The following is a 144,179-nucleotide window of genomic DNA, read 5'->3' on the forward strand; positions in this document are numbered from 1 at the left end:
GAACTACGAACCACGTGTTTTAAATCCTATAATAATGGCATTGTGATGACTGATATATCCGACCAATGGATGATTTTTATGAGGGGAAATGATATTAATCTGATATATTTTATTGTTGTTTTTTATCTGAAGATTATGGCAATTTTAAAATGTATTGTATAGGATATATTGGAAATGTAATATGTTTTTAGATTTTGTGTAATTATGTTGTTTGTTTATGTGTTATACAAAGCCTATTGGCTAGATGTATATCTAATGAATAAATTAAATTAAAATACATTTCTCTGAGCTTAAGTTCTTGGTGCTTTTGTTCAGTTTGAGCATTTAAACGTTTGGATTCCAGTTCAAGCCTCATCTTTTCTAGAGCAATGGATTCAGGACTGAGTGTAGGACCTGATGGGGTCCCAGTGGACAGAATCTTGGGTGCATGGCCGCAAGCCGTAGGCCGTAGGCCATACACCCAAGACTCTAGGCCCTGGCCACAACCACTGCAGCATATCACACTCATGGATCACACCCATAGAATCGAATATCTATGAGGTGGTTGTGGGCAGGGCTAGAGTCTTGGGTGCAAATTGAGTATATTCTGCAGTTTAACTGTTTGATTGTATGGGTGTGATAATGAGTTATAAGCCATCATGGTTGTGATATGCTGCGGTGGTTGTGGCCAGGGCCTAGAGTCTTGGGTGCATGGCCGCAGGCTGTAGGCCGTAAGCTATATTTTGCATGTTTGCAAACAGATTTGTAATGCTTGATTGTAAAACCTCATCTTTTTATTGCACTTTTTTTATTAATTGCATAGCTGACATATTTTGAAAGTGGGTTCCCGATTTCAATATGTGTGCAACTCTGTAACAAAGAGTTGCTAGTTCACTTTCAAAGAGTAGGTGAAATATGTATTCTACATTTTGTCTAAATTTGGGATCTTCAGAATACATTCGTAATGAGCGGTATTCTGATGCTGTTATCTGAGTGGGTCTATCATCGTACCTTCCTCCTTTGCCAGTAGGAAATAGTACAGGAAAAGCATGTGCTTCTATACTTTTTTCCCATATGCTCATTGGTGAACCTTTGGTTTGTCGCATTTGGTACGTTTCTAGTGCATCATCTATGCTGTCATTAGAGTGCAATGGATGAATTGTATAATGGTCTAAAATATTGAATAATGCAGCAGGATCCAGAAGTTCAAATTGACCAGTTTCTGGTGATTCTTGAATTATTTCAGTTGTTTCCCTTAAGCTTTCTTCAATATTTATTTCTTTGTAGTATTCATTATTGTCTTTTAGATATTGCAAGGCTTGTCTAACTTTACGTAAGTCCACGAGTTGTTGCCAAATTTTATTTGTGTTTTGTTGGTACACCATTTAATAAGACAATTAAAGATTGGTCAATTGGACGTTGCACTCCTAGAGTGTGCACATTTTCTGTTGATCTAATGGTAAATAAACTACTGTGCCACAAATGCCTTTCACCAATTCAGACGGAGGTAATATTGCTGTTTTTGGTTGAAGGTGTATTATTGCTTGAAATGGGTGCACTGTTTGAATTATGATGCTCTCATACAAATTGAGTTGTTGCAGGGGTTTTGGTAGTGGAAATAATTCCAAGTTATTTGTGATAGCACGTGAAGGAGTTTGGTTGTTGTCACGTGTTGTAGTGCAGTAACTGCAAAGTATTAAAGGGTCACTTATTTCGTATTTGTTCTCTGCTAAAAGGTAGAGAGCTAATTCAAACCATTTGGAATCTGTAAAATGTTCTGTGGCAACACACACACACATGGTTTGGTACTTCAGCGGATGTACTTTGAAATGTTAGTATTTCTTTTTTGTATGTGTGTAGTAGAAGGTTGCCATGTGCAGAATTGTTGCTAGTCTGTTCTAAAGCTATTGCATTTTGTAAGTGGCTTTCACTTCCAAAATATTTTCTCTGGATACAGTCGATTTCTTCTTGTAGGTCTTTGGGTGTACCATGTAAAAGAGTGTTATTTAAATTGGCTAGTTCTGAAGCAGGACTTTTAGCATAGTACAGTTTATAGACTAGATTTCTTGCAGTTGAATGATGTGTTGATATCATTTTGATATCATGGAAGGTGCTTTTGCAAATAGGTCCAGAAATGCAGGCTAATGAATGTTCTTGTAGACCTGTGTATTTGCGCGCTGGACAGGTATCTATATTTTGCAGCACTTTCATTTTGATTTTGTCTTTACCTTTCATATACTGATTGAGGAACTGGCGTAAAGATTTGAAAGATTTGTTGGGAATGTTACACATTGACGTGCATGGCTATTTGTTTACTGGACGTTCTGATTCAGTCGAATGGAGAGGTAATTCTGAGTTTTCTGGGAATATTTTTGTAAGCAGGGTTTCTTGTTCCATGATGGTATTATTAATTTTTTCATAACCTCGTCCATTGCTATGGATGGCAATTGTGTTTGTTTGGTTTGTTTGTATGTTTCTTCATTAAAATATGGTTCTGTGGTCGTGGTGTGACTCCATTCACCTCCACAGATATTTAAGAAGTTATTTTTGTTGACATTGCATTTATTGAGAAGTTTTTTTTGTAGTTTAGTACATAGTTATGTTAGTGGTTTCATCCTGTTTAAAACTAAAATAAATAACTTCCTTTTGAGAAGGATTGCACTGTCTAAGAGAGCTTCTAAGATTAATTTTCTACGGTAGGTTTTAAGGGTTGTGCATGATTTCGCTCCTATTTTTATAAGATTTTGAAGGACTATGTGGCAGAACATTTTTGCTAAAATACTTTTTTTGGTATGGTTACTTGCCACTTCATCAAGATGTATAGGAGCAGTGTTAGCAGTAGTGGTAGCTGAATTCTTGTTAATCAATTTCTGTTTGGTTTTACATTTTGATAGAGGAGGCAAAGTTTCTGTACTAGAAGCTTCTTTTGTTTCGCTAAAGGACTGCATTAGCTGTTTTGTTTGAACATTTTGTACAAACTCTGGTAGAGATGGATGCTTATTTTGTACACTTTTATTTTCATTTGCTCTATTTCTGTGCTGCTGTCTACGGACTTGCTTTTTGGTAGGCATTCTTTAGGGTTTGTTGAAAAAAAAGAAGGCATGGGTTAGTCTGTTTTGCAATGTATGTGTTCTGTGTGCATGCGTGTATGAGTTTGATGGGGAAGATGTATGTGGTGGTGTGTGAATGTGCATTGGGCAGTTACAATGAGTTGGGAAGGCTATTCTTCTGTTTGTATGTTAGTAAACTGAGGTTCAGATGAAGTAGAAAGTGAGCTAGTGGTGAGGAGAAGCATTAATAGTAAACGTAATGCTGTAAAATTAAAACAGTTCTTTGCTTTGTAGTACTAACATTCTAAGGGGTGAGTATTTGTGTTCCAAAAAAAACGGGGATTTGTGTGCCTTTCTGCCTGCTAATCTCTGTTTAATAAATCGGGATTTGTGGACAGAATGGTTCAGAAATCGATGTTTTGTTTGGTGCGCAAATTACATGAATGAACCACACAGTGGGCTTCATTACGAGGTTGCCGGTAAGCGAAAAAACGATGCCGGTAATGGATTATCGGCATCGCTTAACGCTCTGGTGTATCACGACCCGTCAACCCGCTATTAGCGGCACCCTAAATAACGGTGCCACTAATAGTGGCATGGCCGCGTACACGTGCCCCTCCGGGGAGCATATACCGGCATGCCGGTAATATGAGGTAATACCAACCCACGTGGACATGCAAATACTGGCATCACGAAGCCGGTATCCATGGGCTGCACAATGCCGCCCATACAGGCATCGCGGACCACCCGCAAACAGCAATCAGGATACAAGGCAACTGCCACAAGTGCACACAATCCCCACAGGTGGAGTCAATGTAGACTGGGCCAGTATAAAATAAGCAATCCCACACACCACACCCCTTCCAACACCAAAATGCCCATACTGCTACAACTACAGCAACAACAGCAAGTACAGCAGCAACAAGAGGCAGCATAGAGGAGACCCAGGAGGAGAAGGAGGGTGAGACAGGCCCAGCAATTACCACCAGCGCAGCTAGCAGTGCCTCGTAGGCAACCGCCGATCCCTCGCAACAGACCCAGCCCTTTTAACTTAACCCCTGAGCAGATCCACACCCTGTACCGGTTGGACCGTGACACCATCACCACCATAGTGGACATGATACAGAACGACATTGCCAGCCTCATAGAAATACGCACTGCCATCCCCCCGCTACTAAAGGTGGTGTCTATGTTCCACTTCCTGGCCACAGGCACTTACCAACACACAGTGGGCCAGCTGCATGGCATTTCACAGCCACTATTTTCACGCATGTTGAACCAAGTGCTGGGTGCCGTCCTGAAGCACGCAAGCAGCCACATATCCCTACCACGAACTGCCCAGGAGATAGCTGACACCAAAGTAGGCTTCCATGCACTGGCAGGCATGCCCAATTGTGTTGGTGCCTCGACTGCACCCATGTGGAATTGCTAGTCCCCCATGCCATAGAGGTGGTGTACCGCAATTGCAAGAAATACTACTCCATCAATGTGCAAATGGTATGTGTCTCCAGCAAGATCATCACACATTGTATTGTTGGGAGTTGGCCACTGAACACCATCACACATTAAATGAACATGCACAAAATGAATAATGTCCAGCCATTGAATTTTTAGCACACAACGGGTGTATTTTTCAAACAGGCAACAATGTGAACACTCCCCCCAACCCCCAGTGAACTCCCTAACCCACCCTACAAACCCCAATATCCCCCAGTGAACTCCCTAACCCACCCTACAAACCCCAATAACCCCCAGTGAACTCCCTAACCCACCCTACAAACCCCAAATGTCCCCAAATGTACTCAAAAGATTGTTCCCTTCACCAACAACCATGTCTCCCACTCCCATTGTCTGGCCACTCTACTTCTTGGCATTTTTGTTATCCGGGGGTGGCATCTCCGAGTGCCGTGCACTCCTCCGGGTCATCCGCACAGGGCTTGTGGGGGCAGAGGTTGCAGGCGTTGTAGCAGAGGACGTGTCAGAGGCAGGTTCCACACCTGCTCCAAGGCGTGGCCGCTGCATATGGAGCAGGATGGACATTAGGACTTGCGCTACTGCCCCCAGACAGTCCCTCATGAGGATTGCAGATGCGTTAATGGCAGCAGTGTTCGCAGCGATGGCTGTTGTGGTCTCCCCAATGGCAGTAGCAATGGCCCTCCTAGTGTCCTCCCCATTGGCAAAATACTGCCGCATGAGATCAAGCATTGACTCCTGTCGTGCCTCCACCCTCGACAGGCGAGCCTCAAAGGTCTTGGTGGTGGCTGGAGTGGTGGTGGTTGGAGTGGTGGTGGCTGGAGTGGTGGTAGCCGGGGTGATGGTAGCTGGGGTGGTGGTAGCCGGAGTGGTGGATGGTGCATGCATGGGGCCCACATGCAGGGTGCTGTCCTCCTCGAAGAGGCACATGTCGGAATCTCTGAGATCGGAGTCGTGGAGGCAGGGATCGCCACTGCTGTCGACCTCCATATGGGGTGGGAGGTGGTCAGGGGGCTTAGGGTGGGTGTAGTGGACACGACTGTGACACCCTTGGTGTCCACCTTTGCATCCACAACGTCCTCGGTGGTTGGTGGTGCAGGAACGGAAACCCCTCCCACTGTTGTGGGTGGCTGCTACTGGTCTTGATGTGTGTGGCCCAGGCTGGCAGCAGGTGTTTTTTGCTGGGTTTCAACCCTGTCTGGCACACTGCCTGTTGGTCCGGCCTGTTTCTCTGGCTGGGGGGTGGTGGTGGTGGTCCTTGTCCCATGGCGTGATGTTGATGCCCTCCCGCCTCTCTCCTGACTGGCATCTTCCTCATTAGTGCCTGGGGGTTAGAAGAGAGGCAGGTCATCAGTGTTGGTGTCACATGCCAGCGACATACTATTGCGCTGTGATATATTCATACATTCATGCATCCGCATCCATTTATTACAAGGGTGTGGCAATTGGTGTTCTGAGGGGGCATGTAGGCTATCAATGCATGGCAGGTGGCATGCCATTGATATGGGGTCTGTGTGTTGGGTTACATGGGCACAGTCGTGTTATGTTGCCCGTGTGTTTGTATTGGGATTGGCACTCAGCATGCATTTGTGTGTGGCAGGGTGTGGCACACATTCTTGACTGGATATGTTGATGTGGGTCTGGGACATGCATTGGCTTGCCTAGTCTCACTTCCACGTCACTTGTGCTACTTCATGGTTTCCCCTACAGGAATGTGCAGGGTCACTCACCTCCTTATGGGGATGATGCGGCGCCCATCTCCATCTCTCCAAATCCCTCTATTGACTCGGGATCAATGAATGAGCTGGCAGTCACCTCCCAGGGCATCAGCTTTGCTGGTGAGTGTGGCCCCCACCTGTCACCATGGCCGCCCTCCTGTTGACTGCCAGGATGTTCCTCACCCTCAAGCAGAGGTCGTCCCACCTCTTGCGGCAGTCACGCACAGTACATGGGGTGTGTCCCCACGGCCGACACCCTCTGGGCAATCTCCTGCCAGATTTGCTTTTTCTTCATCTGGGCAGCATGCTTCATGTCATTTGACTTGATTATGTCTGCATGTGCAGCCAGAGTGTCCGCCAGCATGTTGAGCTCAGAATCAGAGAAACAATGTTTCTGCTTCCGGGGGGTCGTCTTCCGGGTGGCCTTGGACATCCTCAGGGTTTTCTGACGCAGCACGACACGAAAAGACTGGTGGTTAGGGAGGATGGCAATGGATTGTGTTTTTAAAGATGGCTGCCGGCCCATTTCCAGTTCCTGCGCGATGATGTTATTTCTGGGGTCGGTTTTGCGAACCCGGTATTAGCATGGTGGTATTACTGTGCCCGTATTTAGGGGTTGCTCCGAGGCGGTGCCGGTATCGGCGGGTCCCGCGATGCCGCTATAGGGGGGATGGAGGGCCTTTAGCGGCATGCCAGTATTGCCATTACCGGCATGGAGGTTCGCGCGTGCTTGCGCACTCGTAATCACCCGCTATTGGCGGGTTCATTCGTGCACGGACCCGCTCTTACCGGCATGCCGGTAATGAACCCGTTTTTGCCGGATTACTCGTAATGAGGCCCAGTGTCTTTGAGGAACAGTAAGAATATAAAGGTAGTATTGTACTTACTGTTTTTGTGGAATGAGCAGGTTTCTTCGGATATGTTGTTTGAAGTTTAGATGCTGCTGATTTTCAGGAGAGTGGTCTTCACTGCAATTGTAAAAGGAAGAAGTTAGTAATTTTGTGTGTTTATAGCACTGATGTTAATGTACACGTTGATGTTCATGTTTTTGAGGTAGTATTCTTGTTTGATATCTGAACATAGTGTATGCATGCATTTCATTTCATTATGTGCAGCCTTTACATGTTATTTACAGTATGTTGGTTCTACATGCTTCGCAAATGAGTAGAATTTTAAGTTCAGATAGCAGAGAGGTTTGGAAGTGATAGTTCATTATAGTAGATGGGAAAAATTTGAATAATTTCATATTATAACTGGACATGCGAACAATCGGGAGCACCTGAGAGGGAGATTTCACCACAGCAAACGGGAACATTTATTGTTCTCATATGATTGCATTGGAATTAGCATTCATTTAGGCAGGAGACAGTAAAAAATGGTGACATTTTTTAATGAAAAATCGAGTCTTGCACGTAAATCGGGAGGGTTGGCATGTATGTATAGATTATGCAGGAGACAGTAAAAAATAGTGTGATTTTTCAATGAAAAATTAGGAGTCTCGCGCTTAAATCGGGAGCATTGGCTTGTATGTATTGGCTATGTAGATTTAGTGGCATTACTTTATTTATATGGAATCATAAGAGTTGTGCATATACTCTGAATAAAATATGCATACCTGTACTTTGTAATGATGCATGTGGATATGCATGGAGCTGTAAGTAGGAATCTTCGAGACTTGTACAGTAGTTTTTGCAGTAGGTGCTTTGCAATGATATGAGACTTGTATTCAGAGTGATCAATAGTACATAAGTGCAGAACTCTGATGATGGAGTTAGATGTAGAGGTCTTGGATGTGATTGATGGATGGTTGTGTGACTGCTTAGCTGTATCCAATGAGGGAATGGAACCAAGAGTGATGTGGAAAGGGTAGAAGGGCTGGCTAAGAGTTACGTGCCGTGCGAGCACCACGGCTGTCCGCGGGTAGGGCGTGCCACATACAGGGGTTTCCAGTAAATCCAGCATGCAAAGGGGGCTGTAGGGATCAGTCAATCAGATGTTGACGTTGATTTGTGTAGAAAGAGAGTGTGTAGTGAAGATGGCAGAGGTGCAGAAAGTCAGGGTGTTGGTGCTCAGAGATATGTTTGTCCATGGTTTACAGCAGTATGCTCAATGCAGGCATGTGGCAAACAATGTCAATGTTAGAGGAGTGGAGGTGGTGTGGAGCGCTGTGACTGATTGCAATGCAGAGACAATTGTCCAAGTTTGTAAAGATATGCGTAGGATGAACAGTCACCATGTGGTCGTTTTGCACTATGGTGCTTTCCATTTGGGATACGTGAGTTCCCCTACTTTGTTGGCAGATTTGGAACAGTTGGTTCAAGCAGTAATCAACATTCTTCCAAATGTGAAAATATTTTTTTCTGGATTACTACCTAGAGCAATATGGGACAACAGTTCTGTGTTTTGTCCTCGGGAAAACATTGCTAGGTGTGCAATCAGTCGAGGCATGCGTGCTTTCATGCTAAGAGCTGGTATGTTTTTCTGTAACAACGAGAATATTGTTTCGAGTAATGCTGCTTATTTTGAAGCAGATGGTGTTTCTTTATCTTTTTTGGGAAATGCCTTGTTCTTTTGGAATGTAAGGGTTGCTTTGGAACAGGTTATGTGAAGATTTTAGTTGTAAAATAAGAAAAAAAACACAAATACAAAACAACAGGTGTCTGTCAGGCATCTGCAAAAAAACAAAAAAACAAAGGCTCTTTTCAGAGCCCACCTTAAAGGGGAAATTGGGACCACTATTTAAATGTACATTCACTATGCTCAGATCTTCTACACGTCTGCGGACATGGCAGTAGACTGCGGACAGCGTGTATTACATATGGGCATTCTGGGGTGGAGAGGCATGCAAATGAGAATGAGCGGAGCTAGGGATTGGTCAGTAAAGTTTAGTGGGTGCGTTGTGTAAGGAGAGATTTAGTGAGGACATATTTTTCCTGAGAGAAGAACAGATAGCGATGGCTGTGTGTTTTCGAAAACAGATTATCTGGATTTTGGGAGACTCATGGTGTATCTGCAGATTTTGGATTCCCTCATGTGGAAGTGTACTGGCATGGAGTGCCTAGAATTAAGTGGCTGGACTTGGTACCGCCCATGCTACTTTACAGACAGAGCAGCATCCTCACATAATTATAATTCATTGTGGAGGGAACAGTTTATGACATGTGTCTGGAATTTCTTTGCAATTTGCAATGAAAGAAGGACTTGAGAAGGTCATGGACATGTTTCCAAATTCCCAAGTAAATTTTTCTCGTATTGCGCAAAGACAAATGTGGCTGCGTTCTTCATTTGGTCCACAAATGGAGAAAGCGAGGTGCAATGTCAATAAGGCTGTTTGTGCCTTTCTAAGAGATGTTGGCATGTCAATTTTTCACAATGAAAATATTATGTTTCGTAGCACATTAATTTTTCACAGAGATGGAGTTCATCTTATATATGCTGGCAATCAGATTTTTCTTAGAAATGTACAAAGTGCATTGCACCCTTTTTTGGAATTATAGTCATCTATTTTGCATTAGATGGTGACGAATCCAAGTTTTTCAAACACACAAAACAGCACCAAAAGGCTCTTTTCAGAGCCACCACTTACTCCCAGAGAAAAGTGCATTGGTTTTGCTAGGGCAGCACCCCAACATTTTATCTGTCCTAAGACTGTCCACTGACTTTTAAAAAATGTGCAAGGACCTGCACTGTTTATTTGATACTTCAATTTTTTAATTTTTTTTTAAACTGAGAAAGGCTGCTCTGAAAAGAGCCTTTTTTGTGGATATTTGTTTTATATTTTTTTGGCTTTTTTACACATGACACACTAGGAGAGGAGGGGAAAGGAGGGTAAGGAAGGGACACCAACCACGGGGATAAGAAATGGCAGTTGGAGAGAGAAAGATGTAGGGTGGGCCTTATTTAAGTAGGTAGAAGGTCTTCTGGTGGTCCGTGACCGTGCGTCACAGTACATACACAATATTGTGACCCTCGAAAGGTAAGGGTCAACAGCATCGCAAATGGCCTGTGAAGCAGCTGGAGGGATGTGTTCTCCCACAGGAGTGTCTCTTGTGGTGAGAGGAGCAGAATCGGAGGTTGCTGTGGAGGAACTCAACCTACTACGTTCATCACAAGGTACAACTTTGCGAATGTCCGCACCGTGGAATGAAGTTAGGTGGCGCTTCATGGATGTCGTACCAAAGCTGCATGCACCACGTCTCCCATGACTCAGCACTACTTTGCACTGGTTGCAGGTGACCTTATCCGCACATGCTTTTGCTACGTTACCATAAACGGTAAACAACCGCTACACCCAAGACTCCAGGCGAGTGCTGGTAGTAGAGCGTTCCTCCACCTCATTCTCTTCATCCTCTTCATCCTCATTCGCTACATCCTCACGTGTGTTCCCCTCTGCAGGCCCTTGGGGAGGTGGTGGTGGTGGAGGGTTTGGGGGTGGTGCTGAGGCTGATGTAACAATAGCAGCCATGGTTGCCATTAGGGTTGATGAGGTAATCTCGGCTAGAGCACTAAAGGCAGCAAAAGTCAATCTGCAATAGCCAGAAGTACAATGAAGATCAGCTCTGGGGTGTGGCTTTTTATAGGGGTGGAGGGGTGCGCCTCGAGAACATATCGAACACTCAAAAGCGTTCAAAAATGTTGAAAAAAATATGTGGAAAGCCAGGGCCATTGTCTGGGACATGTGAAATGGTGATTTTTTACTGTAAAATAATTTGAATTGTCTGAATAAGTTCTTTTAAAATGTTACACATGCTCAGCGTGGGTGCGGTCACATGATGACTTCGGGAACACGTCTGCGTTCCCACAGGGGGGCTTGCACCAGTGAAGTAACCTGGTTGCTGCTTGCCCCCCACATCTACGTGCCCCTGCCACACAGAGCAGGACGGAGAATCCACCTTTTACAATATGAAGGTGGGGAGAAGGCCCAAGGGGGAGGAAAGAGTTGAGGCCAAGCGAGGTGGGAAAACATAAAAACAATCTGGTATTGAATCCAGCTCTCCTATATTGCAGACCCATGTTTAACCAGAGGCCTTATCCAGGAACCGGGAGAGGGTTCGAGAGTGCAAATCATCCAACCAGGGTTGGGTGGCGTTCCTGCGGATACCAGGTGAGTGTAACACTCCATCCTTGCGAAAAATGTTTGGGTGGCGAAAGATCATATTTTCATTGCGGACATGCCAACATCTCTCAAAAAGGCAGTAACAACCTTGTTGACATTGTGTCTTGCTTTCGCCATTTGTGGACCAAATGAAGAAATGCGCAGGCACATTTTTGTCTGTGCAATAAGAGAAAAAAATTACTCGGGAGTTTGGAAACATTTCCATCACTTTCCCAAGTCCTTCTTTCATTGCAAACTGCAACGAGATTCCAGTAACATGTCCTAAACTATTCCCTCCAAAATGAATAATAATAATGTCTTGATGACGGTGTGTGGCACAAAGAGGGACCAAATCCAGCCACTTCATTCCGCGCACTCCACACCACTGCACATCCACACGATGGAATCCAAGATCTGCAGCTACTCCATATTCAGTGCATGCATCTCCAACCAATGTATCCATGAGTCTCCCAAAATCGAAATACTCTGCTTCTTAAAAGCCCTTTCCACTTCACTCTCTACAGCACTCTTTGATTGGCTACTGTCACTCAACTATCTGCCAACCACATCCAAGACCTCTATATCTAACTCTATCATCACAGTTCAGCAGATTAGATCTACTGTTGTACACTTTCACTGCAAGTCTTCTGTTACTGGAAAACTCCTAAAGCAATAACTACTGTAATACTCTCCAAGATGTCTGCTTCCAGATTGATCTACATCTACATACATCAACACAAAATACAGGTATCAACACTTTCTGTATATTAGAATTGCAACTCTATTATAAATACAAATAAACAATATCTGCACTTACACTGCAAAACCAACAAAAAAACATACTGTATTTCCTCTCACATCCTATCATCAAGTTTCACTTGCAAATCTATCTGCTTTACTAGTTTGCATTTACCAAAATCACTCATTGTAATATGCAAACTATATGTTTCTTCTTTCTATTGTTCATTTTCACAACCACTTACTCCTTTACACACATGTTATCAAATTGCTACAATGGGCATGCAACTGGGAACAAGTTTGTATCTTAGCAAACAAAGTAAACTACATGTATATTAGCAAACCATACCAAGTGCATCCTTTGCACAACCAACAAAAGGTACACATTTGCAATCATATGTATAGGGAAAAATTAATTCATTTTTACAGACATAAATATTCTCCTCTACAATCTATATATCTTTCTAAACTGTTTTTTTCTCACCCTCGTACAACTTTCAATAATCGATTTACACAATAAATACTACAAAAACAACACATAATTTCAATAGTGCACCAAACACAACATAATTACAAATACTCCACTAACTACCTTACAACGATACTACAACTCCAAATTACTCTTTCATGTACACACCTCCATAAGTTAACACACCTCAACCTCAACTTGACAATAAATCTTTCTGCAAATTTAACTCATCTAGTTTTTCATAAGCAGTTATGTCACAGTTAACACATATATGCACTAACTCCTTCTTTTGCATTTACAATGAAAACCACACTTCTCAATGCCAGTGGTGTCTCAAGTGCACAACAAAACCCAGAAGAAACCTCCTTTTTACAGCCAACAAAGTAAGTACATTACTATTGTACTGTTCTGACTATTACTAAGATAGTGCACTGTTCTTTTATTGCAAGACATAACAAGACATTCAATTGTATAAAATATTTCATGCAGTATTACTAATTGCACCTCAACAGGTGCACACTTTGGATTATCATGTGAACGCCAGCATAGTAACATACAGATACAAGTACAGCCCTCCCAACCTAAACAGGCCATTGTACAAGCATACACCTCCAGATGTATGCCTACATGTATGCCTACATGTATGCCTACTATCATACTCAGACACTCATGCACAATGCACACATATACAATGCACAACCACCAAGCCTACCAAAAAGCAACTCTGTCGAAAGCCATGCAGAAGTAGAGCAGACAAAAATCATACAAAATAAGCATCCTCCTCTAGAAGAGTTTATCCAAAAGGTTCAAACAAAACAGCTATTACATTTGCTAAGCCAAACTTAAATATCTTGTAAGAAAGAAACTGTGACTCCCCTTACAAAATGTAAGCATAAAAAGAAATTCTCTAAGAAGCTTTCGACAATCATTAGTGGTAATACTGCACTTACCAATGTTAATATAGCTTCAAGAAAACATTCCAAAAAATGTATTATTTAGAATCCTTCAGAACCTTTTAAAAACAGGCAAAAAGCCACGCTGAGCCCTTAAAACTTACAACAGAAAACTGATCCTGGAAGCTATCGTAAACAGTGCAATGTTGCTCAAAAGTAAAATCTTTATATTTACTTTAAACAGAATGAAACCACTAACAAAATTAATTAGTAAACTACAACAACTACTTCAAAACAAACGCAATATCAGCAGAGATAACTCTGGAAACATCTGCACAGGTGAGTGCTGTCACACCACCAGCACAGAACCATATTTCAATGAAGAGGCATACAAACAAAAGCAAACAAACCAAATTGCCATACATAGCAGTGTCGAGGGTATGAAAAAGTAGACAATATAATTACGGAAGAAGAAACACTTATTTCAACAATTCCCACAACAAACTTAGCATTAACTCTCCAAATCACTGAATCAATACGCCTTGTCTACAAATGGCTGTGAAGATCAATGTGTAACGTGCAGAATAAAACTTTCAAATCTTTGCAACAGTCCCTCAATCGATATGTAAAAGCCAAAGACGAAGCAAAAATTAAAATACTGCAAAGTATGGATTCTTGTTCAGGGCACAAATATACAGGACTATGAGAACTTTCATTAGCCTGCATTTCTGGACCTGCTTGCAAAAGCACCTTCCACCATATCAAAATGTTAGCAACACACCCTTCTGGTGTAAGACATCTTATTCATAAACTATACTTTGCAAAATGTCCTGCTTTGGCACTGGACCATTTCAATACAATTCTCCTCCATGGTACAGCCAAACTACTCCTCGAAGAAGTAGAGCACATCAAAAACAAATGTTTTGGAAAGAGCTGTCTGAAAATCCAGTAAATTTAGAAAACAATGCCAAAACTCATCCCAATGTCAACCTTCTATTACAGATGTACAAAAAAGAAATAACAAAGTTTAAGCGAACATCTGCTGAAGTACCAAACGAAGTATGTGTATGTTGCCGCAGAACTTTTTATTAAAAAACTGCAAAACTATAGATATAATGCACAAAATAGAAGACAATGAGGAATCCCTGTGGTTCCAATTAACTCTCTACCTTATAGAAGAAAGCAAATTTGAAATTAGCAACCCCTCAGTACTGTGCAAATACTGCACAACAAAACTAGACTATAACGAAATGCCTTCACGAGCAATCAATAATAACTTAGAAATATACCCACTGCCAAAACCACTCCAACAGCGTAACTTATATGAGAGCATTATAATCCAAACAGTACACCCATTTCAAGTGATAATACACCTTCAACCAAAAACAGCAAATTGCTGCCCTCTGAATTACGAAAAGGAATTTGAGGCAAAGTAGTCTATTTGGCATTAGATCTAAAAGAATATGTAGATGCTCTAGGGGTACAACGTTCAATAGATCAATCTCTAATTATCTTAGTAAATGGTATACCTACAAGATACAAATACATTTGGCAACAACTAGTAGACTTAAACAAAGTTAGAGAAGCCCTAAAATATCTTAAAGACAACAATGAATACTACAAAGAAATAAACTTGAAGAAAACCTGAGGGAAACCACCAAAATAATTCAGGATTCCTCAGAAACTGGACAATTTTAACATTTAGATTACACTGCAGCCTCCAATAATTTAGACCACTATATAATTCACCCATTCCACTGCAAGGACAGCATAGACAATGCACTGGAAGCATATCAAATGCGACAAGATAAAGGATATCCAATCAGCATATGGAAAAAAAGTGTAGAAGCATGAGCCTTTCTTCTACTTTTTCCTACTGGGAAAGGTGGAAGGTACGATGAAGGGTGTAAACAGATAAGTGCATCAGAATACCACTCCTTACGAATGTATTCTGAAGACCCCAGATTCAGACAAACTGTTGAATATATATTCCACCTCCTGTTTGAAAGTAAACTATCAACACTATGTTGCAGAGTTGCACACACATTAAAACAGGTGCCAATTTTCAAAACATTTCTACTAGGCAGCTACTTCAAAAGGTGCAAGAGAAAGATGACGTTTTACAGTCCAGTATTACAAATCTCTTGACAAACATGCATGGAACAAAAGAGTACTGGTTTCGACATCATGCAGATGCACGATGTATGCTTTGCATCCTTGGCCCATCCACATGGATTGTCACTTTAAGTTGCACAGAGTACGCATGAGAAGACTTGCACGACTTCCTATGAATAGCTAACAAAAACAAAGCAGGTATTGACATAAAAACAACATCCAGTAAATGTATTAAGGTGCTTTCATCACCACTTTATTGCCATGCTGCACTTCATTTGTAATAAAACAGTTCCTCCCCTAGGAGAAGTAGAACACTTCTTTTGGAGAAAAGAATATCAAGCCAGGGGATTCAAAATGCACCAGAATTTGGTCAAGACAGTGATGCCACTGTTTTGGACTTAATTCACAAATATGTCACATGTGAAATTCTTTCAGAAACTTCACATAGTGACCTACATGCCCAAATTTTGCAATTTCAAAAACACAAATGTGGCAAATATTGTCGGCGCAAATATAAAAACCAAGGGAATTATTACACCAAATGCCACTTTTGTTTCCCGGGACCAGTTTCAGGAACAGGCCAAGTGAACAGCTTCATGTCTTCAGTTAGGCACAGTGTGAAAGGTAAATCACCTAAGAACACATACAACATAAAAAGAACCGAAGCACCAAAGTACATCAATGACTACAATACAATCATTGCCCTCCTATTGAATGCAAATATAGATGTGCAGTGCATTGCAAACAATTCCACTGCAGTTGCACGATATGTCACATCCTACTTAACTTAAGCAGAGAAAACAGAGCTGAAAGACCTCTGGGATGACATATCATCTGACAAAACACTGACACAAAAATTGTACAGCTTCGGTATAAAAATGCTACCCCATTGAGAACATGGCTGCTACGAAGCTGCAGACCATTTAACCAGCATCACCTTATATGGGAAATTTGAAAACATAGTCTGGCTAAGCCTGGCTGCATCCAGAAAAAGAGTTCTTAAATCATAGCAAGATATAGAAACAATAGCCAAAAACGATCCCAACAGCCAGGACATTCTGAAAAACAACTTATTAGACACATACTACCCAAACGGAAGTACTGCTTTGGAAACAATGTTCCTATACCATATAGCCCAAAAATAATATTAAACCAGATGAGAGAAAGGTAAATACATAGTGAAAGGATGTGAGGGCAGCCTAGTTAAACTTACCAAAGTCAACCTCATTAATCATATGAAGCTATCTTTAAAAACTCCTCAACATAAAGAACATGTCCTCACTCCAACTTTTTAAACCATGGAGAAAGGAAGAAGATTTATTGGACACCCATGACTCCCATGAAGATGCTATCAGTGAAACTGAAAGCACCATAACAGACATAAAAACTTTACACAGTACAAACATATGTTGGACAATGAACGCCAACAAGGGGAAGAATTTCAAGAACTATTAAATATAGACACTTCTGAGAGCAGTCCACCTTCTCTAACAGGAAGCCAAGAACCTCTTGGGCGACCACTTGTAGCAAATGAGGCAAAATTAGCCATGACAGAAGAAGAAAACACCATGTATCAGTATGAGCAATCTACAGAAGACTTTGCTCTAATAAAATCACAACTAAACAATGAGCAGCGTAGCATTTTCCTAGAAATTGAACATGGCATACAGCATGAAAGTAAAACTTGTATCTGTCAAGACTATAAACCTATACTGCCCTATGTAAGTGATCAAGCTGGTTCAGGCAAAACATTCTTAATAAAAATCATGTTATGTTATGGTATGTTACTTGGCATTTGTAGAGCGCCTTATGTATCATTGGTATGAGTTCAAAGTGCTAGTAGGTTGAATGCCCTCGGGAGCCGTAGTTCAAGTCAGTATCGAGAGAGAGGGTCGTACGGTGCATGGGTGCACCGAATATGTGTGCAGCTGGTGTAGTTGTTGAATGATAGCTGCTTCCTAGTGGTAGGTGTGGTGCCGAGGAAATCAGTTGGATGTGTTCAGTCTGGTGGGTGGACACCTAGACTGGGTTCTGGCTGCATTAGGCATGAGGGACTCCTATGTGGACAGCAAGCCGGAATGTGCTCAGCTTGCTGTGTTTTTATTATCGTGATGAGGTGATCATGGAGTCGTGTTCGTATGTGTACAGCTATGCCGAATTAACATGGGTATAGCTGTGTTCTGGTTGAATGTGGTGTATAAATGTATGTATAGTAGAGAGTAGGCATAGTAGTGTGATATTGTGGTTATCAGTATAGGTGCCTGAGAACAGGCTAGTGAGGAGGACAGTGGGGACGTACATCACGACATAAGGATATATAGCGACAGGATGGATACAGGTATATATAGGATACAGTAATATAGGGGGATACAGGTAGATAGCATATATAGGGGATACAGATATATGGCAACATCATGGTGAACAGGTGTTGCCTCCATCCGCAAAATCTGCACCATCCTCAATATCTGCACCATCCGCACCATCAATAACATCTGCACCATCTGTAACATTTGCAACATCCGCAACATCCGCAACATCCGCACCATCCGTAACATCCACACCATCCATGACATCTGCGCCATCCACGCCATCCATGCGGTCTCTGCCATCCCCACCATCAGTAACATCTGCACCATCCGCACCCTCCGTTCCATCAGTTCCATCTGTTCCATCCACTCCATCCGTTCCATCGACTTCATCCGTTCCACCCACTCCATCCGTTCCATCTACTCCATCGGTTCCGTCCACTCCATTCGTTCCATTCGTTCCATCCACTCCATCCGTCCATCCGTTCCATCCGGTCCATCCTTTCCATCTGTTCCATCTGCTCCATTTGCTCCATCCACTCAATCTGCTCCATCCACTCCATCTGTTATTATCCACTCATCCATTCTATCTACTCCATCTGTTCTGTCGACTCCATCCGTTCTGTCCACTCTAACCGTTCCATCCACTCCATCCGTTCCATCCACTCCATCTACTCCATCCGCTCCATTAGTTCCACCCGCTCCATCCGTTCCATCTGTTCCATCCATTCCATCCGCTCCATCCGTTCCATTCGTTCCATCCGTTCCATCCGCTGCATCCGCCCCATCCACTCCATCCACTCCATCCCCTCCATTCGTCTATCTACTCCATCCAGTCCGTCGACTCCATCCGTTCCGTCGACTCAATCCTTTCCGTCGACTCCATCCGTTCTGTCCGCTCCATCCAATCCGTCCACTCCATCCGTTCGGTCCACTCCATCTGTTCCGTCCACTCCGTCCATTCCGTCCACTCCGTCCATTCCGTCCACTCCATCCATTCCATCCACTCCATTCGTTCCATCTGCTCCATCAGTTCCATCCGCTCCATCAGTTCCATCCGTTCCATCCACCCCATCCACTCCATTTGTCTATCTACTTCATCCGTTCCATCGACTCCATCTGTTCCGTTGACTCCATCCGTTCCGTCCGCTCCATCCACTCCATTCACTCCATCCCTTCGGTCCACTCCATCCCTTCGGTCCACTCCATCTGTTCTGTCCACTCCATCCATTCCATCTCCTCTATCCGTTCATCTGTTCCATCCGCTCCATCTGCTCCATCCGCTCCATCCCCTCCATCCGCTCTGTCTGCTCCATCTGCTCCATTCATTTGATCAGTTCCATCCGTTCCATTCAGTCTATCACTTTTAGTCAGTCTATTCATTCCATCCACTCTGTTTACTCCTTTATTTTCTCTGCTCGATCAACTCTGACATTCTGTTTACTGTGTCCATTCACTCCGTGTACCCCATCCATCGACTCCATTCACTACAATCATTCTCTCTAATCCATCCCGTATGTCCTATCATGTGGGTGTGCAGCAGGTAGGACAGCTTTGTTGTGTGTTTCATCGTTCGGTTTGTGGGTGGCTTCGACACATCTTGGGTGGTCAATGGTGTTAAGGGAAGAGCTCTATCTATACAAAGGTCTGCCGTTCCCCTTGTTTTAACATTCCCTCTCTCACACGGTTAGGGGATAACCAACATAATCATCATATAAAGGAGACAGAAAATACATTCCCCACTCAACAGTGATCTTTACATATCGTGTGATGCTGAAAAACCCTATTTATACCAATAGTCTTGAAAAAATAGACCTAGTACTTATTTGTTTTTTTATAATATCAAAAATAGTTTATTTTCTTTTATAAAACTAACTCTAAAACAGTGTTTTCAGTAAAAAGGACCCCACAACACAACATACAGTGGATACATTTACAATACAAATTACTAGTTTCACTCACATCCATTCCTGTAACATGACAATACAATACAATACATCAACATATAAAATTTATATAATGATTTAAACATTTTCAATCACTGAGTGTTATTAACTCAGAATAAACAGTCCCGACATGTTTCAGTTCCTCTTGGCACCAAATGCATGAACCTTCTTCAGGGGAAGACACTTTTAATTTTTTCTCCACCATGTAATCCAGGGCCCCAAAAGTACTCTTCAAACCGTACTCCTCACAAGTAGGATTGCTGCAGTGTAGGTGTGCCTCAGTGCACCCAAATGCCCTCCGACCTCTTTCAATAAGTCTGATCCTGTTCTATAAATGGTTCTTTGGTAACCATGAACCTGATTCCAGCTATTACGCCATGCCACTACTCCTGCGTGGTTGAAGAGATTGTTTACATATTCTTCGTCGCTGTTAAATTGTCCACAAAATTGTAACCAGTTTGAGACAGTATCCAGTCACAGCAGCACCTCCTGTACTGATAACACGATTCAGGCGTGCACCACCAGGCCACGTAACGTTGCACATAAAACTCGGAAGCCTTTGCTGATTGTCTGACGCCGCCGTTTCCTCTGCTTTTCCGGCCTGGTGGTGCACGCCTGAATCGTGTTATCAGTACAGGAGGTGCTGCTGTGACTGGATACTGTCTCAAACTGGTTACAATTTTGTGGACAATTTAACAGCGACGAAGAATATGTAAACAATCTCTTCAACCACGCAGGAGTAGTGGCATGGCGTAATAGCTGGAATCAGGTTCATGGTTACCAAAGAACCATTTATAGAACAGGATCAGACTTATTGAAAGAGGTCGGAGGGCATTTGGGTGCACTGAGGCACACCTACACTGCAGCAATCCTACTTGTGAGGAGTACGGTTTGAAGAGTACTTTTGGGGCCCTGGATTACATGGTGGAGAAAAAATTAAAAGTGTCTTCCCCTGAAGAAGGTTCATGCATTTGGTGCCAAGAGGAACTGAAACATGTCGGGACTGTTTATTCTGAGTTAATAACACTCAGTGATTGAAAATGTTTAAATCATTATATAAATTTTATATGTTGATGTATTGTATTGTATTGTCATGTTACAGGAATGGATGTGAGTGAAACTAGTAATTTGTATTGTAAATGTATCCACTGTATGTTGTGTTGTGGGGTCCTTTTTACTGAAAACACTGTTTTAGAGTTAGTTTTATAAAAGAAAATAAACTATTTTTGATATTATAAAAAAACAAATAAGTACTAGGTCTATTTTTTCAAGACTATTGGTATAAATAGGGTTTTTCAGCATCACACGATATGTAAAGATCACTGTTGAGTGGGGAATGTATTTTCTGTCTCCTTTATATGATGGTTAAGGGAAGAGCCACATTTTCAGTAGTTTGCGGAATGACAAGTAGTCTTCAGTGAGTCAGATGAGGGTTGAAACCGAGTTCCATAAAGTGGGGGCCAAGGCTGAGAACGAGGATCCTCCTATGCTGACTGAGTTGGTGTTTGGTATCACTAAATGGAGGGCGGAGCTTGATCTTAGAGTGCGTGGTGGGTGGTAGGGTTTTAGCTTGTCTTGCAGGTATAGAGGGTCGTTCATTTGTACTGCTCGGTGGGTGATGAATAGGGTTTTCAAAGTGGCCCTTTGTCTAACTGGGAGCCAGTGTAGAGTTCTGAGAGCTGGAGAGGTATGGTCTCTCGGGCCGAGTTCTAGTAGCATTTTGGCGGCATCGTTTTGTGCCCTTTGTAATTTAGTGAGGTGGTATGCCCGGACTCCGAGATAGAGGGAGTTAGCATAGTCCAGTCTCGACATTACAATAGACTGAACAGCGGAAAGTCTGTTAGAAAAGGAGAGGTAGGGAAAAATGCATTTAAGAATTTTGAGGTGGTAATGACGAGATTTAGATATGTTGTTGATTTGGCGAGACGCTTAGGTCAGAGTCTAGAGTGCATCCAAGGTTTTTTACTGTGGCCGAGGTGGAGGGTGGATTGCCTATGGATGTAGGCCAAGGTAAAGGGTGGGGGAGAAGTTTGGTGTTGCCGCACACCATGATTTCCGCTTTAGTGGGGTTTAGGAGGAGGTGTTTTGTAGTCATCCAGCGATCAATGTGAAGGAGGCAGGTTGCGAGGTCGGGCTGAGAGTTGGAGTCCGAGTTGAGGAGTTTTAGGATTATTTGGGTGTCATCGGTGTAGTTATAGCACAGGATATTGAGCAGGCGGATTATTCCAGGGAGGGTGGACATATAGAGATTGATCAGGAGGGCTGATAGGCATGTTCCTTGTGGTACTCCAGTATTGACTGGTCGAGCGGTGGAAGCAAAGTGTGAGAGGAGGGTTATTTGTTTCCTGTTGTTGAGGAAGGAGGCTTTCCATTTGAGAGCGTTTCCATGGATTCCTAGGGAGTGGAGGTGGTCAAATAGGATTGAGTGGCTAATTGTGTCGAAGGCGGCAGATAGGTCTAGGAGCATTAGGGCAGAGCATCCTGCACAGACTGCGGTGATCTTACGATCATCCCAGATTGAGGCTAGAGTGGTTTTGGTTCTGTGTCGTGGTCTGAAGCCTGATTGTGCGGGGTCCAGGAGGTTATTGGATTCGACAAAGGCGTTTAGTTGAGAATATGCAGGTCAATTAATGAGTTTTGCAAGGGACCTGGTGTTTGAGATGGGGTGGTAGTTTTTGTGGTCGAGGGGGTTGAGGGGGTCGAGAGATATTTTTTTAGAAGAGGCTTGACAAGTGCAGTTTTGAAGGCGTCAGGATGATTCCCGAGCTCAGGGAGTCATTTAGGATGGTTCTTGCGTACTCTCCTGCGCAGGTGGATGAGAATATTTCTTTGAGGACTGAGGCGGGGCAGGGATCAAGGGGGGAGCCAGATGGTTTTTGAGCAGCGAGAAGGTCAAGAAATTTGTCTCTCGAGATTGGTGTGAACAAGTCGAAAGTGGGTAGAGTTGTTGTTGCCGTGGCGGGCAGGGGGGTGGTTGGTAGGGCAGACAGATTATGTGGCGATGAGAGGAGGGCCAGTTTGTTGTTAAGAGAAGTTGTTCTGTCGAGAGCAGTGATGTTGAAGTGAAGAAAGTGCGAGTCACAGAGTGATTGAGATGGGGTGGATTGGGCTGATTTACAGGTCGGTTTGATGAATTCAGAAAGGATTTTGTGGAGTTCCTTGCTGGGTTTTCCACAGTTGAGGATTCGGGAGTTGTAGTGGGCTTTTTTAGCTTTCCGGACTTCAGCTTTGTAGTGGCGATGGTCCAGGGCGAGGGTGGATCTACTCAGGTTGGTTTTACTTTTCCGCCATTTGCGTTCAAGGGATTAATAATAATAATAATAATTTGGCATTTATATAGCGCTACGAACCCTCAGGTATCTGAGAGCTGCTTATTATTACCCACGGTGTGTGGTGCTCATTTATCGACCTCGAAAGGATGAAAGGCTGAGTTTGGCCCCGCCTGGATTCAAACCTGCGTTAGCAGGATCTGCACGGGTGTCAAAGCGAGCGCTCTACCACTGTGCCACTTGACCAGTTGTTTCGTAGTCTTCAGTTCTGTTATAAACCATCTGCGATAAGGACCGCAGCGAGAGGAGGATTGGTATATGGGGTGTGGGTTGGTTGAGGGAGGTCTTTGAAGCAGAGCTTCGGCTAGGTCAGGGAGGATCTTCAGTTTCTTCCAGCATTTGGTGCGGAGGAAGGCAGCTGGTTCAAGAATTGGCATGGGGGCAGGCGAGCGGATGGTGAAAGGGACAGTGAAGTGATTGGACCAGATGAAAGGTACAGGGGGGTTAGATGTATTTGGTTGTGGGAGCTAAAGATGGCATCAAGGGTGTGTCCTTTAGAGTGAGTTAGCCCGTTCATGTGAAGGCGGAGGTTAAGCGCATCAAGGCAGCCGACCAGTGAGTGGGTCATGGGGTTGGTGGGAATGTCTAGCCAGATATTGAAGTCCCTCAGAAGAGTGAGAGAGGGGTGGTTTACTTGGATGGTGGTTATAGAGTCACAGAGGTTGGTTGTAAAATGTCTGTCATAGCCGGGGCGTCTGTAGTTGATTAGGAAGCTGTGGGAAAATGTCAGGGGGAGTGATAGTTTGACAAGAAGGGATTCGCAAGAAGGAGTGATTGTCTGGCAGTCGACGTGTGAGACGAAAATGACTGCTACTCCACCTCCTCTAGAGGGTCTGCTTAGTGGGATGAGGGAGTCGTCGGAGGGGGAGGCTTCATGAGCAACAGGGCAAAGTCGTCGGAGAACTGGGTTTCCATGATAAAGACTAGGTCTGGATTGTCAGAGGCGAGGAGGTCAAAGATGCTGTGTCTGCTTTTTGCTACAGAGTGGGCATTAAAAAGGACACATCTTACTTCAGAATGGGGGGTTGTCCTGGAGGTTGTAGGGGTGGTGGTGGGGGGAATTAGGGGAGTGGCGGGGGGGTGGTGGCAGGAGTAGGTCAGGCGTAGGAGGCAGAGGGAGGGGGTAGGGTGGCAGTGGGATCTGGGGGGTGAATGATGCAGGTTGGTCAATGGGGGTTGGGAAGAGTAGGCGGGCGGGGGAGGGTGTGTGCGGGGGGGAGGATGGAGTTGGGGGGTGTGTGCGGGTGGGCAGTGGACAGTGGGATTTGGCACTGGGGATTCATGGGTGAATCGCAAGGGGCTACGGATGCTAGGTGTGCTGGGCGAGTGTAAGGCAGAATCACATGCAGTACCCTTTGGGAACACTACACATAATTAAGACTACAAGTGTCAGTACAATTTCACCTTTGGTACAAGCCTGTACTAGACAGTAATGTGGAAGCAGTGGCTGAGCAGCCAGACTTATCTCAAGAGTAAAGTGAGCAGTACAATAGGTAACACAAATGACTAGCAATCACAGTGATTCAAACAAACAGTCAACGTTTCTTGGTAAAAGAATATATATTTATTTGCACAATCATTTGGAAAACATTCAACTAGCAAGTGCAGCTCAATATTACAATCTAATACACTACAATACACAACCAATCAGTTTCTGAACAAGTTCAGCTCCCCTGAAGTGGGAGCAAAATGGCACTTCAGTTACTTTAAAAAGGGCTAAGAAAAAGGTTATAAGAATCAAAAACACAAATACTTTCAGAGGTAGGGCAAATAGTTTCAGTTCACTACAACCTGCAATTCAATTCAATATGCCTGGGCAAAAGTAAATGCTTCAGAGTCTTGTATAGGATAGCACTGTTCTGGTAGTAAATGGTTAAGTCTTTGCCACAGTTTTTAGAAGTAGTTGGTCAGACGAAAAGTTAGATGTTGGTTTAGTGAAAGACAAGCCTTCAAAGTTGGGAAAGTTTCACAGACTTTCACCACGGCCGAACAGAGTTCTCCACCGCACATGCACAGTACTTTTTAAATGAAGAAGAGCTGTAACTGAGGAAGTTGTTCCTGGCACTTCCTGCAGACACTGGTGCAACAGGGGCCCCCGCAGCCCCCACAGTGCGGGGCCCCGCCAGCACATGTCCTGGGAGGGGGCCCCACTTAAAAATAATAATAATAATGTTTTTAACAAAAAAAAGTTTCGTTTTGAATTCACTCTGCATTAATAAAGAAATTATTTCTGTAACAGAAATCATTTCTTTATGAAGGCACAGTGACTACAAAAAGAAACTTTCTTTTTGAAGGCTGAGTGCTTCCCCCAACCTAAGACATGGAAGACCCTAGGCTGGAGAGCTCCATGTCATGGGTTTGGGGGGAGCACTATGCCTTCAAAAAAACATATTTTATTTTTGAAGTCACTCTGCCTTCATAAAGAAATTATTTCCGTTATGGTTCGGTCCTTAACTGAATAATTTCTTAATGAAGTTAGAGTGACTTCAAAAAGAAACAATGGGGCTCATTCTGACCATGCCGGCCCGGAAACAACGGTGCTGGTAATCTTACTGGCACCGTTGTTTCCGGACCGGCATATTACAGGTCTACCTGCCGAGCACAGCGCCCACGCTAGGCAGACCCGTCATGGAAGCACCGGCACTGTTAACAACAGTGCCGGTGCTTCCATGTTCCCAATCCCATGGAGTCCTATGGGACGCAACGGGAATGGGGATTACCAAAATTACCGGCACCTGACTTCCCGGCCGCTGGACTTGGAAGAGCCCGGTGGCACCGGGAAGTCAGGTGCCGGTAATTATTTACGGGTCTGGCAGCAACCCGCCGGTAGCACCAGCACGGTTACTGCCAGACCCGTAATGAGCCCCAATTTCTTTTTGAAGTAATGTGGCTCCCCTCAACCCCATGACGTGTGCGTGTGTGAGTCTATGGTGAAAGGGTGCACACAAATGTATGGGTCGCTGGGTGTGCGTTTGTACCGTGAAAGGGTACACACTTAAATGTATGGGTGGCTTCCTGGGTGTGCCTGTATGGTGAACGGGTGCACACTTAAATGTATGTGTGGCTGCCTAAGTGTCCCTGTATGGTGAAAGGGTGCACACTTAAATGTATGGATGGCTGGGAGTGTGTATGGTGAATGGTGTGTGTGCTTGTGCACAGGGGCACAACAAATCATACATTTCGGGGGGCTAACCCTTCAAATGTTGGGAGAGGCGCTAAATTCACGGGTGGTGGGGAGGGGCAAACTTATTTGTGTGGGGGCATGTAACTTCTTTACCTGTTTTAATGAGACTATTCTAGTGCAGCTTCAATGTTACAAGCAGTTAACTCTCTCCTTTAAGTATCGTATTCCCTCTCTACCCTTCCAGTCACTCCCCTGGAATGCAAGTACTAGACCCACATCGAGATTTCAATTGCCTAAAAAATGTGGCATTTGAATGCAGGTACTAGCAGTGAAATGCTTTACGTTGGTAATTGCTGGGCCCTTATTAACAGCAAAACCCAGGTGCCGTTTAACATCTGTGTCCTGTTCTGTCCGGCAGCTGCTCTGAAGGTCAGCCAAGGCCGAGTCAACATAGTCCAAAATGTCAGTCGAGGGAGTGCTGAAGCCCAGTCAACTCAATGGTGTTGCGCCACTACTTGCGTTTAATGCCTTGATTACTCCTAGCCCTATTCTTCCTCGTCCCAGTACTTATGTATGAGGCAGTACTTGTGTACTCAGCCTCATACACAAGTACTGGGATGAGGTAGAGGTACATGGAGGTAATGCCTGACATAGCTACCTGTAATCTTCATTACTCCTATCCCACTGGTCTTCATCGCAGTGCTTAGCTATGAGGCAAGGAAACTCATACATAAGCTCTGGGACAAGGAAGAGGGACGTGGAGGTAATTCTTAGCCAAGGAGCTGATTTTGGAGGTTGGGGAAGGGGGTGGGAGGGAGAGGGGATGTGTGGAGGGGTGGGATTGTGCGATAAATCATAATGGCTGTCCATGTCCAGGCTAAGCAGGCATGATATGTGGTATTAGTGGCGAGACAGGCATTTTGGCGCAGCCAGTCTAGTCATTCCTCAGTTTGGTATGACTTTCTTTTAACTGGGAATTTCTGATAAAGCAGTCCTGCCAAGTGTAATTACCTGGCTAGATTGGCATTTGGGCGCTGCCAGTCTAGCCATTTCTTACTGTGGCATTGTATATTTTTCTAGGCATCTGTGATAAAATTATATGATAAAAGTAATTTATAACGCGCCTGTAGACAAGTGTTTCTATGCGTGACAAGGCAAGCGAGGGAAGATAGAGGGAAGGCAAGACAAATTATCTCACTAGGCCTTGTGTCATTGTGAGAATGAGAGGTGCAAGAGGAAAGGGAGGGGGGAAGTGCAAGGGGGAGGGGAGGGGAAAACAGGGCTGCAATGCTCCAAGTAAGTGTAGCCAGGGAAGCGCGTCTATGGGTAGGTCAAGGTGAACAAGGGGCTGCAGGGTTACAGTTACAGCCCCTGAGGGCATGGTAGGCACAGAGACAGTGTAAGGGTGATTGATCAAGAAAGTGCCTGGACTCTGAGAGACTCTGAGGGTATCCAAGCAACCGGTCGGTACAGCAGACAGGTAGGTCAGCAGGGGAGGAAGAGAGAGAAAGCAGAGCAGAAAAGGAAAGTTTTGAGCTGCTTCCGAAACTTCAGATGGTCCGGCTCAAGTTTGAAGGGGCAGGGAGGCCATTCCAGAGGGAAGCACCAGCAGAGGAGGGAGATCTACCCCCCCCACGCTCTGCCTGGAGAAGCATCTAACCCCTACAGAGATGGAGGTAGCTGAGAGAAAGGCTCGAGAGGGAAGGTATTTTGGAAGAGAGCGTTGGATGTGGTGCGGGCCCCGGCCCCAGAAAGCCTTGTGGACAATGCAAAGGGTCTTGGACTTGATGCTTGTAGCCACCGGGAGCCAGTGGAGAGATTTCAGGGCTGAGAGATATGATCTCTGGGCTCGAGGCCAAGGATAAGTCTTGCAGTCCTTTTCTGGATTAGTTTCAGATGACAGAGAGTAGAGGAAGGCAGAACGAGAAAGAGGCTGTTGCAGTAGTCCAGCCTAGAGAAAACCAGTGCTCTGTAGACAGTGAGCTTCTGGTGGAAAGTGAGAAAGGGAAGAGTCCCTTTGAGGAGGAGCAGCTGGTAGTGGAACTTCTTGGTGACATTCTAGATGTGAGGAGAGAAAGAGAGAGTGGCATAGAAGATGACACCAAGGTTTTTTGCCTCGCAGGAAGATGAAGGAAGAGGGCCCAAGGCGAACGGCCAGAGTGAGAGAGGGAAAGCTGGTGCCAGGGTCCCAATGAGAAGGATCTCCGACTTACTGGCATTAAGGCACAGATTGTTGGAGGCGCACCAATCCTGAATCACGGATAGACAGTCAGGAACGAGCGAGAGAGGAGACAAGGCTGAGGGGAGCCTGAAAGAAAGCTGAGTCATCCACATAACACTGAAAGTTAGAGAATGTAGCGATCAGGTGGGCCAAAGGGGCCAAGTAGAGGTTGAAAAACCAGGATGAGAGTATAGAGCCCTGATGAACGCCACAGGCAGAGAGAGGTGGCAGAGAGATTGGGACCAGTTTGGAACTGGGAGGGGGGGTGGTGGTCGAAGAGGAAGGAGGTCAGTCACTCCTGATCCGTGATGCCCTGGTTCTCACGGAGTCGATTGATCAGGCTGGTGTTGTTGACTGTGTCGAAAGCAGATGAAAGAAGGAGGGTGAAGACAGAAGGAATGCTGGAATCAAGGTTAGAGAGCAGATCTTCATGGGTGTTCAGGAGAGCAGTTTCCATGCCTCTGGGATCTCTGAAGCCAGACTGATGGTCATGGAGACAACCAACAGATTCAGTGTGGAGGGTAAGCTGGGAGATGATAAGCTTTTCCAAGAGTTTGCCCAAGAAAGGGGTGATGGAGATTGGGTAAAAGTTTGCCGGGCAGGTCGGATCAGCAGACGGCTTCTTGAGGAGTGGGTGCACAAGGGAGTGCTTAAGGGGAGAGGGGAACGTTCCAGTGGCTAAAGAGTGATTACAAAAATCAGCCAAGGCTGGAGCAAGGGTGTCAATATGGTCCTTGATGGTTCTAGAGGGGCAGGGGAGCACCTGATTGGACGATGCTTTCATAGATCAGACTTGTCTAGAAACCTCATCAGGTGTTGTCAGAGAAAGAGGCAAAACGAGGGGGGAGAGGTAGAGATGGCCAAAGGGGGCCGAGAGAGGAAGAGGGAGAAGAAGAGGAGAAAGGAGGAGGAGAGGTAGAGATGGCCAAAGGGGACAGAGAGGAAGAGGACGAGGAGATAGAGGATTCCTGAGATTTAGCAGAGAAGTGAGAGGCCAGAGCCATACTGAGGGGCTTGCAGGGAACAGGAGAGGTAGAGACCACAACAGGATTGACCAGTTCCTTTAAAGAGTTCGGCCGTGTTGGTAGAGGCCGCAGAGCTGCAGGCTTTAATGTGTGCTCTCTCCTTGATGAGTGTTATTGCTTTGACTGGCATTTGGTGCAACCAGTCTAGGTAGGTCTAAATGTGGCCTGGCATGCTTTACTGTAAGGTTATTTATTACCTGTCTACACTGGTCTACATTGTGCAGGCAGTTGGACATGTTTTCATTGTGGCATGGCATTTTTAATAGCAAAGCAGTAATGTTCCTGTGCACTGTTGGTGACTTGCATGTATTGAATTGGTGTTACCCTACAAAACAATTGCAAACACTGTGGCTTTATAGCCAATTTTTCTCAGAAACTAAGCTGTATATTGCATTAAAATACATATTTATATCTTTCTCCTAGTGCAGTGTGCGGCATACTCCTTCAGCAGCATGTTTGTGTATATTGCGCAATTGTGACAATCTAGGCTGGCCCAGAGTGTGTCGTGACCCGTGATTTGTTGTGGCCCCTCCCTATGGCTCCCAGGGGGGCTCCCACATTTTGTGTTACACCACTGCCTGCGGATCTCGCTGTTCCTGAGCTTCAGTCGTGGGGACAAGAAGGAGGATGTCGGGAGGTTCCTGCACTGCCCAGGGAAGCGGCCACAAGCTTGGTAAAATGTCAGTTTAAGGTGTGAGTGCCTTAAAGACCACAAACTGGTATCCTTCCCACTGGCTATCCGGTTTTCAACAGCACTCTGAAGAAAATTCGACCAGTATAAGGACGGTGTCCAGGTGACTTGCAAGTTGGTTGTTCCGACCAAACTCAAGGGAAGAAGTTAACCTTGAAGGGCTTCTCTGTCGATGGAGTTTCAGGCAATTCAGACCTGCAGCAGGGCTTCACCGATGGAACAGGAGTTGCAGCAGGCAGAATTATATCCAGTGCCCTTTGGGAACACCACACACAATTAAGACTACAAGTGACAGTACAAATTTAACTTTGGTACAAGCCTGTAGTACACAGTAAAAGTGGTAGCGATGGCTGAGCAGCCAGACTTATCTCAAGAGTAAGTGAGCAGTATCAATAGTTGTACAAAGGACAGCAATTACTATGATTCAAACAAACACTAACTCAAGGTTTCTGAGTAAAAGAATATACATTTATTTACACATCAGTTGTATAATATTGCACTAAGGTAAATAAGATTAAAAATCACACTCCGGAGACCTGTCACATAGTCAGTCACTCTGACTGGCTTGGGGGAAGGAGCACTCTCCAACCCCTCCTTAATCAGGGCCAATGGACCTCTGACTGGATGGCCATAGAGAAGTTCAAAGGGACTGTAACCAAGGACTTCCCTATAAGCAAATATAAGGCATGGCAGTAGAAGGTCCCACTTTCTTTTAAGGGTTTCCTCTAAAGCACCTATCATGCTCTTCAGAGTACGATTAAACCTCTCTACCAGTCCATTTTTCTGTGGATCGTAGGCTGTAGAGAACTTGTAAGTGACACCACAGTTTTTCCACATAGCTTGCATGTAGTGGGACGTACAATTGGATCCCCTGTCAGATATCATTTCCTTAGGAAACCCTACTCTGGTATAAATACCAAGCAGAGCCTTAGCCACAACCTGAGCTGTAACAGTTCTCATAGGTATAGTGTCTGGGTATCTTGTAGCATGGTCTACTACAACCAGGATAAACCTGTTCCCTGAAGATGTGGGAGGGTCAAGGGGACCAACAATGTCGATGTCCACCCTCTCAAAAGGAACTCCCATCACTGGGAGAGGCACCAGGGGTGCAACATTCCTGGCTCCACTCTTGCCTGATATTTGGCAAGTGTGACAGCTCCTACAGAATTTGTCAACCTCTGAACCAATCTTAGGCCAGTAGAAGTATAAGGAGAGCCTTTCCTTGGTCTTTTTGAAACACAAGTGACCAGCCACAGGTATCTCATGGGCCAACTCTAGGAACTAGAGTCTGCTGACAAGGGGTACTACAATTCTTTTGCAGTCCCCAGGGGTAGACTCAGTCGGTTCACTGTAGAAGAGGTGATCTTCCCAGCTTAACCTATGCTTTCCAACTTCTTGTCCATGAAGTTGGTTAGCAGCCTGTTGTCGAAGACCTTCAAGAGTAGGACACTCTCTTTGTCCTCTGCTGAAGTCTGCCCTGTTGGGTCCACCTTCTGCCAGTAAAGACTGCAGCTCAGGATGTTCAACAGTGTCCAGATCTCCAACGAAAACAGTGTCTTCTTCCAGATCTGATTCTTCAGAAACTGGCTGAAGCTCACAAGGTTGCTCCTCACACTCTGCCTCAGCAGGTGGAGGGATCACAGGTGTGATCTGGACAATCTTGGGGATATCCTTGTTGGTAGCACAGGGGTGCTGTCTGACTTTTTCCTTCAGGCCTTGGGTTTCCCCTTTGCCTCATACTTCCTAGAAATAGCACTGAGCAACTCTTGGTCCTCTCCCGTGCAGGCCTAGTGAGCTCTTGTCTCCTCTTACTGGGAGGCCTGGGGGAGCTTGACACAACTACAAAGGTTTTCAGGTCCTTACCCAACAGGACTCTCCCAGGCACTTCACTCAGCACACTAACAGGTATTTTGACAGTCATATCATTACACTGCATGAGAGCTGGTAACTGGAGAAGCATTTGCACAGGGCCTCCAGCTAACTGGGTGAGGTGTTTTGGTGCCTTAGCAACATCCTCCACCTTGAAAAATTATTCATCCACCACAAGTATGCTGGCTCCAGTGTCTCTGATGGCAGGAGTCTCCTGGCCATTCACAAGAACACTATCTTTATAATACTATTTAGTATTATCTGGGATGGAATTATAGACATCTAAATTCTGTTGTTCCCTCAAGCCCAGGGACACTAAAGAAGCACTAGCTGAGACTCTCATTGGTTAATCAGCCAGTATGTGAAAGTTTCCACTTGCCATAGGTACTTTTTCCTCTGGGGAGAAGGCTAAGGAGACAGTGTAGATCCCTGAAGGTTTACCCTTACATCTGGGATCCCCTTTCACATGCTCAGTTGACCCACAAACATAACATTTGCCAAATGTCTTGATGAATGGGGGTTTGGTCTGACCTCCATCTGGTTTGGGTCCAGATGGTGCACTAGCCTGATTTGGTTTCCCTTGTGGTTTAACCTTATGTTGCTGTTTGTGGCCCTCTTTTGGATTTGAGGTATTAGAATTCTCCTTGTTATCTTTCTTAGGCTGCTTTCCCTCATCCTTCTTCTGAGTTGCCCCAGAATCCATGTGACCTTGTGAGTAACCCTGTTGGCAACCCACTAGTTAGCAGCCATAGCTAGTTTCTTTTGATTTATCTCCTTAGAATCAGCCAAGTGCTGTCTGTGCTCAGGAGAACAGGCATCATAAATTGACTCAAACGTAACAAGATTCCTCATACCTTCATAAGTGTTTACTCTGTAACCCTTAATCCAACCATGTACGTTTTTCAAACAGTCACAAACCCAGGTAGACCAAGGGGTACCATCATGCTTTTTGAGGGTCCTAAACCTCTTAAAGTACTGGCAAGGGCTCTTCCCAAATCTAGCAATTAAAGCTAGCTTCACACACTCATAATCCATCCTTTCCACCTCCCCCAACTCCATTACAACATCAGATGCAACAGTGGGTAGCCTAGAGAAGAGCCAGGGAAGCAACTGATTTCCTGTGAGACCTTGAATCCCATGGTTACACTCAAACATTCCCAACCAATCTAAAACATCAAGCTTAACCTCATACATACCCACAATTTCTTTAGGCATACAGGGTCTCTTAGGACTGGAAGACCTAGAAGACTCTGTGAGAGAAGCATTTTCAAGAGACAATCTTTTCATTTCTAGTTCATGATTCAACTCCATTTCTCTGAGCTTAAGTTCTTGGTGCTTTTGTTCAGTTTGAGCATTTAAATATTTGAATTCCAGTTCAAGCCTCATCTTTTCTAGAGCAATGCATTCAGGACTGAGTGTAGGACCTGATGGGGTCCCAGTGGACAAAGGTTGAGGTTGCTGAGCAGGTAAGGGAGCAGTGAGGCCTACATTAGGAGACATATTTACTTCATATAACTAATCAGAAATAGATACATTATCATTCTCATTATTTTCCACATTTGCTGGAGAGTCAGGTATTTCAGACCCACTCCCCAGACTTTGGTTCTTCAACAACTTTTCAATCAATTCAGACTTTTTGCCTTTAGTAGAGAGATTCCTTTCTCTACACAGATTTTTTAAAGAATCCACAGTGTAACTAAGGAGGGTCTCCTGACTGTAGATTTCCATATCAGACATGATTAATATTGCTTTTTATTGATGTTAGCCTTGTGGTTAGTTGATATAAGGTAATAGCAGCATTTTAAGTGTAATTACAATACTTGATCCTCACCGCTGTACACCAGAGTTAGGCATAATTATATGCAGTACCCTTTGGGAACACCACACACAATTAAGACTACAAGTGACAGTACAAATTCACCTTTGGCACAAGCCTGTACTACACAGTAAAAGTGGTAGCGATGGCTGGGCACATAGACCTATCTCAAGGGTTACAGGTCATTTGGTCGAAAATAAATGGTCGACAGGACAAATGGTCGACGCAATTTGGTCGAAAGACAAATGGTCGAAATTAGTTTTTTTGTATTTTCACATATTTTTTTTTTTTGGGGGGGTCCCCCAACCCACTTTTTTTGCTAAAAAACCCTTTTTTTTCCTAAACGAAAACCTGAAAAATATAAATAGAAATTAAAAAAAAATTCGACCATTTGTCTTTCGACCAAATTGGGTCAAACATTTGTCTGTCGATCATTTGTCTGTCGACTAAATGACTGGACAGCATCTCAAGAGTAGGTGAGCAGTATCAATAGTTACACAAAGGACAGCAATTACTATGATTCAAACAAACACAGACTCAAGGTTTCTGAGTAAAAGAATATACATTTATTTACACATCAGTTGTATAACATCTCACTAAGGTAAAGCAGATTAAAAATCACACTCTTAATATACCACACCACTCCCAATAGGTTCCAGACAAGTTAAGCTCACAAAATGAAGTGGGAGCAAAATGGCACTCCAGAAATTTAAAAGGGAGGGAAAGACAAAGTTAGGCAGAAATTGAACAGCACCAACAGGTAAGTAAGCAGAGCAATCTAGAAAGAGGAACTACAGTGATAGAATCAAATCACAAAGGCTTAGGGCCAAATTCAATAGGACGAAAGTCTTTTGCTCAAGATCACACAGTTCAGGGTAGTTCGCGGTTAAGTCTTTGCCAAGAGTTCCAGACGAAGTTGGTCGGCAGACAAGTTAGGTTAAAGAGTAGAGAAGGACAAGCCTCGGTTGGAGAAAGATTTCACACACTTTCACCGTGGCTGGACAAAACGAACAACCGGATTTGAACATTACCTTTCAATGGAGAAGAAGCTGTAGCTGAGGTGGATGTTCCTGGTAGTTCCTGCAGGCTCACGGTTCCTGAAGTGACTGTTGGACTGACACGAAGTAGGAAGACTGGAGGGTTCTGCACTACCCAGGGAAGAAACCAGCAGCAGAGCAAAGCAACGAATAAAAGGTGCACTCCTTAAAACCCAAGCAGGGTCCGACCTTCCTGGCTATCCGGCCCACTGTAGCTCTGAACAGCGAATTCGACCAGAGGAGGGAGTCCTGGCTTGCAGTTTGGGTGAACTGGCTGGTCCCACCAGCTATGGGTAAGAAGATTCCTGGAGGATCTTCTCTGTCGTTGGTGTTCGAAGATTCGACCTGCAGCAGGGCTTCACCGGGCGGTTCAGTCATGATAGGGGTCCTCTTCCATCAGCTCCTCATCAGTTCTTTAGTTTCAGTGGTGACTCTGTCTTTCCAGACCCAAAAACGTGCTTTTATGCAGTTTTCTTCTCATTCACACAGCCTGGCTGTCAATCACACAGCAGGGTGGCTAAACCGCCGGGACAGTCACCTCAGCCATTCATTTAAGACTGCGACATGGGTCTCCAAGGAGACCCTGTGCAGGGAGTCCTAAACCCCTCCCTCACATCCTGTGCCCCCCAGCCATACAGGCGCCTAAGGAGGGCTTCTGTGTTGAAGCCTGCGAAAAAAACGGTGAACAAAGGAATCAAACCTGGTTTGGCGCACAGAGTAAAACATGAGAAAGACTTTTACAAAAAGAAATGGTGAATAAACCCAGCCGGAACAGTAATAAAACATATATGGTCTAGCGGGTTTAAGTTTAAGGCTACCAAGCCTAAAACAATACCTAGGTTATTTAAGATAACCGCGGTAGGAACAATTGGGTAGTTACCACTGCCCCCAGCCAAGTCTTGATGAAAAGGGAGCGAAACAATGCTCCAAAAGAAACAGACAAAAAGGGATAGTACTAACCCTTTCCAGTACTCCATGGAAGATGGTTTGTTCTGGTCTGTGGTTTTACAGAGGCTAATAAAGTTAATGGAAACTTTATATGTTCTGGGAGACCGTAGTCAGTCCCAGAAAAATGGAGTCTGAGTTGGGAAGTCTAAAAGACAACCCTGTGTCATTGCACTTAAGGTGCTGTGTAACACAAAGTAAAAAGATGATGCCTGTGGAGTAGGTGAGGCTCCACTGTCTATGAACACAAAAATGTTAAACACACACAGCAAAACACATATAAGAGTGGGAAAAAAGGCTCACACTCTTACCGGGTGAAAAATAAATCCTAGAAATCCAGAAAAGCTGCTGAGAGACTCAGTAGCTAAGGGAAATTAGCCATTCTGGAGAATTCTCCCTAACAGCAAGAAGTCGAGGGAGAGGGGTTGGAAGTGGGGTGAGGGAGGGTGGTGATGGTGAGGGATGGGAGATTGAGGGGATGGGTCGAGGCGGGAGGGGTGAGGAGAAGTGGGAGATTGAAGGGGACCAGACTTATCTCTTTTTCAGGGGTTTCAGTGCAGTTGGTGTGTCTGAGCGGGTGTAGGGGTCAGAGGGCGATGGAGATGTGGCCACTTTTCTTGCCAGGGCGAGAAGTGCAGTTTCTTTGGGAGGCGAAGGGATATGGTGGGTGGCGGATGTTAGTGGGAGTCGACTGGAGGAAAGGGCAGGTGGTCGGGGGTGGATGTGGGTCTGCGCTGTCAGTGGTGGGATTGGGGCAGACTGTGGTAAAGAGGGTGTGGGGGGAGTATGCTTGGAGGTGGGTGGGTGGAAGGGACGGGAGAAACAGAGGTCTTCGGAGGGTTGGCGCGCCATCAGGCTCCTCTTTCCTGGAAGTTGGACAGGGGGTGGGGTGAGATCATGGTGGTAGATGGGATAGTTTGAGATGGGAGAGAGGAGGAGTTAAGGGGAGGGAGGTGAGAGGCACGCCAGAGTGAAGCTCTCATTTTGGATTTAGCTGGGAGGGATGGAGTCAAGGCGAGGCACAGGGAGAGTTTAAGGCTTGGTAGTAATATCAAGAAGTTGAATTCAACACAGTGGATTCACAGCACAGTGAAATTAATGGGGTACACTTATATCGCTTGACCTTAATAAGTAGCTCTAGACAATTTATCACAGTGCACTCCTCTTATTCCTTAAAATTTGATAAAGTATAAATTTAGTAGTGGGGTGCCGGGGAGAAAACCAATATGTTCGTTGTTATGCCTTGTGGTCCTATCTCCAATTCAACGTCCAAAAAATGTAATTTGGGTGTACCCACTTCCATGGTAAATTTTATTCTATCGTGAATTGAGTTCAGGAAATCTAAAAATAAGTCGACATCTGTCCTTGTTCCTCTCCAGACCACAAAAATGTTGTCTATAAATCTCATCCAAATTACCAGGTTGGACATCCATCTTTGTTCAGTTAATATTTGCGTGCTCTCCAAGAAGTACATGAATAAGTTTGCATATGCGGGTGCCATTGATGACCCCATGGAGGTGCCTGTTGCTTGTATGTAAAATTGATTACTATATATGAAGTAATTATCGACAAGTATGATCTTACTTAGTTCCAATAGGAAGACTTTATTCGCTGTGCATTCGTTGGTGTTAACTAGCATCCATTCTAGGGCCTCCAGTCCATCTTGGTGGGGAATCGAGGTGTATAGACTTTGTACATCAAAAGATAATAGTGTATCGTCTTCCCTGATTTCTGGTAAGTTCTTCAGTATGTTTAGGAAATCCGTGGTATCTTTCAAATATGTCGTAGTGGTCTGGACTAATGGTTGTAAGGCCTTATCTACATAGACTGCCAAGGGGTTAAAAATACTGTCAGTTCCTGCTACTATTGGACGTAGTGGTGGTGTTTGTTGGTTCTTGTGTATTTTAGGCAATCCATAGAATACCGGTGTTATTGGAAATTCTTTGGTGAGAAATTTCTTGGTCTTCCCAGAGATCCATCCCTCCTCTGTAGCTTTCTCCAATGTTGTTTCGATAATGTCCTTTATTTGTTCAGTGGGGTCTTGTGTAACCTTAATATAGGTCATATATGATCAACAAAGTAAAATTTGAAATTCAACAGTTTGGTATTATGTATGGTCTAACATAAATGAATAAGTGTGTATATATACATTTATTTGAGTAAAGCATTTTTATAAGACAAGAGTTATTAGCAAAGTGTTGTTTTTGAATTACAGAATTGAACATATAGGAATCATTCACTAATTGGTTGTGTTCACAATATTTTTGGGTGTGCAGGGGACGGGAGAAATCCACAAGTGTGTGGTTATCTGTTGTCTATAGCTTAATAAGTAGCTGTACATTTCGGTACAGTAAACTTTAGTGGACGCTCAGTGTTGTTTGGCACAGTTTCTAGGTGCAAGATTCAACACAGTGACAATTCTTGGACGACACATTGGGGTTCTTAGGGCACACTCAATGTTGTTGGGCACACTATCTAGATGCAAGAATCAGCACAGTAAACTATTAGGGCACACTATCTGGATGCGAGATTCAGCACAGTGAAGCTATTAGTATTGCTTGACCATGATATGTGGTTGAACAATTCAGTACAGTAAACTTTAGTGGACGTTCAGTGATGTTTGGGCACACTATCTGGATTTAAGTTCAACACAGTGCAACTTTTGGGTACAAGCCAACGAAATTATTAGGGCACACTCAAAGTTGTTGGGCATGCTATTTAGATGCAAGGTTCAACACAGTGATGCTATTAGGGCACACTCAATGTTGTTGGGCACACTTTCTAAATTCAAACTTTAAAACAGTGACGCTATTAGGGCACTCTCAATGTTGTTGCGCACACAGTCAAGATCCAAGATTCAACACAGTGACGCTATTAGGGCACTCTCAATGTTGTTGGGCACACAATCTAGATGCAAGATTCAACAAAGTGACGCTATTAGGGAACACTCAATGTTGTTGGGCACACTTTCTAAATTCAAACTTTAACACAGTGACGCTATCAGGGCACTCTCAATGTTGTTGGGCACACAATCTAGATGCGAGATCAACACAGTGATGCTATTAGGGAACACTCAATGTTGTTGGGTACAATTTCTAAGTTGAAATTTCAACAAAGTGATGCTGCTAGAGCACTCTCAATGTTGTTGGGCACACGTTCTAAATTCAAACTTCAACAAAGTGATGCTATCAGGGCACTCTCAATGTTGTTGGGCACACAATCTAGATGCAAGATTCAACAAAGTGACGCTATTAGGGAACACTCAATGTTGTTGGATACAATTTCTAAGTTGAAATTTCAACAAAGTGACGCTGTAAGAGCACTCTCAATGTTGTTGAGACAAACAAAGTGACGCTATTAGGGCACACTCAATGTTGTTGGCCACACAATCTAGATGCAAGATTCAACAAAGTGATGCTATCAGGGCAAGCTCAGTGTTGTTGGGCACGCTATTTAGATGCAAGGTACAACAGAGTGACGCTATTAGGGCACACTCATTGTTGTTGGGCATACAATCTAGATGCAGGATTCAACACAGTAAAACTTTAAGTAAGATTGGCAGGGCTTTCTGGAGTGAAGTTATTGCTTCAGTCCCCACCCTTGCCACAATTACTTTTCTTGGTTGGTACTGGTTGCCGGCAGGCTACTGGCTTCTTGCTTCTTCTGTGGATACCTGCATATATGATCTGGAGCCGCCTCTGTAGGAGCCACCCTTTTCCCTGGGCTCTTTGCTGCAGGGCTGCACGGGCAGAGGGCTGCCCTAGGAGGTTCTGTGAAGACCAGAGGTCTGACCAATCAGATCAGGAGACGGGAGGCATGGGAAACCAGGAAGCGGGTGCGGGGAGGGAAACAAGGATGCAGGAGGGGAATCTAGGGCCTGGGGGCGAAGGAGAATCTAATCAAGGGCAATCAGCAGGCAGTTTTACCAAAATAAGGCCGCAGGCAAGGCTGATTACTCAACGTTCATCCATGAACGAAAGTGGAGCCGGTGTGCTCGCAGGTCAGTAGACCTGGCAAGGCACGGTCAGGGGACCAATCAGGACATGATGGGCGGGTCGGGAGGCGGGAGGCAGGGGAAACCAGGAAGCGGGTGCGGGAGGGAAATGAGGATGCAGGAGGGGATTCCAGGGCCTGGGGGCAAAGGAGAATGTAATCAAGGGCAATCAGCAGACAATTTCACCAGAATAAGGCCGCAGGCAAGGCTGATTACTCACCGTGCATCCACAAACGAAAGTGGAACCAGTGCGCAAGGTGGGTCGGTAGGGAAATGAGGATGCAGGAGGGGATTCTAGGGCCTGGGGGCAAAGGAGAATGTAATCAAGGGCAATCAGCAGGCAATTTCGCCAGAATAAGGCCGCAGGCAAGGCTGATTACTCACTGTGCATTCACGAACAAAAGTTCCTCCAACAATTAACAAACAACAAGCTTTCAGCAGTTGTAACTGTCCCCACAGGTTTAGCAGCCTGCAACATTAGTGGTGTCACTTTACACTGATTGCGGACCAAAACAAATAAGACTACTACAGACTTTCAGCAGAAGCTGCTATGGAGCTACGCAGAGTTTTAAAACAAATGAAAATGCTCCTAATAGATGAGGTGAGCATTGTCCCCAACCTAATGTTGGCTTTGATTCACCTCAGATTGCAAGAGGTCCTTAAAACAGACAACAAACAAATCTTTGGTGGAAAACATGTTATTGTTTTTGGAGATCTTCTTCAATTAACACCAGTCAAAGGAGAACCTATTTTTAAAACCTTAGAACACAAACTCTCGGCAGCATAGGAAATGTAAATATCTCTGGCAACATTTCCAATTCAAAGAGCTAACAGAAAACATGCGTCAGTCTGCAGACCTCACCTATGCCAACATTTTGAAAAGTAATCGGATTGGTGTACTATCTAAGGAAGCACAATCTATCTTGAATACTAGACGCCTCCATGACCTATACAGCCATAACACACGTGCTACTGATGTCATGGAACTATTAGCACACAAAAATCTAAAATGTATATCCTTAATGCCAACTCTTGCAAGCTGTGCAAAATTGAAACAACAATGCTGAAAAAAAATTCAACCACTTGTACACATTAACTCCATAGACAAGCAGGATGTACCTATGTGTCAACAAGCCACAGCACGACTAAATACCTTAGAAAACTCTATCTCTAACACAGCTGGCTTAGACAAAATATTAACACTGTGTTAAAATTCTAGAGTGATGCTGAAGCGTAACCTTGATGTGGAACAAGGTTTAGTTAATGGAGCACTGAGTACAGTTGTAGGCTTGTAGGCTTGCGACAACAGCATTTAGTTTGCCAATGTTCACTTCGACAAACTTTCAGAAGTTAAAAAAATCGGATGCTCAACAGCCCGATTCCTTCTTTCCATAGACATGCATGGACACAGAGAACAGTTTACTCTGTATATAGCATACGCAGTCAACATTCATACATCACAAGGTCTAACTCTAGATCAAGTATTGATTGATATTGGCAGCACAGTTTTTAAAGAAGGCATGAGTTCCATAGCACCATCACACCTACGTACACTTGAAGGACTATTTCTAGTCAACTTTGATGCAAGTTAAGTCAATGTAGACATTCCTTGTATCATAGAGTACAATAGACTACGTGCACTGTACACACCCATCTCAAAATGTACCCTGTTCCTCAAAAACACAAATTTTGTAAAAGAAAACTCAAGCAATCAGAACTTACACAGGATCTCCCAATAGTACCATCAAAGAAATTGAAATCAGCTAATACTCCATCTACTAAAACCACAAAAGGATATACTGAAAAGTCAAATGCATACCCAACTCCTCAAACAAAAACTACCTCTGCAAAGAAATCTCATGGACTTCCATCAAATGACACAGACACAGAACTGCCTGGTCCATTCAGGTTTTCCAATACAACTGGTGTAAACTGCTATGCAAATGTAGCAATCAATATTCTTTTCCAATTGTCACCAATTCTTGAAAAAATGTACTTAAATGGCGCAGACCAGTTGTGTTTGCAAATGTTAGTCCTTCACAGAAATGCAACAAACAATCCTAACAACACTTACAGTGTTTTTGAAATAAGACAGGAATTAGATTACTGTGCAGGAATTGTGAAATTCACAATAAACACCCACGAGGATCCGCAAGAATTTCTAATGTACTTACTGCAAGTACTAGAAAACAAAAACGTACCTATGAATGAAATCTTTCAAATTTCATACAAGTGGAAACATGCATGCACTCTCTGCAACCATGTAGTGCAGGAACAAGTCCCTAACGAGCGCTTTGTGTATGTGTCCATACCTAATTGTGAATCCATTAAATTTCAACTGCTAGTAAAAAATGCAAACCATGGCATGTTATCTACTACTTGCAATCCCGATAATCGTTCCACTTTACACATACAATCGCATAGCCATTATGTAATAATAATGCTTTTACCTTACAATGCCCATGGTACCAAAAACAACTGAAAGCTTACTAGCTTCAAACATGGGCAAGTATCACTTGGCAAGAAAACCTTCACAACAGTAGGCATAATCTACCACACAGGCACCACAACCAATGCAGGTCACTATACTGCATACATTAAAAAGAAATGTGGATGGTTTGAATGCAATGATATGTCCATTACTCTAAAACAAAGATAACCAGCAAATCTTGCAAATGCCTACTCAATATTCTTGAAACCAAAATGTACTCACTAATCCATAAAAGAAGACAAAATGACAAAAATCCATTCTATGAGCAACTACAAAGTGTCCTGAAACCAACCACAGATAGAGTAATGCAACAGGAGTACACAGTAGTAAAAAGTGTAAATGTACCATCAAAAATGAACGTGCTTGAAAACATATCCTGCAAAACTATAAAACAGTAAATAGTTAGAATACGCCAACAGGTATTTAACTGCAACTATAGTACTTCAATATTTCTTCCAGCAATCAATCTGCCAAAAGAACTGCAACCATAGTACTTCAATATTACTTCCAGCAATCAATCTACCAAAAGCAACCTTCAGGAACCACATTGCTACAACAAACCCTCAAGAGCTTCCAAACTTTCAACAGTTAGAATACGCCAACAGGTATTGATCTACACCATAGTAATAACAATTCCAAAATGAAATAACCTCAACTATTGCTATAAATAGTGCTCATGTCACTAAACCAAACTAAGGAAGTTAACAAAAATTAAACATAGAACGCTTTATTTTTAAATCCTGCAAGGATTTTTTTTTTCACCGACCTAATGATTAGGCTAAAATACACAGAAACTGAGCAGATTGCACAGTACACTTGTTTAAAGCATAGTACTAGTTAAGTACTAGCTATGAGGGCCAACAAACTAAACAAATGCCTACAATGTAAGGCAATACAACCTTACAATGTACCTACCCTAACATGCTATATTTTCTGTTATCACAGACAATGAAAGAAAAATGTGTAAAACAATGAAAAAAACTACAGAGACCCTCAACAAAACAAACAGTAGGTATAGAATTAATGATGTCACACTCCTTTATAATTTCAAAATATGCATTCTCTACATATAATTCTCCAATCATTATACCAGCATGAAAATGTTGCCTACATGGCTGTATTATGCTGCAGTGGTTGTGGTCAGGGCCTGGAGTCTTGGGTGCAGTGACCGTTGTAGGCTCCCGCGCATTTTTGAAAAAGTCTGCGGACAGTCATAGAACACACAAAAATGGAGGGTGCAAGCGTAGCAAAACCAATGGACTTTTCGCTGGGAGTGAGTGGTGGCTCTGAAACGAGCCTTTCGGTGGTGTTTTGTGTGCTTCAAAAACTGTAGGTTGGAAAAAACAGATTGCCAAATAGGTGACTATGAATCCAAAAAGTGCTGCAAAACAAAATGTTTTCATTGTGGAATGAGGACATGCCAACATCTCTTAGAATGGCACAAACAGCCTTATTCACATTGCGCCTCGCTTTCTCCATTTGTGGACCAAATGCAGAAGAACGCAGCCATATTTGTCTTTGTGCAATACGGGAAATTTATTTTTGCCAATTTGGAAACATGTCCATGACCTTTGCAAGTCCTTCCTTCATTGCAAATTGCAAAGAAATTCCAGAGACATGGCCTAAACTGTTTCCTCCGCAATGAATGATAGTTATATCAGGATGACGCTCTGTCTGTAAAGTTGCACAGAGAGGTACCAAGTCCAGCCACCTCATTCCACGCACGCCATGCCAGTGCACTTCCACATGAGGAAATCCAAGATCTGCACATAGACCGCAACTTTCTGCATGCACCTTCAACCAATGTATCCATGAGTCTCCCAAAATCCAGATAATATGTTTTCAAGCACACACAGCCATGGCTGTCTGGTCTCCTGTCAGGGAGACGACGTTCTCACTAAATTACTCAGTTCAGAAGACACCCACTGAACTTTACTGACCAATCCCTACCTTCCCACATTCTCATTTGCATGCGTCTCCATCCCAGAATTCCCGTTGGTAATACGTGCTGCCTGCAAACTACCACCATGTCTGCAGACATGTACAGGATCAGAGCGTGATGACTGTATATTTAAATATTATTCCCTTTTTCCCCTTTAAGGTAGGCTCTGAAAAGAGCCTTTTTTTATTTTTGGGCAGATGCCTTACAGATACCTGTTATTTTGTTTTTTTAAAAATATTTTTTTGTTCTTACTTTTCTCCTACAACCATTACAGAACCTTCTCCAAAGCAAGCCTTACATTCCAAAAGAACATCACATTTCCCAAAGAAGACAACGCAACACCATCTGCTTCAAAATAAGCCGCATTGCTGGGAACAATGTTCTCGTGTCTGCAGAAAAACATACCAGCTCGTAACATAAAAGCATGCATGCTGCAATTGATGTTACGCCTCCCAATACTTTGATCAGGACAGAAAACAGAACTGTTGTCCCATTTTCCTCTAGGGAGTAACCCAGAAAAAAATAATTTCGCAGTTGGAAAGATGTTCATGACTGTTTGAAGCAACTGTTCCAAATCTTCCAACAAAGTATGTGAACTCACGTAGCCCAAATGGCAAGCACCGTAGTGCAAAAGTACCACATGAGGAGAGGTCATTGTACGCATCTCTGTGCAAACTTGGAGAATTGCCGAAACATTGAGATCAGTCTCAGCACTCCACACCACCTCCACTCCTCTCACATCGAAATTGTGTGCCACATGCCTACTTTCGGCATAGTGCTGTAAACTATGGACAAAAATATCTCCAAGTACCAAAACCCTGACCCTCTGCACCTCTGCCATCTTCAGTATACGCACCGTCTTTCGACCCAAAAGAGCAATGTGAACATCTGATTGGCTGATACCTACAGTCCCCTTCCATGCTGGATTTGCAGTAGAAACCCGTATGTGACCCGCCCTACCCGCAGACCAGCATTGTCTACATGCGGCATGTAACTCTTAGCCAGTCCTTCTACCATTTCCACATCACTCACAAATCCATTCCCTCATTGGACACAGCTAAGCAGTCACACAACCATCCACCAATCACATTCAACATCTCTACATCTAACTCTGTCATCACAATTTGGCAATTCAAATGTACTACTGATCACTCTGAATGCAAGTTGCATATCATTGCAAAGCACCTACTTCAAAAACTACTGCGCAAGTGTCGCAGATTTCTACGTATAGCCCCATGCATGCGCACATGCATGAGTATAAAGTACAGGTTTGCATATTTTAATCAGAGAACATGTGCAACCCTTAAGAATTTCATTTAAACATATTAATGCCACTAAATCTGCATAGCCAATACATACCAACGCTCCACCTTTAAGTGCAAGATGTCTGATCTTTCATTGACAAACCGCACTACTTATTACTGTCTCCTGCATAACCTATACATATGTTACAACCCTCCCTATTTAGCACGAAACTCGATTTTCCATTAGGAAATTGCACCATTTTTTACTGCGTCCCGCCTACATAAATGCTACTTCCAATGCAATCGTATGAGAAAAATAAACACTCCCGATTGCTGTAGTGACATCTCCCTCTGAGGGTCTCCTGATTTTTTGAAATCGTACTTATAATATGAAAGTAGAGACATTTTTCCCATCTACTATAATGACCTATCGCTTACAAACCTCTCTGCTATAGATAACACAGTTTAAAAGAAACAAGGCATTTTCATAGCCTAAAAATTATACTCATTTCTGAATCACGTGCAACTAACATACTGCAAGTAACATACCATGGCAGCACACAGTGAAGTGAAATGCACACATGCACTGTGTTGATATATCAAAGGAGAATACTCTGATGAAAAATGCAAAATTAACGTGTACTGTAACATCACTGCTTTAAACACACAAAGTTACTAACTTTTTCTTTTTACAATCGCAGTGAAGACTACTCTCCTGAAAATCAACAACATCTACACTGCAAACGACATATCCGAAGAAACCTGGTCATTCTGCAAAAAAAAGTAAGTACAGTACTACCTTTATATTCTAACTATTCCTCAAAGAGACTGTGTGGGTTATGTATTTAATTTGCGCACCAAAGCAAAAAGTGATTTCTGAACCATTCTACCCATAAATCCCCATTCATTAAACAAAGAATAACACGCAGAATGGCTCACAAATCCCCTTGTGTTTGGAACTCAAATAACATACAGAAGCCATAGAATGTTAGTACTAGAACACAAATAGCTGTTTCAATTGTATGCCATTACATTTACTATTAATGCTTCTCCTCACCACTAGCCCTCTTTGTACTCTCATCTGAAGAACATTGTAGTAGTATACAAACAGAAAAAAAGCCTTCCCAAATCATTGTAAGAGGCCAAAGCACATTCACAAACCACCACAAAGAGCTTCCCCATCAAACTCATGCACGCATGCACACAGCACACATACATTGTACAACAGACCAAACCATGCCTTCTTTTTTTCAACAGACCCCAAAGAATGCCTACCAAAAAGCAAGTCCGTAGAAAGGAACACAGAAGTAGAGCAAATAAAAATAAGTGTCCAACCTAAGCATCCATCTGTTGCAGAGTTTGTAGAGAAGGCTGAAACAAAACAGCTAATACAGTCATTTAGCGAAAAAAAGGAAGCTTCAAGTACCGAAACTTTACCTCCTCCAACAAAATGTGGCACGAAAGACAAAACTCTTCACAAAAAATCGGCTACCCGTACTGCTAACAATGCTCCTATTAATGCTGATATAGTATCAAGAACCTATAGTAAAAAAAGTATTTTAGCAAAAATGCATCGCCACCGAGTTCTTCAGAATCTAATAAGAGGACCGAAATCATCCTCAACCCTTAAAACCTACCGTAGAAAATAAATTCTTCAAGCTCTCATGGACAGTGCAATCCTTCTCAAAAAGAAGTCGTTTATATAAGTGTTAAATAGGATGAAACCACTAACAAAACTAAGTACCAAACTACAAAAGAAACTTATCATTTAACGGAATGTGAACAAAAATAATTTCTTACATATTTGTGGAGGTGAATGGAGTCACACAAAAACCACAGAACCATATTTTAATGAAGAAGCATACACACAAAATCAAACAAACACAATTGCCATCCATAGCAGTGGAAAAGGGTATGAAAAAATCAATAATACCATCATGGAACAAGAAACACTGCTTAGAAAAGTATCCCCTGAAAACTCAGAATTACCTCTCGATTCGACTGAACCAGACCGTCCAGTATACAAATGGCCGTGCACGTCAATGTGTGCCATTCCTAACAAATCTTTCAAATCTTTACTTCAGTTCCTCAATCAGTATGTGAAAGGTAAAGACAAAATTAAAATGAAAGTGCTGCAAAATATGGATATCTGTCCAGTGCGCAAATACACAGGACTACAAGGACATTCATTAGCCTGCATTTCTGGACCTATTTGCAAAAGCACCTTTCATGATATCAAAAGGATATCAATACATCATTCAATTGTAAGAAATCTATTGTATAAAATATACTGTGCTAAAAGTCCAGCTTCAGAATTAGCCAATTTAAATAACATTCTTCTGCTTGGTACACCCAAATACCTACAAGAAGAAATTTACCGTATCCAGAAAAAATATTTTGGAAGTGAAAGCTACTTACAAAATGCGATAGTTTTAGAACAGACTAGCAACAATTATGCACATAGCAACCTTCTATTACACACATACAAAAAAGAAGTACTAAAATTTAAAAGTGCATCGGCTGAAATACCAAACCATGTGTGTGTGTGTTGCCGCAGAACGTTTTACAAAAGGAACACAAAAAATATAGACATAGCATACAAAATAGAAGACAATGAAGATTCCAAATGGTTTGAATTAGCGCTCTACCTTTTAGCAGAAAACAAATATGAAATAAGTGAACCGCTAATATGTTGCAGTTACTGTACTACAAAACTAGACAACAACCAAACTCCTTCATGTGCTATCACAAATAATTTGGAATTGTTCCCACTACCAAAAACCCTGCAACAACTCAATTTGTATGAGAGCATCATAATTCAAACAGTTCACCCATTTCAAGCAATTATACGCCTTCACCCAAAAACAGCAAAATTACCTCCCTCTGAATTGGTGAAAGGCATTCGTGGCAAAGTAGTTTATTTGCCATTAGATCTAACAGAAAATGTACACACTCTAGGAGTGCAACGTTCAATACAGCATTCTTTAATTGTCTTGGTAAATGGTGTACCAACAAAAGACAAAACAATTGGACAACAACTGGTGGACTTACATAAAGTTAGACAAGCCTTGCAATATCTAAAAGACAATAACGAATACTACAATAAAATAAATATTGAAGAAAGCTTAAGGGAAACAACTGAAATAATTGAAGAGTCATCAGAAACTGGACAATTCGAACTTCTGGATCCTGCTGCAGTATCCACTCTTTTGGACCAGTACACAATTCATCCATTGCATTCCAATGAAAGCATAGATGATGCACTAGAAACTTACCAAATGCGACAAACCAAAGGTTCACCAATGAGCATATGGGAAAAAAGTATAGAAGCACGTGCTTTTCCACTGCTATTTCCTACTGGCAATGGTGGAAGATACGATGATAGACCCACTCAGATTACAGCATCAGAATACTGCTCATTACGAATGTATTCTCAAGATCCCAGTTTTAGACAAAATGTGGAATACATATTCCACCTACTCTTTTAAAGTGAACTAGCAACCCTATGTTACAGTGTTGCACACATTTTGAAATCTGGAACCCACTTTCAAAATATGTCAGCTACGCAATTAAAACAAAAAGTACAAGAAAAAGATGAGGTTTTACAATCAAGTATAACAAATTTGTTTGCAAACATGCGTGGTACAAAAGAATACGGGTTCCGATGGCACGGAGACATACATTGTATGATCAGAAACCTTGGACCACCGACTTGGTTTGTTACACTAAGTTGTGCAGAATATTCATGGGAAGATTTACACGAGTTGCTACGCATATCAAACAACAACAAAACCAACATAGATTTATTAACACATGGAGAACTTTGCTCTCTAGATCCAGTTAATGTGTCAAGATATTTCCATCATCGTTTCATTGCTATGCTACACTTTATTTGCAATAAAACTGTTCCTCCCCTCGGAGAAGTGCAACACTTCTTTTGGAGAAAAGAATACCAAGCGATAGGAGCACCACATATTCACATGCGTTTATGGATCAAAGGTGCACCTAAATTTGGTCACAACACTGATGCCACTGTTTTGCAGTTCATCCAAAAATATGTCACTTGTAAAATCCCTTCACAATGGACACATCGTGACCTGCATGGGCAGATTTTACAATTTCAAAGACACAAATGTGGCAAATATTGTTGTCGCAAATCCAAAAACAAAGGGAAATACTACACCAAATGCTGCTTTGGTTTCCCTAGACCAGTTACAGAAACAGGTGAAGTGAACATCTTCATGTCTTCAGTTCGACATAGTGTTAAAGGTAAATCACCTAAGAACATGTAGGACATAAAAAGAACAGAAGAATCAAAATATATCAATGATTACAATGCAATCACTGCCCTCTATCGGAATGCAAATATAGATGTGCAGTAATTGCAGACATTTCCACTGCTTTTGCACGATATGTTACAGCCTACTTAACAAAAGCAGAAAAGACAGATCTGCAAGACCTCTGGCATGACCTATCATCAGACAAAACACTATCTCAGAAAATGTACAGCCTAGGCATAAAAATGCTCTCTCATAGAGAATGTGGCGCCTATGAAGCTGCAAATCATTTAACTGGTACTACTTTGTACGGAAAATCAGACAACATAGTATGGCTAAGTCTTGGTCCTGCTAAATCTAGAAGAAGAGTTCTGAAATCATATGAGGACATAGAAACAATTGCCAGAAATGATCCCAACAGCCAAGACGTTTTAAAAAAAAAAACAATTTACGGGACACATACTATCCGAACAGGAGTAGCACTTTGGAAAGCATGTGTCTATAACACATAGCTCAAAACTTTGCATACAAAAATAATATAAAACCCGATGAAAGCAAAGGCAGATATAGAGTCACAGATTGTGAAGGCAGCTTAGTGAAAGTTACCAAACAAAGCTTAATTAATAATATTAAATTGTCATTAAAAACTCCTCAACAGAAAGAACTATATTACATGTCTCTGCTACAACTTTCTTTTTAAACCATGGAGAAAAGAGGAAGAGATACTAGATAACTATGACTGCTATGAAGATGCTTTCAAAGCAAATGAAAGCGCTATCACCGATGTGAAACTTTACGCAGTACAAAATAATGTTGCACAATGAACAGCAACACGAAGAAGAACTTCAGGCCCAACTAGATAAGGACTTTTCTGACAGTAGTCAACCTCCTGTAACAGGAAGCCAAGAAACACTAGGACAGCCATTAATAGCAAATGAGGCAGAATGGTGTACAACACGAAAATAAAGAATGTACCTCCCAAAATTACAAACTTATACTGCTGTACGTCAGTGGTGAAGCTGGGTCAGGAAAAACATTCTTAATCAAAATCATCAGCAAGTTCCTTCAACAATTGACAAACAACAAACTGTCAGCTGTTGTAACTGCCCCCACAGGTTTAGCTGCCTACCACATGGGCGGTGTCACTTTACACCGATTACTACTTCTTCCAGTAGAACACCAAAACAAATTAGCCTATTACAAACTTTCTGCAGAAGCTGCAATGGAACTATGCAGAGTATTAAAGCAAATGAAAATGCTATTAATAGATGAAGTGAGCATGATCTCCAACCTAATGTTGGCTTTGATTCACCTCCGATTGCAAGAAGTACTTAAAACAAACTACGAAGAACTCTTTGGAGGGAAACACATTATTGTTTTCTGAGATCTTCTACAATTGACACCAGTGAAAGGTGAACCTATTTTTAATACCTTAGGACACAAACTCTGCTGTAAAACTGTTGGCAGCATAGGAAATGCCAACCTTTGGCAACATTTCCAATACAGAGAATTAACAGAAAACATGTGGCAATCTGCAGATCTCACTTATGCCAACATCCTAAAAAGTATTAGAGTTGGTATACTATCTCAAGAAGCACAAGCAATATTGAAAAACCGGCACATTCATGCACTTCATGGCGATAATGCATGTGCTACTGATGTTATGGAACAATTAGCGCACAAAAATGTCAATTGTATGGCATTAATGCCAACTCTTGCAAGCTGTTTCAAATTCAATGAAACAATGTTAAATAAAGGAATGCAACCAATAATGGAAATTTGCACCACAGACTAACTAGACATACATGGTATGTCACTACCCATGTGTGAGCAAGCCACAACAAGACTAAATAGCTTAGAAAATTCAATCTCCAACACAGCTGGTTTGGAAAAAATATTAAAATGATCCTTAAATTGTAGAGTAATGCTTAAACATAACCTTGACTTGGAGCAAGGGCTAGTTAATGGAGCACTGGGTACAGTTGTTGGCTTTCAATCATACCCACGTGACAACAACATTCAGTTTGGTAATATTCGCTTTGACAAACTTTCAGAAGTGAAAAGGATAGGGCGCTCAACTGCTCGATTCCTTCTCTTCAAAGACATGTACGTACGTAGAGAACAATTTTCTCTAACTCTTGCGTATGCAGTCACAATCCATAAATCCCAAGGTCCTACCCTAGACAAAGCATTGATAGATATAGTCAGCACAGTCTTTAAAGAAGGCATGAGCTACGTAGCACTATCACGCTTACGTACACTTGACGGTCTATTTCTAATCAACTTTGATGCAAGTAAAGTGAACGCTGATATTCCTTGCATTTCAGAATACAATAGACTGCGTTCACTGTACACCCCCATCTGAAACAATATCCTGTTCCAGAAAAAGTAAAACGTGGTAAAAGAAAACTAATTCAAACAGAAATGCAACATAATCTCACAGCAAAACCTTCAAAGAAAACAAAAGAAGCTAAAGGTTCATCAATTACCACAAGCAAAGAACAACCTATTAGGGAAAGTAAACCAGGTACTTTGTCAAAGAAGGAACAGAAACTCCGAAAAAAGCACTCACATACAGAACTAGCTGCTCCATTCAAATTTTCAAATGAAACTGGTGTAAGTTGCTATGCAAATGTAGCAATGAATATTCTATTTCAATTGCCACCAATTGTTAACAATATTTACTTACACAGTACAGACCAATTGTGCTTGCAAATGTTAGTCCATCATAGAAACGCAACAAACAATTCTGGCAACACGTACAGTGTTCACGGAATAAGTCAAGAATTGGACTACTGTGCTGGAATGGTGAGATTCACTATAAACTCACACGAAGATCCACAAGAATTTCTAATGTACTCGCGCCTTGAAACACTTGTGTATAGGCACGTTACAAATACCATATCATATCATACTACAAGTACTGGAAAACAAAAGCATACCTATAAATGAAATCTTCCAGATGTCATACATGTGGAAACATACATGCACTCTCTGTAGCAATGTGATACAGGAACAAAACCCAAATGAGCGATTTGTGTATGTATCCATACCTAATTGTGAATCCATTCCATTTCAGCAAACTGTACAGAATGCAAACCATGGCAGATTATGTACTATGTGCAATTCAGACAATCGCTCCACCTTACTGATACAAACACATAGTAACTACATAATAGTTATGCTGCTACGTTATAATGCAGATGGTACCAAAAACAACTGCAAGCTGACTGGATTCCACACGGTCAGGTGTCACTTGGAAAGAAAACCTTTACAACAGTAGGTATAATCTACCATGCAGGAGCTACAACCAATGCAGGTCACTACACTGCATACATTAAAAAGAAATGTGGATGGGTGGAATGTAATGATAGCACCATTACTCTAAAGCAGAGATCGCCAGCTAATGTTACAAATGCGTATTCAATCTTCTTAAAGCCAATATTTAATAACTTATGTGTACTTCAACAATACCAAAAAATGAAGTGAAAGACTAGAAACAGTTAGAATACGCCAACAGGTATCTAACTGTTGTTAAAAATCGGCAACAAGGCAACAAAAATAACATTAATCAGAAAGAACAAGGAAACACTCAAAGAAAACAAAGAAATTGTTTGTAGCATAGCAAATAAAGGTTTTTTTAATCCGACAAGGATTTTTTCTCCCCCAGACCCAAGGATTTGAAAAACAAATACAGAAACTGAGCAAAATGCACAGTACACTGGTTTGTAAACTAAATATGAGGGTAAACAAAAAAGCTAAACTGTCTATTATACAATGTAATAAGTCTTCATAAAACGCAAACACTAACATTCTTTTTTCTTTTATCACAGAAATTAACAAAGGATAGTTCTGCCAAATACTAAAATCATGTAAGGCATATATGGATTCTGAACAAATTAAACAGTAAGTATAATTACAGTCATTTCATACATATGCAAATCTACACGTCTAATCTATGGCAGTAATATGGTGAAGTGGCTGTAGGCTGGGCCTAGCAACTTCGATGTATGACATACCACCTACACCCTACGGCCAAGCAACTAAGACTATAGGTCCTACACACAACCATCGCTGCATATGAAAACCATGGTGCGTCTAATTTGACTACTTATAAGTTTAGTCTTGGGTGCATGGTCTGCAGCCATGCAGCCAAGATGCTAGAACGTGCACACAACCACCGCACCACACCACACCACACCCATGTTCACTTATAACCTCGCTGCTTATGACTTCAGTCTTGGGTCCTGGCCAGAAACACCACAGCATATCGCAACCATTGTGGCTTGTAATTTCACTATGTATAAATTTGGTTTCCGAAATGCTACGCCCTCCCCACAACCACCTGAATGATGTTTCATAATACGAGTGCACCTATACTTGTGATATGCTGCAGTAGTTGTGGCCACAGGCTACAGACTTGGGTGTAAGGCCATGGATTTTTCAATGTATGGGTATGCAGTATATAAAATCCACAGTGGCTTACAACTGCAGTGCTTATAACTTTGTTCTTGGGTTCATGGCCTTTGCACCAAAGACTCTACGTCGTGGCCACAACTACCACACCATATCACACCCATTGTGGCTTGTAACTACACTACGTATAAATATGCTGTTTGGTGCATGACTGCAGGCCCTCCCCACAGCCACCTGAGTGATGTTCGATACTACGGGTGTATCTATAGCTGTGATATGCTGCAGTGGTTGTGGCCAGGGCCTAAAGTCTTAGGTATATGTCCATACACATTTCAATGTATGGGTGTGAAGTGGCTTAATGCTCCAGTGCTTATAACTTTGTTCTTGGGTGCATGGCCTTTGGCCATGCAGCCAAGACTCTACACACTCCCCACAACCATCTGATCGATAACGAATACTACAGGTGTACCCATTGCTGTGACATGCTGCAGTGGTTGTGACCAGGGCCTAGAGTCTTGGAAGAATGGCCTACGGCCTACGGCCTACGGCCATGCACCCAAGACTCTAAGCCCTGGCCAAAACCACCACAACATTTTACACCCATGGTTGCTTATAAATCAGTAGCACACCCATAGATTGAAACATTGTAACTGTATCATGTATCCAATTTGTACCCAAGACTCTAGGCCCTGCCACACCTACCAGATACATAGTCGATTGTATGGGTGTGATGTATGAATGTGATATGTTGCAATGGTTGTGGGCATTGTGTACATGCCTGGGTGTAACGCATACAGCTTGCAGCCATGCACCCAAAAGTCTACGTCTTGCCCACAACCACCGCACTATATAAAACCCATGTTGGCTTATAAGTTAAGAGGTTATAACTTTGTTGTTGGGTGCATGGCCTCACCACAACCACCACCTGAGTGATGTGCGATACTACGGGTGTATCGATAGGTGTGGTATGCTTCAGTGGTTCTGGACAGAGGCTAAACTCCTAACTGTATGTCCATAGATATTACAATGTGTGGGTGTGCAGTGGCTGATACCTCCAGTGCTTATAACTTTGTTCTTGGGTGCATGGCCATGCACCCATGACTGTACACACTCCCCACAACCATCTAATCGATAATCAATACTACAGGTGTATCCATTGCTGTGACATGCTGCGGTGGTTGTGGCCAGGGCCTACAGTCTTGGAAGTATGGCCTTCGGCCTACGGCCTGCGGTCAAACATCCTAAACTCTAGACCATGGCCACAACCACTACAGCATGTCACACCCATTACTAATCAATAGCACACCCATAGGAAAAAATAATGTAATAACGACATGTACTCAATTACAATGTTTGCTAACACCACGCGTGTCCTTAGAACAGTTTCTGAAACACAACCCTTATTAGACCCTTTATTTTCTGTACGTACAAACATCCCGAACAAGGCGGGCATAGAGAATACATCATTAACACCTACCGCCTGAACAAAAACAGTTTTTCACCCATCTCTTACTGTCTGAACCTCCCCAAGCACTATGACAGAGCAAAATAGTTTTCGAAATAGCATGTTGCCGCTGGTCGGCGCTGTGCTGTCGGCGGATCCAAGATGTCGGCTGCTTCCGAACAATCTGATGCAGAACACGTCTCACTGCATCCAATCGGCAGCGACGTCGCATGTCCGCGGTCATGACGCCAGCCCCCTAGCCAATCGGTATCTAAGCAACCATAACTCGCGCCACCACCGTGCACTGCTAAGTCTAACACCCAGGACATAAAAGATGACATCACAAATGTCATTGATGACATCACTGATGACATCACATATCTGAACCACTTGTTTTGTTCATTGGCACATACAGGCCAGGTGGTTTTGTTTACTGGCAGTCAGAATATTAAAATTAAAAAAGGTGATATATATCTAGAGGTTAACCTTGTCATATGTTCTTTAAGTACTTTCCTTAGGGTTTGGTCTCAGTTCATGGTGCACATACACAGGGAAATGAGCAGGCCTCAAACACACAATTCATTTGCATACATGAAGATAAACTTTAATGTCATTAACATTTTCTGATGATGCAGTTTCTTTCTTCCTTACTTTAGTTTCCCTGTATGTGCCTCTGATTTGTATGCATTGTGGTTCTTCATATGTATTGTTTGTACTAGCACACGTGCTGTATGTCTTGAATTGTTAGCTAGTTATTACATGTTTAACATTACTCACAACTCTGATAAGGTAGCATTCATTATTGTACTATCCGAAATGTCAATATTATAAATAGTGTACTTCTATGGTGCATGCTGCAGTCATTGCCTATGTTTATATATGATAAGGTTTCTGTATTAACAACAACACTCCAATTCAATGATATTAGATGAGTAAATTATTTAATAGATTAAGTAGTTCATGATAGGTCTCCCGATCACCCCTGACATCTTGTTAACAACAATATAAACACAACTCCTTGTAGAGACTTTTCATCAAAATGTATTTCACTTGTGATGTCATCAGTGATGTCATCAATGGCATTTGTGATGTCATATTTGATGTCCTAGGTGTTAGTCTTAGAAATGCACTTTGGTGGCGCAAGTTATGGTTGCTTAGCTTACCATAACTGGTGAATTCCAGGGGTTTTTCGGTTTTACTTGGAACCATAACGGCCCTTTAACAAAGTTTTTGCTTTGAATTTCATATGTTTTTATTAGTCCAGCTTAACCATAACGTTCCTTTAACAAAGTTTTTTCATTGAATTTCATAGGTTTTTACCAGTGCATGCTATATTCCTTCCTACAACTTACTAATATCATACGTACCCAATATTGCAATATTTGTGTTCAATTTCCAAAGTTTCATCTTGAAACTCTGCCATTTCCCACCATCTGGAATAATTTTAACACTTCCATACACTTTTTGCAACTATTTCAACTAGTTTTACATTCGTAGACGTCTACGAACATCTGACTTCATAGCGGACCTTCCGGACAGTGCCACATGACCATATGCTGGCACGTGGCATAATGACATGTCTGAGAACCCGTCCGCACTTCACAATAAGATCTCTGCTTGGTGGACAGTTCGGAACTGCAATTTCTACTGATCTAGGAACTTCGAACTTCAAAATTTCCCTTGCAATGCTATTTATCTTAAAATGGCATCAGCTAATGCCATCCCACCACCACTGCTGTAATCAGGGAGCATGAGAAACAGTGCCCCCTAACTTAGAAATAACACACGCGCAACATTTTACCTTGTCCTACTACCCCTCCATATTAGTGTTTGGTTCCTCTTCCCTCATTTCTCCCCCCACCTTTCATTCTCACCTCTCCTGCCAAAAAAAAAAATACATCCAAAAACAACAAAAGACATATTCCTTTAGGAACCACCTTTCACAGTTAAAAAATGTATAGACTCCATCTACTTTATATTTCTCAGTTAAGTACATAGACTAAATAAGATTTTCCAACATTTCCATTTGCATTTTGTGTTATGCTAATGGGAATATTGTGGCGTTCATCCTCTGTTCCAGGGACTGGAATGGTGGATACCGGCCCAGCAGCCCAAGTTATCAGCCCAAGCGAAGCGAGGGTGGACAACAAGGTCTCTGGACCATTATCCCCCCATTCTAGCCCCTGAAATGGGGGAGGAAGGCCATTAGCACCCTAGGTTCCCAAAGCAGGAACCCGGGTGCTAAAAAATAGGATTTTTCTTCCAACAGCGGGACGCCTGCGGTGTCCCGGTGTAGGAAGGACAATCCTTTTCCAAGATGGCCACCATGGAAAGGGAAGGCGAGGGTTCCATACAGGGCCCCTCCTCGCTTTCCATAGCAGACTGCAGAAGGCAAAAAAAAAAATGTGACCATATTACCACGAGCACATTTTCTTCCCTTTCAAATCAATCCTAATTTCGAATAACTTTACCACAAAGCCAGTCCCAGGTGGACATGGCCACTTTAATCCTATTATTTGTCCCTTGTAGTCATGGCCAGTAACCAGATTGTCTGGATCATGAGCTTATTCCATGACCCGGACAATATGGCCACAGGCAACCCCTCAGTCACTAAAGGTATACCACTATTTTTGTAGCTACATTATGACACTTGTCAAATAATAAAACACTGGCACATTTGCAAAACCATGCTTGTAGGTCCTTGTCAATGCTCCTTACGCAGGTTTGCTGGAAATCCACCCATGTTTATTTTTTCAAAAGTGTCAAATGTATGCACATACAATCGTCATGTAACTTAGCCCCCACTTGACAAAATCCATTCAGACTTTACGAAAATATCTATATCTATATCTAGATCTATAATCTTTTTGCAAAACTTTGTGTACATTTGTTAAATGGCACCACATTTATAAGCCTTCACAATATTTTGGGACCCCCCTCTAATTTTGCTGCCTCTTGACAGCATCCCACCAAACTTCGCATTAACATGTATCTCTAGATCTATTATCAGTTTGCCAAAAGTGTAGATTCGTCAAATGGCACCTGATTTATAAGCCTTTACATTATTTCGGGACCCCCCCTCTAATTTTGCCCCCTCTTCACAAAATCCCATCAAACTTTGCAAAAACATTCATATCTAAATGTGTTATCAGTTTCCCAAATTAAGTGTAGATTCGTCAAATGGAACCTCATTCATAAGCCTTTACATTATTTTGGGAACCCCCTCTAATTTTGCCCCCTCATGACAGAATCCCACCAATCTGTGCATACTCACTCAGAATTAGGTCAGAAATATACATGCAAAATTTCATGCAGTTCTATTATGTGGTGCCAAAGTTATAAGCCACCTAAGAACAGAATTTCACCAACCCTGTAATGCTGAGGTGTTTGCGAACTTCATAGGACTGTTCGGGAACATCCGAACTGTTTGCGGACTTTCACAGCAAAATACAACAGCCATATCCCATCCTATCCTCATCACTCCTCACCTCCCCAGAGATTATTTGATAGGTTTGACAAGTGGAATGTTGTGTTTTTTAATATGTTTTTACTGCAAGGTCCGTGGACATCGGCCGATGTCTGCGAATCCAAGATGGCGGGTGTTTCCAAAAATCTGATGCACTTCACGTTCTTCACCATCCAATCAGTGAACACGTTGCATGTCCGCGGACATGATGTAAGCCCATTAGGCAATCGGTGTCCTAATTGCGGATAACCTTACCACAAAGCCAGTCCCAGGTGGACATGACCACTTTAACCTTCTGTTTTGTCACTTCCGGTCATGGCCAGTAGCCACATTGTCCGGATCATGACCTTCTACCATTACCCCCACATTCTGGCTACTACTCATGGCAACAGCCTACCCCTCAGGCACTGAAGCTTAATCGCTATATTTTTTTTTTTAGAAAACACAGCCACATTTGCAAAACCATGCTTTTCGATCGTTTCCAATGAGCCTTAAGCAAATTTGCTGGAAATCCACCCACGTTTTATTTTTTCAAAACTCTCAAAAGAATGCACAAATGATTTGTCATATAAGGTGTGCACAAAATCCCAACAAACTTTGTAAACTCATTTGAAATCACGTAAGAAATATTCCACCCATCAGCATTTCCCCTCACCTCCCCAAACATTATTTCATAAGTTTCACAAGTGCAATGCTCAGAAAATATTATTGTCCCTAGGGTTCGACCATGTATTTTTGTACATACGTTGATCTATCGCAAACATTTCCAATTCACCTTACCTCATTTTTCCTCTTTTAGAAACACATGAAATCTGGCAGCAGGGCGCATCCATCTTGTGCTATTCTTATCCATTGCTGCATCTGTCTAAGGTAAACTGCCCTGACGTCACTAAATCATATGCCCCGCCCTGACCCTCACATAACCAATCCTAGTGATATTCAACACCTTTCTCAGTGACATTCCTCTTCAGCGTAGCCAAATGCACCCATAATCACCTACGTGCCGTGACGCAGAACCCGAAAATCAACACACATCGACTAACAACATAGCACATCACAATTCAAAATATTAAACCTCTCTTTAAAAGAAAACAATAACACTGTACAATTTGTAAAGTACTTTTATTTCACAATAAATTCTCCGAGAACATCTGACTATTCCCATATACAATCAAATTGCAAATTTGTTTCTTCCCTCGAGATTGAAAATGTTAATCCTGAGGCACACGTTGTTCTTTTCCAATACACAAAGTATTCGTTTTCAATAAAGGAACCGCTTGGGTCGCACATTGATTTCCTGGGAGTCTGCATCAACTTGGGCCTAGACCACCTTAAAAGATGTTATGTTACTCCTTATCGCTAGTGCAGCATACGGGCACATTGGCCCTGGCCGATCGTCCCACAAAACAGTCACGGTGATCCAGCCGTTGAGGACTACGTGCACCTGGAGAATGAAGAAGCCATCAGTTGGCATCTGGAATCCATGGCAATTGCAGTAAGGCACCATGTAGCTATTTGGAAAACATAACAGAAATTATGTATCAATACCAAACCTTTATTATGATACATCTATTGACTTCTTAATTTGGCATACAGTTTAAACTAATGAGTAGCACACACATCAAACAATCTCAAAAAAGACAAAAAGAACGTGAAACTGATACACAATTATGTATGTTCATACATGACATTGTAAAGAAATATTAGCGTTGAACCTGGGTGAATCTACTGATAGTCTACATACACCTAGATTCTACACTCCCCATAATCACATAAAAAAGACAACCACACAGAAAGATAGTACTTCAGTTACATTGCCAAAATTAATGTTCAGATAATAATAAATTATAGCTCGTTCTGGTGTACAGTCGTCAAAAGCAAACTTACATGATATTCACCGTCTCCATTCTCTGTGCGTAACTCAGACCGCAATGCTCAATGCGCTTGCACCAAAGAATCTTCATGAACTGATTTTACATGTTCCTTACAAAATTTTGGAATGCATAACCTTATCAAATGTTCCTTATTCCAAACCTCCTCTCACTGTATTCTTACTGAATATTCCCTTTCCCTCAAGGTCAAAAAACAATTGACCCTTATAGTTTCTGTCCCATGAGCGGGCTTCCTTAACTCGCAACCTAAAAAATCAAAGCTGGTGACCTTCACTCAAAATCTAAATACATTCTCACTTTGCAACAACATGGCTCAACACATTTATGAGAGTGCGTACTCGCATACACGTGCAGAGCTGCTGTTTCCATGAAACACTGCAGATGGCTGCCTCAGATGCCAAACTCTAGAGGGCGTCAGTCTGACTCCAATATTACTTTAAATAGATTGTAACACAGACACATTAGTTCTTTGCCTGTACTTTGTGCACATTATATTGAGGAACACCTCCAAATGTACGGTATGACTTTCGTGACAAAAAAACACCACTTTTTTGCTTCTTGCTGCCACATCCCATCCCAGCCTCATCAACCCTCACCTTCCAAGACAGTATTTGATAAGATTAACAAGTGCAATGTTGTGTTTTTTTTCTATGTTTTTGCGTCGATGTCCGCGGACACCAAAACACGGCTGAAAGATGGCAGGCGCATCGGAACAATCTGACGCACTTCACGCGCTTCACCATCCAATGAGCGAACGCCTCACATGTCCGCAGACATGACGCGCCCAATTAGCCAATCGTTATCTTGTCCGCTGAGCGAACAAGAAAGTGAGTCCGCGGAGCAAACATAGATATCACTAATTTTTTGAGACCTACTTTTTCATTGTTTAAAAAAAATGTACTGGATGTATTTTCACCAAATCTACAAAAGCACGCTTTCGGGACCAAACCGCTGCTGCTGGCGCAAATTTGGTGAAACTCCGTCCAGTGGTTTGATCTGTAGTCATGCGCAAAGTTTTTCCCCCATTCGGTCTATGGGAAAAAAATACATTTTTGGATCCCCCTTATAACTTTGCCCCCCCCGGAGCAAACACCAAACTTTGCAACTACTGTGGCTGTGTAATGAATTAAAGCTTGCAAATAAATTACTTTGTTAGACTATTTAAGGCATCGACTTGTTGTTTTACTTTTTACGTTAAGGCAAGATTTGCTAACCTCCATTCCAGTTCTCTATTTTCGAAATGGTTTCTACTAGATCAATTTGTCAAAATATACTGTTGTAAATCTCTTGATCTAATAGTTACAACAGTGATTTTTATTTCTCTGTGCACTGCTCAACCATCCCTGTGCCTGTTCACACCTAAGTGTCATTTCACATCACCTATATGCACCCACGCTTTTGTGCCACGCACCTTTACTGCGGTGGGGGTTGTACACTGGACAGAAAATCCGGCCTCAAACCATGGCTTGTGCCACTTGCGGATAAAGATCTGCACATAAACTAAGTCACCTGGAAATAAAAACAAGGGGGTATCACAGCATTTATGTCTACAGTTGCTTCCCTATTGTCGTTGTTTGCTTCTTGGTCCCCCTGCCACAGTTTTATCTGTCAAGAAATACATTTAAGACATTGAGTCATAGCAGTCAAATTATCTTGCATTTCCTCTCCTAACACAGTCGCTGAACTCTCTGCATCTGAACAAGCACATGTGAGAGGAGCAACGGGAACGTGCATGCATCTGCCCATTACTATTTCATGGGGTGTGGGGTGGTAGTACGAGCCTGACTGATTGCGTAGGGCACAAAGAGCCATGGGAAGGCAGTGCAACAAATTATTGTTTAACATATCCCTCAATATTGCAATGCATTCCTTCAAGACGCCATTTAACCCTTGGCCTGTGGGTGATAAGCGGAGCAGAGCTGATGCTTGATGCCAAGCAGTGATGTCACTTCAGAAAAGAGATAATTTACAAAGTTTGGTCCATTATACGACCATAACACTTTGCACACTCACATTGGGGAAACACCTCATGTATGAAGAACTTAGCAGCTGATTGTCATTTGCATGGGTACATGGGCCTGCATCTATCCATAGCGAAAAAGGACACACCACTATGATCATGTATTTGTATCCATTACAAGTTTGAAGCATATCAACATAGTCATTGTTCAAATGCTGAAATGGGCTTGTAGGGTGGGGCATTGTTCCTTTCACTGTTCTCAAGGTATGTCCAGCAGTGTACTGCTCGCACGTGGCACAATTGACAATAAAGTTAACAATATGCTCATGCAAATTTAGTACAAACCAATCTTCAGGGACATCTGCTGCCATATACTCTATTGTGGTGTGCGCTGGACAGTGAAGTTGTCCTAACTCTACTGTAAGCAACTCAAGTGGCATTATAGTCTTTCCTATGCTGTTCTGCCACCACACCAGATCGGTGGGGGATAATGAACATCCCTTCTTTATCCATAGTTCCTGCTCTGTTTGTGTTGTGTGCCCCTGTAGTTCCACTGTTTGTGTTAATAATAATGCATTATAATTCTCTGTTATCTTCCTATTAATCATAATTCTGTGTGGAGCGAACACATTACCTGCTATCTGTGGAAAAAATCTTGCCCTTTTCGCATTTGCATCTGCTGCAGTCCGGGTTATCAGTTTTAATACAGAGATTAATTCAAATACCATGTGCTGTGGCTTAAAGAGCAGTGATTGAAGTGAGCGGGAACGGTCGGGAGCGGTGTTCCACTAGTTTTATTTTTTTCTGCTTACCATTCCTCTACTTTTTACAACCATATTCACCATTCTAATTAGAGGATTTGTCCATGCAGGTCCCTGTGCAAGTGGAAAGTTGAAATAGGAGCCTTAGTTACTAGTCACCTAGACTATTGCAATGCCATTGCCACAACACCTTGTCACATGTTGCACTATGCTTCCACCCATCCTCTCCCTGTCGAGACCACAGTGTGCACTTCTCCCACTGTTTAAGATGCTGCTTCTGGGGCAGGGTGTATAAGTGGTCATTAGATAGGAGCTTGGCATGCACTGTGATCGCTCAGAAGTGTAATGCATTGTGGATGCTTTGTACAGATATATCTATTGGCGCACTTGGGCATCATGCAGTACTGACAAAGAAATGCTCAGGTTTTCAATGACCATTACTACATTTTCCTTTTAAAAAGCAGATATGATTCCCGGACTCGGGCAGCAACTAATAATATTTGTGTAATTAAACACTAACATTTATTTTCTGTCGTATAAGGCAAGTCGGGGTGGCAGAAACATTCCATTGGTATCAGCACTTATGTACTGGGAAATCATGAGACTACACACGCACATAGCCTGGAGCACCCTGCGTTCAGAACAAAACAGGCCTGTCACCACAGAACATGACTTCTGCCAATGCAATAGGTGTGGGGAAAAAAGCATTGTATTAATTGAAGAGAAGGTTCCCCAAAAAGGTTCTCACAGGATTTAGCAATCAAGCCCACGAGAATCATAAATCAAGCTATCTTCATGTAAATGTATGGTCCATGTCGACGCTCACTCAGAAACGCTTTTCCCCTTCAATTCCACTTGACATTTCAGCTCAATATATAATATTGACAGTTTGGGGGATGGCACTGAGTCACCCCCTCCTAAGCTGCTAGTTCAGCTTTTCTTGCAATAATGGCCCTATCAATTTGTGCGCTTATATGTTACACCTTGTGGAATACCTTTAGTGGATGCAATTAAGCCAACCACACGTCCATCTCCTGTGCTGTTGAGGGTGACTTTTGTTGTGGGTCAGCCCTGAGACACAGCGCATAAAGTGCTTTAAAGGCCGAGACCTCTCATTTGTGTGGTTTCCAATAACTCAAAGTTCATGAAATTAAGCCTTTAATATATTTTGGTGACCACAATTAGGAATTGTTTTAAAAACGTACGAAACTTGACAGGAGTGCAAGAGACATTCTTACCTACATTCCAAAATGAAAAACCCTGAGATTTGGGTACCAGAATGCCACGGGCAGAAGGCCACGCCCACATGTTTGCAAGGCCATTCCCACACACACAGTTCAGATATTTTTAAAAAAGCTGCAAAATGTTACGCCATGTGATGAAAACAGTTTGCTATCCAAACTAACCATCACTCCACAGTGCTGCTTCCAAAGCCTGTCCTTGCAGTACCATAGGTTGTAGTTTATCAACCATAAAGAGCAACACAGGTCGGAGTGGCAGTGAGTGGCAGTCCTGCAGTCATGCCAGGCAAGCCGGCCAAGCCTGCAAGGACGACCACTCCACCAACCACACCAGTCAACCAAGAGGACGACTTGGGCCGCCGTTTGAGAAGCTCAACGGCCATTATAAGAAACACTGCACCAGTTTCCACAAACTTCTTCTCCGTTCAGAATCAGTCCTGCACTCCTTCAATTTCTGAGAATACGCATCAACGTTCCCCAAACGGTGCAGCGATTACAACTTCTGTACTACCTATAGTACCAACTCCACTTATTCGAGAAAAGAGAACACCAGTCCTACCTTGCAGTCGTCCTTTGCCCTCGCCCGGGGCCATTTCTCCGCCCTCCGTGGCGGTGGCTGAGGTTTCGTTCCTCGACGACGTCCATCCGGCTTCAAGCCAAAGCTCGGAGCCATCTGCGACTCCTGCCCGCCCGCAGCCTCCTCCAGTCGAGACCGGAGCTCCGCCGTCACCCGGAGGGGAGGCGGGGTCGAGACCTCTGGACGGACTGATGGGCGTCCGCGTCGGTACAGGTGCCGAGGCCGAGACGCCCTTCGGGGCCGCCTCCGCCCGGATGAGGAGTGGGGCCCCGGTCGCGGCGGACTTGAAGGACTGGGGCCGGCAAACCGCGCCTCCTGAACCACAGTCGCACGAAGCTGCGTGCACCATGGCCACCCAGGAGGGAGCACAGCTTCAAGCTCCACCCCCTACCGTATTAACGGTAATAGCCCAGATCCACAAAAGTGCAAAGCAAGCCTCAAAACAAGAGGCTAATTCGCAGCCTCTACTCGTTGCCGATTCGAAATCTCCATCATTCACCACCCCAGACGGCAAACGTACAGTATTAAACCTGAAAAAAAGGCCACGACCTGCAATTGTTTTTCCGACTACAAAAAAAAACACAGTCCAAAAACAGAAAAAGAAAGCATCTAACCCATTGACGAAGCAAGCTACTAACACCAACCGTGGAGAACTAAACAAGAAAAGCAGATTGGTTCTAACAAATACCTCCAAAAAGACAATAAAGAAACATCAACAACCTTTGAACCTCTTATCTGACTTTTTCCTCAAGCACCCAAAGGTCCTCCAAGGAATACGCCAAGATTTGACTGACGAGGAAATCCTAGAAGCGGCCAGCGAATGCTCCCCTCCTACTAAACAGCGTAGACTGAGCCTGCAACCTCAATCTTCTCTGCCGTCCCACCCTAAAGGAGCTGACCGCCCCACGCAACCCCAAACCAAGGAAAGGGGGCTACACGCAGGCAAACTCTCAGCTGCAATCGTCGCACTAACACCTGCTCCACAGTTCACGGGCCTAGCTCCCAACAACAAAGCTGACATAGTGCCCGTTAAAGCGCCTTGGCGCCTAAATAACACTGCCATTACCACGGACGCCCCGGTCCCAGAACAGGTTGACAGTGGAATGCAGTCTTGCACCGAGAGTGACTCAGCCCTCCCAGATTCTATGGAACTGGAACGAGAGCTTCATGAGACATCCTCAAACCACTCTACGGTCAGTCAAAGTATAGTCCTCATCGGTGGAAGTCCATTGGCTACCCAAACCCTACCCCAGGACCTTATTTCAAAAGACAATCAGGACCTTACAGTCGCGGAGCAAATCAATGAGAACGAACCAGCGAAAACGTCCCTTTTTGAGGTATGGGACGCCCACACCAGACCAAACAAACCATCACTCGGCAGCCTTTGGAACAAGAAGACCCCTCAACCGCCTAAATCAAATCCCCCACTTGAGAGAACTTTGGACTCTTTCTACTCAAACCTCAACAACTACAATACTCAAAGAAGATACTCACTAGACCATCCTATCAGATTGTTAAATACAGGTTCTACCCCTACCCGCCTATTATCCCCTCCACGAAATCGTTCCTCCTCTCAAAGTACCACAGCTTCAAAAGATCCCCCCCTAAAAAAACTCGACATGTGTACCCTGATGTCGGCCCTGACAATTGCCCTCGCCCCTTTTACCAAACTCTACGAGACAATTGCAGACACCTTGAAAGACCAAATCTCAATACAGGCGGCAATGTCAACCAAATTGACTTTCCTTGAAGGGTACATAATGGCCCTAGACCTGAAACAAAAGCAGGAAGACGTCCCCAGGTCTCAGCCACCGACACCACCCATAGACACAGGAAAGGGTATCACAACAGTAGTGGTCTCGCGGCCAAACCATACCCTGCAAAAATCTAAAGCAACTCAAACAGTAGCACTTATCGACCTAATAATTACATCCAACTCACTAACCAGGACAGAAAAACTCATAAAAGACCCTCCAAAGAGCTCTACAAGATCTACGACAGTCTCAACTTTCAAACCAATATTCCTATTTCAGGCCCCGACCATGGGTAAACTCTCACCACCATTAAAACTTCCTAAGACCCAAATCCCTCCAATATCTAAACCTGAAGCAAAGCAAAGGCCGATACGTGAAGAAAGTGACCCTACCAACCCCTCGCCAAGAGGGGTCCAGGCATTTTTAGACCAAGAAGACCTGATGAACATAACACAGCACTTAACAGAGAAGTCGACGCTTCTCTCAACGAATGAAATCTCCATGCCAGATTCAGCTACGTCATCTACTCACAAACATACGAGGTTCAATCCAGAAGACTCTGACTCCGAATCGCCATTTCTCACTCTGGCGAATCGCAGAAAGTCAGCCATCAGGAGACAGGACGACACGAAAAGACATTCTTCTCCTTACCTTAACCACAACTCTAAGAAAAGATCCTCGCCCCAGCAGAGAGAAGAAAGAAAAAGTGGAAACCGTCCGAGCAATTCGAAAGAACACCATGAAGACACGAAACACCCTACCTTAGATACCGGTCGACTACCTAACCGCCCGCAAAGACCCATAAACAGACTTCCTACAAACAACAGAACAACCAGAGATCTTCCACAAAAAGGACCCCAAATCAGATGGATCCTTAATCTTGTGCAAATCCAAGAAAACCGAGACAGAGTAACCATGAACAGAAGAGCAGTCATCGACCTCTTCAGCTACATCCCAAAACTGCGCGCAGTCTAATCCGCTGACATTCGGATAGTAGATCCAAGTCACATCCATCACAAGGCGATTTCCCACCTCTACATCGCCTCCTCATCCACGAACAAATTACTAAGATCAGCGGTCGAAGATCTGCTAACCCTGGGCTACAACCTAAGCGAATCGACAAGGAAAATAAAAATATTTAAAAATGATGAACCAATACACACTGCCAACTTCATAAAGAGAAAAATTGACTTAAAGAAACCCAGTCAACACCAACACCATCTTACAAAGAAAGCCCGAGACACCCGTTCATGGAAAGAACCCGCCAACCTGATCACTCATAAAGACCACTTGACACCATCCACAAAACAAATCGCCCACTCGACCACGTTAGGCGGCCATCCTTCAAACACCCAGCTTCCCCAAGCTCCTCAAAGAGACAAGTCAAAACAACGACAAACGGTTGATCCAGTGAAAATCCAAAAGATGGTCCAAAATGAGTTTTACTCAAACGTGGCCAAATCCATTCCAGCCTCCACTCTCGAGACAGTGTGGTCATGGCTACCTAAGGCCTTGAAGCCCCGGCGGCTAAAATAGCCATCAAAGCCCAAGCTCTACCGCGACATCACCAAAGACACCCACAGCCTGACGGGCGACCGTATAAAGTTGTGCTCATGGAATACTAGAGGTTTTCACCATCTATCCTCCCAGAGCTCCGTAGACTGGCACGAATACGACATTATCTGCCTCCAAGAGACTTGGCTCCTTCAACCACCGACTATCTACGGGTACGTGACCAACATAGTCGCGGCCAAAAAAGGCTCAACAGGCAGACCAACCGCCGGCCTACTTGTAGCGATCCGAACTGGCCGAAGCCTAAAGAACATAGAAAAACTGAAAGAGTCTGACAATACGTTAATGATGAAGCCAAACTGGTCTCTGACTACAGAGACTCTCCCACTTAAACCAAAGTCGATGATCATCATTACAGTATATTGGAACCCGGCCACGACAAACACCTCAAAATTCATCAAAGAAATGGAACAAGATATCGATTGGATCCTCCTAAAACACCAAGTGGACCACATACTCATATGTGGTGACGTTAACATCAAGTGTCACAACCCGGAAAACCCCCCTCCCGACACACCGAAAGGCCCCTCCACCGACCTAAGGGCTTCCAAATGGCAGAAGTTAATGGAATCCAGAGCCTTCTCAAACCTCGATCATACCTTTCATGATCCAAAGAGACACCCAACCTGGGAGAGAGCCAACTCAAAATCCACTATTGACTACATCTTCGTCTCTCGGCCGCTGCTAAACTTAATAACATCATTTAATGTCCAAAGAACAGAGGAGAGTGACCACAACCTTTTAGAAACCACCTGGGTCTCGGTAGCTCCAAACAACATCTCGATGCCAACCAGCCTCGAATTAACAACGCAAGGCACAAGATTAAAAATGACCAAAAAAGCAGTAACCTCCCTAACTACTGCCTACAAAGATCTCACCTTACGAAACCAGCAGTCGACGACCGACTATACTCCTCTGTTGACAGTATATAGAGTTCCACGCGGAAAGACCAGTCAAAACCCCCCTCAGCGGTTTCACACTTTCGACAAACTAATCCAAGAAAAAAAGAGAGAGTTAAGGAGAATCAAAAGACTCGCCCTGAAAAGCAAAGACCCTGCAATGCAATCAGCCGTCTCTATAGCTGTTAAAGCCTACAAAAACTGGCTGAGAGGCCATCGATACAACTTATACCAACAAGACGCCGAAAACATCCTTACGGCAATAAACGGCAACCATGCAAGAGACTTTTGGGCCCTCATCCACTCAGCAACCCCAGGCACTCTCCCCGACCAACTAAATGGAATTGCTGCCTCAGTTTGGGAGACCCACTTCGAAGCCCTATTCAAAGAAACGGACTCCGTTCAGGGCAAAACAATCGAAACCAACTCCCCATGGATAAACATCACTGACCAGGAAGAAATCCAAACACAAATAAAGAAGCTAAAACCCTCCCGCGCCCCTGGACCAGATGGGATAACAAACTTAGATCTAAAAACCCATCCGGAAGCGTGGTCCCAACTTCTGAGTATCATCTTTGCCCGTTGTGTAGCATCCAGATCCATACCTCCATCATGGACCAAAGCGATCATAGTTCCAATTTACAAAAAAGGAAACAGGGCCGATCCAGCCAACTTTCGCCCTATAGCCCTCCTGGACTCAATAGGCAAACTATTCGGATCCCTTCTCTTGCAACACTTCACTAAGTGGGCAAACAACACCCCCTGTCAAGATAACCTCCAAACAGGCTTTAAGAAGAACCTGGGCACGAACGCCAACATCTTGATACTAAACACACTGAAAAACAAGATTCTCGAAGGGAAACCCACACTCTACATCACGTTCGTGGACTTAACCCAGGCCTTTGACAAAGTGGATCGTGCAAGACTATGGCAGAAATTAATGACCTGGAAATGTCCACCCGAGATTCTGAACCCAATCAAAGCTTTACACTCCTGCACATCAATGAGGGTGAGGTTAAACCAACAAGGGTCCCTTTCGGGAGAGATAAAAACAGCTAGAGGCGTCAAGCAAGGTTGCCCACTCGCTCCTGCATTATTCTGGACTTACCTAGGCGACTTTCAAGACTCTGAAAAACAAATCCGTTCGTTTCCTCCAAAGCTAGGAGGTACCCAGATTAGCCGCCTGTTGTACGCCGACGACCTCATCCTATTAGATCACACCCCAATAGGTCACCAACGGCAATTAAACAACCTGCAAAGGTACATGGCGGAAAACAACTTAGAAACCAACGAGTCTAAAACTAAAATGATGAAGTTCCAAAAAACATCTAAGAAAACAGAAAAATTCCATCTCCATCTTGGCTCTACTCGAATCGAAATGGTCTCTAGCTTTAAGTACCTGGGAGTCACGTTAGATTCCTCCCTGAAGGACAAAGCCATGCAAGAAACCCCCATCGACAAAGTCAAGAAGTTATCTACACAGGGTAAGGCAATCGACCTCAAATTCGGTCGCTACTCCTTAATTTCCGTAAGAGACTTCTACAAGAAGAAGGTGATTCCATCGGTTACTTACGGATCTGACGCCATGCTCAACCGTCCGGCAGAGTTATGGCCAAAATTGGAAGCACTGTTCTGGAGGAAAATTCTTGGTCTTCCAAAATCGACTCCAATAGCTTCGATTAGGAGGGAATTAGGCCTCCTATCTCTGGGAACCTCTGTCGCACTGAACAGTGTCCAACTATACAGGAAATGCATAACGCCTGGGTCTCCATACGCCTACCAACTGATAAACCAGGAACTCGAATTGAAATCTTGCAACTCACTCCAGAAATGGGAATCAAACATGCTCAATCTTCTACACTTGGCTGAAAGTAGCAAGGAAGAATTGATAACCAACCCTGTAAAAACCTCGAAAAAAATTAAAGAGTGGGACTGGATACAAACTACAGAAACCGCTAACAAATATAAGCTTACCAGCCATCTTCCCCCTTTTTTCAACAAGCTGGACTCACTGCAAACTTATCTCAAACTTTTCCCAAGCAGACCAGCGCGTCTCTATTTTTTGAAAATACGCTTAAATCTTTTGGAGACAAACGAAATCCTGGCAATCAGAGGGCTATCGGAAACAAATCGATGCCGGTATTGCAAATCGATTACAGAAAAAGAGACGATTCGCCACCTCCTCTTGAACTGTCCAAAGACACGTGACATCCGTGTCATCTACCTGAAGAACAACATCTCTGACTTTGCATCGTTAGACGAGGGAAATTGTTGGAACAAGCTGATTGCAGGCGACAAACCAGGTTGGGCCCTAGCTACGGTTAATATCATGCAACACATCATCAATTCGACACTTCCTTGAGAAGCATTGAACTTTGATCCCCGTCCACCTACTGCTTTCATATGGGGCCAAACTGGCGCCATCGCCAAAATCTGAGAACTCGTCTACATGGAGTCGTTTGCTGAGACCCCGTTGTTCCCACCGGACTACGTTGGTCGACCCTTCTTTTTCCCTCGTCGACACGGAGAAACATTTATTTACTTGAACTTTAGTTATTGACTTTGAAACCTCCATCAACATCAACCATTTGTTCCTTTTTGTAAAAAAATCTGAAGCGATTAAACACAAATAAAAAAAAAAAAAAGAGCAACACATTGATGAACGGCGCTGCATTGCATTTCCCGAACTAACTTTTCAAGCACCGAAACAAATGACACAACGCGTGGGGAGGCATACTGGACAGTCCTGATTGTGTATTAAACGCGTAGGATGAGAGCACGTCCTACCGCCCTTTCCTCTAACCGCTCCAAGGCTTCCATGATGCACTTTAGCCGTGCATTTCATAAACGGCCAGAAAACCCAGAGATTCCATGCTCTTCCCCAGAGACTCAGAGAAGAGCGTAACAACCCAGAGTCTCGGGGCTAAACACAGAGGTTATGCAGGCATGGCATGAGAACATCAAACGAAATCGCTGCCTCGGGCCTGCACTTGCTCACACTGCTGCAGATGTGCACGCGCAAGACTGAGGTTGGCCGGACAGGCACCTTTACCATTCAAACATTGTTGCAAACCTGCCCAATTGTCACAGCGTCTCAGAGCGGGTGACTCATGTTCTACCATGATGGTATAGAGGGTTAGTCCTCAGCAGCATATGGAAAGAATTACTGAAATTCCATGTAGAATTTAAAAACATGCTCTTAATTTATGATCGTGCTTAATCAGGATTAAATAAAGGCGCTTTTGCATGTGGCCAACAACAAGCCTCACACAACTAGCAAGCTTCTCCTGTCAGTCTTTGTGATACGAAGGCGTTTTACAGTGTGTCCCAGAATGTAGGCGGAGTCCTCAATAATTCACGAAATCTCTTCAAACAGACGTTTCTCTATTGGACCGTTTATATAAATACACACTAATCCGCCTATTTAAATTAGCAGGGCTCAGTAGAATGGAAAACCATCACTGGCTGAAGTACAGCCAAGTTCCTCTCCCGTGCCAGTCACACCAGCTGCTGTCGAAGTAGCTCCATGCCTTAAGTGCAGCTTTTTTTTTTTTTTTTTTTTTTTTTTTTATTGGTTGGTTGATAATCAACCTTTCAATTTAATATACAACATAATTAATCACACATTAACCAAATAGATCAAGCTAAAAATCAGTATTCAGCAAAACCCAACGACCCCACCACTTCAACATTCAGTTATTTCTCATTAACAACAGAAAGTAATAAAATCACAATTCATATATATACATCATCTGAATTTTCATCTAAAATTAATTAATTCAAATAGAATCAAATTCCACATCATTAAAACCACTAATAAACCACCAGCAAGGGGGTATTGGTTGCAAAACACATGTCGTCCATTTCGAGGGAGATTAGATTATACATTCAATTATCTCGAGGTTTAGAGCTAGCAGAAATTGAACTGTAGCTATACGAACAGCTTGGAGAGGTGAAGAGAATATTCTAAACCAAAGTACATCTTTAGTTAGACAGTTATAATTTTCGTACAGTTTTTTAAAAAATTTACAGCGTAAATCCTTTAGTGAGGGGCACTCTACTATCAAATGTTTTAAAGTTTCCTCGCATTCTGGTAATTGACAAAACCGACAATTATTTTCTTGTTTTGTTATTTGGCCTCTTCGTGCTAAAATTTCTCTAGTGGGCCATAAATTAAGTCTAAATCGAAGGTAATTGTTTCTAAAATGGTGCGAGGGGAATTTCAGTAAATAAGAGGCCGCAACTCTCATTCTTTTCGTACCAAAAGGCAGGCCGCAATAATCTTTGTATTGCGAGCAAAGCTCTAAAGTGCAAATCCAGTCATGCTGATATAGCTTTCTTTGTGCACGGTTGGGATTAGTTAAAAGCAGTTCTATAGTTATATCGGCCTCTACTAAAAGATTGATAACAAAATTTCTCCATTTTTTGGGAAAAAAATGTGTGGATTTCAACATATATATGGCCAATATATAAGATAGATCTGAACAATTTGTGCACAGTAGAAATTTCCTCATTAGCGAACACAGTTTCCATGCATAAAAAACAAACATTGAGAGAACACCCAACTCATATCGTATCAAAGGCCCTGGGGTTGAATTCGGTAACTTAAGCACTGACCGCCAAAATTTTGCCTCCAATCGGTCCCAAAACACACGGTCTCTTGGTATTTTAGTTTCTGAGCCGTATGTTATTATTGGTAAGACTTTTTGCGCATAATATAACAATATCTGAGAACATGTAAATTTACCAAATTTTTGCAAAAGGACTTTAGCTTGGCTTATTAGTGTTTGCAATTTTTGTTTTACATCCTGCACATAGGGTATATCGCACTTCAGATTGTTAATAATCACTCCTAGATATTTGTATTGTGGGGTGATAGAGATAAGCTCTTCCTGAAAGGTCCAGACAGACGATTTTAGAGGACGACATTTTTTTTTATTATTATAACATTGCATGATCTGTGTTTTGCTTAAGTTAATAGCCATATGATTTCTTTGAACATACAATGAAAGCCCTTGTATCAGCCTCTGTAAACCAGCCGGCGTTTTAGAAATTAAAATAAGATCATCCGCATATAATAACCATGCAATTTGATGAGATCCAAGTTTTGGCGCATCTGAGTTAATATCAATAAAATTCGTACCCATGTCCAGTATAAATAAATTAAAAATAGTGGCCGCCAGAATACAGCCCTGTTTCAAACCTCTTGCTGTCGTAATTTTAGAAGTTAGCTGCCCAGCTAAAGTGGTTCTTATTTGAATTGCGGTATTTGTGTGAAAAAGCGCAATTAATTTAACTAATGAGCCAGGGCAGCCCATTTTAATCAATTTTCTAATTAGCAGGTGTCTATCGATTGAGTCAAAGGCCTCTTTAAAATCTACGAAAGCTAGAAACAAGGGCTGATTGAGATATTCACATTTAGCTTTAATCGCATTAATTGCTGTGATATTTATTGCCGTACCTTTCCCTGCCACAAATCCGGTTTGAAAGACATCAGTTTTACCAGCAGTTTCAATCCATGCTCGCAAGTCTCTAAGAATCAACCGAGCAAAAATCTTACCCGGTGTATCAAGGAGGGCAATCGGTCTATAATTTGACGGGTCTTGTCTATTACCCTTCTTGAATACCGGGACAATAATAGAGAGAGACCAAGATTTAGGCAGTTGTTGAGTGCGTATGATTGTAGTGTAAAGTTGATACAAAATCCTTGCCCATAGGTTCGGATCTTGTTTCATCATATGATTAGATATCCCATCTGGCCCAGGGGCACGCGAGTTACTAGATTTGGTAATATAAAATAAGATGTCTGTAACTGAGAATTGCAAGGTAAAGGCTCCTGGATCACACTGACTAAGTAGTGAATTTGTATTCTCAGGGCAGGCATACAAATTTGCATAATATTCAACCCATTGGGCCTCTGCCACATCATTGATTTGTAGGGAAATCTGCGTGTTAGGGTTGGTCTTATTAATTAGTGCCCATATTTGCGCAGAGTTTTTTGATCCCATCTTTTGGAGCATGTGTTCTCCATCAGTTTGGTAAAGAATAGCTCGATGGGCCTTCATCCAATTTTTATGTTTTGTTTTCAATGATTTGAGGGCTTGCCATTTTATTTGGGAGGGCAAAGACAGAACTACCTTTTTTTCCCTTCTAAACCAGGACTTTTGTTGCTGTACTTCCTTGTTAAAAGAATGCAAGGGAGAGTACTTTGTCTTTACCTTATTTGTTGTAGCAAATGTATGCAACAAGTCACTATACTCTAGTGACTTTTTGGATCCTAATACCTTTTCATACACTATTGTTTTTTCAAAAACTCTGGCAAATTTTGCCAAATTGTGTTCAGTCCAGTGTACTCTATTCATACCTTGATTCACTAGTAGAGGATGATATGTATTATATATCTCCTCTTTTCTCTGTGGAGCCGTACAATGCCATATCACATTCAATATGTTGTGATCACTATCCTCAGTAGAGATCACACAAAACAACTTAATATCAAGAAATAATTCACGATTAACATAAATAAAATCAATAATTGCACCGGAGTGACCCCTTTTCCACGTATATTGTGGCGGGCTGTCGGCCGGACATGAACCATTTAGCATAACCAAGTTTTTCGACTCAATAAAGGAGTTCCATAAGACCAGTCTGCTATCCCTGCGATTATGGGGAATATCCAGACAGTGCAAATTTAAGTCACCAGCTAGAATAACATGCGGGTATATAGGGAGTTTGATGATCTCTGACCATAACTCTTCCAGATCGCTAAAAAATGTTTTGGTGGCTATTGCAACTGGATTCCAATATATATTTACAATCGCATATTTTTGTTCTCTTATAGTAATAATTATCAATTGGGTATACCGATTTGGCGCAGACTGGTGTTCTAGAACAACTTCAGAGGACTTGTTTAGGGCCACAAGGAGACCGGACATGGGCCGACCTTTCATAGAGCGTATTGCCGGATTAAAAACTATTTCAAAGTTATCCCACACTGGCCGCTCCGTAAGCCAGGTTTCTTGAAATAAAATGATATCATGCTGCGATAACTTGTTGGAACCATTCCTCAATAAATGCCCATGACCTCGAGTATTCCAACTTATCATAGACAAAAGTGGTGGAGGATGTTGCAAGATAAGTTATGACTGCTTTGATACAGAATGGAGCATTGGATGATAATTTTGATTACTCGACTGAGCACATACGCCCTGTCTCTGATTAGAAATATAAGGCTGCATTGATGTATTTTGCACCGCAGGAATAGGAACCTGATTTGACACATCAATGAGGAGCTCAAACCCTAATTCGTATATTTCTTGTTTTGCAAGCCACAAAGTGTTTAACACAACTCGTGAGAGCACCCAAAACCGTGCAACAGAGAGATCGTTATCATGAATAAATTCCACCAAATCAATATCGGAAGATTGCAGATCATCTAACGCAGGGATTTCAGCTAGAATTGCAAGTATACTAGAACGATTTAAGTCATACTTCACATAAGGTGTATCTCTGCACCGAATAATCAATGGGTATAGCGGTTGTTTGGATGATGTTTTCGATTTTTTTGTTGATACTGATGGAAACTTGTCAGAATGAGGCCAGCTTGTACCCACAGAGTGATTTTGTTGTTGAGGATATATATCGACCTTTGCAACGGGGCCAACCGGATAATGGCTCGAATCATTTGCTTGTAAATGCGTGATATGCTGGTCAACCTCTAACTTCGTAGATAATGGAGCATTTTTGTGTAAGTTAGTCATATATTCTTCCACCACAATTTTAATTACTTGTTGTATTGGGATTTCGGATACATCAAATAAGGGTTGTTTGTTAGAAGATGTATCAACCGGATTAGTAGTAATTTTGAGGGGCACAGACATTTTTTTTAAAGAAGAGGGCCCAGGGATCAAGGGCGTAATAAGTGGTTGTGCCACATGATTCTTTTCTGTATACACTGTTATGTGAGGTTTCTCTCGAATGTTAGGGTCTTTCGACATCTCAACCTGGTCATTCGAAGGTCGCTGTTTGGACATGTAATGATCAATCTCCTTTCTAATTTCGTTCCGTCTAGCTTCAGCATTCTTATCTATGATCAGCTCGAGAGAACAAGGTGATGGAGCTACAAAGGTATCACAATCTTTTACTTGTACCACTGGACATAAGGGTACTAAGGGGAGTGACGCTTGTGTGTTTGCCGCCTTATCCTGTTCAGCAGCCTCGACTAATGCGTCTAATGGGTCATAGGCTACTATCTGGGTCGGGCATGCCGTGGGCTGTGTACTAATTTTCTTGCCGTTAACCAAGATGTTATATTTTTTTTGTACTGCCTCTGCGGCCATGATGGATTGTTTCCTAGGCAAGGATAGGGCTTTAATAAAAGCTTTACTTGCCGAGGTTGTTGCTTTAGTTATGTTTTTAACATTTTTTGTTTTTTTACCACTCGGGTTCTGTTTTGGTTTAGATGTAATTTCGGGTGGCTTGGGTGCATTAGATGTAAATATGTTAAACACTTGTTTGTCACCAAGGACAATCGGATCTGGGAGAGATTTGTCTTGTGGTTAAGTGCAGCTTTGAAACTCAGGGATAGTTTACTGCATAGCTTTGAATCCCAGCAGCATTGCAAGGTCATGAAATGAATTTGCTTGGTGATTTTAAGTTAATAAAATAATTAATCATCAGAAAAGTTTACCGCTAGCTACAGGGTCCATAAAGTTCATCAGAGAACATATTAAGCAGCATGTCTCCACTCACATAGTGTAAGGGCCTTTGGCCAGCAGGGATGGATTGTATTTTAACATGGTTGCAAGCAACCCACCAAGTCAAGAGTCTGATGGCGAAATTACTCTTGGCAGAGTGCTAGATTTTCAATGTTAGCATACTCAAACAAAGACAGGCCCTGGCAACAAAAGCCGTTGGGCCTGGTGGCAATTGTCCCTTTGCTGCCCAGTCTGCACATGTTTTGTACCAACCCCTGCAAAACTATTAAATGGAAAGAACCAACAAACTCTATCGAAGGCCCACTGCCTCTAAGGGTAATTACCTAAAACAATCTAGCACCATGGATTAAAAATACAGGTTGAACAGTCAAAATCCATCTGTTGGTCTCCTCCATTATATCCACTGATGCATATGTGGGTCTCTTCCATTATATCCACTGATGCATATGTGGGTCTCCTCCATTATATCCACTGATGCATCTGTTGGTCTCCTCCATTATATCCACTGATGCATATGTGGGTCTCCTCCATTATATCCACTGATGCATCTGTTGGTCTCCTCCATTATATCCACTGATGCATATGTGGGTCTCTTCCATTATATCCACTGATGCATATGTGGGTCTCCTCCATTATATACACTGATGCATCCGTTGGTCTCCTCCATTATATCCACTGATGCATATGTGGGTCTCCTCCATTATATCCACTGATGCATCTGTTGGTCTCCTCCATTATATCCACTGATGCATATGTGGGTCTCCTCCGTTATATCCACTGATGCATCTGTTGGTCTCCTCCATTATATCCACTGATGCATATGTTGGTCTCCTCCGTTATATCCACTGATGCATATGTGGGTCTCCTCCATTATATACACTGATGCATATGTGGGTCTCCTCCGTTATATCCACTGATGCATCTGTTGGTCTCCTCCATTATATCCACTGATGCATATGTGGGTCTCCTCCGTTATATCCACTGATGTATCTGTTGGTCTCCTCCATTATATCCACTGATGCATATGTGAGTCTCCTCCGTTATATGCACTGATGCATCTTTTGGTTCCTCCATTTTATCCACTGATGCATATGTGGGTCTCCTCCATTATATGCACTGATGCATCTTTTGGTTCCTCCATTTTATCCACTGATGCATATGTGGGTCTCCTCCATTATATCCGCTGATGCATCCGGTGGTCTCCTCCGGTATATCCACTGATGCATAGGTGGGTCGACATGGCCTGCCAAGAGCAAATGCAAGGTTAAGCAGCTCCTTTTAAATGTTCCTTGCCCAGACTTGCCACACACTATGGATCAGTGTATCTCCACAAACTAGCAAAGAGTTAGAAGCTAATTTAACAAAAACACATCATGAACACACTTGATCATCGAATGTTGAAAAGAAATCATATGTCAAAAATTAGCAAAAAAGACATTGAAAAGCTGGCAAAATAAAGAAGCAAGCAAACAATTAGAATTTGGTAAAAATTTAGATAGTGCAAAGTTGAAGGCCCAGAAAGCAGAATTACTTCGCTCTTCTAAATATATTAGAAAATCTGCTGATTCTCCTTCCCAAAGCCAGTGAGTTCTTCCAGTTCTATGGATTAGCTCTGCCTGCTAGTTTTACCCCAAATGGAAGCTGATTACCCGAAAGCTCAGGAAGCTCTGTGCTACCACTCCCCTTTGGAGCTTGCGTTATAGGGTCAAGTGAGGCTCATCTAGACTCCCCCTGTGTCCTGCCAGTCAATTCGGGTCTGCAGTCTCATTTGTCTAATACTAATGTTGCGCTTTTTAACCCATTAGTTACACTTATACTCCAGAGTTTGGCTTTATTTTTTTATGAAAAGGACGGTGGAAATAAATGATACAGTGATATCTTTGCATGGAATCCGTTTTTCCTCCCACAAAAATACTAAGACTACACACAACACAACTTAACCAGCCCACAATAAAAATTCAACCAGCTGGCTGCCCTTTTTCCCATAACTTCACATTGTTTGGTTTTCTTCTGCTTCTAAGCACTCTGCCCAATAAGTGCTCAATGCCAGCTCTTATTATTATTTATTATGACTATGATTATTGTTGGGGTATTTATTGAGCGTAGACCTGGCTTTGGAAAGAAACTGAGTGCTTTACAAGTCACAGGGGGAAGTACATGGTGAGGGAAGCTGATCACAATAGATCAATACAATGCAGCGGGGAGATTACAATGTGGGACCAGTAAAGCACGCTATTGCTTTGCAAAGCTAGGTTCATGCACAATTAATACCATAATAATGATTATGATAATTATAACAAACATAAAGCCATTGCTGGATTGAATGATGTTTAACAGGTGATGAACGGTGGTATGGTAAGAGTAAGAACATACACCGGGGTGTTGAGGACATAGCAGTATTTTTTAACATTGAGATACTGAGGGCGGTGTTTACATATTTATGAATTACTCAGAGTGGTCCTGGGAACAACATTCATGAGAGGTGTTAGTTTCGAGGATGCAGGGGTTGGAGGGGCTCCCTCCATTGCTAGCAGGTGGAGTTTGAGGTCTGTTTCATGGAGTTCCTGTTAAGAGATGACTTTGAAGATGACTTTGATGGCCACAGAGAGAGGAATCCAGTAGAGCGGGGCAAGTAGGGAAATTGTGAGAAATGTGGAGGCGGTATGTGAGCAGGTTGGGGCGTGATAGGATGTGCAGAGATGAGGAGCAGTGATTTTGAGTGGGAGGGTACAGCAACATGCTGCCTGCAAGGCAGTGCGGCAAGACCATGGATGAAGTTATTGACAAGTAGCATGAATATAAGGGGAGAGATTTTGCAAGAGGAGCCATCCAACATGGTGAAGTAGGTAGAGGTGGCGGAGGGTCTGGGTAGGAGGAAAAGGGTGCTTATCAGTAAGTTGAGCACTTTTCTGAGGGGTAAAAAAGCATGGTGGAGCAGACCAAGAAGAAGGCTTGCACAGTAGTTCAGTTTGCTGAGCAGATGAGTAGAGATTAGTGTTTTAGTTGAGCGGTCCATCATCTAATGTAATTTTTCATTTTTATAGTGCCATTGGAATGGTCTCAAAGTGCTGTAGGTGAACGCCCTCAGGGACCGAAGTCCAAAGTATGTGAAATTTGTCAGAGGAGTTTAGAAAGCCAATACGGAGGTGTATAGGGGTGGGCAAGTCCCTGCTAGCTACCCCTGTTGAGCTGGCATGTGAATGAGTGCTGTGAGGTAGTCTGGAGATTATTCAAGTGCAGGAGACTCATTATGCATCCAGTTAGACCAAATTTTTGTCTTCACGCAGACAATTTGTGTCTTCTTTTGTTTTGTTGAGGAGGTAATTAGCCGTCATCCAGTTGTCAATTTCTGTGAGGCAAGAGTCGAGGTCAGGATGGGGTCTGGTTGTCGATTTAAGGTTCTTGAAGATGATCGGGTGTCGTCTGCACAGTTCTAGCAGGTTAGGTCATGAGAGCAGGGAGGGGGGTCATGTATTGGTTGAAGAGGATCGGGGATAGGAAGGCACCCTGCAGAACTCTGCTGGTAACAGGGCGGCGGGCCGAGGTGAAGGGAGGAAGATGGATGATTTATGATCTGTCAGCAAGGAATGAGGAAATCCACCTTAGTTCTGCAACCCTTATGTCGGGTGAGTGCAATTTGTCATCGGGGATCTTGTGGTCGATGGTTTTACAGGCCACGAGAGGTCGAGGAGGATAAGTGTCGAATAGCCTTCAGAGTCTGCAGCGCTTTAGAGCTCAACCCAGATGGAGACTAGGGGCCATTCAGTTCCTAGGAGATGTCTGAAGCCAGACTGGATGAGGCCGAGGATGAATGCTGCCTGCATAGGTTGAAGAGAAGATTTCTTTGAGGAGGGCGGTGGGGCATGGATCTTCTGCTGATCCAGACAGGCTGCTGCTAGAAAGTAGCTTGAGGAATTCGGGACAAGACATGGGAGAGAATGATGAGAAGATAGGGCAGGAGGTTTGTGAGGAGCTATACCATACAAATGGTAACCATGCCAATCATATGATGGCATTATCTTCCCTGTGGTGACAACCTAAACTGTATCTTTCCCAATTTGTGTTTAAAGTCTGTTTCCCTTTTTGATGTACTGCTGGCTGTACACAATACAATTCACAAAGAGGATAAGAAAGAGAGAAAACAAACATTTGGACAATACAGTGGTGTACTTCACTTAGGTTACTAATAGTGAAGTTCTACAAGTTGGACTTTTTCCTTTCATTGATAGCCCTCCTCCACCACCGCCGCGGGTGGCATGTACCACATTAGATGTTCAGTGAACCTCAAAGGGATCACATATTTTTCTCTTTAGTTTCTTAGGAATTGTATTGGCCACTCTCAGTTTCCCTTAATTTCCTTCCTATCTTTTCCCTTTTAATAGTTCTGCTTCACATCTATGAAATGCAGATTCTTGTGTGACAGAGGAAAATGGGATTGATTATGGGGAGTTCAGGGTGGGAGCCCTTCTAGACAGTTCACTTGTATGGGTGACACTAGGTTTTGCTCAGGGGTTGCTTTTTATTTTTCATGCAGGTTAGACAGGATTTGCTTAAATTAGATGGGGTTTATATACTTTTATTTAAACATCACAGAGGCTCTAATTTTTAGAATTAAAAATGTATCATTATTATCATTTTAAAGCACACAAAACACAGTGGCTGATTCACAAAGAAGATGCTCTGACTTACCCTTGATTTAAACCTGGAGAAGGCTATTTGACTACGAGTAACTCTGGCTTACTTCTCACTTACTGTCAGTAAGTGAGAAGTAAGTTAGAAGTAAGTCAGAGTTACTCGTATAGAAGTTCTTTGCGTTTCGATCTAAAATTCTTATGGCATTTAGACCAGGTGTTGTGGATGTATTTGTTTATTCACTTGAGTTGTTTATTTGCACTTCACACATTTGAGTATTCCTCACGTTTTACCAATTATTAAAGAAAGCATATCATGTACAAATACTATTTTGTGTTTGTGTGCAAAATAAATATAATTGTGGCCCAATTCAAAAAAGTGTTGAAGGTATTAACTCTGACTTACTCCCAGTTTCCTATTTTCTTTCTAGGAGTAAGCCAGGAGTAAGTCAGTAGCTCCTCCTTGAAACTTCTCTGTGATTCATCCCCATAGGGCATGGCTTAAAACGCAACATCTATCGGATCGGTTTATTTATTAATTTGTATAGTCTCATAAAGGAGTGGTGGGGAGTCATTGCAGAAGGGTTTTTGAGCTCAGCATATATTTCAAACAATAGGAAGGAATACTGCGATTCATTAAACTCAATGCCGGTACATACAAATCCGGCAAACACTGATCAGATGCTGACTGCACCAAACACTGGAAGACTTTGAAGTGGATGCTTTCAGTGAAAGCAAAATGAGACAATGGGGGTCATTCTGAGGTTGGAGGTAAGTAACTGTCCTTACTGGCATGAAGCAAATACCGTGTCCGTGTAGGATAGAGCCTGCTAATAGAGGGCTATTACGACCTCGCGGGCACGAGCTTTGGGCCATGTCGGTAACAACATTACCGGCATCCCGCTAAAGTCCCGAAAATAGCCCTTAGCGAAATCAAGTAAAGCGCAGTTTGCACTACCGACATGAAGCAAGACGGCATTAGCGGTCACCGCTATCTGCGGTCACCACTAATAACGGTAACCGTAAATAAGCAGAACCGGAAGTAGCGTCATCGCACAGGAACGGGAAAGAGCATGGCAGCCATCTTTAAAAACACAATCCATTGCCATCCTTAGCAGCCAGGACCTGTAGGATAGTGCTGTGTATCAAATCCAATCCACAACAACACTACAATGCCCAAGGCTGTGAAAAAGGGCGCCTCCTGCCAGCGCAAGGAACGCTTCAATGAAGACGAGTTAACCATGCTTGCGGAGACTCTGGAAGAAAATGCCGATGTCGTGTTTGCCCAGAGCCTCAAGAGGGAGGCTATAATGAGAAAGAAGGAGATCTGGGCACTAGTGGCACAAAAAGTAAGCGCGGTTGGCAACAGACCCTGCACAACCAAGGACTGCAGGAAGAGGTGGGATGACTTGCGCCTGCGAGTCCGCAACATCCTCTCGGCAAACAGGAGCCAGGCCATGGCAACTGGCAGAGGAGCAAGCTCTCCCATAAAGCTGTCCCGGTGGGAGGACATATGTGCAAGCCTGATCGGCATAGAGGCCATTGAAGGCATGGGAGACATGGAGTGTGGCGCCACCTCATTGGCGGACGGAGGTGAGTGTCCTAAGAAAACACTGTAATGCAGAGTCTGATGATAGTCCACCAATATGTCTGTCTAAAGAGGCAAGCCATGGGCCAATACACACACATTGCCAGCATAGTTGTCGTATGCAGCACAGACAAATGCAGACACCTGCAGCAAGCCAGTGCCATACCTTATAAAAACCACACTAAGATGTCAAAGGCATAAGTCACACTGCATGCAGGCCACAACAAATATGCATGGCACATAGCATACGTTTGCCCCAACATGAGCGACCCCGACGTATGCCTGCACTACCCACCCATATTAGCAAGCAACGTGATCATCCAAACTCCACTGCCTATTACCCTCTATTGTGTAGATGAGCAATAATACAAATGTATGCATGATGCTTCTCAAACCATCACTCATGCCGTCCCTTTCTTCGACCCCCACCAGCTCAGACCCTGACAGCGAGGCCCAGGACTCACCCCCACAGCCAACCACACCCGGAAGAGGGCCCGGGACGAGGGCAACAGGCCTTCAACCTCAAAAGCCCAACACAAACCTCGCCATGCACCACAGAGGAAACCAGCTCCGGATGCCACGGCACTCGTGCCGCCACGGGCCGTAGACACAGAACCAGCAACTCCAGTCACACTGGCACAGGACACAGCTGAAGCTGCACTCTCAGCAGAGTTCAGTTCATTTGGGGAGGCAGCAGCTACAGCACCCCTGGCTGAGGAGGAGGTGCAGGAAGAGGTGTGGGTGCCCATGGAGGACGACTCCTCCGAACTGCCTCGCACACCAAGTCCAGCACCATCCACCCAGCTCACATCGGTAGACTCCGACCACGCCACCACCCCGTGCTCAGAAAATCAATAATGGTAAATATATACAGTTCTAAAGTGGTGCCACAATTATTATCAGATCTCATTAAAGTGCATCAACTATACTGTCAAAATGTCACACAGATCAATAAAGAGGAAACCAGCAGTAGAGAAGGGAAGGAAAGCAAGATGGTTGAACAATTGGCAGAATACTGGCCTTTACCAACTAGGCACAATTCTGTGTGGAGATCCCCCGACCTGGGCAACCTGTAAAGCAAAGATGTATCACAAGCCCAGTCATATATTGTTCTATGAGTTTTATTTCCCTCTACAATAGTTCTATGGCCCCAATGTACCTGGAATTGTAGCGTTTGTCGTGGGAAATCAACAGCCCTTCTTGAGTGCCCTTCCTTTAAGGCAGGAGTCACGGGTCGTCGAATGTCCAACGGAGAACAGGGTGAAATACGACAGAGCGTTGGCGTGTTGCAAGGAAGAGGCGTGCATGGCACCTCAGTGACTGTAGTTCTGGACTGCAAAGAGATGTTGAAGAACTGTGGCCCAGCAAGGGCTTTGAGTTGTCAGCGTCTCTGTGGTCTTTAGGTGGCGGGAAACCCACTGGCAGATGCTCCTTGGCGCGTCGCCGGTCGGGCCTTCTCCAACCGGATAAAGCGTGCGGCGAGGCAGATGAGAGCGTCCTTGGCTCAACTTAAGTTCTTAGGCAAACAGGAGTACGGCGGCTTCAGTCGGGCGCTTCTCTTTGGGATTCCGCGGCAGTCCCCGTCTCCGGTCGGCAGCCTGTCATAGGTTTGTCTACCAGGGAGCTTTGGCAAAGATCAGTTGGTGCACGATGGTCCCTCGTAGCCCGGGAAGAGGGCGCCTTTCCAGGTCCTCTCTGTGTCAGTCCTTGGAGACACAGCAGCTTTCAGATTGATGGAGAGCAACAGCAATTCTTCTCTTCCAGCAGGGCTTCAAGGTCAAGCTTCAGTTTCACTCCAGTTACTCTTCAGCTTCTGAACACGAATTCTAGCAGTGAGAGGCCCCCAGATATACTAGTTGATCTCCCATTCATTCTGCTGGGTCACACTCAGGTAACCAATCGGTCAGAAGGGCATTCATGCAGGCAGGCATCCAATCAGGTGCATAGTGCATTCAGGCCATTCCATCCTCTCCAGACACTCACAACAGGTTATGTGTTTTGGGACAAATACCCAGCCATTCAACACTCCACATTGCATTCATACCAGTTTCGGGCAGGGCTGTCTCAGTTATTGTGTCAACCATCAGATACTAGACACCCACAACACAGAATGTGTATTTGTCACACACTACATTCACCCAGGTCCCACCCACAGGGTGCACCCACAACATACAGTCCCTGGGAAGGCTCCAAACAGTCTGGCCTGGACTTCACATCAACACCATACATGGAACTTCCACCGAATAGCCGGTCAGGGGGAAGGGACAGAGTCAGGGCTTCCCAGGACTTTGGAAAAACAAGGTAATAAGCAATAAAAAGAAAGAAGCCACAGGGGCCATCTTGTTTCCTATCAGGAATCAACTGGTTCCAATGGCAGGGCCTGGGTATCCCAAAATGGAGGATACCCAGGGCACCTGTCAAATTCAGCATGGAGCTGCCACCGGCCCATACCCTGCTCTGTGGGCCACAAACAGGTGCCCAAAAACATACACTAGGGGCACAGGGTTGTATCCCCACCCATGGGTGCTATAAGGGTATCCCATGGGTCTGTACACAAAACCAAAAGAGAGAGCTGCACCGCCAGGGGTCCCACAGGAACTCCTGCACGGAAAACACAACAGAACACACGATAAAAAGCAGAAAAGGACAAGGGTACAGAGATACTGTCCCTCCGATGCATTTCCAGCATCACAGTCGCCCCTCCAGACTGAGGTTAGGGTGCCTAATCTCCCACGAGATAGACACCCTCATCCAGATGGTCAACATACCTTCTGGAACAGCCATCTGTGTTATCGTGACTCTTCCCTGGTCTATGCTCTATGGTGAAGTCTAGCCCTTGCAGGCTAATGGACCACCAGAGCAGTTTCGCGTTTTCACCCTTCATCTACATAAGCCACTTCAGGGGCTTATGATCTGTTTGGACCTTGAAGGTAGACCCTGTAAGGTAGGGCCTAAAATGCCTAAGGCTCCAAACTATGCTAAAACATTCCTTTTCAATAGTAGCCCACCTAAGTTCTCTACCATTGAGTTGTCTACTGATGAATATGGTAGGATGTTCCCTTCCTTTGTCATCTAACTGGGACAAGACAGCTCCAATTCCGGTGTTGCAGTCATCCGTCTGGACGATAAAGGGTCGGCTGTAGTCAGGCACACACAACACAGGTGCCCTACACAGACTTTCTTTCAAGCCATCAAAGGACCTCTGACAGTCTTCAGTCCAATTAACCTTCCTAGGTTTTTTGGGTGAACTCAGAGCTGTCAGGGGTGCAGCTATGGTTCCATAGTCTGCCATGAAATTGCCATAGTACCCAGTGAGGCCCAAAAAGGCTCTCACCTGGGTTTGAGTAGTGGGAGGCTCCCAGTCACGTAAATCCTGTACCTTACTGGGGAGAGGTTGGATTTGACCCACTCCTACCTCATGACCAAGATACGTGACTTTTCCCTGAGCTATCTGGCACTTGGTGACCTTGAAAGTGAAGTTAGCCCTTTTCAAGGCCTGCAACACCTTATCCAGGTGTGTCAAATGCTCTTCCCATGTGGAACTGTAGATGGCAATGTCGTCTAGGTAGGCCACACAAAAAGGACTCCAGCCCACTGAGAGCATGATTGACCAATCTCTGGAAGGTGGCAGGGGCATTCTCAACCCAAAAGGCATGACCCTAAACTGGTAGAGTCCCTCTGGTGTTGAGACCACCGTCTTTTCCTTGGCATGGTCCGTCAGAGCTATTTGCCAATAGCCTGAGATAAGGTCACAAATTTGGGAGCACCTATGGTGTCCACGAGCTCATCAGCTCTGGACAATGGGTGCGTGTCAGTTTTGGTGACGGCATTGACTCCTCGGTAGTCCACACAGAACCTCCAATCCTTGGTACCTGCCTGGGAACTTGCCTTGAGGACAAGGACCACTGGACTGGACCAGGGACTTGTTGAGGGTTCAATAACAACCAGATCCAACATCTTGGCGACCTCAGCCTGGATGTGGTTCTTAACTGTATCTGACATACGGTAGCACCTGCCTTTGAAAGGCACACTGTCACCAGTGTCAATTTCGTGCCTACACCACAGTGTAAGGCCTGGTGTCAGGGAGAACCGAGAGGCATACTGCCGGAGCAAAGTCCAGCCGACCTTCTGCTGCTCTGTCGTCAGATCGGGAGAGAGATGTACACCCTCCACCGAGCCATCCTGAGGGTTGCTATACAGCAAATCAGGAAGGGGCTCACTCTCATCCTCTTCTTGCTTTGAATCTAGCAAGAGACATGAGACTTCAGCTCGCCTGTGGAAAGGCTTGAGCCTATTAACATGGACTACCTGAGGGGCTACCCCAGAGGCTCCCATGTCAACCAGATAATTGACCTTGCCCTTCTTGGAGATTATCCTGAAGGGTCCAGTACATTTATCTGCCAAAGCCCGAGGCTTGGTAGGCTCCATCACAAGGACTTCCTGTCCTGGAGTCCAATCCACTTGCGAGGCTTTAAGGTCATGCCAGTACTTATTTCATTCCTGGCTGGCCTTGAGATTTGCTGTTGCTTGACCCATCATCTGTGTCATCCTCCGTCTGAGGCCTAACACATAGTCCCCCACTTGCTTGGCGGGATCTGGAGGGTGGCTTCCCAACCTTCTCTGATCAAGGCAAGGGGCCCTCTCACAGGATGTCCAAAGAGTAAATCAAAGGGGCTGAAACCATCACCCTCTTGAGGTACCTCTCTGTAAGCAAACAGCAGGCATGGCAGGAGGAGATCCCGTTTCCCGCTTAGGGGCTCTTCCAAAGCACCTAGCATGCCCTTGAGAGTTTTATTAAATCTCTCAACCAGACCATTGGTCTGGGGTGGTAAGAGGTGGAAAACCTGTAGGTTACCCCGCACTCTTTTCACATGGTTTTCATGTAACTAGACATGAAGTTGGATCCTCTGTCAGAGACAACCACCTTAGGGAATCCAACACAGGTGAAAATGCCCAGGAGAGCCCTGGCAACCACCTTGGCAGTTACAGTTCAAAGGGGTATAGCCTCAAGGTACCTGGTGGCATGATCTACCAAGACCAGGATGAACCGATGTCCACCTGAAGTGGGAGGGTCAAGGGGACCAACAATGTCGATGCCCACCCTCTCAAATGGTGTGCCAACCACTGGCAATGGTTGCAGTGGGGCAATGACACTGCCTCCAGTCTTGCCAGACAACTGACAAGTTGGACAGGTCCTGCAGTGGGACTCCACCTCTACTCCAATCCGTGGCCAGTAGAAATGGGCAGAGAGCCTCTGCTTAGTCTTCTTGGTCCCAAGATGACCAGCCAAGGGCACCTCATGCCCCAACTGCAGCAGGAAGGGCCTGTAAACCTGGGGTACCACCAACCTCTTGAGGGCACCAGGTTCAGGCTTAGTGGGATCACTAACAAGGAGCTTATCCTCCCAATAGATTCGGAATGTCCTAGGCACTTCTCCTTGTTCCTGGGACAGAGCCTGTTTCCTCAGCCCCTCGAGAGAGTGGCACTCTCTCTGTCCCTTACAGAAGTCTGCCCGGGAGGGTCCCCCTTCAGCTAACAAGCATTGAAGGTCGGAATGATCCTCCGGTTTGAGAACCTCTCCCACAGGAGAGTCTTCTGTCTCTTTTCCCTCAGGAGTTGAGTTTGGGTTTTCCACTGGACCCAACCCACCCGGAGCATGGATCCCAATGGGTGTTGTAGCAACAGCAGGAAGAGAAGGAGCCCCCTGCACAGAGGTGGACTTCTTGTTCTTCTTTCTTCTTGCCTTTGGCTCGGGTACCTGACTCACAGCCCGACCCTGTGTCACCTGTGACCTAGTGATTGCAGCAACAGTCAGGGGAAGACCATCCGAGATGAACCCCTACTCTACTAGATCATTGCCTAACAGAATGTTAGCAGGGACATTGTCCTGAACCAGGACAGGAAGCTTTGCTGTCTTGTCTCCAATCATGAGTGTGACTAAGGCTACAGGCGATAATTTGGGAGGCCCACCAGCTAACCTGGTGGCTCTCAGAGGAGCACCTTCATAGTCCTCTGGCTTGAGCAGGGTCCTGTCCACCACTGTCATGCCTGTCCCAGTGTCTCTCAAACCAGTAGAAGGCTGCCCATTCAAGAGGACACTCCTCAAAAACCTTCAGGTGTTCTGTGGGATAGTCACCAGTACTTCTGCGTACTGGTCCCAGGCCCCAAGGGACACTAAGGAAATCTCTACAGGAGCACCAAATGTGATTTGGCCACTGTCCTCCCCCAGGTAAGGGTAGCTCAGGCTGACAGCCTGTACTCCAAGTGCCTTACCTTTACACTTGGAGTCACCCCTTCTGTGATCCAGAGCCCCATAATCCCAACAAGTGCCGGGAGTGCTGGGTACGGTACTGGAACCACTGGGAGCCTGCTTTGCAGCAGGTGGACTACTACTCTTATTCCCACCCACAGATGACTTATCCCCACTAGATTTTTGGGTTTTAGGAGAGGAAGGTTTTGGTTTACCTGACTGTGACTGCTTTTGGGACTCCTCAGCTTTCTGAGAGGCCCGTTTTCTTTGTCCTTGTCCTTCCCATTGGAGTCCTTAGGGGACACCCGGTGGGAGACCCACTTGTCAGCCAACCTAGCCAGCTTGAAGGGGTCCAGAACGTTCTGGTCAGCAACACACTGACACAGCTCTGGTGAACAGGCTTCCGAAAAATGCTCAAAAAACAAAAGGTGGGACAACTCAACAAACGTTTTCACTTTGTAACCATCATCCACCCTATCATGTTCATGTGCTCAGCACTCACCCAGTCAATCCAAGACACATTCTCGCATTTCTTAAAATCCCTGAACCGTTTAAGGTATTGGGTCAGTGTTTTACCAAACTTGGCAATTAAAGCAGACTTCATGCACTCATACTGACCCCTTTCTTCCACACTCAGATTCAGAATACAGTCATATCCAGTTTAAGGCACTCTGCTTAACAAACTTAGCCCAATCTCTCTTATGAACATCATGAATTGCACAAGCCATCTAAAAACACTTCAATCCATTGGAGGATATCAGAACCCTCCACATACACACTGTGGGATATTTTTACCCATGCATCCGAGCCCTACCACAAAAACTGTGCAGTACTGGCATGGAAAACATCATGATGGCCAGAACTTCCCAGAAAATGCCCAGGGAAATGCATGAAGAATAGGCTGCCACCCATTTTTGCCGATGTTATGGGCACAGAAGGGCACTGCCTAAAACCACCATTGGACTACCCACACAGTAGCCTGAAACCATTGGGAATGGCAATGCTGATTGCCAAAAGCAACCTAGAACTGTGGGGAATTCATTTCTTAAATCCCAAAAATGGTTGCATTACCAGTACTCACCACTATCAGAAAGCCGGCGTTTTAAAACAACACCAGACATTTGTGTAAAACTGAATAAATGAACCCAAAGCAGGCCAAAGAAAGACTTACTAAGAGGTGGATACAATGTAAAGTTATATTCTGAAGTGACTTGAAGGTTTATAACAAGACTGGCTGAGCTCTGCAGGTCTGCAGCGGCTTAAACTGAAACTGGATTTAAAATTACCAAAAATTGAAATGTGTAAATAAACTGAGGGACAGACTTATGACTGCCACATAGTTTGCCAATGTTAAAATGTCATAGTTTTGAACTTCGAATCAGCATTCTAGCTGCATATGTAAAAATTGTTAGTTTTATTTGAATGCAGAAAACTGGGTAACTAAAAGTGACATTAGCTGGGGCCTGGCTTAAAGAACTGGATTCTGCCCGACAACTTCCCCCCAACTGGAGAAAAACTGGATCCACAGTAGTTCTCAGGCCTGGCTGCATTCTGAGGGGAGGTTACCCCTCTCTGATTGAATTACCAAGGGACTGCTAGAGACTAAACAAAGGACCCAGGCAGAGGGTTATTGGGGGGGAGGCCATAAATGGCTTCCTCTTGAACAATGGGCCTTCCAGGGCCCAGGCAGATGGTTTATTAGGGGGACCGTAAAATAGCTTCCTCTTGGCAGAAGCTGGGAGGGGCAGGGTCTCTGAGCTTGGCAGAAACTGGATAAACTGGTTTCTACACCATGTGACCTGAAAAGACACACCCCTGTTGGCCAGAATATGATTCTAAGAAAGATGTATAACTCACAGTGCGGACTTGTCAAAATTATTTAAATGATACCATAATTCTTGTGAATTTTCTGTGCACGTTTTAAGACGCGTTGGGAATTTGTGTGATGTTCTGGGGCAAAACCCCGCTATTTATGGATACTACAGACTCTGTGTTTAAGCTAGAGACATGGGAATTTACTGGAGTATGTATGGACAGGCCGTGTATATGTGTATAATTTTTAATGAAGAACCAATATTGCAAAACCAGTTAAAAAAACGCAAAATGTTGCCATTTCTGAATGCAAGCCCTCAGGAAGAGCAGATTTGGGACAGAGACTACCTCATGTGATAGGTAATATGTACATGCAATGACAAACCACTATGTATTTGTCATGATCTCTGCTTCCAAAAAATCAGGACTTGCCCGACTCCCTTGGAAGCAGACCCATAACCCCGGTTCCGAGTGCCAGCCAGTCCCAATTGGGACCTTTTGGACCCTGTCCTGGCGCCAGTGGCACCAGGCTCATAAAGATGCCCAGTCCCAGCGCTGGAAGCGCCGGGCTCATAATGCTTGGGTGGACTTACCTGCAGCAGACCATGCTGCTTACTTACCTGCCAGTTGAACCCCTGATCCTCTTCTGTTTGGGACTACTTTTCCTGTTGGGTGGGGCAGGAGCCACTCCCTAGGTTCAGAACACTGGAACTCTTCTGGAAAGCAGGAACTCTTTTCTTACCTAGGCGTGGCTGCGACACCTAAGCACTACAGGAGGCTATTTAAACCACACCCGATGGATGAATCTTGCTTTGTGTTATTCTGCATTCTCTGCAGCAGAACGCTCATCGTGTCTTCTGCTTCTGATCCTGGGCCTAAGGGAACAAAGGCTTACCATCCTGGAATCCAGTCTTCAGCAGCACCTGTAAAGACAAAGAAAGAACAGGTTAGCACTGCGGTCTTCAGTGGCAGCGCATCTCTTACCTGGTCCATCGGCTGTCACCAACGCCTCGCGCTGCATTCCGGCATGTGAAAGACAAAGGCTTACCTACTCTTCGCAGGCTCCGGAGGTCTTCACACTGCATTCCGGCATCTGAAAGACAAAAGCTTACCAGCTCTTCGCACGCTCCGGAGGCCTTCGGCGCTGCATCCCGCGTCTGAAAGACAAAAGAAGGTGCGTTTAAAGACATTGGGCAACTTTATTACTCACGTGCCATTACTCCTTCCCACGCCGAATCCAGTGGGTATTCCAGCACCCTTCAGCTTCTCTAAAGCTCCGAACTTGTACCTGCAAGATAAAAGGGACAGTTAGTGCGCATTGTGAAGCAGGCTACAAGCGCTTACTTACGTGCTTCGGGGCGCTTCTATTCCTCACGCGGGTTCGATCCTCAACTCTCATCAGCCCGCCATCCGCCATCGCCGGAACCCTGCAAAACAAGAGATATCATTACAAAAGACTTTTAAGACATTTGAAGTGCCCAGAACTTACCGTTCGTGCAGTTAACGACGGACAGCAGTCCTCTGAGGTCAAGAGGCCTGCACCCTTATCCAGTGAAGAAACTGGTTACGGCACCCTGCCCCGAGGCAGATGGAGAGCTCGGCGTTCACTTACCTAAGGTGAGGGCGTTAACCTTTGGGGTTCTACAGGAGAAGAGAAAGGGAAGAGGAGAGAGGCACCCAATAACCCCAGTTCATTAATCCCATATTTTCTATCTGCAGACATCTTATTCTTCGAGTCAGACATACAGTGCACAGAGGTCCAGCCCAAAGAGCCAACCGTGTGTTACACATCACCTTTGAAGATACGGCATTCACCCAGTCAAGACCGGCGCCTCTGCGGGAATCAGGTGAGCGTTACAGAACACAAAGCCTACCGCAAAACTCCCACCCAGGCGCTATGGAAACCTCGGATACCGACCAGCTAGCCCAGTTACTTGGGGAACTAAGAGCAGAAGTGCATGCAGCCCGTCAGGAAACGAATGCTCTAAGAAGGGAACTGATTATTTCCAAGGAGCGAACAGACGATCTCGCTAGACAATTGCTACAGTCACAAGCCGGACAAACTCCGTTACCCGCATCAGGGGCAAATCTTCCTTCAACATCCTCTACGAACCCAGTGCAGATCAACCTACCTGGGAATGTACCTCTGGCTCCGCCCGAACAATTTTCTGGTGACCCAAAGAGGTTTGCAGTATTTATTAATCAGTGCCGGTTGCACTTCTTATGCCGGCCAGCAGCCTTTCCAACTGATCAAGCTAAGGTAGCTTTCGTGCTTTCGTACCTTAGTGGCAATGCGGCAGACTGGTCGATCCCTCTAGTTAATCAAGATGATCCGGTTCTCCATGATTTTCAAGCTTTTCAGCTCAGTATGGAAAAACTGTTTGCAAGACATTCACAGGGGCAGGCCTTGGACAATGAGCTCCTTTCATTGCGACAGGGTAATCAAGACCTTTTGGCTTATATTGCGTCTTTCAACAGACTGATAGTGGAAACTCGATGGCCTGAGGAAAAAAGGATTACGCTGTTTTATAGAGGTCTACGTGGAGAGCTCAAATATGTGTTAGCCCAAGTAGTGAATCCCCCGCAAGACTGTTCGGACTATATTGACTTAGTCGTTCAAATTGACCACAGACTGCAGAACAGGAAGGCCGATCGTTCCAAGTTTGATGCTCGAGTATTTTCCAAACCACCAACTCCTACCAAAGGAGTAGACTCCGGGGAACCCATGCAAATAGGGGGCCTGAAAGGACCACTAACACAAAAGGAGCGGGAAAGGAGAAAACAGCTGCAATTATGCCTCTATTGCGGAAACTCGGGGCACTTTCTTCGAGACTGTCCGGTGAAACCAGCCAAGAAGGCAGTAGGAGCTGCAGTTACCAGGGTCACAAACTCTGAGCAGGGAAACGACCTCGCCCGACAAGAATAGAGGTCCTCTTGCCGAGCGTTAAAACCAGTTCAGTGACCTCGCATTTGTGATACCTATGGTCCTCATTAGCCCTGAACATCCGGATCGATTACATGCGATTGAAGCTTACGTCGACAGCGGTGCCATCGGCAATTATGTGGATCATGAAATGGTTTTGAGGATGAATCTGACTCTTTGTCCAAAGGCTGTAAAGGACGTCATTACTACGGTGGATGGTACGGAGATAGCCTCCGGACCAGTAACGCATACCACCCAAGAAGTGACGCTAGTAAGTCAAGATGGACACCACGAGAAGATCGTGTTCGATGTGATCAAGGCCCCTCAGTTCCAGATTATTCTAGGAATTCCTTGGTTAGAGAAGCACAATCCTCAGATCGATTGGCGAGCAAGAACGGTTCAGTTTCCAGAATGTGTCTCTACTTGTCACCCTCGACCTGGTGTTGCACTGGCAGCAATTTCCTCGGAGGCTCCCCAGTTACCTCCTGAATACCTAGAATTCCAAGATGTTTTCCGGAAGGATCAGGCTAACTCTCTACCTCCTCATAGGTCTTATGACTGCCAGATAGACCCGATACCTGGATCTACTCCTCCTTGTAGTAGAATTTATTCCCTCACCGAGCCTGAGAATCTTCACCTCCGACAATACCTGGATCAATACCTAGCGAATGGGTTTATTCGTCCTTCCAAGTCCCCTGCTTCCTCAGCTTTGTTCTTCGTTCCAAAAAAAGAAGGGGACCTTAGAACTTGTATAGATTATCGCGCCCTGAACCAGATCACAGTTAAGAATAGATATCCGTTACCTTTGATCCCTGAACTCCTGGACCAAGTCAGAAAAGCATGCATATATACAAAGCTGGATCTTAGAGGAGCCTACCACTTGGTACGAGTAAAAGAGGGCGATGAATGGAAGACGGCCTTCCGCACCAAGTATGGGCTATTTGAATATCAGGTCATGCCCTTCGGACTTTGCAATGCCCCGGCCGCCTTTCAATATTTTATGAACGATGTCCTCAGAGAGCTCATAGATGTGTGTGTTGTTATTTACATTGACGACATCCTCGTTTATTCTTCATCGGAAACTGAACATCGGAAACACGTGAAAATGGTCCTCGAGAGATTGCGTCAACACAAACCTTTCGCTAAGTTGGAAAAATGTGTTTTCAACGTGACTGAAGTTGAATTCTTGGGATTCATATTATCACCTAGCGGAGTGCGTATGGATTCAAAGAAGGTCGATGCAATTCTCAAATGGCCATCGCCATCCTCCGTAAAAGGTGTTCAAAGCATGTTAGGCTTCGCTAACTTTTACCGCAGGTTTATCCCCGAATTCTCTCGAATAGTCCAGCCCATCACCGCCTTGTTAAAGAAAAACAAATGTTTTGAATGGTCTACCGAGGCGGAACAAGCTTTCCAGAATTTGAAGACTAGATTTATCTCTGCACCGATCTTAAAACATCCTCGCCCAGAACTCCCCTAAATCGTTGAAACTGATGCTTCGAGCCTTGCCATGGGGGCAGTTCTATCACAAAAGGACCCAGTAACCAATCAGTTGCATCCTGTGGCATTTTGGTCCCGCAAATTCTCACCTCCTGAAATCAATTACACTATTACTGATAAGGAACTTCTAGCTATCAAGTCTGCCTTTAAGGCTTGGCGGCATTATCTTCTGGTGGCCCGACACACCGTTACTGTGATTACAGATCACCGAAACCTGCAATATTTGAAAACCGCAAAAGCTCAATCCTCTAGGCAACTCCGTTGGGCACTATTCTTTGCCGAGTTTGACTTCATAATTACCTATCGACCTGGTACAAAAAACGGTAAAGCTGATGCCCTTTCTCGGATGGGAGTGGAAGAACATTTGATCAATCCTAAACCTGTACCTATCATTCCCGAACAAAGAATTCTAGGTGTAATCGCCACACAATCCATAGAGGAAGTTAAGGATAAAGCCAGGCTACTGGTAACTCCAGCAGACATACAGAATTGGCATCTGCAGGGAAAGGACTTTACGGTGAAGGACAACCTATTATATTTCCAAGAACGGTTATACCTGCCCAGCACAGATTTACAGAAAAAGGTAATCTCTTGTTATCACAATTCTTTAATGGAAGGACATCCCGGTATGACCAAGACCTCGGAAAAGATCAAGCGTTACTTCTGGTGGCCGTCTTGGAAAAAAGATATCAGAGACTTTATAATGTCCTGTGGAGTATGCGCCCAAAACAAGAGTCAAAAGGAAAAACCAGCCGGCCTCTTACGCCCTATTGACATCCCGCCTCGCCCTTGGCATACGCTTTCTATGGACTTCATCACCGATCTACCTCCATCTTCCGGATACAATACGATCCTAGTAATCGTGGACCTATTCCCCAAGATGGAGCATTTCATTCCACTCAAAGGCTTACCAACAGCAGCAACTCTGGCCCGAGAATTTCTCGAAAACATCGTCCGACTGCACGGTTTTCCTTCAGTTCTAATTTCGGATCGAGGTAGTCAATTTATTTCTCATTTTTGGCGAAGTTGCTGTCGGTCGGCTCAAATTGATGTGAGACTTTCGACCAGCCACCACCCTCAAACCGACAGACAAACCGAGAGGACCAATCGAACTCTGGAACAGTATTTGCGCTGCATGCTACAACAAACTGAAAAAACTTGGAAAGATATCCTTTGGATAGCCGAATATGCCTACAATAACTCTGTCCACTCGGGAACTGGGAAGACCCCGTTTTTTCTTTTATACGGTAGTCACCCTCGAACCTCGGAGTTGGATCCACTCCAAGATCTTGGAACACCAGCAGTAGACCACCTGCATTCTACAATCACCCAAGCCTTTAAGGAAGCCGTTTCTCACCTTCAAAGGGCTAAAGAACAATACAAGAAAAGAGCAGACCAACATCGGAAGGAAGCCCCCCAATATCAAGTAGGAGATCAAGTCTGGTTATCCACCAAATATCTACCTCTAAAAGGACCACGCACATTCAACCCAAGATACCTTGGTCCCTATTCCATCACTACCATAGTAAATCCAGCAGCGGTCAAGTTGGACTTGCCCCCTCACATGAAGATACATCCGGTCTTCCACGTCTCTCTATTAAAACCCGTGCAACCTCAAACCCGACTAACTACATCTCCAAAACCTATTCTAGTTGATGGAGAACTCGAGTTTGAAGTCAAAAGCATCCTGGATTCCAAGATCTCCAAATCTAAACTATTTTACCTGATTGACTGGAAAGGTTACGGTCCCCAAGAAAGATCCTGGGAACCTGCAGAATATGTCCACGCGCCTCGTCTAATCAAAAGATTTCATCGAACATTTCCTAACAAGCCCAAACCCCCGGAGAAGCCCGGTTTGGGAGGGGCCTTCAGGGGGGTTGCTGTCATGATCTCTGCTTCCAAAAGATCAGGACTTGCCCGACTCCCTTGGAAGCAGACCCATAACCCCGGTTCCGAGTGCCAGCCAGTCCCAATTGGGACCTTTTGGACCCTGTCCTGGCGCCAGTGGCACCAGGCTCATAAAGATGCCCAGTCCCAGCGCTGGAAGCGCCGGGCTCATAATGCTTGGGTGGACTTACCTGCAGCAGACCATGCTGCTTACTTACCTGCCAGTTGAACCCCTGATCCTCTTCTGTTAGGGACCACTTTTCCTGTTGGGTGGGGCAGGAGCCACTCCTTAGGTTCAGAACACTGGAACTCTTCTGGAAAGCAGGAACTCTTTTCTTACCTAGGCGTGGCTGTGGAAGGAGACACCTAAGCACTACAGGAGGCTATTTAAACCACACCCGATGGATGAATCTTGCTTTGTGTTATTCTGCATTCTCTGCAGCAGAACACTCATCGTGTCTTCTGCTTCTGATCCTAGGCCTAAGGGAACAAAGGCTTACCATCCTGGAATCCAGACTTCAGCAGCACCTGTGAAGACAAAGAAAGAACAGGTTAGCACTACGGTCTTCATTGGCAGCGCATCTCTTACCTGGTCCATCGGCTGTCACCAACGCCTCGCGCTGCATTCCGGCATCTGAAAGACAAAGGCTTACCTACTCTTCGCAGGCTCCGGAGGTCTTCGCACTGCATTCCGGCATCTGAAAGACAAAAGCTTACCAGCTCTTCGCACGCTCCGGAGGCCTTCGGCGCTGCATCCCGCATCTGAAAGACAAAAGAAGGTGCGTTTAAAGACATTGGGCAACTTTATTACTCACGTGCCATTACTCCTTCCCACGCCGAATCCAGTGGGTATTCCAGCACCCTTCAGCTTCTCTAAAGCTCCGAACTTGTACCTGCAAGATAAAAGGGACAGTTAGTGCGCATTGTGAAGCAGGCTACAAGCGCTTACTTACGTGCTTCGGGGCGCTTCTATTCCTCACGCGGGTTCGATCCTCAACTCTCATCAGCCCGCCATCGCCGGAACCCTGCAAAACAAGAGATATCATTACAAAAGACTTTTAAGACATTTGAAGTGCCCAGAACTTACCGTTCGTGCAGTTAACGACGGACAGCAGTCCTCTGAGGTCAAGAGGCCTGCACCCTTATCCAGTGAAGAAACTGGTTACGGCACCCTGCCCCGAGGCAGATGGAGAGCTCGGCGTTCACTTACCTAAGGTGAGGGCGTTAACCTTTGGGGTTCTACAGGAGAAGAGAAAGGGAAGAGGAGAGAGGCACCCAATAACCCCAGTTCATTAATCCCATATTTTCTATCTGCAGACATCTTACTCTTCGAGTCAGACATACAGTGCACAGAGGTCCAGCCCAAAGAGCCAACCGTGTGTTACACATCACCTTTGAAGATACGGCATTCACCCAGTCAAGATCGGCGCCTCTGCGGGAATCAGGTGAGCGTTACAGTATTTGAGAAATGTGTATTTTGATCAAATATAGATTTGTGTGTAATTTGACAGGGGAGTGTCCTTTCTGCAAGCCATTAAATGACATCATTCTGACACTCCACTTCTTTTCCCCAATCAAGAGAGAAAGGAAAGCTTGACCAATGGACAGTTGAGAGAGGGGCTGGCTAGTGATGCTGCACACACACCCACTTTCAAAACACATAAAAAGAGACTGCTCGGACAGGTAGGGAGATTCAATTCCATTTGCTGCGGAGCATGCTGACCGACGACTTCACATCCAGAGATCCTACACTTAGACTTCCAAGCTAAACAGAGACTACAGAACTTTGAACCAAGAAGGCCCACTGCAAGCAAAAGTATTTGTCAGCAGGCCCAAAAATCATTTGCAGGCTATTCACAGCCGGACCCAGGTGTTGATTCTGGCCTGAAACCCTGTGCCAGAAAGATCAAGAAGCAGTGCTGTACCCAGAGAAAGCAGAGCAGTATCCAGAACCAGAGGCCAGAGATGCAGAGTGACCCAGATCGCTGTTAGCAGAACCAGAGAGCTGATCCAGATCACTGTGAAGTGCAGAGACCAGAACCGGAGTCCAGTCCAAAAACTGACCAGATCCGTGGCGAGGCCTAATTCAAAAATATATTGTGAGTACCTAGCAGAACTGTGCAGAACCAATCTCTTAGTTAAAATAATATAATTCAATCTATTTTAAATCTAACCAGAACTGCCTCCTAACTGTCACCTGTCATTTGCAAAGCTGTCACCTGTCATTTTCTAGCTGCAAGCTGTAACCTGTCGCTTTGAACATTTAAAATTTCAAATCCGAAAAACGACCTTTATTTAATCGTCCGTATCTCTGGAACCGTTTGTGCTAGGAACTTGGTTTAACTTTCCTCTGAAAGCTTAGAATCTCATCTTTTCAAGCTTAGAACCGACTTGCTACTCCTTATACTTTTGCCGTAATCACGATTCTCGCACTCGCGAATTTTGCCGCGATTTGCGATTTGGCCCGATTTCTTTACTTGTAAAAAGATAGCTGCTTTTGCATGAACTGCTAAATTTCGTTTGCCTCTTAAGAACCATCCCTGAATCATTGCTAGAGTGAGCCTGAACTCATATTAACTAGATACCACTCACCCTGAACCTCCTGAAGGGAATTAAAAGCATTTTCAGCATATTCCTCACTGCATTGTCACCATATTCAAAGCATTTTGCCTGTGTTTCAAAACTCCTATCTGTTGTATAAGCCGCTGGGGGGTGATTTTCCAAGAAAGTGATTACATTGTCTTTTGCTGAAACCCTATCAGGTTATTTTCTGTACTGCATTTTCATTCCACCTTGCATCCATTTGAAACCATAAAAGTATTGTTGCTATCTTATCCATCCTATAACCACTCATCATTGATTATAAAGAAGTGTGCTAGTGCCAGACTATCCATTATTGATTACTGCTCAGATTAAGTGTGATATTCAATTATTAATTTATTATAAAGTGTGATATTTATATATATATATATTGTTTAAATTCTCAAATAAACCTTTTAACTTGCAGAACAGAACTACTTCTTGGCTCAGTGGGGTCAGGGGGATTCCAAGAGAGGGGTGTTATATAGGGGTAGTCATCCAGAACTCATGAACTGGACATAAAGATATATCAATAAGGGTTTCCATTCAGTATCTCAGACTAGGCATTGATTTAGCTGTAGTGCTGGATTGAATCCTCTTACAACACCAACCAAATCCTTCATAAACTTGGTTGCTGGACCCCTGACACTCTCAACTGGTTGAGCTGAAGTCTCCACTCAAGCTTTCTCTAACTGGATTCGCTGACATTCAGTTTCCTTGTCTTTGAGTTCAAGATCCCTATTCTTGAGTTCCATTTTCTGTGCCAACTCCTATTTTTTTTTTTAATTGTTTCATCAAAAAATATGATTTTACAATTCATTATTATTCTAGAGCATTTCATCAGAGGATCGATATGAAACAAGACAGGCTCCACTTCACTTTCGTCACGATCTTACAAGTCTGTCACAGTACATTTTTTTATTTATTTTTATTTTTATTATGTGCCTTTGCCAGGGTCCAGTATTGTATCGCAGTGCAGCTGAGTGTGGTGATTATAAAACTGCTTGACTATTATCGTTTAGTAGATTGTTCTCGATATATTCAATCATTTTGGCCAATGCAATTTGCCATGTAGTTTTTTCGCCTCCTATCAAGCGGCACCACCATGTATCCTCTTCGGCCAAGATGTCAATGCCTGCCATGCATGATAGATATTGTTGCCTGATGGCACTAGTACAGTGCATAATCAGATGCTTTAATGTTTCTTTTGGTGGATGAGGATTATGTTTACAGAATCGGCAATTGTTCATTAATGCCTGGCCCCGAATGTGGAGAATCTCATTTGTTTTGTATAAATTCAAACGTGCTCGTAGAATGATATTTCGAACCTGTCTGCTTGGACATTGTTTTACATAAGTTTGCAACTCATTTCTTTTAACCGTGTTGCTTGGTACATGTCGGGTGAGTTTTAGCTTTGCAGCATCGTCTGTTGTAGAGGCCCAGTCATTGTCTTTTATTCTTTTTAGAATTTTACATGGATTCATTATGAGTTCCTCCTCATTTGATGCGATGTTATTTAGCACCACTTGATTTTCATCTTGCCAATCTTTTAGCATGTTACAATTTCTGCTGTCCATTTCACATTTTAGCAATCTGAAGACCTCATTGCTGTGTGCCATTCTACATTTTCTGTATAACATCATCGAATTGCAGGTTACTGAGCATTCTAATGATTGTAGACTTAGTTTGCGTCTTATGGCTGTCCCTGATGTTGTTGTCGGTAGATGTAGCACTTTGTGCCAGAACAGTGCTTCTAACTTGGCCCATAGCTGTTTTGGGGCATTGCTTCTACGCCGTATGTTATTGTTCTATTTCCAACTTGCGATATTCAAAGGCCAATTTCATCCTTAATAACTCAAGCTCCAAGGAAGTGCTGGGGTTTGGAACAGAGGCAGCAGGAATGGTGGCATTCCCAGAATCAGATTCGGTGACAACCCTCGGGGTAGAGTCCTCATTGGTTGCATCCCCCCCTTCAAGAGTTTCACAATCAGTCTGGTAGTCCACCAGGGCAACTATCAGCTGAGCCCTAGACTTATCCAGAAAGTCTAACTTCCTGGCTTCACAAGCACTCTGGAGAGCCTCTAAGCTCATCCGAGTCAATTTACCATTTGCAATAGACTCCATTGCTTGTAATGCAGTTATCTTGTTCACAACTAAACCTTAATTTAACGAAGTGCAGATATCCTTCGTAAGTGGCGCGGTTATACACTGATTCTTAAAACCATAAGCATCCCACCGCTGCCACCAGTGTAAAGACTGTGGGGGTGTCTGTACTTCTGCTCTCTCTATGATAGAAGAAAGGCACAGAGGACACCAGCCAAGATTCTCTATTATTGGTAACGTATTCGAGCAATCAAGGCCTAGCTTCTCAGGAGGTGATGCAGGCTGGTTCTTAAGTACAGTGTAGCCCTCACAAAGGAATGTTCACACACTGTATTAGTATTAATATTCAAGGTTATGTACACTATTACAATAACTCACTTTGTGCTCAGAAAATCAATAATGGTAAATATATACAGTTCTAAAGTGGTACCACAATTATTATCAGATCTCATTAAAGTGCATCATCAACTATACTGTCAAAATATCACACAGATCAATAAAGGGAAACCAGCAGTAGAGAGGGGAAGGAAAGCAAGATGGTTGAACAATTGGCAGAATACTGGCATTTACCAACTAGGCACAATTCTGTGTGGAGATCCCCCGACCTGAGGAACCTGTAAAGCAAATATGTAACACAAGCCCAGTCCATATATTGTTCTATGAGTCTTATTTCCCTCTACAATAGTTCTACAGCCCCAATGTACCTGGAATTGTAGCGTTTGTCGTGGGAAATCGACGGCCCTTATTGAGTGCCCTCCCTTTAAGGCAGGAGTCATGGGTCATTGAGCGTCCGACGGAGAACAGGGTGAACTACGGCGGTGAAGTGGCAGCTTCGTTCCTAGCACTGCTCGTCGATGACGGAGCATTGGCATCCTGCAAAGAAGAGGCGTGCAGGGCACCTCAGTGACGGTAGTTCTGGACCGCAAAGAGATGTTGAAGAACTGTGGCCCAGCAAGGGTGTCGAGTCGTCTTCATCTTGGTGGTCTTTAGGTGGCGGGAAACCAACCAGCGGATGCTCCTTGGCATGTCGACGGTCAGGCCTTCTCCAGCGGGATAAAGCAGGCGGCGATGCACATGAGAGCGTCCTTGGCTCAAAATAAGTTCTTGGGCAAACAGGAGCACGGCGGCTCCAGTCAGCAACGGCGGTCGTCGACAGTGGTGGACAACAGTCCGGGCCCTTCTCTTTGGGATTCCGCGGCAGTCCCCGTCTCCGGTCGGCAGTCTGCCGTAGGTCTGTCTACCAGGGAGCTTTGGCAAAGATCAGTTGGTGCACAATAGTCCCTCGTAGCTCGGGAAGAGGGTGCCTTACCAGGTCCTCTCTGGGTCAGTCCTTGGAGACACAGCAGCTTTCAGATTGATGAAGGAGAGCAACAGAAATTCTTCTCTTCCAGCAGGGCTTCAAGGTCAAGCTTCAGTTTCACTCCAATTACTCTTCAGCTTCTGAACACGAATTCTAGCAGTGAGAGACCCCCAGATATACTAGTTGATCTCCCATTAATTCTGCTGGGTCACACTCAGGCAACCAATCGGTCAGAAGGGCATTAATGCAGGCAGGCATCCAATCAGGTGCATAGTGCATTCAGGCCATTCACTCCTCTCCAGACACTCACAACAGGTTATGTGTATTGGGACAAGTACCCAGCCATTCAACACTCCACTCTGCATTCATACCAGTTTCGGGCAGGGCTGTCTCAGTCATTGTGTCAACCACCAGATACTAGACACCCATAACACAGAATGCATATTCATCACACACTCCATTCACCCAGGGCCCACCCACAGGGTGTACCCACAACATACAGTCACTGGGAAGGCTCCATCAAGTCTGGCCTGGACTTTACAACAACAACATACATGGAACTTCCACCCAACAGTCGGTCAGGGGGAAGGGACAGAGTCAGGGCTTCCCAGGACTTTGGGAAAACAAGGTAATAGGCAATAGAAAGCAAGAAGCCACAGGGGCCATCTTGTTTCCTATCAATGGAGGCTGATCGTCCGGCCCCCCAAATGAAGCAGGCGGAAACCCCATCGTCCTCAAGCTCTACACAGACTACCCCACAATACAGGTCAGCACGCATCCTGCGCCGTACGGACATGCCACCACCAGGTGCAGGGAGTGGCAGGAAGTAGACTGGCCAGCCTGATGAAGGCAATAGACACTTGTTTGGACATGTGTTGGGGAGTTTTGGGTGGAGGGGGGGGGGTGAGGGTGTGTTGGGAAGTTGTGGGTGGAGGGGGGTGAGGGTGGGTTGGGGAGTTGTTGGGGAGTTGTGGGTGAAGGGGGACGGGGGAGAGTGTGTTAGGGAGTTGTGGGTGGAGGGGGAGGGGAGTGAGGGTGTGTTGGGGAGTTGTGGGTGGAGGGGGAGGGGGTGAGAGTGTGGATGAGTTCTGGGGGAAGGGTGAGGGGGGTGAGGGTGGTGGAGGGTTAGTGCACTTTCATCTTAATTGGACATTTCAATACACCGGTTGTGTTAAAAAAATAACTTGAGTGGACATTCATCATTGCGCATGTGTCATTTATTCATATACAGTGAATAGTGTTCATGTACTCCCACATCCAGTGCCCTCTGTCCAACTATCATGTCAGCCTCTGCAGCCATGTGCGTCCAAAATATCGTGCAATCACTGACTGACGCACAGCACGTCCCTCCTGTGCATCGGCACCGCGATGATGTGCAGCCACATCTTCTTCATCCCCTTCATCATCACCAGGTGGTTGCATTTCAATGTCAGGGGGCAGGGGCATGTTCCGCCGGACAAACACATTTTGTGCAGCATGACACATGACCTGATGATCTTGGCCACCTTCTCATGCCTGTAGAGGAGTGCCCCACCCGACCAGCTAAGGCAGCGAAACCGTGCCTTCAACAGGCCAAATGTCTGCTCAATGACCACACGGGTACAGGTGTGGGAACGATTGTAGTCCTCCTCGTGCCTGTTCTGTGGGTTTCGGACAGGGGTGAGGAACCACGGCTTCAAGGGATAGCCACTGTCACCCGCATGGGAGGCAATAAAAGGTATATGTCAGACGATTCATGATGAACAGCTGCACTAGTCACACATGCCTGCAGATTATCGTTGGTAACATGCACATGGCCCTGGTTGTATGCACGCCATTTTTAGGCCCTCAATGTGTCCTGTGTCATGGAATAATGGTGTGGGTTGCATCTTCAAGATGATACACGGTGTGCACTGCCGTCTTGTTGCTCATGCATTGTGTACGCATACAGCTGTGTTCGTGTCTAATTTGTGACGTGTTGTGTTCTGTAGGATTTTCTGACTGGGAGCATTGGCAGTAGGCTCTGCAATGTTAGGCATTCAGTGCTGATTTTTCCCATGGTGACATGCAGCATTCCTGTGGTTGTGTCAGCCCTGTGACAGACAGTGGATTCCCTTGGTGGTTTTGTTCACTGTACTCCCATGGATGCTTGCCCAGTGTGGTGATTTGCTGGAGACAGCAACATAGTGCATATTCACTGCATGTTGCTAGATGGTGTTACGGAGGGTGAGGTCCGCTGATGAGTGGTTCACGTGTTGTGGAATGTGGGGTGGTTTACTGTTTGCCATGTTGTGATGGGTGTTGACCTAACTTTATTCGTATTGAATTTGGGTGTAATTTTCTGTTTGGGATGATTTGGGGCACAGTGTTTAGTGATGTGCACATAATGCTGTCACATCAACATTGACACCATGGTGGTGTGTGCATCTCTCCCCCCATTTCAGTGCCATGTGCCTGTCATGCAACTTACCAAGCAGCCAGGCACATCGTCCAGCATGTCGCTCCATGTAGCGTGGTAGCGTGGAGTTCCGCAGGACCATAGAGTCATGGGTTGATCCGGGATATCGGGCACAACAATGTGTGATGGTCTTGCTGACATCACATACCATCTGCACATTGATGGAGTGGTATTGTTTGCGGTTGCGGTACACCACCTCCATGGCATGCGGGACCACCAACTCCACGTGGGTGCAGTCGAGGGCACCTATACAATTTGGCATGCCTGCCCGTGCATGGAAGCCTACTTTTGTATCAAAAATCTCCTGGGGAGTCCATGGTAGGGATATGTAGTCCCTTGTGTGCTTGTAGAGGGCATCCAGCACTTGGTTCAGTATGCGAGAAAATAAGGGTTGTGATATGCCATGCATGTGCCCCACTGTGTGCTGGTAGGTGCATGTGGCAAGGAAGTGGAGCACCGACACTACCTTCAGCAGAGGGGGGATGGCGGTGCGTATTTCGATGAGGCTGACAATGTTGTTGAGTATCATGTCCACAATGGTGGTGATGGTGTCCCGGTCCAGACGATACAGGGTGTGGATCTGCTCAGGGGTTAGGCTGAATGGACTGGCTCTGATGAAAGGGATTGGGGGATGCCTATGTGGTACCGATGGCTGCACTGGTGGGGCATGCTGGGCCTGTCTCACCCTCCTTCTCCTCCTGCGTCTCCTCTGTGGTGCCTGCTGTTGCTGTTGTTGTTGTTGCTGGTGTAACAATGCAAGCATGTCCTCCATCCCCAGTATTGCTACTACTATTGGAATCATCTTGGTGTGGGAAGGAGTGTGGTGTGTGGGTGTGCTCCTTTTGTGCTGGCCCAGACTCCATTGCCTCTACCTGTCCTGACTGCGTGCACCTGTGGCAGTTGGGTACATTGCACATAGCATTTTATGGTCCACGATGCCGGTAATGCTGGCATGCTGGTGTCCTCTATTAGTGTCTTCATGATGCCAGTATTTGCTTGTCCACCTGACTTGTGATTTCCTCCCACTAGCGGCATGCTGGTAATGCCGGTATGATGGGCTGCGTGCCCACGCCTATGCCGCTATTAGAGGCACCGTTATTATCAGTGCCTCTAACACCAGGGTCTTAGGTCGAAATAGCCCTGAGCGGTATGCGATGCCGGTAATACTTTACCAGCATCATTGTTTCCCTTACCTCCAACCTCGGAATGACCCCCAATGTCCGTTCAACAAAATGTGCAGAATGATAAGATAGTGAGAACTGAAAGGAGAAGAAGGTGTAAAGAACATCACTTTTTGTGAACCTTAGAGTTGATGTGGCAGGAGCTTTGATGGGATGTTTGGCATGGGTCTAATCTGTGTTGCTTGGGAAGCACATGGTAAAACAGCAAATTACTTAATTAGTGCTTAGGTCCTAAGTAAGTCAGTGAGACTGGGTGTAATCAGAGCAACTTTGATATATACTTATTACCCTGAGGAGCCAACAGAAACATGTAATGAGTTATTATTATTATTATTATTATTATTATTATTATTATTATTATTATTATTATCATTATTATTGTATGTATTGATCGTGGACCCAGCTTTGAGAAGCAACATAGTTTTCTTTGCTATATGTGTCTTGAAGGAGAGGTGTTTGTGTGGAACCTGAGCGCAGAAGGTGAGCTCTGGTGTGAAGTCCTCAGTGTTCATGGTTGATAGCCAGGTCTGTATGTCTGGGTGTTTGGTGTTGTTGGTAAGGAGTAGGAACTTGGTCTTCGAGGGATTTAGCTTCAAGTATGTAATGGACATCCAAGACTGGATCAGCGATAGGTTGGTTTTGAGTCTATGGATGTCCTCGATGGAGTCGATCTTGAGGTATAGCTGTGTGTCGTTGGCGTATTGGTGAATGTGGATGTTGTGTGTGGCTTGGAGGGCTCCCAGCAGCTCCATGTCTAGATTGAAGATCACTGTGGTGAGGATGGAACCTGTGGGATTCCACAGGTGAAAGGTAGCATTGGCGATCTAGAGGAGTCCATCTGAACAAACTGCTTGCAGTTGGTGAGGTAGGACTTGAACCAACATTGGACAAGGTTGCTGATACCAATGTTCTCCATAGGACCCTGGAAACACATACGGTTGTAAAGCAATACCTGACTAAGAGACTTTCCTTTAACAAGGATACCCTTATGAAATTGGCCGATGGTATAGCTTCCCTCGCCTTTCACTTTTTTGACCTTGGGATTTATTCACAAAGAACCTGTGTGTTCACATGAATTGGTTGTCATGATGCCTACCTCCAAGGAGCCAGGTCCGACCCAGCAACCCCAGAGGCAGGCATCATTCTCCCCAGGGAAGTGCCAGCGGGCCCAAGCTGGGGCCCTTTGGACACAGTCCTGGCGCCTTAGGCGCCAGGCTCATGTTGGACCCCTGTCCTGGCGCCTTAGGCGCCAGGCTCATAAAGCTAGACATGTGTTCAAGTGTTTTAATGTGCACTTACCTGATGCAGACCATGCTGCTACATCCAGGCCCTCTTGAGGCCTGAATGGAACTACTTTACCTGTGGGACTACTTTCCACCTGGGTGTGGTCGGGGAAGGATACATACCTGATCGGTGGAAGGATACATACCTGGAACTTCTTCCAAAGCTATTTAAACCACGCCCGATCAGCAACTCACGCTTCGCGTTGTTCTGCTCCTCGCAGCTGGACGCTCACCGTGTCAGCTCCTGCATCTGGACTTCAGCCACGCCTGTCAGCATCCTGGGTCACCTGCAAAGGGAGATAAGAGAGAATTGGAGAGAAAGAAGACCTTACCTGCTAAAGCTGTATCACAGAGACATCACACTGACGATCCTGAAAGGGAAGACATCATTTTTAAAAGTATTTCGCTTCGATCGCTGCAGCGCTGCATTTCACTCACCTTTCCTGGGCACCTCCATCTTCAGCAGCGATCATCCGGATCCGCAGCCACTTCCCAGAGCCTAGAGAGAAAAAGACAAGAACACAAGGTGAGAGAAGGAAGGGAATAGGAAAAGCTCAGTTTCCTTCTAAGACTTACCTGTTGGGTCATTCCCATTTCATTTCGGGTCCTGCCGCTTCCAGGCATTCCGGACCCCGGCCCCTATGGGGAAAAAAGACAAAGACATTGAATGAGCGCATGCAAAGACATTACCCAAACGCTCATCCAGAACTTACCTGTCATTATTTGGAACTGCACGTTTCACTTCGGGTCGGCGCCATATCTCCGGCATTCCGAACCCCGGCCCCTAAGGGGAAAAAGACATAAGCGTTAGCGCTTGCTGCAATAAGACTATGAACATTATTATAAGGCTTGAACTTTTGAACTTGCAACAGAACTCTTACAGCGCCTTACCTGAATAGTCAAGCTTATTTGAACTTCCAACAAACCTCAATCCAGTGAAGTAACTGGGTTTCAATGCGCCCCTGCATCAGAAGCAGGATGGAGAACTCATCCTTCCAGACCCTAAGGTGAGACTTCACGGGGAACCGTGGAAGGGAATCGTGGAGGGTTGGAAGGGAGTGGGAGGCTTGAGCATTATTCCGTCAGTAGGTAATACTCCCTTTTCACGCACAGGGGAATATTCCTGCGAGTCAGAGAAGCCAGAGGAGAGGGGCCCTACCTGTCCATCTTCAGAGTCCTGCGCTTCACCATTGAAGAAGCATCAGCACTCGAAGCCAGATCTGCGCCTCCGTGGGAATCAAGTGAGCGTGACATTGGTCCACTTTTATGCAAAAAACGAAAGATAAAAACCTTTGCTCAAGATTGATCTGTATATTGTTGATATAGCATTTTTTGTTCACTTTGTTGTAAATACTGCACTTCTCTCCCTTTTTCGGAGTATTTATTGATGGTATTATATGTTGTCTTTACCTTTTGTTCATCTATTTTGCATTTTTCAACAACTTCTTTTAAACTTTATGTACTGAATATTTACCTGTACGATTAGCAAATAAAACCCTTGTTTGTTACCCTCTGGTTTGTCTTAGCACAGTGAGAGGTTAATATACCTTTTTCCTCAGGTTTGGATCTACCACTTAACAGACCAACCTACACACTGATCTATGGACAGGTGTATACTCCTGTACCAATAAAGTACTATAGCCTTGAGCTTCGTACACTAGGAAGGGTACATCTTCTTTTTTACATGCTGATACCAATGTGCCACTGTAGGGTGTCCGTAAGTGCCTGATGGTCTACTATTTCGAAAGTGGCCGAGAGGTCTACTAGAACCAGCCATCAAAGATGTTAAGGGCATCATTTACCAACTGTATGGTTGATGTCTCCCTGCTGCATCTAAGGCTGAATCCATATTGGTAGGATTCGTGGAGATTGTTGGTGTCGATGTGTTGGTGCAGTTGTGCGGCTACCGCTTTTTCGATTATCTTACCTTGGAAGGGAAGATGGGTGATGGGGCAATAGTTACCTACGGTATCCAGAGTGGTTTTCTTTAGTATAGGGAGAATTTGTCCTGTTTTTAGGGTTTATGGGAATGTGCCTTGAGCTGTTGATGATGTTTGTTGGGAGGATGTCATCTGCATACGATGTGGCTTTGAGAACAGCCAGGGTTTCTACCAGGTTCTCTGTCGAGAGTGCCTTGAATGTTGTCCAGAGTGTGGAGATTTCGCGAGGAGTGATGTGAGGTGGGTCTATGGATCCAGAGCTGGCATGAGCTGGTGAAGCTTACTGATTGTGTCGATGAAGTAGGTGTTGATTGCGTAGGAGTTTTCGATAGAGTGTGGTATGGCAGGTTTGGGTAGCGAGTTGACACACTGATTGACCTCTTTGAAGAGGGCTCTTTTTTGTTGTTGTCAGCTTCTGCTATGGTATTCTGATAGTAGGAGGCCTTGGCTGTGTTGATTAGTTGTTGTGGATTGCTCAGAGTTCCTTGAAGGACGCCAGGTCGGATGCAGGCAAATTTTCTAATGCAAATAGTCTGACCCCCAAAAGTCTGAGCCCCATTTATCCGCAGATATATATGTGGAGGGGTAACGTTAATTAAAATGTATAGGGGCAAGGTGGGGGTGCTGTGGGGGGTCTCCCCCACATATATATTTGCAGAAAAAAGAAAGAAAAAATAAATAAATAAGTCAGACCTTCGGTTGTTGGACTTTTGTATTCCGTCATTTCACACAGATCCGCAGAGCCAGGTTTCCTTTTGTTTCATGATGACTCTTTTGCTGAGGTTGAATTCTTATGTGTATCAGGGTGCTGACGGTTTCAATTTTCTGGTGTGTTGCTTCAGAGGCATTTCACGGTCAATGGAGGCTGAGTGGATGGCATTGAGTGCTTACAGTGAAGAGTCACAGTTGGGTTGGGGGTTTTCAGTCCATGTAAGTTGTACGTTGGAGAGGTCTTCTGTGAGAGATTCCACTGGGATGTTCTTGAAGGACCTGAAGGTTTGTCTGCTGGGTTTCTGCTGTGAATGCTTGACTTGGGTGGTGTGCAGGATGTTGAAAGGCCCAGCTAGGTGTTCAGACCAGTCAAGCGGGAGAGGAAAGCTGTAGTGGATGGAAGATTAGGTCGAGGAAGTTACCTTTTTCGTGTGCTGGGTATTTTGTGAGCTGTGTGAGGTTCAGTGTATCACAAAGGCTGAGGAGAGCTTCCTTCATCGGTTTGATTGTCTTGTTGCCTAGGAGGTTGAAGTTGGCTAGGAAGATGTTGTTTGTGTGCGTGAGGTACATGGTGGTGACCAGATCGGTGAAATCTCTGATGAAGGCGGTGTTGGGTTTGGGTGGTCTGTAGATGAGGTAGAAGGTGACTGTGTCTGCCGGGGAGAACAGAAAGTGGCAGAAGAGGTCTTCGAAGGAGCCAATGTTTTCGATGACAGGTCTGGTGCAAGGCTATGAGGTCTTGTGTATGACTGCAAGGCCTTTGCCTGTCTTGTTCGGCCGGTCTCTGTGTTGGATGCTCTAGCCATCTGGGACAAGGTTGTCTAGGATGTGGGTGCAGGTGGGATAGCCAGGTCTCAGTGATGAAGATGTCGTCAAGGTACTGTGTTGCAGTGAAGTCAGCGATGTCTGCTGCATGGATGATAGCTGAGTGGATGTTGGCGAGCATCAACCTCTGTGTTGTGGACGGTGAGGAGGTGCTGACGGGCTTGAGGCGGATGTGGGTGAGGTTGTTGCATTGTAATTGTAATTGGTTATTTATAATGCGCTTGATACCCACTATTCACAGACCCATTGAGGAGTCCATACCTTAGAGGAGGGGGGATGTTGTTGACGTTGGTATTGCCTGGTGATGGTGAGTATGGCCTGTCGGAGGGAGGGGAAAACACATGTCGGCGCGTCCTTACCGGTTGTATGAGCAGGGGTTTTGGACCTGGGTCCTGCCGCTCTGAACAGGTCCAATCAGGAATTCCCCTTTTGTTCGTCTGCCCTTCACATTGGACATAAGTGCATAATCTACCTCTTTCTCTCTCTCTCTTTCCTCCCTACAGGGACTTTTTGAGGTGGGCCTCATTCATCTTTGGAGGATGGGACTGGGGACTTCACAGACATTTGATGGAACCCATCATAACCCTTTTCCTGTAGAGTCACCTGAGACTTTTTTTTTAACAGATCTTCTTAATGTTTTAGAAACTCACATAAACCACACAAACATACATAACCTTCCTTACAATTGACAGTTGCGGCCATGTATGTAGGCTCGCCAATAGAATAGAGTAGATGACACTAATCCAGGCACTTAAATCGCTCCCTCCTTATAGTGCCCCAAGAACTCCTGTTAATTCCCTTCCTCCCATTTGCCCCATATTTTTGTGGCCTTTGCAGGGCAGCCGCGTGCTGTGTATATGCAGTGTTCCACTGTAGCACATATGTCCATATATGAAATCCATTGGGCCAATACCAGCTTCACCGGTGAGCCCCACAGGTGGGCAATGTTGCACTCGATCAGTCCAGCTGCCGTGAAAATAGGCAATTTTTCCGATTTATTAGTGATATGTTCATCGGGTATCCCAGCAGTAGTAATTTAGGGTCCATTGACACCTCTATTCCCAGTATTCCTGCCAATTTATTGCAGCATTGTTACCCGTATCCTCGAAATTGAGGACACTCCGCATGATATGTATGAAGGCTCCCTCACCTTCCCGACACCACAAGCAATTTGGACTGGAAGCCAAGCCCTTCGGTACAGCGAGACCCTGGGATAGTTCACTCTATGCAATATCTTAAGCTGTACCAGGCGAATTCTAGAAGTGATTGCTATTTCCCTTGGGTGCATCAGTGCTAGGATCCACTCTTCCGGGTCAATGGTGCCCACCTCTACTTCCCATTTTTGTTTTAAGGTGGCCAGTTCTGGAGTGGCGAAGGCCGTTATGGCATTGTACAGAGTGGACGTGACTTTAACGGGCACACATTCCATCAAGAGATTGTGCTCTATGGGGGGTACATTGTGGCATGTTTGTGAATGAGGGGATGTTTCTGATTTGTGTATAGTGGTAGTGTTCTGTTCGTGGCAGTCCGTATTCCTGCCGGAGCGACGCGAAGGAGATGAGATCACCCTCAGCAAGAAGATTGCCGATCACGGCTATCTGGGCGTTAGCCCATCTCGGCCATATCGGTAATTTGTTCACCTCAGCTAGATTGTTGTTATTCCTGCGTTCCCAGCCGATGTGTTTACGTGCTTTCTGACATATCTTGGTAATATGAGCTGCTGTCGTTTGCGGGGGAGGTTTAACAAGGGACTGATGCAGCAAAACTATATGTGAGGCATTCGGTCGACCCTGTGTTTCTGCTCTGATGTGCGGTAGCTCCCGATATCCATGAAGCATATTGAGACTTTTTGCCTGCTGTCTTGGATTCTTTCAATATATATATAATTTCTGAAGGATATAAGTGCACTCTACTTCCTCTTTCAGCTGTTTCGCTTAAAAAATGCTGCAAAGCCCTGAACAGGATGGTCGGTGCAGAGCAAATGAAGCAGCCATGTCACTCTCACATCTAAATTTTGGGGCTGTCAGAATGGGTATATATGGTTCATTTTACAAACACTTTAAGGTTGTGAGCAAAGAAATTAGCACAAATCCTTGTGAATTATGACTTCATGATTCAAGGAGACAGCCCTTTTTTAAAGACATATTTGCCATATTGAAAGTTCAGTGATCATTCTTGTACTCTCAAAATGCTCTTAGATTTTATACAAAGCCACCAGGAACCCTCATTGCTGTGATTTGTCAACTTCAGCCTTCTCAGAGGTGTATTTCAGAAGAGTGCAATAGGTGTGCTAAAGTCTGTCCCTCTCAGAATGAAATCATTTTAGCAGAAAATTATTTATATGGTCATTTTAGAGTTTGATATTGTGCTTTGCTCAGAAAAGCAAGCATAACATTCTCATTAGGATTAAAATATACACTGGAAGCAATCATACGAAACAAACATTCTTTTTTTTTTAAAGCCAGTTTACAATGTTACATGTGTATAATTTTCTTTTTTAATGACTTGGCCTGCCTTCTTGGAAAGGATCCTGCATTTGATTAAAACCAATGATCCGTTTCCTCTGTGAGCATCCAGGCAATGTTTAGTTTTGAGTGCTGGCCACTGCTTGATTGTTAGTGCTTTTGAGGTTGGACATTTTTTATAGTTGCAAAAACACTAATTTTTATTTGTTTTATTTTATTGTAAAACTTCAACAATGATATAATATATCATGTTTTTGTTACATTTCATCCAATCAATCTCTTCCCTAAACTTGTCAAAGTTAGAAAAAAAAAGAAGAATAGAAGAAGAAGAAACTTTAAAGGCACCATCAACATGATTACATAGCCTTCAGTTGATAAGTGCACCGATCAGGTAGAGGCTGTCTTTAGCACTTCATCAAAGAAGTTAATTAAGTTACAAGACAGCTTGATGTTATGCCCTGCCACGGCGTAATTCCACCAATTATCTGAGTCACTAGATATTGGTTTGAATTCCTTCAAGTGCTTTTCGCGAAATGTGGTTAGCATAAAAAACTAATAATGATCACCAAAAAACCCAATAACCCTAGTTGTAGGCCAGCCTGATCCTCTAGTACCTTAAAATGACAACTGGACCCCAGGATCCCGGCATAGCCTATCTGTGCCCCCCTTACCTGCCCCCAAATGGACAATGCACACTAAGTGTGATGGTGACATTCCTTCAGGATACGAACATGATGGCAATGCACATCTCCAAAAACCAGGCAAGTCCCCACCTTCGGGGATGCCTCTGACTTTGGTGCTCTTATTTTAGAATTAATCATTAAAACACAGCACGACCCCCCCTCCTCCAAGACAACTTTGCATCTGCTCTGGGTCTGCTGCTGCCAGCAATGGCTGGGGTGACTCTAGTGAGCATGCACCTGACAACATGACTCACGCCAAAAGAGAAAGAGAGAAACAGTGAGAGAAACAGAGAGAGAGAGAAAGAGAGAGAGAGAAGCAGACACACAGAAATATAGATAGATAGATAGATAGATAGATAGATAGATAGATAGATAGATATATGGCTAGATACAATGATATATAGACAGACAGACAGACCGACAGACAGACAGACAGACAGACAGACAGACAGACAGATAGATAGATAGATAGATGGCTAGATACAATGATATATAGACAGACAGACAGACAGACAGACAGACAGACAGACAGACAGATAGATAGATAGATAGATAGATAGATAGATAGATAGATAGATAGATAGATAGGAGGGGGAGAGAGAGAAGCGATATGAAGAGCTGGCTCGGCATCTGGCCTGTCGGATATGGCCAGTCAATTTATTAAGATGCAAGGGAGTAGTAATACTGGGGAAGTAGATTGTAATTTATTTCCGATGATAGATTGTTATTGTGATAAATAACACAAGGATTGCTTTCTCCGTTTGACCCATCAGAGCACACTAGGCCTCCATCCTGCACTGAATTCAGAAGAATAAATATATGAAAGATGCCACACAAGCAAGTGTGACACGTACACACTCTTTCTCAGTTTAGCAGATGTGGGAAAAGACTACACAGATTTGTCACCGCATTGGCTGATGCTCTGAAGTGTGCAGTGTTGCACGCTTTGCTTCCGAAGTAGTGTGGGAACAACGCATGCAATCTACAGGCGATTCTGCTACATGTGGATTTGCAAAATATCTGCAGTATTCTCAGGCATGTTATGTGCCGCGCCAAACTATGTGCAATCGACGCAAATGTCCAGAGGTGAGTCAAGACTGAGACACACATTTGGCAATTTCATTGGATTGTGATCAGGGGTGCAGCACACGCACGGGACACTCCCTAGGGTCAGAGCTCGACTGGAGGGCAGGGTAGCCCTAAACCCATCCCTGGCATATTTTTCACACAATATTCACAATCGTCTATATTTGCCTGTAGTGTAAAACCCACCAAATATGATTCTGGAAATCAAGCGGGTAGACTTTGAAGCATGCTTGTTTATGTTGAATAATCCTCATTTGTAAGCCATGTTAGATATGTTCGCATTGTACCTATTTATATAGTGTAAAATATCAGGTTCTGCACTTGTCAGGGTCCAATTTCAATGATTAAACAACACTTAGATTTGAAGATTTGAGCTGCAATCCAAAGCTGTACATTTTAAAAGTATTTAAAATGTGTAAAGATTATTTAAGAATCAAAAAATAAAATAAACAACACATAGACATTTTTTTGGCGTGTTATGATTTCTAAATCTAAAATTCACTTTTCAATTTTTATTTATTTGAAAGGTAATTATAATAGCAAGAATATCAGGTTTGTCTGTGAGAGTTTGACTTTATACAGGGGTTCAAAATAAGGGGCCTAGGATGGAGGGCAGGCTACTGACATCCCTCACAAGGCACCACAACATGACACACTGTCCCGTGGGTGTCTCACAGCCCCCCTACAGACAGGGCCTGATTTGTAAGAAAATAAGTCAGTGCCCAAATATTTTCAGGCACACCTATGACACTACTGGGCGGACAGCTTCCCATCTGTGCAAAAACCACAGCTGCTCCATACAGTGCCAACCTATTTGGAGTCAAAGCTAGAACTCCCACTGGTTCATTGGGGATCATGTGTGACAGTAGCAGTTGTGCGATTTACAGAAACTTTCGAAAAAACGCATTAGTTCTGTCTCAAAATAAGATAAATGTTTAAATGTTTCTTTAAAACACATCATAGTTAACATTTTGCTCCGATTCCGTCGGTGACAAGTTGAGCATGTTGACGATCCACATAAAAAAGAGCAAATATGCTTACGTCCTATGATAATTTGATGTGCAAATTGCAGGCAAAATCATTACTGAGCTGGTGAACTTGCCTGCCAAACACTGCACCAAGATCTTCTTGTATAGGTTGGCACTCCTCTTTGTTGGGAGGATTCTCAAATCGTGCTAATTTCCCTTACCTTTTGAGCCTCCCAGCAAGTTTGCTGGATTTCTAGGATTTGATTTTTCTACCTAGGAAGAGTAAGAGCTTTTTTTCCCACTCTTTCATGTATTTTGATGTGTGTTTTACTTTTGTGTTCTTTGGTTATGGAGTTTTAAATCAACTCCAGTAGCATCATCTTTTTCTGTGTCTCACACAGCACCTTCAGTGCAGTGGAACAGGGGTGTCTTTCAGACTTCCCAAGGTTTTAATACCTTCTCTGGGACTGACTACTGTCTCCCAGAGCATGTAAAGTTAAATTGACTTTACTTGTCTTTTAAAATTTACTGACCCAGCACACACTATCTTCCTACAGAGTGCTGGAGGGGTAGCCTAGCTTCCCCTGAGTCAAAACACTCATGTAACAGTCAAATGTTCCCCTTTCCTACTTTAAATGGCTGGTGGCAGTGGTTTAGATCAACTACCATGATTTTTCCCGACCGCTAACAACGGTAGCTAAAAATCGGGTCAGCCATGTTTTTCAATATGGTGCCCCAGACCTATCTGTAAAAACAGACTCTGGTCGACTTTTTTCACCATTTCTTTTAGGAAAGGTCCTTCATGTGATTGTCTCTGCACGGCAAACCAGGTCTGGTCCCTTTGTTCATTGGCCTTTGCCGGCTTCAGTGCTGAAGCCCTCCTCTGGTGCCTGAGTTTCTGGGGTGGACAGGATGTGAGGGAGGTGCCCAAAACTCCCTATGCTTAGTCTCTAGGAGACCTGAATGCATTGTGGCATGATTGGCTATCTGGACGTCCTGCAAGGACAGCCACCCTGCTGTGTGAGTGACAGCCAAGCTGGAATGAATGGGGGAAAACTGTTTAAAAGCAGGTCTCTGGGACTTGGAATGGACGACCGGTGAAGTCCTGCTGCAGGTCTGAATTGCCTGAAGCTCCATCGACAGAGAAGCCCTTCAAGGTTAACCTCTTCCTTTGAGTTGGGTGGGAACAGCCAACTCGCAAGCCACCTGGACACCATCCCCATCTGGTTGAATTTTCATCAGAGTGCTGTTGAAAACCGGATTGCCAGAGGGAAGGAAACCAGCTCGTGGACTTTAAGGCACTCACACCTTAAACCAACTTCTTGCTAAGCTTTTGGCCTCATCCCTGGGAAGTGCAGGATCCTCTCGACATCCTCCTTCTTGTCCCCACGACTGAAGCTCAGGAACAGCGAGATCTGCTCGAACTGCCAGGAACAACTGCCTCAGCTACAGCTCTTCTTCATTAACAAGGTAATGTGCAAACGCGGTCCTGACATTTTTTTGGCCATCGAGAAAGTGCGTGAAACTTTCATCAACATTGAAGGCTTGTCCTTCCCTAAACATTCGTCAAACTTTTTGCCTAGCCAAATTCTTCTAAACTCTGTGGCAAAGACTTAACCATCATCTACCAGAGCTGTGCTATCCTATACAAAGACTCTGAACCATTGACTTTGGCCCAGGCCTATTGAAAAGAATTGCTGGTTGTAGTTAACTGAAACCCTTTGCCCTGCCTACGAATGTATTTGGGCTGTCTATTCTTATAACCATGTCTTTTTACCCCTTTATTAAGTATCTGAAGTGCCATTTTGCTCCCCCTTCAGGGGAGCTAAACTTGTTCATTTACTTACCTGTTGTATTTCTTTGTGGTTTATTAGTGTGTGATATTGAGCAGCTTATGCTAGTGTAATGTTTTTTTTAACTGACTGAGTAAATACATGTATATTCTTTTAACAAGAAAACATGAGTAAGTGTTTGTTTGAATCACTGTATTAGTTGGTCCTTTGTGTAACTTGTTCTACTGCTCACTTAAACTCTTTTGATAGGTCTGACTGCTCAGCCATTGCTACCACTTTACTGTGTAGTACAGGCTTGTACCAAAGGTGAACTTGTGCTTACACTTGTAGTCTTAATTGCATGTAGTGTTCCCAAAGGGTACTGCATGTGATTCTGCCTAACACTCTTCGACATTGTCTTTTCACCGACCTTGCCCTTGTGTTGGGCAGCTAACTGGTGACCAGTCTGCTATTGTCAAACCACCCTGCTGTAGCGGGGCTACTAATTAAAATGGAGAGAATGTTCACCAATGTCATATAGGCTGACTGGAGCAGTGTGCAGGCATGGCCAGTATGAGTGCCAAGAATTGCCACCTTCACCATCATTGTTATTGAATAAAATGTACTATTTGCCCTGTCCTGCCAACCTGGGTCATCAGGTTCCTGAATAACAATGAGTCAGCCCGGGATACAGCGACATGGACCAGTGCCCGCATTTGTCGCTTGTTGGCTTACTCTGTCTGACTGACAGTTAAACTAATAAAGTTGCTAAAACAGCACATCATCAAACAGGGCTCAGAAAATAAGCACCGGGGCTCAATAAGCATTGCATATAGGGCAGTGGAGAAGGTTCAACGTTCTTTCTATATTCAATGCACAGTAAATAGAACAAAAATATTGTTGAGGTGTTGGGGTTCTCGGTGTTAACGGGGGTTGCTGGAGGGTTTGAGAAGAGAGCAATGTTGTGCATTGTGGGCTCAGTCGGGCTGGTTCACCACCTCAAAGTGACCCATGGAATTTCATGGATCACCACATTTTTGGCGCAGTGACCCACACAAATTTTGCAGCTACGATTTGGGGCGTCCGCCTATCTTTAATGCCAGGATTAAAATTTGCAAAGTGTAGGCGAGTCCCAGGGACAAGCACTTAACCCGTGAGATGTCCGCCCTGAAAGTTCAGTAGCAGCAATATTTATATTCATATCATAATTACATAATCAATTTAAAACATTTACTTACTTTATTCCTGTAGATTTCTCTGCAAAGATGAGCCCTGTAATAAAGACGATGGCCAGCCCCTGGTACAGACTGAAAGCCATTGTAGTGAATATGATGGATCCGGATGTGCAACAAAGAACTCTCTGAAAATGCATCCATTTTATACACTCATCATAATCTTTGCCTGTCAAAAAAAATATCATGTGACATTTACTGTAGAATGCTACACAGTGTTGAGACGCACTCTGTTTCTCTGTTGTGTATTTTCCTCTTAACCCCTATAATGCAGGGTTCCAGGTCGTCAGGCATGTCACTACCTTCTTTTAGTCTTTCATTGTGTAAATCTTTTGCTTAAATCACCGGGGAAGATGGCCGTTCGCGTGACAGTGCAAGATACTCTCTAGCTTGGAAGTAGAGGAAAAGATTATAAGGCACACTGAGGACAGAAATGAAAGCATACTACTTATGGTGCCCCGACTCACTGGTTGGTAACTTCACCAAGCTCAAGGCTCAAAGCCTAAAGAAGGCGATGAGGAATGGAATGCATGGCAAGATGGAGTTCAATACAGTGAAGGAGAGATGTACAAGGAACCGAGTCCAATTGGATGAGTTGGCTGGAGAATGCATGACTCCATTAACAGTGAGCTGGAGGATCTGCACTGTGGGAGGCTGGGCTGAGGGGGAATCTTTCAAGGCGCATCCACGGGCGGATGTTACCATCTGCCCAGTCCCATATATTCTGGCTTTAGAAACCTTTGCTGTGCAGAATTCTTTCACCTCCTTTGTATAATTTATATCTCCTTTTTCTCACCAAACTTGACCTTGTATGAGGGCATTCGTGCATGTTAAAAAGCAGAGTACTTTTAACACAGTATATCGGCTTGTTGGGAATGGCACTTATGTTAAAATGAGTTGTCATAATATGCACAGCCAACAATTCCAGTTCCATCTCAGCCGTGTTTAATAATACCTGTAATGCTATAATAAATATATTGTATGTGTCTGCTTTGATAACTCACGCAACACTCAACATATCATGCATTACAGAAACCTTGTTTGATAATGATACAGCTCAATATTTGTGATGAAATGACTTCTGCTCTGCCGAAGTATAAGGCTGTGTAGTGGCTAATACGCCTACTTAGCCCCTACACTTCTATAAACCATACTCTCCCACTCCAGTGAAGAGTAGCAGAGTGTGGTAGTGTGTCCTGGTGTCTAATAACAGAACTTTGCAGCGGTTGCCCGGCTGAAGTATTTTTTCCATTACAGTTGGCGGCGGAACTTTCTAACCTTCGTACTCTACCACTCCAATGAGGTGCAGCAGAGTGCGGTAGAGTGTCCTGGTGTCTCTTAACAGAACTTTGCAGCAGTCCCCCGGTGAAAGTCTTTTTTCCATTACAGTTGGAGGCGGATCTCTCCAACTTACATACTCTCCCACTCCAGCGAAGCATACCAGAGTTTGGTAGAGTGTTGTGGTGTCTCCTAACAGAACTTTGCAGCAGTGAGCCGGCAGAAGTCTTTTTTCCATTACAGTTGGAAGCGGACCTCTCTAACCTACATACGCTACAACTCCAGCGAAGTGTAGCAGAGTGTGTTAGAGTGTCTTGGTGTCTCCTTACAGAACTTTGCAGCGGTTACCTGGAAGACGTCTTTTTTCCATTGCATTGGAGGTGGACCTCTCTAACCTACATACTCTCCCACTCCAGGGAAGCTTAGCAGAGTTTGGTAGAGTGTCGTGGTGTCTCCTAACAGAACTTTGCAGCAATTACCCGGCAGAAGTCTTTTTTCCATTACAGTTGGAAGCGGACCTCTTCAACCTACATACTCTCCCACTCCAGCCAAGCATAATGGAGTGTGGTAGAGTGCCCTGGTGTCTGGGGACAGAGGAGCAGGAGCGAGAGAACACACTGTTTAGCCCCTATTGGAACAAGCATTACTGTTTCCCTTTTTTTTCCAGCAGGACATCGGAACACGTTACAGCAGCCCCGAAAAGGGTAAGTGCTTTAACATGAACTGTTTAATTGTCCATATTTTTGCTGTAGTTAGCCTTACCACAAAGCGCTAACATGCCTAAGTGCCAGGCTTCGACAGCTATCACTGCAATTACTGCGAAACGCGTGACGCTGGGTAAAAGGCGTTTAGGCTCCAATTTACCTACAACATAACTTTTGAGCCCAACATTTAAGGAAACTCCTGAAAATATGAAGGCTGTGACGACATCTCCAGAGTCTAATGCGGGCGTGTCTCCGAAGTTTAGGAAAAAGAAGCTTGTCTCAGGACGCGGATGTCCTCAACGCACAGTGATACTCGAGGATTTAGAGGGGACATCTGCTTGGGTATCGATAATGACGTTCCCCCTTTACTACAGGAGGATACAGTCCTCTTATCTGATCTGTCTACAGAACTCCAGAATATGACCTGTTGGGTTTTGTGCCTTTTTTGGGGGTGAAGACTATTGAGACAGTAGTTCAAGCCTTAATTACACTGCTCACCTCTGTATTAAACACATCTTTCAACAATGCATCTACCTCAGTCACCACAGCTTTGAGCACTTCTGCTTCCGTTGATCAATCAGTAAGATTACTTGCAATTAAGGAGGCTGATCTCCAGGAAGCATTATGGTCAAACAAGACCTCGACTCTGCCCACAATTAACTCGGTAAGCCTGAGTAATTTGGAAGACCTTGAACCACGGTCTGAGACTGGTGAAGCAATCATGGCATCATTGCCTCTTAACTCATTATTCCACTCGATCCCTGCACTATTTAGATCCATCAACTTTGGGGCTGGGAGTGAGAGGGAGACAGATCTAAGTACAGAAGCTCTAGATGAGGCAAGTGAGCACTCTGTAGCATCAGACAGTGATTTCCCTACGGCAATCTTTAACATCCTGGATTCCTTGCTGAGACAATTGCTGTTGAAAACGATAGCGATTGAATCTAAACTCAAAACACTTGATAACAGGGTTGACAACATAGCCCATTTGGTCAATGAGCTCCTGAAAACGTCATACATACACACGAGAAACTTAGACAAACTTATGAGTGGGTTGACGAACTCTGCGGAAGCCGCAAGTAATATTCACTCCCTGCCAACTAAAGAAGTGGGGACAACAACTCGATATATGATGGCTACTGCCGCCCCCGACCTCAATTCTTGGTACCAAAGGAGGAAAAAACGGCAATTAAGCAGGCCGCCATGTATGTGGACCTTTCCACAAAAAAAAGGTGCAAAGCCAAATCCTCCAAAACGAAAGTTCCTTCGATAAACACGTTGGAAGCTGGGAGCCTAGCAGAAGGGGACCAATCGACGGTTGTCGCTGGATTCCTCCTACTAACTGTGTGGTCTTTTTTTGATTTGGAGGTGGACAATGTAGTGGAAAATGCAGTTATCAGCCTGAAGCAGCGGGCTCATATTTACAGCAAAGCCAAAGTTAACATGTATCGCACCAATAGAATGATCCTTGAGAAGACAGGTCAGGATATCTGTGTTACCATGCAGATTGAGCCAGCGGAGAACTTGACTGGGGGGCGAAGAGTCCCACTGGAAATGGCTGTCCAACCTAGTGGAAAAGAGAGGGCAGGAGATTCCTAACTCTAACAGTAAGGACCCAGTATTGGCTCTTTTCTGGAACACTATGGGGTATACACATCTGTTCTTAAAGGAAGGTTTATTTGAACACCTGGAAGGGCTGAGTATCGTTATGCTCCAGGAAACTTGTTTAACAATCCCTCTTCTTGTAAATGGATGGTACTTTATAACTAGAGAAGAGGAAAAGGGGCCTAGGGGTCGACCTAAAGGAGGGCTTGCCCTAGGAGTAATACACATCATGGGGTTCAAAGAATACAACTGCACCTCACCTAACATCTTAAATGGCTGCCTGACCTGCCACCCTTCTGGGAGGCGAGGGGCACGTTGAGGTACTATTTATAGTAATATATGTTCCACCATATCAGGCAGAGGTTGCCAAGATGCTTCGAGACTTGGAAGACATCTTGATTGGGCTGAAGAACACCTGGCCCATTCTCTTTGTGGTGATTTTAATGACCGCATACTGCTTCATGCTGTCTCGCTATTGGGAGATATCCAGGGAAGAGCAGAAATTGCTGGCAGGGAATCAAGGTTGAGAACTTACTGTTGGGGGGCATCTATGGGCTGGCCTGTTGACAAGATGTAGTTTCTAATGCTTAATGAAGCATGTCTATCTAATGACCCTGCAAACTTCACAATGGTGGGTAAAGGCAACAGTAGGATCCTTGATTACATGTTCCTAGACAATAGACCTAGTTTTGTACTTGCTATGGGCGTTCACCCCTTTATGGAAAGTGACCACTACCCGATTGTTGCTCATCTCGATCTGCAGTTGAAGGTGGTGCCTGAGGGAACAACAGGGGAAGCACAGATTAACAAAGCCTTGAATCGTATTTCTTTGAAAGATTCCAACCGAGCTACGATGGTAGGCCCACTGACTAGGAGTTTATGGAACTCATGGGTGGTCTTGAGTGAGTGTTTAGGTTTCAATGCATTGAAAGATCCGAGTGCTTTAATTTGGCTGAATCCGAGTGTTACACATGAAGGGAACATTTTGTTCTGGCATGATTGGTACCTAGCTGGGGTGCAGTGGATCGGTGATCTGTTCAATGGTTTCAATTGGATGACGGCTAGGGAGATACAGTTGAAGTTTGACATTCCTGCTTTTCGCCTGGCAGATTATCGGAAGATCAGGAGGGAGGTGGGGGTTGTGGGTATGGAAAAGAAAATCAATATAGACATGCTTGGTTGGGAGCTTGGGGTGAGTGGATGTGGCCTAGTTAGTTATGTTTATCGGCTGGTTGTGTCAAACTATCGGACTAATGATGCTTTAAGATTGGATTGGAATCAGAGAATTGGTGAAGATATTACGTAGGATGATTGGACGTGTATTTGTGAGAATGTGAAGCTGTGTTCTTTGAGTCTTGCAGACAGGTCGCGTCAAATAAAGATCTTGAATAGGTCATACTGGACGCCTGAGAGAATGATGAAGAGGGGGATGAGTGACAGCTCTGAATGTTGGGCATGTTTACACCTTTGAGCATATGTTGTGGGAGTGCTCAAGAGGTCTGTGGTTTGAATTTGACCAAATCTGTGAAAAGATTCTTGAAGAGAAGGTTCATATGGATTTTAAGACCATAGTATTGGGTAGTGGGGATTTGTTGGAAGACTTGACTACTTCTCAGAAGAAATGGATCTTTCGAGGGGCAATGGTGGGGAAGAAACTCATTTTGAGACATTGGAAAGCATCTACCCCTGTTACTATTGAGGAATGGATTGCAGAGATGCATTCTCTAGCAGATATGGAGAGAGTGCTGTATCGGAGAGAAAAGAAAGATGCATTATTTAATAAGATTTGGGGCAAATTTCTTTTACTGTATTAGACATGTTTATTGATTATATTGTGACTCCTGGGGGAGGGAGGTGTTTCTGATGTATATAGTTTGTAGGTTTTTCTGCGATTATTGCATGATGTTATAATATTGTACATATGTTTCTATGTTGTGAACTTTTTGAAAATAAATATTTAAAAAAAATGAAAGATTCCAACCTTAGCAGGGCAATACCCGTGGCACTTAATGCACTGCTGGCATTTACTAATGTGGAAGAAGAAAACCCCTGAGTGCTCCTGGCACACTTTGGGAATGCTATGAGTGAAATTTGGGAGTGTTCCCTAGCCAAAATCAGACTACAGACAAGGGAACATGTAGGGAGGATACACTTTCCCTCCTACAAGTGCGATAGTGCTCTTCGGGAGAGTAAGAGGCACTGCGAGAAGATCTGCGCCTTATTGCAAAAAAGTCAATCACTGCAGCCTCCCGTTGTGCCGACAGCAAAATTGTCAAAACAAGATATATACGAAATGGCTAAAAAACCACAAATACTCTAAAGAGTGTCAATCATGGAAGGAATTAGTGTACTTTTCATTAATTAATTACACAAAACATGTTTGGCGTATTGTTAATACAAAAATACATAATGGGGAGATACTAAATGCTGAGCCACAGATCTGGACGAGACATATTGGCTGAGTGTTGGGTGGACAGGAGGCAGACAATAAAGGGTGGAAGACAATGGCGGATAATTGGGTTTATGAGCTAGAGGCTAGTAACATCTTGGAGTTAATTGGGGCAGCAAGGCCTCTAGAGAGCCACGACCGGATTGGATAAGTAGCACCTTGGTAAAATCTGATCTGTTGATGTGGTCATTGGCACTGCATCGTCTGTTCGGGTGTATGGAGAAGATGTAGATGATACCCAGCTCATAGAGGGATAGCATAGTCATGCCTATACTAAAAAAGGGAAAACCTGAGGAGCCCACTAACTATTGCCTTCTCACGATGTTAGAGGTGCCGGCTAAAATATTTGCACAGCCGCTGTTCAATGATCTTGAGGCTTGGACGAACAAGTCCAATATTATTCCTATAAATCAAACCGTCATCGGGAAAAATTCTGTTACGAATATTAACATCTTCCTTAACCACCATAATACAGCAGGCTGAAACTAGGAAACTTCTGGTGTATGCGGCTTTGATCGATTTTAGTCCCGCTTTCGATACTGTGGATTGAATGAAGTTGTGGTGCAAATTGGAAAGCAAAAACATACTGCCTGGCCTATTAAAAATGCTCACCCTATTATATTCTCAAACTAGGGTCAAAGTTAGGCTGGATAACTTTGGTAGTGATGTGGCTTGGATAACCAAATAGAAGGGCTTGAAACAGTGGTGTACATTGGCACCCAAGTGTTTTAATTTATACCAGGTGGACCTAGGTGAGGCCTTGAAGAATCCATTCGCTAACCCTCCAAAGTTTGGATTAGTTCCGTTTCAGTGGTTTGGATATGTAGACGATTTGGTTATTATGGACATAACACCTGGGGACCTCCAAGCCTCATTGAATAAACTAGTGGAATACGCACGGGCAAATTCCCTGGTTATAATATCAATAAAACTACGATCATGATATTTGACACAGGGAAAAGGAAAGTAAAACATGGAAATGGGAGGTTCGTGGGAAACCCTTGGATGTAGTCAATTCCTATAAATATTTAGGAATACATTTGAACAGCAGATTAAATACCATCACACATTTTGAAAGACATTAGCCTGAGTATCAATGCCACATTGGGGGGACTTTGTGGCTTTGCACAAAAGGGTGGGGGGTACTCGATTGACGCACTGATTCAAATATACCAGTCTAAAATTACAACAATGGTTCTTTATGGAGCTGAAGTCTGGGCCACTTCCATGTTGGAAGATTTGGCCAAACTTGAGAGAAGCCTACTGAAAAGTCTGCTTAGGTTACCTAGACGCTCAGCGATCGAGATGATCAACCTGGAATTCAAAATCTCCCCCATAACATTGAGGGTAATAATGGGCTGACTGACCACCTTATGGAAAATTAACAATGCACCGGCTGACTCCCTGTTGACTTTGATCGTTGATGCTTTTTCCTCTCACACAATTTCCATGAAAACTAGTGTAGTGGCAAAAATACACCACTTGACCAAGAGATGGTTGACTGAGGCACCAATACATATACTAACTATATCTCTTCCAGTATTCAAAAAGACCATGAAGAGTTTATTAGCTAGACAGGATTTGGCACAAGCCATGGTCAATCTGCATACCAAAAACACTGCTTGGGAATTTGTATTACACATCTGCAGCAGAGGCGCGACACCTACCTATGTAAAGCAGTTCATAGGTAGTTGCTTGATATGGGAGTACTTGCACTTAAATTTAACAACGCAACAACTAGAGAAATTGCGGGTGCTTGGCATAAATCCATCGGAGCCCGCAGGGACTGCCGTCTATGCGGATCTCAGCTTATGTAAACAGTTAGACATCTGCTTTGTGAGTGCAGTTCTCTAAACAAGCTAAGAGTGGAAGCTAGGCGAGCAGCAGGGATGGATGCAGACATAAGGGGAATTGCTCTCTGCTCAGAGTATATGAAAGGGAATAATCATTCCTGCATTATTATTTATTTCACTCTGTTTCAGAGGAGAGTTGAGGACATTTTTAAACTTTTACAGTGATAGCTACACTGTTTAGTAAGGAAGTCTTTATTTGTATGGAAATGTTAAAGTCTTTTTTTTAAATGTGTGTAAAGTTGAATAAACTGTATCACAAATTTTAAATTTTTTCTTTTTAAAAAAACAGTGATCCCAATAATAAAAACATGCAGTCACAAGAGATACACTTCCTTTTCCTTTCGTGGTAATGTGGTCCAATGGAAGTCAATTCTCAGAAGGGCTCTGAATGTGATCAGTAGTGACCCAAACAGCAAAGTATACCTGTCTTAAATAAAGGAATGCTCAATGAAGGGTCAATGCAAATATATACACTTTAATTAAACACACCAATGTAACTTGTAACTATTAAAAACACTGGAAAAACAAATTTCTTAAGAGAGAACAAAGAATAGGCAAAGATAGAAAGATAGAGCCCTCTGAGTAATGAAAATAGAGGTAAAGTGGCAATAGGCAAACAAGGAATTGAAACTGATATCTTGTTCAGTGGAAAACCGGTGCCAAAGAGACATAACCACTCTCTCGGGCCCAAAGATGGACTGGGGGGGGAGTTTTGGGTCAATATTGCTGTTCCACTGTTTTTAGGTAGTCCAACAGCATTGAGTCAGGTTTCAAGCTGTGCTGCGGTGCGGGTCGAACCAAATTCAGGTGCGGTGAGTCGTGCTGGGTCAAGCGGTGAGCTAGCGTCTAAACAGTTCAATTGGGGAACTTGATGTGGTTTGAATGAGATATTCAGGTCATGAATTTCTGATGGTTCACCAGGATTAAATCGGGATAAAGGCAGTTTCAGAAGTTTTCTAACCGCTGGTTTGGGTCAGCAAGTGACACGTTGTTCCAGGGGTTCGAGTGAAGGTCCATCAGTTTGACGCTGTGACCTTGGTGATGCGATACAGGCTTCAAAGAGGCAGCAGTTCGAGTTTGGTCCGCAGACGCAAGTTGTTTGAATCAAACAGGTGATGGGCTTCGCTTGGCTTTATTCGGCGGTGAGCCAATTAGACACGCTTGATGCAGCAGTAGTTTGAATTTGGGGTGCCGAAAGCAGCACTAGCGAGTCATTCTGAATTGAGTGTGATGAACACAGTTCTAATGTGGTTTGACACGTTTATTGTATCAGAAGATGGAGCTTTGACTGAGCTGGACCTCCATATGCTGTGTCACCCACCCATAGGCTCTAGAACAGGACTCATCCATCAGGGTCTGCTCTCCCAGCCAGCCTTGGGATGGCTGGAGCAGAGGGGCAGGTTCTGTTTCACAGCAAGAGTCACCACCAATATGCCTTGGGAATAGGTAAGGACTAGAACTTGCCTCTGCTTTGGACTGTTCTTTCTCCACCTCAGTAGTTAAGGTCTTTGTAAAGGTGTACTCTCCCAAATGTGGTCCAAATGTATTCTTCCTTATGAGTTTAATCAAGAGTGAATCAAAGGAGGGGTGGGAGGCTCCCTATTTTAAAGGCAAATGTAACCAGCTGATTGGACCAAACAACCCTGCTTTTAGGGGTTCAGTCCCTGTTCTTGAGACAAGTGTTCTTTGCCTTCTGACATCATACCCAAAGTGCTTTGTGTTGAAGGAAGTTTTGGGGACAGGAAGAAAGAGAGAAAATAGAGAAACAAGATGGTGGAATTGTCTTCAAAATAGGCTGAGATCCCTCTGTTCACACTAACTCCACCCCATTCCCTTGTCAGTAGCATCAAAGGCCCTTTTGGTATGCAGTAACCTGGTGTGAGGCTAGTTATCACGCTCACCTCAACTCCGCGGCCGTATCAGGAGTCTCCGTTCTGACCTTCTTTCACCAGCCTGCTAGGAAAACTGCGTCTGCAGGGGAAAATTACAAAAATCCAGGGTAATAACTAGGACCTAGAAAGTGGCAATCCCTTCCATACTCTCCCAGGGCCCTTCTTAGTGACTTTTTCCCCACATGCATGTGCTCACCTTGAGAACTTAGTAGGCTAGCTCTCCATCCTGCTTCGATCAAGAGCAGCGGCGCAATAGTCCAAGTCACCAGTTGCTTCACTGAATGGCTACGCCCAGGCCTTCTGTCGTTTGAAGAGTACTATGCGCCTTTGGGTTGTTTGTGCTTTGTATCTTGCTCAATGTGTCCTTTCCAGACTGTGCTGGCTGTTTCTTGTCGATTTTTACTTGCAGCCTTTTTATTGATGTCCGTGGCTGCTCACTAGATACGTCCTTTACGTGTGTTTATAGGAGGACTCTCCTTATTCCTTTCCTTCTTATCTGTATTAGCCTTTCCTCCTGTTGATGTCTGTGGATAACTTCTGTGAGTGTCTTTATTGTCCTTTCACTTTCGTTTTGTCCCTTGTGTAATATGAGTTCTCTGTGCTTTTCTTATTGTCCTTTCACTTTCGTTTTGTCCCCTGTGTAATATGAGTTCTCTGTGCTTTTCTTATAGGTTGGAACTCTGGAGCCGAGAGAGGCAGAATGCGGGGCCGCGTCAGAGGAGGGGCTGTGCCTGAAAGATGGCCGACAGGAGCAAGGCAACAAAGAAAGGGTCATTTGTTGCCATGACGCCGGTCAACAACATACTGTTCAGGTTCATTCAAAAGTAGTGTCTCAAAGTGTGTGCAAGTTGATTGAAGAGGCACAGTGTTGAGGATGACTGGCGCCCCCCGCGCACTTCGCCGCAAGCCCCGGCCCCAAGAACACAGACCGACACGTCTGTCTTGGTTTGGGCTTCCCGGTCGCTCTGATGCGGTTTGGGAAACGCCCCGTTTATTTAAACTGCACGCAACGGCGTGCAACATCACGCCGCCGCGTGCGCGCCCGTCATCGGGCAGCGCCACACTCCTCCTTTTTCGGGGAGAACCAACAACCATCATTAACTCTTCACTGCAAACTATAAAACATTGCAACGGAAACAAGTCATGATAATAATGGGACAACACAAACAACTCACACAAACTCTGTCCCATGAGCACCCCTTTATTAGCATCCACCCGGGTCCCCTTAACTAGGCTTTCTCACCCTCTGGATCCTCAGCCAATTGTCCCAGCACGTAATCGGTGAGGCGAGCTGGTTTCCCTCGCCCAGCCCTCTGGGGGTACCTCCTGCTCGCCTCTGGCACGGGTGATCGGTCCGCCTGCGGACCTCGCATCGGGGACTCCGGCATGCAGGGTGGGTCTCCCTCTTGCTCCAGGGCTACTCCCAGGTCCAGATCAGGAGGTGGGTCAGTCCTGGGGTCTCTGATCTTTTTAAAGAAACTCACGTTCCGCGTTACTTCCGATCGTCCATCCAACGCCGTCACCATGGAGCCCTGGACAGCGACGACATCCAGCGGCTCAGGCTCATATGGCAAGGAGAGTTTCCCAAGCGGGTGTCGATTGCGAATGAGTACCTCATCGCCCGGCTCCAGCTGTTCGGGGCGAAGCCCCCTCCGCACGTTTTCCTGCTCCGTCCTTGCTTGCCGGTCCATCTCGACCCGTTGATCGTCAATGACCGCAGGCTCCCGTTCTCTGACCTCCGGCAATAGCCCTCGCGGACATCTCCTGAACATTGCCTCTGCCGGGGCCACTCCCGTGGACGCATGTGGCGTGGTGCGGTATACTCTCAAGAACTGGTACATGGCCCTGTGTAGGGAATGCCCCTGGCCTTGGGCAATTCTAAATGTCTTATTGGGGGTTCTCATCAGGCGTTCTGCCTCCCCATTCGCTCGAGGCCACAGGGGCATGATCTTCCGGTGCACCACCCCGCAACTCACCATCAGTTCAGCAAATCGTTCACCCTGAAAAGGCGCCCCATTGTCCGAACACAGCGTGTGCGGGAATCTGTGAGCTGCAAACAATTTCTCCACCGCCACCACCACGTGTTCAAACGCCACAGACTCGACGAGCTCCACCTCGGGGTAGCGGGAGTACTCGTCTACCAGGACCAGGAAGTGGGTGCCCATGGTGGTGGACCCAAAATCGGCATGAACCACCTCCCACGGATGGGTCCCTCTCGGCATTGCCTCGATGACCGGTTCCCGCTGTATGGGCGATGCTGCTTGACACCAGACACAGGCCGCCACGAACTCGTCCACCTTGCGTTCCAGCTCGGGGAACCACACCTTCATCCGGAAGCGGGCCTTGGTCTTGGCGGCCCCTTGGTGGCCCCGGTGTGCCAGCGCGATCACCTCACCCACCTTGGATTGGGGAACTACAATCCGGTCGCCCCGAAGCAGCAGGCCCGACGCCGAGAAGGACAGTTCCTCACGAACCTTCCACAGTTGTTCAAGAGCCGTCCGGGCCTCCTGAGTGCGTCCCGCCAGGGCCTCAAGCGCAGACTTCCAGGAGCCCTGCTGCATGGACTGCCTCAATACTCTGAAGCACTCATCCTGTGCCGCCGCAGCCTCCAGCTCCTGGAGAGGCATGGCATTCGGCATGGCAGCTTCCACCACAACCTGAACATGCTCCTCCGCTTCCTGCTCACAGACGTCAAAAACTCCTTCTCCAGGCGGCTCGGGGTGTCTGGACAGATAGTCAGCCGCGTTGTTTACCCCTGGCCGGTAAACCAGGGTCACCCCATACTCTAAAAGAGCCAGCATCCACCTCTCAATGCGTGCCGGCGGTTTGGATGACGACCCCGCTAGGATCGGCAGCAGTGGTTTGTGGTCGGTGACCACCGTCACCGGGCCTCCAAGTACATAGAGCTGGAAATGGCGACATCCCCACAGCACAGCCAGAGCCTCGCGCTCAATCTGCGAGTAGCGTTGTTCCGCATCTGACAGCGCCTTGCTGGCATATGCGACTGGCCGGACGCCGCCATCACGGTCAATCTGAGTTAGCACCGCCCCCAGGCCGAATGGGCTAGCATCGACGATGATTTCCGATGGTAGGGCGGGATCGAAGAATGACATTGTGTCCTCGGCCGTGAGGGCGCCCCTAATGTCATTGAAGGCCGCCTGTTCCAGCGGACCCCAATTCCAGACAGTGTCCTTCCTTGTCAGGGCTCGGAGGGGCTCAGACCTGGATGCCAGGTTCTTGATGAACCGGCCACAGTAGGTGACCATGCCCAAAAAGCTTCGCACCTCCGACACAGATTCCGGTGGTTGGGCCTTCTGTATGTCCAGTACCTTCCTGGGGTCAGGTGACACCCCCCCTTCCTTGAATACAAACCCGAAGAACTCCAGGGAGGGGCGCAGAAATTCGCACTTCTCCTTATGTAGTGTGAGTCCCAGCGACTGCAGCCTCTCGAAGGTTTTCGCCAGACGCCTCAGGTGGTCCACCTCGGTCCTCGCGAAGACCAGAATGTTGTCACTTATATTTTGGACGCCCTCGAGGTCGGCTAGGGCACCCCGAATGATATTCTGGAATACTTCCGCGGCCGAGGACACCCCAAAACTCAACCTCTTGTAGCGATACAGTCCCCGGTGCGTGGTGAAGGTGGTAATGTACCTCGAGTCGGGGTGGAGGACGACCTGATGATATCCGGCCCTGAGGTCTAGCTTCGAGAAGAATCGAGCACCCTGCACCTCCGCAATGATGTCATCCAGTGTCGGTGTGAGGTGCCTCTCTCTCCTGATGGCCTTGTTGGGGATTCTCATGTCTATGCAGATTCTGACTGCGCCTGGTTTCTTGAGTTTCCTTGCCACCACTATGGGGGACACCCAGGGAGTCGGTCCCTTCACCTTCTCGATGATGTCTAGATCAACGAGGCTGTCCAGTTCTTTATCTACCTGCTCACGGAGGTGGAAAGGTACCCTCCGAAGTTTGAGGGCCACCGGCTGTACCGACTCGTCTATGTGCAGCCGTACCGGCTCTCCGACCATCTGCCCAATCCCCTTGAATAGGGCCTGATGCTTCTCTAGCAAGTCATTAATGTCCTCCAGGTAGACGGAGTACGCGAAGCTTACGATGCCGAGAGCCTCCGCCGCTGCACAACTTAGCAAGGTGTTCTTACTCACTGGCGTCACGTAGAAGCGGGCTGTGATGTGGGAGCCATCGTGTTGCACTTTTACCACAAAGGCCCCGTGCAGAGGGATGGGCTCCACGCCATCAAACGCAAAGATGCGGGCCTTTGGCGTGACCAGCCTGGGCGGCCGATCCATGGCGTTGTAATGTTCTCGGGCCATGACGTTCACCGATGCCCCTGTGTCCACGAGTACAGGGTCCGGAGACTGGTTCACCTCAACCACGCACCTAGGTTGTCGTCGATTTTTGCCTCTTAGGAGCTCCACACTTGATACGAAGAAAATGTTCTCTTCATCTTCCTCCTCTGCTTCTTCCGCCTGAGCCTCCTCCTCGCCCTGGTCTACCTGGGCAACATTGGACGGCCGACCCTGGCGAGTGGCGACCGCTTGGCCCTGTCCCCTTGGCACCAGCACAGGCAAAGCCGCCCTACACACTCTTGAGAAGTGGTCTGGCAAGCCGCATCGTCCACATGTCTTTCCAGCTGCAGGGCACTCCGCTGGGTGAGGCAGGTCGTATCCACATTTTTGGCAAATCTCTCCTGCCCTCCCAGCTCTGTCCCGTGTGCCACCGCCATACCTCCTAGCACCTCTTCCCCCTCGCCACATCGCGCAGATCTCTTCAGTCTTTATGGGGCGTGACCTGGCTTCCATTCTTGCCGCTCTCGCCTCTGACACCTTGTGGCTCCTTCCCAGCTCAAGGATGCGCTGCAGCGTTATTCCCGGCTCCCTCAGCACTTGGCGCCTGAGCTTGCCTGATGAGCACGCCTGGATGAACATGGTCCTGATGATGTCCTCCGCACCTCCCCAGGAGCAGGCGAGCGGCAGACGCCTCAGGCGCCTGTAAAACGTGTCCAGAGTCTCATCATCCTTTTGCTTGGCAGAGGGCATCACGAATTGCTCATAGTCCGCGTTGGCCAGGGATAAAAAGTATGCCTGGAGGGCGGCCTTTGCATGATCATAGGTTCCATTCCCTTGTGGCAATGATTCGAAAATCTCCTGGACAGAGGGCCCTGCCGAGTACAACATCGTGGCCAGCCTGGTGTCATCATCAACTACTTGCGCAGCCCTGAAATACATGTCCAGGCGGTCCACCCACCTTCTCCATCGGGGCCCCAGGCTGGATGGTGGGCCCGACACATCAAATTCGGGGATGTGCTGCAGGGCAGCATGCGCACGCACCTGCGCCATGGCAGGCGCTGCCTGCTGAGCACCAGGAGCAACAGCAGGTTGAACTGGGGGCTGAAGGGCGGGAACCGCCGCCTGAGCGTCTCCTGGAGCTGCTGGTTGCTGCATTGGGGGTAGAAGACCCTGCGGGGCCACTGGTGCACGATGATGAAACTGCACCGCCACACCGTGTGCTCCGTCCTGGTCTTCGGTGTCACTCATGAGCTTGAGCGCACAGGCACCCCCATGAGGCTGATCGGGGCCGCAACTCAAGTCTTCAGCCCACAGTGACTCTCAGCATGGACCACCCCAGGATGCAGTGAGTCCTGCCACCTCTGCGATGATGAAGAGGATAAAGATAGATGGGTTCACCAGGATGATGATGAAGGGGACGAAAAAGCAGGATGCCTTTCGGTTTTCCAAAAATTGGTAGCAAGATAGTGACTGGATGCAGCAGGCCCATTCAAGATAGGCCTTCTCCTAGCTTCCACTCGACGTAGTAAACCCAAAATTAAGTTAATGCACCAAACATGCACACCTCCGTGTAGATGTATCTGTTAGCTACTGAAATGTCCAAAAATTAGGCCTGGGGTCGTTTCAGGGCCCAAACCGGAGCTCCATGAAGTCCCACGGCCGTTGCACAAAATGGCCGCCAGCCGCGTGGGCAAACGCACTACCCGCGGCATGAAACGAAGTCTGTCCTTCGACCTCGTTCCGGTGAGAAAAATTGTTCAAATTGTCACCGCCGGGCCCGTGCATCGTTTATCCCACCTTCGTCGCCACTGTTGAGGGTGACTGGCGCCCCCCGCGTGCTTCGCCGCAAGCCCCAGCCCCAAGAACACAGACCGACACGTCTGTCTTGGTTCGGGCTTCCCGGTCGCTCTGAGGCGGCCGGGAAACGCCCCGTTTATTTAAACTGCACGCGACGGCGTGCAACGTCACGCCGCCGCGTGCGCGCCCGTCATCGGGCAGCGCCACACACAGGAGCCCGACCTCAAGGTGAGCTTTTCTTTTAGTTTTCTTACATCTATGCTAACAAGTACAAAATCGTTTGAGATAGGACGGCAATTATAATGCAGCCACGGGAGCCGAAAGAAACGCGGGTATGCATTCAAAAATATCAAGTTAAAAGACAGCATGCGCAATTTCAAGTGTGACATAATGTAATTTTTCAAAAAAGTCCAAAGCCGAGTGTTAGAACGTTAAACAGTTGGGCTCATGAGGATAGAATAAACTATTTATCATCATTATAAGCCTATTATGGACGTATGATAACTTTCGGATGCATTCATTTTTTAAGACCAGTTAAACAAAGTCGCATGACTAAAATATCTGTACAATATTAGATAATTGGCGTGAATCTTTCTTCAGGGATTTAACCTAGTTATTACAGCAAGGGCAGACGGCAGCTCATTACCCTATGTGTATCAAGCTAACAGGTAATGGTACAACCACTAGCAAAGCGCAAGCTTCACAATCACGGATAGTTGGGATAATGGTGGTGTTTCTTGGTTTTTGCTGACACAATAGAATGTTAGCCAGATAATCCACAAACTCATATATAACCAAAGACTGTAGCTGGGATAATCATTTGATGCTAGTTATTGGTAACATGAGATCAATGGTATGACGATACTAAATCAGTATTTTCTAGTAAATCACATGTGAATGAAGATGTATTCATTCACATTTTTGTCTTTTTTGTATCCTTCCCGCAAATTCCTTTCCCTTCACCCATCCCTCTTCATCTCTGTCTCTTATCAAAATTCATGATGTTTGACAATGTTTCTTCCTTTTATTTCAACGATGAATGGAATATTTCACTATTACAATAATTGATTTGATTTTCATATGATAATATCTCATGTCTAATTGGTATATGCATTATATAGCCCTGGTTTGATAAAGGCATTTTTGTGTTGCCGAAACACGTCTTACCAAAAACGGCATATGACAATGTTAAAAAGAATTGTTCAGAATTAATGTGAGAATAAACCATAATTCTGGATACATCAATGGACACAATCTGGCGCATTTGTACGAAGGAGAGTTCTATCGCAGCATCTGTGGCTGTGTCTGGTGCTTTGCATCAGGTTGTGGGAATGGCTGCTGCTGTGTGTACTTAAACGTGCCAGGTTCTTGCTGTGTCTGTGCATAATATTGTGCGGGATATGTAGGTCCCACTCTTGGGTCAGGTTTCTGCATCCTTCGTTCATTGCCCCTCTACTTCTAAATGCTCACACATAATGCCCTGTGCTCCTGCACATCCAACACTGTGCTTCAAAAACTCCAAACCGTGGTCCCATCCCACCAAAACCTCTTCCATATACACTTCAACATCCATATCCTCTTACCCTCTGCACCTACACCGTGTCCCTGGGGTAATGGTTACTCTCTCCTCTCCCTCCCAAATAAACATTCATCCCATGCAGTTGATATTACTGATCATCATTTTCTCTCCCTCAACCATCATTATCATCGGTCCCTCCACCGTTATTTGCACACATTTAGCTTCCTCCCTTTGTCTCTATTCTACCTTATTTCTCTCTTTCTCTTGTCTCATTTGACTGTAATGGACAATGTTCAGCTGTATCTCGGGCCTTTCATCTCTATTTCTATAATTTTCTTTAGCTGCTTTTCCACTTCTTTGGGGAGACCTTGACATAAGATGTGATAAAACACAGGTATATTTTTGTCCCAACTCTCCCTTGTTTCTAAATGCCACTCTCTTGTATTTTTTGAATATATGCAGCCAGATACACCTCTATTTTAATTTTGAATGTCATAATTGCACTTATGTCTGATGTGTCTGAGTATTGCACCCTCAATGCCGCCCAAACAGCATGCATTTTGTGCCATTACATCCGGATAACCTGCCCTTTTCTATACATCATCAGCCTGTTCTATTAATATTGATGCAAGTAAACTTTATGTCCCCTAGTGGCAGGGCCATACTTGCCGTCCTTTTCTCCAGCTCATAAATCCACTTCTGTGGCCCTGTGTCAACAATGGTAGGACAGTCACCAAATTGTTCTTATCTCCTTGTGGCCACAGAACATACTTAGCTGGTCCCTTTCCCTTTTGGAGCAATGGTAGCTGCGTTAGCGACTGCGCCCTCTGTCTCCTTTTGCACTGCCATGGTGTGGCTTTCTCGACAGCCTGGCTAGTTTCTTAATCTGTTTACATACAGTGTCTTTCTTCCTGTATTTACTGGGAGGAGCTCTGGTAGTGATGGAACCGCACTCTGTAACATCACCGCATCCTGCAGATCTATCAGGGGTACTCTACTCTTTCAGGCTTACTTGGTTGAGGGTCTTGTGTTGCCTCTTCTTCCTCATCATCCTCTTCATCCTCCCACTCTTCTACCTCATTTAAAAGAACACTCTTGATGCAGACTTGGGTAAACTAAACCAATTGTGTGTAATGGGGAGTTCCCTCAGCAAATGTATGGTCACTATTCGGGATATTTGTGATCAAGCGTTGTCAGACTTGGGTTCAGACAGGATGACTTTGATAACCAACCCTGACAAAGTAAAACAGCAGCAATATGAAAGGAGTCATCTGCAGTGGGACCATAAAAGACGTGGGTCTATATCATCCTTACTCACCCAATTTCCAAATCGATATTATCGCACTTTAGTCCTCAAACTACGCTGGAATATTCTGCCAAATAGGGAGGTTCTTTGTAGAAGAAAAACGGTATGTTTGGTAAACCCCTGGTGTCGATTTTGCGAGAAGACCGTGTAACTAGAAACAATGAAGCACCTGTTACTGTATTGTCCAGCGTTACAGGCAAGGAGATTGAGTTATTTGGAGAAGTTTGTAATGTGTATAATGAGGAGTGATGATAATAATATCTGGTCCAGATGTATTTCCATTCAGAATAATTCAGAAGGTTTGGCAGCAGCATCCTTAATTAAATCCCTAAAAAAAAAATTAGACCAGGATTTAGAGGTGTAGACCGGTACTTTCTCCCATTCATGGGAGACTAATATGTTTCTATAAAGAGAGCATTTTTTTTGGTACTTAGGATTCATATTGCTGTTAATTTACTGAGGTAATCATTTGGCCTAATATTAACTCCTACCGGTAGTACATTTTTAGTTTTGGGATAATGTATGCTTTTCTGAGACTCTGCTGTATATCTATCTATTGGGGACTAAGAACCAATTTATTAAGTGGATGTATATCATTTAAGTTCTTTCATATTTTAAAATAATATGATCTAATTAATTTATTTTAATTTGGTTGTATGTTTTTAAAATTTGCGAACATTCCTATTTTAAGTGATCAAATTAATTGCGTGAAATTAAAAATGTTCTTTGCTGCGTAATTGTTGTGTAAACTATGCTAACCCTAATTGCTTTTTTTGTTTATTTTGGGTGCATTTATGTTTTAATTGACTGTCTAGCTGTAAAGGTCTCTTTGTAAACCGTTTACAATAAAATAAAAAAATAAAAAAAATACATGTGAAGATGCCATGAAAGGGCAAGATACAATAATGCCTGGGTTGGGTACTCTATACATGGCCCTACGTGGAGCAATGCGTACATCTACACTATTTGGTGGTGACACTGTTTGTATAGTGAATGGTTAACAAAGTCTCCTAGCTGCTCACAAGTTTAGCAGCGCAGTGAGATAAGCGATTTGGCCACCTGGTTGACATCATTTGGTGAGAGGGAGAAGTTGGCATGTGTGCCATCTTTCCTAGTTGCACAGTTTGCAGTTTGCCAGCATATTACACCTCTTAGTGGGCCATCATGGCACATTTGAAAGCTTGTATGCTGCATGCTCCCCATCACAGGCCTTACCTGTGGAGTTGAATTGAGCCGAAGTGCCACACTACCAGGCCATTATAACTTAAACTACTTTAAACTCCACAGCAAAGGGGGCGTGTATGAAGCTATGCTGTGGAAAATGGGACATCTGAAATTCCACGCACACTATATAAACATGCTCTGCTAATGTATTTCTCTACCTAATCACGTTTAAATACGTAGTTGAATGTGGCTTAGAGAATGTGTTGCCATATAATTGTTCACAGAATTGCTCTCTAACTCATATGAATAAAAAAAGCTAATGAAGATGCTATAAGCCAAATTAAATCAGAAGGGCCCTAGCTTAAGATCAGTGATTGAAGAAAGCAGGAACGGTAGGGAGCAGTGTTCCACTACTTTTATTCTTATTTTGCTACCATTCGTCAACTCTTTACGACCATATTCACCATTCTAAATAGAGGATTTCTCCATTCAAGTCCCTGTTCAAGTGTAAAGTTGTAATAGTAGCCTTAGTTACTAGAGACTATTGCAATGCCCCGGCTGCAACACCTTGTCACATGTTGCACTATGCTTCCACCTACCCTCTGCCCTGTCGAGACTACAGTTCCTCTACTTTGCCGGGTACACTTCTCCCACTGTTAAAGATGCTGCTTCTGGAGCAGGATGTACTTGTGGTCTTTGGAGAGGAGCCAGGCATGCACTGTGATCACTCAATGCACTGTGATCACTCAGAATTGTAATGCATTGTGCATGCTTCATGCAGAAATATCTATTGGGCTCTTGGGCTTTATGGAGTACAAATAAATGCTCAGGTTCTCAATGACCAGTACTACATTTTCCTTTTAAAATGCAGATATGATTCTTGGACTCGGGCTGCAACTAATAATATTTGGGTAATTAAACACTAACATTTACATCATGTTTAAAGGCAAGTCGGTGTGGCAGAAACATTCCGTTGGTGTCACCACTTACGTACTGTGAACTGATGAGACTACTCACGCACATCGGCTGGAGCACCCTGCATTCAGATCAAAACAGGCCTTTCACCACAGATCATGACTCCAGCCAATACAATAGATATGAAACAAAAGCATTGTATTAATTGAAGAGAAGGTTCCCCAAAAAGGGTCTCACAGGATTTAGCATTCAAGCCCATGAGAATCCCAAATCAAGCCATCTTCATGTAAATGTATGGTCCATGTAGACGCTCACTCAGACAAGCTTTTCCCCTTCAGAGCTACTTGACATTTCAGCTCAATATATAATATTGACAGTTGGGGGGTAGCGCTGAGCCACCTCCTCCTAAGCAGCTAGTTGAGCTATTCTTTCAATAATGGCCCTATCAATGTGTGCGCTTATATGTTACACCTTGTGGAATACCTTGAGTGGGTGAGATCCAGCCAAACACACGTCCATTTACTGTGCTGTTGACGGGTTGAGGGTGACTTTTGTTGTGGCTCAGCCCAGAGGCTCAGTTCATAAAGTTCTTTTTTTGAGGCTGAGAGCTCTCATTTGTGTGGCTTCTGATACTCAAAGTTCATGAAATTAAGCATTTGATATTTTTTGGTGACCACAATTAGGAATTATTTTAAAAACGTACGAAACTTGACAGGAGTGCAAGATACATTACTGCCTACATTCCAAAATGAAAACCCAGAGATTTGGGTCACCGGAATGCCACGCCCACACGGCCATGCCCACAAGTGTGTAATTCCACGCCCACACACTCAGCCCACATATTTAAAAAAAGCAGCGAACGGTTACACTGTGTGATGAAAACATTTTGGTATCCAAACCAACGATCACTCGTCAGCGCCCATTCTAAAGCTTGGCCTTCCAGTACCGTACATCGTAGTTTATCACCCATGTAGAGCAACCCATTGATGAACAGCACTGCATGACTTTTCTCGAACTAGCTCCACTCGCACCAAAACAAATGATGCATGGCGTAGGGACGCATACTGGACAGTTCCTGATTGAGTATTAAATGCGTAGGACAGGAGCATGTCCTACCGTCCTTTCCTCTAACCATTCCATGGCTTCCATGATGCACTGAGATTCCACGGATCGCAGATGGTGACTAGGGGCCTTTCCGTTCCTAGGAGATGTCTGAAACCAGACTGGGTGGGGCCGAGGAGGAGTTTTGATTCAGTTAAGAGACAAAGCTGGGAGCAGGCTGTTTGGTCAATAAGTTCGACTAAGAATAGGTTTTAGAAATAAGTCTGTAGTTGGCTGGAAGGAGGGGGTCAAAGTAGGATTTTTGAGGAGGGGTTTGATGTGTGATGTCTTGAAGGCTGCTGGGAATATGCCTGAGGGGAGGGAGGAGTCAATGATATATCTCATGATGCTGCCTGCATAGGTTGAAGAGAAGAATTCCTTGAGGAGGGCACCAGGGCATAGATCTTCTGCTGATCTAGATGGGCTGCTGCTAGAAAGTAGGTTCAGGAATTCTGGACAAGACATGGGAGAGAATGATGAGAAGATAGGGTGGGAGGTTTGTGAGAAGCTATACCATACAAATGGTAACCATAGAAATAATATGATGGCATTATCTTCCCGGTGGTGACAACCTAAACTGTATCTTTCCCAATTTGTGTTTTAAGTCTGTTTCCCTTTTTGTTGTACTGCTGGTTGTACACAATACAAT

Source organism: Ambystoma mexicanum, chromosome 7p (genome assembly GCF_040938575.1).
Source record: "Ambystoma mexicanum isolate Mex_15411 chromosome 7p, UKY_AmexF1_1, whole genome shotgun sequence".
In the NCBI taxonomy this organism is placed as follows: domain Eukaryota; kingdom Metazoa; phylum Chordata; class Amphibia; order Caudata; family Ambystomatidae; genus Ambystoma; species Ambystoma mexicanum.